Source organism: Pistacia vera, unplaced genomic scaffold (assembly GCF_008641045.1).
Source record: "Pistacia vera cultivar Batoury unplaced genomic scaffold, PisVer_v2 Contig491, whole genome shotgun sequence".
NCBI classification, from domain to species: domain Eukaryota; kingdom Viridiplantae; phylum Streptophyta; class Magnoliopsida; order Sapindales; family Anacardiaceae; genus Pistacia; species Pistacia vera.
In genome coordinates, this window is record NW_022196325.1 from 25656 (window position 1) to 155358 (window position 129703).

The following is a 129703-nucleotide window of genomic DNA, read 5'->3' on the forward strand; positions in this document are numbered from 1 at the left end:
TCTGAATATTATTTTTAAGCTTTTATGCCCTAAAAACATAACAAAAATACTCATGATCCCAAAAAGTGCATTTATGAAAGAATTAAATCAATTTATGCAAGTTTAACCTCCGCGCCCCCCCCCCCCTTTAAATGACACCTAAAAATCACTAAGCACAAGTGCATTTTCAAGCACTTATCAGTACACCTTATAGTCAATCGAACATATGACCACACATGTCTGCATCTTCTTAGTTTCCAACTTCCAATAAGATAGGTATCTAAACAACTTTCATTTTCATTATAAAATGAAACATTTCCTCATATTATATATTTATTTGCAATTGAAATAATAGAATGGAATGGATTGTCTCATGTTAAAAATTGTCGAGGTTGTGCTCAAGTTGTTTGAGAATAAGGTATTTGATAAATAATGCATATTACATTGGATGAATTATACAACCTATTGGCCCAAATACAAAGAAGTTTTTCTCTTGTGATTACATGAAATTACAGGTGGGAATTTTGGTCCAGGCCCAAAAAATCGACCCAAAAAACCAGACTCGGGACCGGTCCTCCCAAGGACCGGACCAATCCTATAAGGGCCAGGCCTAAAGCCGTACCAATCTTCAATCTCTCATTCTCTCTATTCCAATTCTCAAACTCTCTTCAATTTATATTTATATTTATTCATCTATTATTCATATTATTATTTATATTATTCAATTTCTTCTGTTTTAGTTATTTATTATTTTATCATAAATTCATAATGGATTCTCCAAATTATGCATTCGGAGGATCACCGTCCCCAAATGAGTATTATGTTCCAGTTCCTCCATCCATCGAAGAAATGGAAGGGTCCAATCCATTTTCACCCTTTCCAGACACAACAATTCCACAACCAGCAACAGTTGGGACTACATCCAGCCAAACACAAGTGAGCTGCAACACCACAGCAAGACTGTCGAAGACGGTTGTGTCTAGGGTATGGCAATTCTTCACCAAATCAAAATGGGCAAAGCCAAATGGGCAGGAGGAAGAGATGTGAGGTGTATGTATTTTTTGTCCAACCATTATCGATGTTGAGCGACGATGCGATGCAACCTCGAGAAGAAGCACCCCTAATATATATAGTCCGGTTCAACTTCAACTGGACCTAATACGCAAATACAAACTCAACTTAATTTTAATCTACAATCCTCAACTCTCTCAAACTAGCAATACAATACACTCCATGCACGAGAAGAGATAGCAAAATACATAGTTGCTACAGACTCTCCCCTTTCTTTATCTAAAAATTCTTTTCTTGTTGATATGATTAAAATTGTTTTTTGTCCACAATATAGCCCTGTTAGTAGAGGTGCAAGTAGAAAGGACATACAAAAACTTTATACTAAAATAAGAAATCAACTTAAACTAGAATTTGAAAATTTTCAGAATATATCTATTGCAGTTACTTTAGACATATGGGCTGCTAGATCAAAAACAGATTTTTTGAGTGTCACAATACATTACCTAGATCATAGATGACATTCACAACAAAAATTGATAGGTTTTAAACCATTATATGCTAAACATAGCACTAAGACTATTTATTTTATAATTATTGAAGTTTTGCAAGATTATTTATTAACTGAGAGAGTTGTGGCACTAACGCTTGATAATGCAGCTACTAACACCACGACAATTTCTTTATTTGAAAAGAGATTAGATTTGCTTGGTGAAGGTAAATTTTTTGACCATAGATGTGTTTGTCACATCATCAATTTGATTGTTAAAGCAGGTTTAGAAGCTATACATGCAAGGATTGAAATAGTGCGCACGGCTATCAGATTCATCGCCAATACAAGATAGAATGAGTACGTAAAATATTGTCACTTAGAGAAGCCACTGGTTCGACCAAAGAAGTTATGTTACGACATGTCTGTCTGTTGGAACTCCATGTACTTGATGTTGCAAAGAGCTATGCCAACCGCAACACAAATTACAAAGTTCGTCAACTGGAAGAACTATCCGGATGAAGTCATCAACGATTCAGATTGGACAGTTTGCAGTCTTTTTCATTCATTTTCTAAAGCTTTTTACGATTCCACTAATACATTAAGTGGTATTTATTATCCTACTACTAATTTAACATTAGATATTTTACTTCAAATTTCTAAAACTTTTGCTAAACATAGATATAATCCAAAATTAATGGATATTGTTTCAGACATGGAAGCAAAATACCAGAAATATTGGTTAGATATTTCAATCTTATATGGTTTAGGTCTTATTGTATATCCTAGATTTAAATTAAACATATTTAATTGTATGGTTACAGAGATAGGTCAGCATTTAGGACATGACTATAGTTCGTATTTGACAGAATTTAACAGAAAATTAGAAAGCCTTTTTTTCTTTATATCAGAATAGGTATAGTGGAAAGCCCAATAGAGACGACCAGCAGGAAGCTGATGAAGACATTTATCAATAAGGATCGAGCATGTGGTCGTATGTGGAACTCAGTTGCAGTGGTGGTGGAAGTAGCAGCTCTAGCTCATACAGACATGGACCAAATGAGCTGCAGCAGTGTCTACAAATGGACATGTCTTACATGACCAGGAAGGAGAAACGTGAGATGGATCTACTTTAATGGTGGAAGCAAAATACAAGTCGATTCCCCATTGTAGCCCAAGTGGCCCGTGGCATTTTATGTGTGCAAGTTTCCACAATTGCATTTGAGTCAACATTCTTTATTAGTGGCCGCATTATAGAAAACAAAAGATGCTCTTTAACCAATGAGATGGTTGAAGTCATAACATATTTACGGGATTGGACTCATGCAGACTAAAGACTACACTGCACCCTAAAGATCCCGAACTACTCGACCTCTTAAAAGACACAGATTTGGATGATGTAAATTTTGACGATGTAAGTTAATAATTTAATTAAAAAAAATTATTTAATTGTTTATTTGTTTTAAGTTTAAATTAAATTTGCACATTGTGAAGTGTGAATATTAAATTTATATTAAAATTAAATTATCTCTTTAAATTAAAACCATATAAATTTATTACCAATTAATCATCCATTTATATTTATTTAACTGTTTAAGTTCAAATTAAATTTTCAAAGCTAAAATTAAATTATCTCTTTAAATTAAANTGCGTTTGGTTTATTATTTTGGATAGGATTTTGGGGATAGTATTGGATAATTGAATATGAGAGTATTACGAGGTAAAATTTAAAAATTTATAAAAAAACCCCATAAGTTTGCTAATTTAATAAATACCCCAATATATAAAAATATGTAGAATGACAAAAAGACCCCCACCATTCGCAATGCCTGTTCCGGTAACCACCGTAGAAATCTGACTGAAAAATTGCATAACGACACATACCGGTCGGATCTGGCCGATATGGCGTCGCTATGGCCTTTTCCGGCCAGATCTATGACTATATGTGGTCGTTGACGGTCGGAAAAGGCCAAAGAAGGCCATCTTTGGCCATCAGCGACGACCAAAGATATGGTCGTCGTTGTCGATCAACGATGGCCAAGATTTGGGCGTCATTGACGGTTCTTTAGCCTTCACTGACGGCCAGATCCACTGTGGATCTGGCTGGAAAAGGCCAGATCGGTGAATTACCAGCCAGTTCTGGTCGATAATTCACCGTTGTGGCAGATTGGTGGTTGCCAGAATCTGGCAAGTATGGGTCACGGGGGTGTTTTTGTTATTTTTAAACCTTTTTTTCAGGGGGTATTTATGAAATTAATAACCTTTTGGGGTCTAAAGTAATTAAAAAAATAGGCTAATATTTCTGGAATAATGTGCCAAACTTTATTTGGAGAATAGGATTGAGAATATGGGCAGAAATAATAAGCCAAACGCATAGCTGCTATCGAAATCCTGTTTTTGGAAAAATACATACATTTGTATGAGATGTGGATTAATGTGTAATAATATGTAGTGTGACCAAATCAAAGCTCAAACTTCTTCTTAGCAAGAGTCTGAGCATAAGCCTCCAAGCATATAACCAATGGCGATAAAAACATAGCCTTGTTGCACCATCAATGTCCTGATATATAAGCATATGCTTCTTCATGGTAAAACTAAGAAACCTGCAATTATCACTAGGCCTTGACCGTCAGGAAAATTCTGACAATGGGTGGCCTGAAAACTATGTCTTTTTTCCGGACCATTGTCCTGATTGCTTGTGCAATCTTTCCATTCTCTACAGGATTTCCTCACAGGAGTCTCACTCATTATCCACCAGAAAATCAATATTCTCCAGGGTCTGGAACATCAGCTCCAAAATCTTCCCCAGCTTCATGGTCTCCTGCAGCGTCACCAGATCCTTCATGGCCTATACCATTGACCCCTTCAGAATCTCCATCTCCATGGTCTCAGCTTTATCCTCCAGCTCCTTCACCGGCTAAAACAAGGCCTGAACCATCCACTCCTGAAGCATCTCCATCTCCATGGTCTCAGCATTATCCTCCACCATCAGAATTCAGTCCTATATCTTTTTCACATTCATTGCCTCCACTTGCAGAATTGGCTCCTTTCTTGCCTCCATTGCCAGCATTGCCATATCCTGCGCCTTCATCTCCAGCACCAATGCCTTCTTCTGTGACTCCATATCCATATGTTGAACCTCCACCTCCAATGTCCTCTTCCATGCCTCCATCAATGCCATATCCTGAGCCTCCATCTCAATCTCCAATTCTATTATCAATGCCTCCTTATCCATCTGTTGAACCTCCACCTCCAATGCCCTCATCCATGCCTCCAACAATGCCATGTCCTGAGNTTGAAAATGTAACTATAAGAAACTACAAGATCAATGTTCCAATATGTCCAAGCAAAAGCTATATATATATATCCATTCTTTGGTAACCAAGAGATGATGAATCCTTATGAAGATACATCTAAGTCAAAATTATGCTTCCCTTAGGAAACAGTACCGATGTGATATTCAAATACGTTGCCTTACAGTAAATATCCACATATTATTAAAAAAGAAATAAATATAAGATACTTGGTAATCAGTGCAGAAACACTGCTCTCTATTTATGCAGCAAAAAAAAATCTCTGAGTGAGACATAACTCACAATGTTTTTTTAAACTTTTTGTGTAAAAAACCCACTCTCAATAGATATAGTAATGAGCGCACTAAAACTTCAGCATATATGCATCGAAGTCATACCCTATTGATAATTTAAGATCGTGAAGATGAACTTACTCTCAGACAACAGGCCATTAGAGTATTGCTAACAAAAGAAAATCTTAAAAGCTGCTCATCCACAAGAAGTTCTTAGCATTCATAACTTCTTTGAAGTAGCAGTTACCTTTCATATCACGTGATACTTTTAAACACATCACTTTTCAACAGCTGATTTCAAAACCTAGAAAAAGTGCCAACCAACAAGACTACCAGTCTCTATGTAAAATAGATTAATACACCCATGCTACCTCAGATCAAACAAAAATGTAATAGGAACTGTTTGTACATCCAAAATGCACAATAATGCAATAAATCTTTTTTTACATTCAATAACACACTCTGATAGCTCAAAATCAAATACATAAGTACGTAACTCATAATGCTTTTCTTTTTTAACACTTCCAAAGAACAAACATAAGCAAATGAAAAGACGAATAGCATAAAAGTAATATAATTATACCCCGAGCCGATAAGAACCAAAGGTAAATATCTTGGCATTTGCTTCTAGCACCAGTTGCTCATTCAACCCTTTCGCACGGCTAATTTTCTTAACCCAAGTCTTCACAATCTGTTTGATAACAAAATTAAAGGTCAAAATAAAAAAAGACATTCTCTGCCATCCTCCATCAAAATAAAAACCTTAAATCTCCTATTTGTTTTCATCACTTTAATACCTACTGTAGAAAACTCACCAACATAATCATACAACCAAATGTGCATTATGTTAAACATAAAGTAGAATTGAGAGCTGAGAGAGGAATTTAAACCTGGTCTAGTCTCCCAAGCACTTCCTCTCTACTAACAGCCTCCTCTTGACTCTCATACAAATTGACATCTTGCAAATACTGAAATACACAAAACCACAAAGTAGTACAACCTCAACTAATTAATCATATCCACAAATCACAATAATCCAATCAAATTCATAACTGAAACCTTTTCAAGCTCGCGGGTCTTGATCACATCGAACTCCGTTGGCCCTCCCAAAGATATGGGCTCCGTTATGCCCAATCGTTGTCCATTATTGCTGCCCATTAGTATTGTTTTATCACAAGTTTTCTTTTTCTTCTTTTTCTCTCTCTCTTTTTTTTTTTTTTCTCAATCAAATGGGTTGGTTAAGCATAATTTTATCCAGAACATTTATACGTGTATTTTGCTTCTCTTCTTTTTTTCCAGATAAAATTCGAATCGGAAACACACACTAAATCGAGTTGTAACAATGTAATAATCGTTAATTGTACAGTGTTGGGTGGAAAATACAAAAGCACCAGCAATAGTAACTATGATAATAATGATAATAATAATAATAACTAAACAAAAGAAAAAAGGAAATTTATCTAACCCTTAATTCTAATACGACTATAATCGAACAAAGTACAACGGCACACCAATTTGAAGGCCTCTAATCAAAATCCAAAAAGCCCTAAACCTAATTTGCTAAACGATGAAAGCCATTCAAAACAGAGAACGCAATCAGAAGTCGAAATAGCCGCGGACCTTCGTCGGCGGTGTGGTTGTTCTTCGAACTGAGCGATTAATCGAATTAGCCTCGATTCTCTCAACGAAACCCTGAAAAAAATATCTTTCAAAAGAGAGAAGGAGAATCGAAGGAATTTATTAGAGAGAGAAAGTATAAATAACGAAGAAAAGATAAGGAAGAAGAATGCTTACAGAGAGTTTCGCTTGTCTTTTTTGACGCGTTTGTTTAATTTTCTTTTGTTTTTCTAATATTTTCTTTTGTTCCAAACAGGGTGGAGGTGGTGAAAAGGTTGGTTTTTTTGAGAGTGAGTGATCTGGCGGTGGATATAAAGAGAAGAATGAAGAAGTTTGGAGGGATTAAAATTCCTACCCCTTCAGGATTGTTGAAATTTACGTGGCCCTCAAATTCTTTAGACTTCCCTGTCAACCCCAATATTTTAAGATAATGGCAATTATACCAATGCAAGGACAAAGTTGGTAATTCACTCAAAAGATGGAATGTGGCAAGGGCTTCTTCTTTTTCACTGCACTTATTATAATATTTCACACTCAATCACTAATTAACCAAACCCACAAAACAAATCATCGTAATCTTTTTTTATTAAACCCAAAAATATGAAAAAGTCTTCTATGTATCATGTTGCAATAAAACCCATCAATGAGAATGTTTCACATCAACGCAAATTAATTACATTTGTTTTCCCATTATTTGACTATATGACAAAAAAAAAAAAAAAAAAAAAACCCACTATTAACTTTGCCAACAGAATCAGAAATTATATTACGAACGATGTTACTATCAATTCAACATAAAAGAACAACACACTAAAAATAAAATAAAAGAAGTCACTCATAGTCTCATACTACAAAAGAAATTGAACAAAATATAATTTGAAAGGAGTGTGAATAAGATACTGTTAAAAGGGTATTTATGTCTTTAACCGGATTGATCAAGTTTCATGTATATTTGGGTAAAAAGGACTACTTTAGTTTTTAGAAGGCAGGTTGTAATTTTACTGAAGGGCAAATACTTAATTTTAATCCGAAGTTTGGTTAACGAACCCAATTAAAGAAAGAATTGTACGTAATTAACTCTGGACCCAATAGTTTCGAGAATTACACTTTTATCCCTCTCAAATCAACAGCATTTCTGCAGAGACACATCTATTTGTAGATAATTTTTGTATGCTTAAAAAAAAGCATGAGGCTGAAAAAGGGTATCACAATCAACTGCATTTTTCTCCATAGTCTGCAGGCTCAAACAAGCATCAATTTAAAACGAAATTCTTAGTAAAAATAAGAATATTGAGAAGACTACGAGATGTGCTTGATGCAAGAAGAAATTCATATGTGATGGCTTTCGTCAATAAGAGAACATTCATCTTTCCTCACCCCACCGGAGCTGAGAATGTGGAATATTACATATGTAATATAATACGAAATTTAATCATTTGCCTTCAACCATATTATTCAAGTGTTGTAGAAAGCTAAAACGTGAATGATTTGTGAGTGAATGTTTAAGAGATGTCTTCTAGCCTATGCCTCCAGAACCTTTTGTATTTTTTTGTGATATATCTTTGATGGAGAAAATGATATCTTTATATATGGCTAGGCTAGAGACCAAGTAGCTCTCATCAACTGCCTTTAACCTCCCATCAAGGATCAAAAGAGGTAGTTAATAACTCCTTTAAACCACCTTGCACTACATAATTGTAGCATGTGGCCACATCAAGTCTTACATTCTTCCACTTGGCCTCATGCCGCAATTTGAAAAAAATACTATATAGGTGATTAATCCGAATATGGCCATAATATGAGTTATAGCAAGCATTACTTACATAAAAGCTCAATACATGAATGATGGCAGTCATATCCTTTAAATCGAACACTCCCTTCCATCTATTACAATGTATGATATTTTATATAAGTACTTTATGAGTTTCTTAAATTTATGAATGAACTTCCTATAAGTCATTCGTGGTCCACTTTATTTTTGACATTTAACTTTATGTGCACAAAAAAATGTAATAGATAAACTGTATATGTCAAAATATTTGAATAAGGTCATATATACAAATGTAAAAGTTAACTTGTACATCAAATGAACTAACTAGCCCCATACAATCCACATGATCCTTAAATACTTTAACCGGCAATCCTTTGGTCATGGGATCGGCGACCATTAATTTTGTACTTATGTGTTGGATATCCACCTTTTGCTCTTTAACATGACCTCTAACTGAAAAATATTTTATATCTATATGTTTGCTGCGACTACTACTTTTTTTATTCTTTGAGAAGAAAACGGCAGCTGAGTTATCACAATAAATCTTTAATGGCCTTGCAATAGAGTTGATAACTCTTAAACTAGATATAAAGTTTCTCAACCATAAAGCTTATGATGTAGCCTCATAACACGCAATGAATTCTGCTTCCATTGTGGATGTTGCTATTATATTTTGTTTATTGCTTTTCCAAGATATAGCACCGTTATTAAGCATAAATATATATCCAGAAGTAGACTTCTTAGAATCTTTACATCCACCAAAATCAGAGTCTGTATACCCAATCACCTCCAAATGATCAGAGTGTTTGTATGTAATCATATAACTCTTGGTTCCTTGCAAATAACGCATAACTTTCTTGGCAGCTTTCCAGTGTTCAAGGCCTGGGTTACTTTGATATCTACCCAACATTCCTATTGCATACCCTATGTTAGGTCTGGTACAAACCTGAGCATACATGAGTTTCCCCACGGCTGAAGCATAAGGTATTTTATTCGTCTCCTTGAACTCCAATGAGTTATTTGGACATTGTTCGAAAGTGAATTTATTTTTTTTAACAACAGGAGCTAGTGACGGTGAACAATTTTGCATTCGACAACTTTCCAAAATCTTTTCGATGTAGGTCTTTTGAGATAAACCTAAAAACCTTCTAGATCTATCTTTGTGACTTTTATGCCAATGACATAAGAGGCTTCACCCATATCCTTCATCTCAAAATTTTGAGAAAGAAATTCTTTGGCGTCATGAAGTAGACCCAAATCACTGCTTGCAAGTAAATATCATCCACATATAGAATTAAGAAGATAAACTTGCTCCCACTGGTTTTAAGATAAACACATTGGTCCACAATATTCTCAATAAAACCAAATGAGATAATAACATTATGAAACTTTGTGTACCATTGACAGGATGCTTGCTTAAGTCCATATATGGATCTATTCAACTTGCATACTAGCTTATCCTCATTACAAAAATCTTCTGGCTATTTCATGTATACCTCCTCGTTAAGATCTCCATTTAAGAAGGATGTTTTCACATCCATTTAATGTAACTCCATATCAAAATGAGCTACTAATGTCATGACGATTCTTAATGAATCTTTCTTTGAAACTGGAGAGAAAGTTTCATTGTAATCAATGCATTCCTTTTGTGTGAAACCCTTGGCCACCAATCTTGCTTTATATCGTTCGACATTACCATAAACATCTCTTTTGGTCTTATAGACCCATTTACAACCAATGGTTGTTGCTCCTAGTGGTAATTCGACGAGTGCCCAAACTTGGTTTTTGGCCATTGATTCCATTTCTTCTTTCATGGCATTATACCAAATGAGGGATTTTTCTCCATCCATGGCTTGTGAAAATGAAGTGGGATCTTCATTTAACTGACCATCAAAATCAGTATCTTGAAGGTATACCATATAATTATTAGAAATCGTTGGTTTCCTTACTCTTGAAGATCTTCTTAATTCAAATGTTTCATCAATAGTATCTTGATTTTGGATAACAGTATCATTATTAATTGAATCTTCATGGTGCGACTGATTAGGAATTTGTTCATCTTAAGTCAATTGATCTTCTAAATTAATTGAATGATCATTTTGAAAAAATAATCAATTGATTATCTTGAAAAGATGAACTTAGTTCCTTAATTTCCTTAAATTGTACTTTACGAGGAATGTCACTCCCACTGAATTCAAGATCTTCAAAGAATTTTGCGTTTCTAGGTTCGACAATCGTAGGTGTGTGAGAAGGACAAAAGAATCTGAACCCTTTATAATTCATTGGATAACCAATGAAATATCCACTAACAGTTTTCGGGTCCAATTTCTTAACATTTGGATTATAAACCTTTCCTTCTGCAGGACAACCCCAAATGTGTAAATGTCTTAAACTAGGTTTCCAACCAACCCATAATTCAAAAGGAGTTTTTGGAACTGCCTTTGATGGAACCCGATTTAAGACATATATTGATGTCTTTAACGCTTCACTCCAAAACTTTAATGGAAGATTGGAGGTACTAAGCATACTTCTTACCATGTCCATAAGAGAACGATTTCTTCTTTCCGCCACACCATTTTGTTGTGGTGTTCCTGGCATGGTGTATTATGCAACAATAACCTCTTCTTGAAGAAATTTTGCAAATGGACCTGGCATTTGACCCTTTTCTGTATATCATCCATAATATTCTCCACCTCTCTCTGGCTTTACAACCTTTATTTTCTTTTCACTTTGTTTCTCTACCTCTGCTTTGAATATCTTAAAGGAATCTATAGCCTCTGATTTATCAAACAAAAAGTAAAGATACATGTATCTAGTATGGTCATCTATGAAAGAGATAAAATATCTTTGTCCATTTAGACTAGGTATAAGAGAGGGTCCCCATATATCTGTAATTTATTAATACTTCTTCTAGCTCATTTTGTAGCTCTATTAGTTGTCTTTCCCTTTATACAACCAATACAAGTATCAAAATCAGTGAAGTCAAGAGTTTGTAAAACTCCATCATCCACCAACCTCTTAACTCTCTATATAGAGATATGTCCCAATCTCTTATGCACAACTTAGAGGAGTCCTCTTTAATGATACAATGTTTGCTGCCATTCTCCTCATGCACAGTCATAAGACTATGCTCAAATGCAGGATCTAGATCAAACTTATACAAACCATCAAGTAATTTTCCATATCCAACAGCAACATGGTCTTTTAGAATTTCAAAGATTGAATTACTAAAAGTAAATGCATAACCAAGTTTCACAAGTCTGGATACAGAAACTAAATTTCTAGAAACGATGAAATATAAAAGGTATTATCAATATCCAATACATAATTAGAATTTAGAACAAGTCTAAAAGTCCTCACAGCTTCCACTTCAGAACGCATCCGATTGCCTGAATAGATGCTTTGTTCATTCCCCACTAGTTTCCTCAGGTTTAGGAAGCCCTGCATGGTAGTGGAAATGTGAATTATACAACCTGAATCAATCCACCATGTATCATTAGGAGCATCAACAAAATAAGATTCATGACATACATATGAAAGAAATATACCTTTCTTCTCAAGCCAGTTCTTGTATTTCAAGCATTCTTTCTTCATGTGTCCCTTTTTCTTGCAGAAAAAACACGAAACTTTGTAACCACTAGGATTACCATGTGCTTTACCCTTCTTATTGAATTTTGAGACACATTTACCTTTCTTTCCCTTTCCTTTGAAACGTGCTACTAAATAAGCACTTTCGAAATTCTCATTCTTCAACCTTTTTTCCTCTTGTACACACATTACTAAGAGTTCATTAATAAACCAATCTTCTTTATGTGTGTTATATGAGATTTTTAAAGGTCCATACTCATTAGGAAGAGAGTTGATAATGAAAGTGACAAGAAATGCCTTAGAAAATTCAATCTTAAGGGGCTTAGTTTGAGAAGCTATATCTCGCATTTCCATAATATGTTCACGCACACCCTTAGAACTATCAAACTTCATGCTAGAAAGTTTCTTCATTAAGGTGCTAGCTAACGCCTTATCAGATGTCACAAATTGTGCTTCAAGTGCTTTCATGAAATTTGTCACCTTAGTGCACTCAGGAATGGAACCTCTAATAAGTTTACTTATGTGGGTCTTTGTCTGCATTAAGCTTAAGCGATTTGATTGCTCCCACTTTTCATAGAGGACCTTTTCAGAGGGCGTACTTTCATCCGTAGGGACTAGGGGTTCGTCCATACAAAACGTCAAATCAATATCCATACACCCAAGTACTAACATTATCTTTTCTTTCCAATTAGAAAAGTTCTCACCATTTAACATTGGAACATGAGATGAAATATTAGCAAAAACAGTAGAAATAGCTGCAATAACCAAGAATTAAAATCATGTCATGCTATTGTAAACATACTTTATATTTGAATCAACCAATGTCAAATTCAAAATTATAAATTCAAACCTTCCTTTGGGCAGAGGTTGCTAACTTGTATTGAATTTATACTTATTAATAAGACTAATGAACATACATCACTCATAAAGTAATCCATACCTTTGGGTCTAAGATTAATCTAATCATGATGCTAATTCAATGTCTTACTCTAATTATTGTACTAAGATAATTACCTCCCTTTGGGCAGGGCAATTATCTCTAAAATTTACATCCCGTAAAACCTTACGAATTTTAAACAAAAAATAATTTTATGTGATTATTAACATGCCTTAGGATGCTTTGGCTACTCCTAAAACATTATAATATTCACTTCTTCAATATGGCAATAATAATAATATCAACTTAAACTCATGTTGATCATATCAAATATGCAAAAAAAAAAAAAAATTAATTCAGCATATATATAGTAATATCAGAAACAGTTTTAATATAACTAACTTAAAATTTCAAAACAGACTACAAAAAGCTTAAATTCCAGAACACACCACAAGAAATAATGTAGCTCAATGGTCAAGAGATGCAGCTCTTATCTAAAAGACTTGGGGTCAATTCTCATCAACGAAGTTTTAGCTTTTAACAATTAACATGGTTGAATTAAAAGCATTCTTTGCAGAATACAATAAATTAAATTTAATCAAACAAAATGATAGGCACGTCAATTAGCTTGTCTAGTTCAGTGAGCCAAGTAAAAGACTCTCAACCACTTGATTCCAAGTTCAAGTCCCAAGCGAGTGAGATGTGTAATTTTTTTTTTTTTTTAATTTACTAAATATAGTAAACGACATGTCGTTTCCAAAAATTAAATAAAAACGACTTGTCATATCTCATGGCCCAGTCGTCTTCAACCTTCAATCGGGTCTACAACCGGATACTCGACTCGAAAACAACCCATGTCAAACCCGAAACTTCAAAATACCATAACTCAGTCAATTTAACTCTGTTTTAGACGATTCAAAAGCCCTTCTTTCTCATAATTTCACAGGGAATTTAATTTTCTAACTAGTTTAACCAAACAAAAATCCCAAATATGAATATGAGAGAATCAGAATGAATAAAAACATAAATATAATTTCAGCATACTTCATCACATCTTAACACTGAACAATAAGCAAGAAGCATGGCTCTGATACAAATATGTGGAATATTACGTATGTAATATAATGCAGAATTTAATCACTTACCTCCAACCATATTGTTCAAGTATTGTAGAAAGCTAAAACGTAAATGATTTGTGAGTGAGTGTTTGAGAGATGTCTTCTAGCCTATGTCTCCAGAACCTTTTGTATTTTTTTGTGATATATCTTTGATGGAGAAGATGATATCTTTATATATGACTAGGCTAGGGACCAAGTAACTCCCATCAACTGCCTTTAACCTACCATCAAGGATCAAAAGAGGCAGTTAATAACTCCTTTAAACCACCTTGAACTGTATAATTGTGGCATGTGGCCACATCAAGTCTTACAGAGAATCCAAAGGATATAATGGAAATTACCACAAATCATACCTCACAAATTTCACGCCCCCTCTGAAATTCATCCATCATAATTCACAAAGTACTTGTTGATACATGGCAGCCGGAGTTCATACAAGGATAAGCAGGGATAATTATCGGCATCAAATTATACCTATCCTTTGGATTTATTCTAGCATCCCAAACTTGAAGACCTAGTGATCCTTCCTCTATATCACAAAGTATTACTGGATTTGGCCAACGCCACTGAGTGTACATCGTGAAGAACCAAGATACCAACGTATTGGGCAGTGCATTAGGATAGAGCTAACATATACGAGCCACAAGCACTGTCCAATTTATATCACTAAGAAACCCTGCAACCTGCTCATGACAAAAGAAGTGAGGCCAAAGGAAAACTGCATCAAACATAGTGTAATTGTTTCTAATCAAATCTTCCAAATGAGGAAAACCCACATACATTAGAAAAAACACCACGACGCTTTGCCCAATATCTTATGCATCTTAATGTTGTTCGGAAATTCTGCACCACAATCACTGACATTCATAAAAATCAGAACTGAAATTCTTAAGCACATAAAATCTAAAAAATTACTGTCATGACCTGAGTATTTGGAACCAATTGTAAAATTTTGTCAGTAACTCTGCAACCATTAAGACTGTGAACCGTTTGTTCATCTGCAGCCTGTAGTATTGAGTCTTGTGAAATATCAAGGTCCTGAATCAAAATTAACATATTAATAATATCAATTTCTAGTAAACTATCATGTAAACTTAAGGACAACATGTAGCTATAGAAGTATAATATCAACATATGAAAATGAAATGTCCAAATAAATGCACTTATTAAGGCTATTATACATAACTTTCATGTAATATTATGATTCTGTATTTCCACTTATTTTTCAATAGTTTCATTATGATCTTTGAAGCGATCACCTCTGTTGCCACTATTGATGCATAGCTTTGCTATATATTGTAGAATATAACTTATCCAAGAATGATAAATCTGAAGATACATTCCTCCAGTAATGAGAGGAAATACCTAGAAAAAAATGATAAAAGCCCAAAGCTTTGTTCTCCACCATTCCATGAACAAAAGGTGTTGATCATTTCATTGTGCTATACATTGTTTCTGCATAGATTCATATATCATCCAACAACTTATCATTATGCTATAAATACTGATTCAAAATTATTTCTAAATGAAATTGATTATTTATTTACTCATATCCCCAAAGTTAAATAAATTTCAATTGCAGAGGACCTGACTATATGAATAAGATTTTGTGAAGGTTGCAGATTCAAACACCACTAAATTTGAATTTCATCACTGGGACATGAGCATCAGGCATCGGATGCATTTCTGTTACTTCAGGCATCTCTGAAAGCATCTGATATAGCTCACAAAAGAAGTTTTCCTGCAATCCATTCCCAGAACTAATTTTAAGTTCATGAGCAATACTACATAAAGTGAGTAAATTTGTTGAACCATGAATAGGAGAGAGCTGATCACACCTCTCTTGTTACATAGCTAGGTCTAACACAAAGTGTGTCTATCTCCGCACCAGGACCATGCACCTATTAGAACATAAGAAATGTCCATATTCATACAAATTTATGTGTAAATGAATACCAAATTATTTTTACGATATTATTAAGCGTCATCCAAGTACATTTATAGAAAAAGAACTCTTAATTTAGTTATGTGCTCAACTCAAACACTTCTACACTCGAGTAAGTGCCCAACCAAGCACCAAAGGTGAGTGCCTCACTCAAGTTTCTCAGTGCCTTGCATCATTCAAGAGGCTATTTCAGTACCTAGTTCATTTTGATGACACCAAGTATCGACAAAATGGAAATGACTGCCACCTAGGAATGTAAACGAGCCGAGCCGAGCTTTTGGCTTATCGAGCTCGGCTCATTTACTACAGTGTCGAGCTTGAGTTCGAGCTTGAGCCTGGCGAGCCTCATAATTGAGACTCGAACTCGAGCTCGAGGCGAGCTCGCAAGCCGGCTCGTGAGCCCGATATCGAGCTCGAGCTCGTTAAGGAATGAGAGAAATGATATGGGGGAGAGTTTTGAGTTGTTGAGCTTCAGAAGAAGTGAGTCTAGTGGAGAAATCATGGACGACAGTGTCGTAAGTGTGGATGAAAGAGGTGGAGGAGGAAAGGGAGGACTCGTACCAGTGTTTGTGAGTTAGGAAAATTGAGGGCTTGGCATCGTAATGGACTTTGACGATGTAAGTTTTGAGGGTGTGATCATTATCAACTGTTAGAAAAAATGTGATAAGTAATCTAGGGTATTGCATACAACATACAACCTAAGTTTCACAATTCGAGAAGTTATATATTCTTAACAGATATATGACTAATGTGCTCTCGAAGTATGCATAGTCACACGGCATATTTACTAAAGCATGAACCTTAAAGAAGCACACAGAGAGATAGTCCCATCATGTGTGAGTGGGAGATATTGGATAAGGGTGCACCCATGATGGATTAACCCAAGCGGCGTGTGAAGTGGAAACTGTCAAAGGCAGTTTCTCACTAACCACCGCCCATATAAAAAGAGAAGTTTTTTTTCTTTTAGATAAACATACACACCAAAACACACATACGCTATAATCCTTATCCTAAGGTCTTTATCTAACCTGTAATTAACCCTAGGCAAGGGAACTCCCAGTTTTTTATGATGTCCTTTACAAGTGGAGACTCCTATAAATGCACCAGTTGTCTTTTTGGCACCCCAATCTATATACTCCTTGATGTAGTTGTTGACTAAACATCTATAATCACCCATTGCAATCACATTTTGTATATAAACGAATTACAATGTATTTACACAGCATAAATACCTCTTCTCCTTAACTCTGAAGCAAATGTTGAATCTGGAGAGAAAACTACCGTAGAGTTTTTCCTTCAATTGTTTTTTGAGAGAGAGAGAGAGCGTATGTGTGTTTTGATGTGTATCTTTATCTAAAAGGAAAAAAAAAAATTCTTTTTATATGGGCAGCGGTTAGTGAGAAACTGCCTTTGGTAGTTTCCACTTCACACGCCGCTTGGGTTAATCCATCATGGGTGCACCCTTATCCAATATCAACATTAGCTGAAAGTGAAAAATGTTGATTAGCTAAAAGTGAAAAAGAAAGAAGAAGAGAGAAGTAAAATGAAGAAGTGAAGAAGAAGACATGGTTGAGTTGAGACTTGAGAGAGAGAGAAGTGACTGAAAGCATTAAAAGGAGAGAAGAGAGTTGGTGACTGTGTATGTCAGTATGTGGTGCTCAACGCTCACTCCTATTTTATTTTTCAAGGTTTTTTATTGGAAAATATCAGTTTAATACCTCATGGTTTAAAAAATCACCAAAGCACCCTACGTAAGTGTACAGTGTTTACTCAAGCCGGACCAGGCTCGCGAGCCCATAAGCCGAGCTTCACTCTGTTCAAACTTGACTCGGTTAACAAACCGAGTTTGAGTCGAGTCGACTCGATAATAACCGAGTCGAGCTCAACTCGGCTCGTTTACAGTCCTACTGCCACCATCCCCACATCGAAAAGCATTAAGTGATTCAACAAGAATATTGATTCAATGGCATCAAATAAATAAGTAAATTCATAATGCTATTCTTTTGCTAACACTTCCAAAGAACAAACATAACAGCAAATGAAAAGATGAATAACATAAATTGTAACCCTTTCAGAATATAATCATACCCCAAGTCGATATGCACCAAACGTATATATCTTGGCATTTGTTGCTACCACCAGTTGCTCATTAAACCCTTTTGCACGGCTAATTTGTTGAACCCAAATCTTCACAATCTGTTTAATAACAACATTACAGCTCAAAATCATATGATAAACTGGGCTTAAACATACATATAAATTGAGAGCTGAGAAAGGAATTTAAACCTGGTCTAGTCGACCAAGAACTTCATCTGTACGTTCAGCCTCCTCTCGACTTTCACACAGATTCACATCTTCAAATACTGAAACAAACAAAACCCACTAGAAGTAGTACAACCTCAACTTATTAGTAACCATATTCACTATTCACAATTATCAAATCAAATTCATAACTGAAACCTCTTCAAGCTCGCGGGTCTTGATCACATCGAACTCCGTTGGCCATCCCAAGGATATGGGCCTCGTTATGCCCATTAGTATTATTTTTCCACAAGTTTTCCTTCTTTTCCTTTTATTTTCCCTTTCTCACTGAAGCGGGTGAATTGATGGACCGGTTGAACGTTAAAAAGTCCCTACGTAAAGCTCAAAGGCTCATATTCTATTCAAACGATCATAATTTTTTATTCAAGAGGAGTTACAGGACTGTAATCCCTTATGCCGCCTATTGGTACTAGTGTAGTAGGGTTGACCTGCAATATAGAACCCATAGGTGTAACCTTTCGCTCAATACTAGAATCGACAATTGAAGCATCTGAGAACGCATTAATCGGGGATACACGACAGAAGGAATTGTTTTATCTATAAACTTCACCTTTAACAAGTGTAGATTTTTTCCATAATCTTTTTTCGTTCTTTTCTATCCCGAATCATCTGTCTTTCTCCTAAGATCGAAAGCGGTAAATAAAAAAATAATCAAATCACACCATCTCTATAATAGGTAAATGCCTCTTTTTCTCCTTAAGTTGTCGAAATTATTCATAATAAGATATTGGTTACAATTGAAAAAAGGTCTTATCAATAAAATTCCATTTATCCGCGATCTAGGCATAGGTAGAAATCCATTCTAAAATTCTTTTCTTTACCTCTCGTGAGAAAATGATCCCACAAACAAAGGAATTCTAAAGTACGAAATAACATAAAAGCAGACTCATTAAAAAAAAAAAGATATGACCTTCTACTCCAATTTTTTCTTTTTGACAGGAGTTGATAAAAAATAAGAAATATTTGAATCCAATTAGATTTCATCCAAAGGTAGTAGTATAAGAATGAAAGGAACTATTCCGATTTGATCGAAGTTGAAGAATCAAAGAATTTCTCTTGCGGAGGATAATTCGAGAAGTTTTTCTTTTCTTAAATTATGATCCAAAGAAGAAAAAGAATCGAATACTCGTTCTATGATGAAAATAGAATAACCCTCACCCTCCATTTTGTGTTTTGTGCATAGCGGGTATACGCTTATACACTATACAATCAAATCTAAAAATCCCTGGGATGATTTATGAATTTGTAATAGATTTACCAAGGGGTTGTTGATGACCAATCTAAAACTAGAAAGGAATTTTAGAATTCTTATGGACGAATTTGAATTTAAAAAGAATTATGATATAAAAGAATACATTAACCATAGTATAAAAAAAATAGACCGATCAGTTGATTCGTTCCAATTCATTAGTTCAATCCGGTATAAATTATATAATATAATATAAATATCATAATATGACGGCATCGTCATCTTGACAAACATGAATAGAAATAGTTCTTTTGTTTTTTTTTTTAAAGAAAAGGAATTGTTTTTTTTCTTTGAGTAAGATACCGTTAAAAAGCTTATTTCAAGCTTATCGACGTAGCAACCTGCTTTAACCAGTTGAAGATCGTTTTTGAGGTCAAAATCCACCATTTTAACGTGTTTCGTGGTTATTTTAGTTGTTTGCGTATTTTTTCCTATTTTATCTTAGGTTTTCTTCTTTTAATTAATTTAGTTTTTTACTTCCTTTTATTATTAAGAGTCTTATCAAGGTTAATTGTCACCCTATACAAACTTATTTTTCATTTTGGATGTTATTCAATGAATTATTCGAAACTTATTTCAGATTTTAAAGCTTAAGTTTACGTGGTTAACACTTATTATTAGTTCTAAAAGTATAGAATGCTAACCTTATTTTATCACGGTAGCTCACTACGTCACTCTCAATCAAATGAGTTTGTTGAGCATAATTTTATCAAGAAAANGAGTAGCTCACTTTTCATAACTTTTTGTACGTCAGTACGCTTTAGCGACCTGACCAACACTAAAATCAATACAACTCAGTGGATGTAGGACTTGCTACCTTAGCATCCGAACCACTTTAAAAGTTTTCCTAGCATTTATTTCATTTCATATACCCATTATCACGTGCGTTAATTCATCATAGAACAAAACCCACGTGACAATTGGTTGGTGCCGAAAAACAGCATCAACAACATCGAACTCCGTTGGCCCTCCCAAGGATATGGGCCTCGTTATGCCCAGTTGTTGTACGTGATTGCTCCCCATTAGTATTATTTTTCCACAAGTTTTCCTTCATTTCCTTTTATTTTCCCTTTCTCATTGAAGCGGATGAATGGATGGACCGGTTGAACGGAAAAGAGTCCCTATGTAAAGCTAAAAAGCTTTAAATAAACATGATTTATTCAAACGGTAGTAACTTTTAATTCGACAGGAGTTACAAGCTGTAAAATATCATTAGAAAGCTTATTTCGAGTCTATCGACGTAATAACCTGTTTTAGCTGGTTGGAGATCGTTTTTTAGATCAAAGTTTACCGTTTTGACGTGTTTTAGAGTTATTTTAGTTGTCTGTTATTTTTTCCTATTTTATCTTAAGTTTTTTTCTTTTAATTAATTTAGTTTTTTGTTTTCCTTTATTATTAGGAGTCTTATTAAGGTTAGTTGTCATCTTATATAAACTTATTTTTCATTTTAAATGTTATTCAACGAATTATTCAAGACTTATTTCAGATTTTAAAACTTAAGTTCATGTGATTGACACTTATTATCGGTTCTAAGAGTATATAATGCTAACCTTGTTTTATCACGGTAGCTCACTGCGTCACTCTCAATCAAATGAGTTTGTTGAGCATAATTTTATCAAGAATATATTTACATTTATTTTGCTTCTCCTCTCTTTTCAGATAAAATTCGAACTCAGCGATTGATCGAATTAGCCCTCATTCTCTGAACGAAGACTTCAAAAGAGAGAGAGAATCAAAGGAATTGACCTTGGTTTGTTTATTTTAAGGGTGATTATTTTATTACATTCTGATTGTTTATTGCTATAACTAATACAAGTCGACATTTTTTTTTTTTTTTTTTTTTTGTTCAATCACTTTCTGATTGCCGGAAATATCTAATCCAGGCATGAAGTTTACCCAAAAATTAGGCCTTTTGGACGAAAAGGGAAGTTATTTGCATAGTGTACACAGTACACATACATCATCTTCGCCAAAAATGTCTTAGCAAAGTGATAAAGATCATTAATTGTATATTAATATAACCCTTCATAGTATCAGTCCTCTGCATATATAATCTGAATCCATAACTACAGTCTACAGAATATTTCAAGTGCAAAGTAGCAGAAGCATTATATAATGTGAAAGGATTGATAATATCTATCTCCTAGCATTTTGTTAAATTGATTTTCAAAGTCAAATGACGATAATATGATAATTGATTCTGCGAAATCGTTCGTTTTGGAACTCATTCATCTACCTTCGCCTGGTCTTACTTGCATTTGTGGAAACATAAGTCCTCAAAGACGGAGAGTGAGCAAGACCATCCGGAGCAATTGTTGTATTCTGAGTGCCATTCTTTTGTTGCATTCTTCTTCTTGCAATGTAGCCTCTGATCCACGGCGTCACGTCTTCGCTTATCTTGATCATGATAAAGAAGATGATGCGGTAGGCAACGATCATGCTGAAGATAACACTGAGATCGATCCATTTTGATCGGTGCACATCAATCTGGAACACATTTTCCAGGATGTATTCGCCAGATATCTTGGGAAGATATGGTGATTGGTTGCTAAACATCAACCCTGCAAGATCATTTTGATATTGCCCCTGAAAAAAAAATTACATGTATTCTTATCAATGACCACTCACAATATTTGTCCATGGCCTCTCATTTCATTGACTTGATGATTGGTTTACCTGCAGAGCCCAGAAGTGAAAGCTCAGATATGACATTGGGTAACGCCAGACCGGCTTTGGAATGTCATTTGGTAGCCTGAAGTATCCGGAGACTAGCATAAATATACCCTGAAATGAGAAGAAAAAGCATGGTTAGGCTTATTGCGACCAATATGTTTGGATTTACATCAAGATTTCACTAACCTGAATTCCAGCTCCTATGATGATACCCATCAGGAAGTTTGGGACAATACTGGCTATGGCCATCATCAAGCTCTCGACCACAGTCACACTTGCATAGAGGCACAGTACAAAGAAGAAATAATGTTCAAAACCAGGGTGAAGACCGACCATAAAGTAACAAATAGTTCCAGAGATGAAAGTGATCATAATCAAGAAGGGCATCGCAGAAAGAGTGTTGCTAATGACAAATGCTGTTACACCATAGTGCCCATTCAGCCTTTCTCTTTGAAAAACCTGCAATTAAAACTTGTCAGCTCTTAATTTGTAATAGATTTGTTGAGTTGAAGAGAGACTTGACTTGCCTTCATGTCTTCCACAAAAGAAGGAAATCCACCAATTGACATGAATGTAACAAATCCGAAGACAAATGATGCACATGAACCTCTAGCCTGTTTAACAAAACAAGTTCGTTCAGAATTTATGCTAATTCTTAGCAGACAAATGAATTTGAAAACTCTAAATTTTAGCAGTACCAGAATTGAACTGTAACCGGTTCCCACATTCAGATAGATGGTTCCAATGCAGATAGTGACTACAACATATATAACAAGCCTCAACCAGTAATATCCAAAGTCCCGTGACATGTTGATGAATGAACGCTTGGTTAAAGTATAAGCCTGCATCAAGAAACTAGCCTGACTGCCTCCTGCCTCTAGCACAGTTCCTCTCTGTAATTTTATAAATATATTTGGGGATTAATTAATTTATATGCCACAAGTACAACATCACAATAAAATGAACAAGAATATCAAAGAAAAAGTACTCACAACTTTGGATATCTCCTCAACTTTTTCATTGGCCGCATAAGAGTACTGAGAAGTTCTGTAATAATCAATTAGAGATCGTATAGCTTCAGCAGTTGTTATCTTTTCAAGGGGATCATCAGTTAACTCAAACTGGTCATCAGGAACAAAATTGAACACATAAATAAGATATTCTTTAAATCAACCTTTTAATAATTTAAGCAATTAGAGGAGGTTGAAGAAGAAACTTGATATTGTACCCGCAATTTCATGGAACCCTTTAGAGTTGCCTTGACTTTATCGAAGTCGGAATTGATGCACCTAAGGAAATGATCAGAGGGATTCCTCAAAGCAGGACAGGGAAACCCTGCTTGTGCAAAGAACTGCAAATTTCATTCATTAAACTTGTCAATCAGGGCTCCATTTCTCTGAAATAATTTATATCTATATATATGAATCCATCTTAAATAAAGACCATAAGTTATTGCCTCGTATGCTTCCGAAGCCTGACCAAAATAAACAGTTTTGCCTCCTGAAAGAAGGTACAATTGATCAAATAGCTCAAACACTTCACTACTCGGCTGGTGGATTGAAGCGATGACAGTCCTTCCATCTCGAGATAGCCCGCGCAGAGTCTGAGTGACAAAGAAAGCCGAAGCACTGCAACACAATACAGTTGAAGTTAATAGATACTAGAAGTAAAACAACATTTACATCTTCAATATTATAAATCAATGTAAAGCTTAATTAACCTGTCAAGTCCACTGGTAGGCTCATCAAGAAAGAGCAATCTAGGCCTCATTAAAATTTCGAGAGCAATGCTAACCCTTCTCTTCTCGCCTCCACTGATCCCACGCAAATGCCAATTTCCAATCACAGTATCCGCGCAATCTTGCAGCCCCATCTCAATAATGGTACTCTCAACCAAGGCTTTCTTCTCCGACAACCCCATCTTATCCGGCAGACGCAATCTTGCTGAATAAGCAATCGTTTCCCTCACCGTTAGTGTACCAATCAAGTTATCATCTTGAGTCACGTACGCCTGATGATCAGTACATCAAATCAAACTCATATCTTCGTATGACAGATCAAAAAACATAAAAAAAGAAAACATATCCTTATACTCACAGCAGTGCCGAAAGAGAGCTTAGTTTTACGACCATTAAGCAGAATGGTGCCGGAGAGGAAAGCATTAGCAGCAAGGCGACTGGAGAGAGCATCAAGAAGAGTTGATTTGCCGGAACCAGAAGGGCCCATGAGAGCTGTAAGGCTACCAGGCTCGGCATAACCAGTGAGTCCTTCTAGAACATTTTGAGTTTCTCCATCGCCGAGAGTTACCATCACCGTCAGATCTTTCCATGTAAGCCTTGCAGAAACATCTCCCACAGAGTCTATATTAGTCTTCTCTTTCCAAATCGTCTCACTCAAAGGACTCAACCCTCCCACCACCATCCCATTCCCCGATGGCTTGCTTGCCTCTATCTCTGTCATTACATGGTTCGTCGAGTTCCTCATCTTTACTATTATCACTATTACAACACCACTTTATCTTCAATCTCTGCAGATCAAATATATAACAACCAACCAAATGAAACGAGAAACCGATGTGAAGAAATAAGAGTTGTATGAGTTGACTGAAGGAGTAGCAGTTGTTTGAATGAATGAGAATCTCATGCATGAAACATGAACTGAACTTAGCACAAGTCACAGCTTTCTTCTTTGCAAAGAAAATAATGTTAAAGATTAATAATCAAAACAACACTACACCATTGTCGTAGCTTCAATCTCCATTAAGAGTGCAAAAAAAACTTTGGCCATTAATAAATGAGTTCTGGTGGGTGTTGGTAGAGGCATTTAATACAAATACCCACCATCATTAAACGTTGAGCTCCATTGATTTTTTGACAAACCAATTAAATTTAATTAAAACATATATATAGGAATCAGAAGATTGTAATCACATGAATTGACAAGCTTAAAAAGTAACAAAGGATAAGCATATATAAGCTAATTAAATTATCAACTGCCATTAAAACCAAGTAGTTGCAGAGAAGAAATGGCCTATCACACTTTATTAATCAAACTATTCAAAAATTATCTAATTAGTTAATAAGACATAATGGGATGGTGGCTTGATGTATCTACAATTTTAGGATTCGACCGTCATCCATGTTTATTATTTAAATTATTTATCGGATCTATTAGTTTATGAGATCCTACGAAATGAATTATTTTATAATTTATAATTATGTTTATATCTACTATATTATTTATACATATGCATTTAGTTTGAAAAGTTTAACTAACTTAATTAAAACACGAGGGAAAGTCTGTTTTTCTTGGGTTATTAATACTTGTGCAGCAAATTTAGATGATTGATTCTAGCGAAAATCAGATTAAATATTTAAATTAAGGTTAAAAAATAGAGAAGATTAATATTTACATACTCTTTAATACAGTAGTTTATCCTCATTTATATATGTTTTTCCAATAAAAAATACTGCATTTATAAATTTTTGTATATAATATAGAGTATATATAAGCAATGTGTTATTTACATGTAGCTAGGCAATTAAAAATTCTCTATGTTCAAACCTAAAATCTTTAAATTAGGGTTTGTTTGATTTGTGTTTTAAAAATAATATTCAAAAGCCGAAAATTGATTTAAATTTTTGAGTTATTTTTTAATATTTTAAAATGTGTTTGACATAATATTTAAAAATTGTTTTCGAATTAAAAAACTATAGAAAACTGTGAAAATAACTTTTAATCGTATTCTAATTTTATATTAGTTTTTAGGATTGGATTCAAAAAGTTTTCCACTCATTTTTTCTACCAAAATTTTTATTTAAAAAAAAACTGTAATTAAATTTTATATCAAATATACCCTTACAAACAGAAATTAAAGAATTAATTATACTTACTAAAAAAAGATAAAAAAATCTTATTTATAAGAAAAATTAACTTTAATTAACAATCGGATAAGTCTGAAATGGTGTCCACATAATTAATAAGTTTGCCTCGATGTGATTTAGACGTATAGCCGAATTGATAATGGAATGGGGCACCGATTGAGAAATCAAAGGCATCGTAGACTGTTCGTTGTTGTCAGGTAGCCATGGCCTTTAAAATGTCAAAATTCAGCACCTTCTTCACACTATTTATTTCCCTTTTTTTGCTGTTTGTAATAATAATAAATGGGAAAGGTTTTTTTTTTTTTTAAGTGGGCTGTACCAAATACCAATTGACAGCTTCCCAAATTTCTTAATTAAAGTCCCCTTCATATGGGTACAGAATACAGATTGATTAATTTAAGAATAGTCCTATTTTTTTATAAAATTTGTAATGGTATATGTATTCTTATATTAAATTGTTAAAATTAATTTTAATTTTTGTTAGGGCCAAAAATCATCTTGAGCTCGACGAGGTCCAATAACGAAATAAACATGTTATGGTCTAAGGCCTCAACCCAATCCCGATCGGGCCTACGCTTAAAATCACCTTGTGAACTACCCACTCTACTAGTTGGACTATCATATAAGTTCAACTAAACTGGGTTTCAGCCCAATAGCCTGCAACAGTTCATAAATAGGAAATCAGAATCCCATTCTATTTCCTCTTCTACTAAAATTCCAAATCTTACTTAAACTATTAAATTTAATCTGATAAAGGGAAATAAATCATATCTCTTTTATGATAGGGATTATCTCTCAAAAGAGGATTCAATGTCCTACTAGGATTTCACCCCTTGGGTTCACTATAAAAACAGATGTTTGCCCTCTCATTAAGTAGGCAATCTCCCATAGTCAATCTATACTACTCAAAACCATCTATTTGCTCATAAGTTCTTGCTCCCAAGAACCCGACGCCTCCACCGTAATCCTGGCCTCCGACAAGACTCCTAGTAATTCTTCTTCTCCTTAATTCTTATTAAATCTCTTTTAGCTTTGCTGACTTGAGCGTCAGAGTGTCTACGGCAAACACCACCTTGATGTTTTTCGGAAGCTTCACGCTTGCCTTTTCATGTGTGCAGGTCTAACGGATTGTCAGTAGCCTCAATCTCACGGAATCAAACCCTATTTTCATGACGGTAAATTTTTTGCATCTACAATTTTCTACTCTTTATTATCTCATAAACTCTATTTTTTTTTTTCATTCAGATCATTCTTAGAACAAAAAGATATCTTAATAGAGGAAAAATATTTACAATGGGATGTATAGGATTACAATCAAAACAAAATTATAAATTTTTAATTACTTCATATACTTTTAATTATGATAACTGTTTTAATCTAGCAGCCCAATTGCCCATTGAAAAGATAAAGTCAAGAGCAAGGCCGAAGGCCCAAATCAAAGTTAACAGAGCATCAAACTTCGGTACTAATCCTCATTGATGCCTTTTACGAGGTCACAACATTAATCCCTTTAAAGTATAATATAATAACAAAAATTTCTTTAAACATTTTGAAATGGCATAAACTTTTGTGTCATTAATGACGGTTAGTGAGTCGTTAAAATTTTTTACTGTTATTAGTAAGTAAATATTATCAAATTATCCTCTTATCATTTATTTTAATAACTAAAATTTAGCAGTGAAATTTTTTTTGTTATTTTTGAAACTTCAAAGAGATTTATGTTATTATATCATACCTTAAGAGGATAATATCATTAACCAACAAAATTAATATACTTATATGATATCAATCTATAACTAAATATTGTATCTTAATATTTATTGTTAAAAATAACAACTTATTACAAATTTATTGTTTTCTATTATACTTTTAATTATGAATCAATCTTTTAATATATTTAATATTATGAATATAATATTACATGATTATACTTATGTGATAATATATGGCTTAACTTTTTTAACTCATGTATAACACGTTTAACCTATTTATCATATTAAATTCATTTAACTGGTTTATCATACGCATTAATTCATTTACTGATAGTATTTAAATAGTTTAATGAACGATTATTCATGCCATACATGATTAATCGTGCTATAAACACAACATATGATTGTGTTATAAGGAGTTACATAACTCATTTAATTAATTGTCACAAAACGAATTTTGCGGGTTTGACATGCCCCAATCTAAATATGGTGTGATTAGTTGAATTAATCAACATGAATACATTTATTATTAACTCTAACCCACTTAAATCGTATTAGATTCGTGTAATGTTATCATATTATGTAAAAACATTTTTTTTTAACAACCGAGGGTGTTCAAGCTAGTTTATGCGCACTTAAACTAATCATCCAAGACTCTAAAATTATTGGCTGGAAAAGAGTTCTAATTAGGGGTGTTCGGTTCTGGGTACCCTACATTTTTTGAAGGAACCGGAGCCAGAACCTGTAACGACGGTTTCGGTTCCAGGTACCCTATAAAATTATAATTACCCGCCAAAAGTTTTTTAAATAGTAAAAAACCCTTAAAACTTACAAATTACCCCCCACCTGACACTTGTTAACAAAAATAAAATTACAAATTACAAACTCCATTACTTTGTAAAAGTATATTCTCAAAAGTTAAACTAACTTGGTTTAAATGTTATGAAATATAAATATAAATGTATTAACATTACTTTTTCTACAAAAGTTTTTATTAACCCCCCTACTCTTTAATTTTATTTTATATTAGTCTCAGTTCCGGGTTTCAGTTCCTAATTGTAGGAAATGGAACCGGAACAACATAGTGACGATTCCAAAAATTTAGAACCGAAACCTACCCGTTGATGGTCGATTCTTGGTAGGAATCAGAACTAAACCTCGGGTACCCCCGGTTCCGATTCCAATCGGTTCTTTTGAACACCCCACCCCTATTAGCAACTAATGAGATATGTAAAAACATATTTCCTCTTATAACTCCTAAATTCCTCATGGAATTTGACCAAAAGGATTTGATAAAATCAGATTAATATTATTATTATTATTATTTGTAGTGAAATTGAAGTCAGAAAGCCTTGCCACGTTCAATGTAGGTATTAATTAAACTAAATATATGGGTGGCACTAACATGCGATGCCATGCCATGTTAGTCGGTAAAAACGTGCGAATTGCATAATTAATTATTTATTTTAATATGGTTATGAGGGGATATTTTTTAGTCCAATTTTTGACTTAAAATCTTCGTGACAACTCATGTTCATATTTGAATGTGTCGACATTCTTATGTCATACAATTCAATAACAATACAAAATTTTTATAGGATATGCTATTTAATCCAATGAAAATTTTAATATGCTCCGTGAATCAAATTATTGAATTTAAAATTAAACTTTTACCATGAAAAAAAATTAATAATAAATTTACATGTTAACATGATAGATAGTAATAATAAATTTGTAAAAAAAAAAAAAAAATTAATATTACCCATCACTTTATTAATATACATATAATTCATCTCTTAATTTAATATTCCCGTAATAAAATGCAACATCCTGATTGATCGGTACACAAAGAAAAAAAATAATAATAAAAACGTCACTATACATGTGTCATTAAATTGGTGAAAACGACACCTTTAATATGTTATTATAATATCTTTATCTTACTTTCTTGACAAGAAAAGCAACAAAATTGAAGAAAAAAGTTGAGGTGTAGAATTTTCCCATTTTCAAAGTAAAATAAAATAAAATACTTTGAATTCGTTTGTGTTTCTGATAAATGTTTCTTGGAAGCAAATAAAAACAAAGAAAAAGACAGGCAAGTTTGACTGTTTGACAGAGTTAAATCATTTTGGTCCCTACCTAATTACCTAAGGTATGACCAAAAAAGATAAGGTCCTGTAGAATCTGATAATAACATTTAAATCCTTATCAGTATCAGATATCATTTTTTTTTTTTTTTTTTTTTTTGTAGATGTTAAAAAAATCCTTAATTTGTTATTTTTTTATTTTCTTATATTAATGTAATTGTTTATATTTTTACCAGAATTCATCAGTTAGCAGCCACTTAATTGACCATATTAGGTCAAATCAAAGTCCCAAATGTATTTAACTCAAGTTGAGAAGAAGAGAAGAAAATAAATAAATAAAGAGGACACTGGGACTTAACAAAAGCCCAACAAAGGAAACAAAAAGGGAGCTCTAACACTGTCTCCACTACACGCCGAAGCGACATCTCACGGCTTCGACAACCACTCACTCACTCAATTTCGTTTTATAAATTTCAAAAACTTTCTTGTCCTAATCCAAACCCCAACCCAAATCCAATCCAAAAACCCATTTCTCGAAAAATCGAAATCCGTTTTCGTCTTTCTGAATAATCCAAAAAAAAAAAAATAAAAAAATCTTTGAGTTGAATTCAATTCACAATAAATAGAGAAGCGTATGATAGTTGAATCTGTGTTGATTTTTCTTCGTAATTGTAAAAAAGGCAATCCAGCATTTAAGTGGTCTCCTTTTTTCTCTTCATTGTAATTAAATCTTTGGATTTGCTGAGTGCTTAAATTAAGAATAGTAGATACTGTGTGAGTTCACCCTTTCCATAATTCCATTTTTGTGTTCTTGTAATTAAGTTTGTTTATCTTCCATTTTCTCTCAGTTCTTGCTATATTTCTTCTTCTGAATCCTTATCTGTGGCTCCGAAATCAAGATCAAAATTTCAATGTGGTCCACCACTGCTCACTCTAATCTCGACAGTTTCCTTCACCGTATTACGCCCAATCCTCCTTCGCGATCTCTCCCTCAGGTACTGCCATTCTTTCTCTTCTTTTACTCTTTTTGACCTTTTTCTGTTGATTTCTGAAATCAAAATTTCATGTTTCTGTAATTGATTTTACCTTTTATTTTACTCATTATTATTATTATTATTATTATTATTATTATTATCAATGAATGCTTCTTGTTCTCTGATACACTTTGAATCGTTTTCCGGAAGAAGAGTCCATGGTTTAGGAATACAGACAGATTTTATGGTTACTTTTATTAAATTCACTTATTTAACTCTCTATTTTCCTCAATATAAATTAAAAAAAAAAAAAAAAGCCCTGGAACAACGCGGTTTTAGAGGAATAATGCTCTTATTCCTTATACCTGACCTCCCTTAATTATAGTGTAATTACACAAAAAAAATCTCACAGTTTGATAACTATCGCAAGATCAACGGAAATCTAAGTGGAGGTAAGTGATAGCTCTTAATCTATAGGGGTTATTTTAAAATTAGCCCTTTTTTTAATATATCGTTGGATTTTATCTAAAAAAGAATCTACCGGTGGATGTTTATCTGAAAGTTTAGAAAATCGTTAAATTATTATTTTGAATAATAAATTAAAAACGTGAGAGGATAAATATAACGTAGTATTGTACTTCAATAATTTAAGTTAGTGATGGGGTGGGCCTGATCGAGGGCTCATATGTCAATTGGATCAGGCCCACACTTGAAGAAAACAAAATATGGTTTTCAGAAGGTGCCACCGAATATTCTCTCATTTTTAAATTAAAATAATAATATAATTAATATGAAAGTTTAAGTTGTTTGAAGTTGTTAGTTCCTTGTTTCAATTGTGTTCAAATATTTGAGCCATCATAAATTCAAAGAAAGACTCGCTCCATTGGATTGTTTATCCTCATCACGTGGCACCCCATAGCGGTTTGTGTGTTTTGATTATCTTGCTTGCTGTTGTGGCTCTTCTCTAGAAAGGCTAAATTCATGAATGCTACATGATTATCTTGCTTGCTTGACACGTGTATGGTGTACATGTGAATCATGTTATACATTAATGGGTCTCTTCTCTATATTTTAATGAGTAACACTACATTTACTAACACTTCTTACTACCTTTCTCTCACTAACGCCACATATCGGTTCACAATTCGTCAATTCATATGAGTCCCGTCTGTCCAATAATGGGTTCCACCTAATTAAGCCAATCATAAACCCCCACATAGGGTTAATGAGAGAGGTTAGTAAGAGGGATTAGTGAGATTAGTATTATTGTATTTTAATTAGTGATGTCATGTCTACAATTCAATCTCACAACTCTCAACGTGACAACTTGCAGTTGGTCAACTCCTAAATAGGTTCTACCTCTTTATTTGTGAACTGACTAATTAAGAGTTGTCACGTAGGATTGTGGACCTAGGATGATCTTAACTTGTGTAAGGTTAATATTTATTATTATATATGGACACACTGTTAATAGTTTTTATTACTTTAATGGACCATTATGATGATATAATATAAGATAATTTGTATGAAGAGTTTAGATGTATAAAATTATTTATTGAAGTTTTAGTAGTAGAGTTTTACTTTTAATTAGGGGTTGATTTTTCTATTATGGCTAAATGGATGCTGAAAATGAAACTAGGTAACAATGCTAACCATTGGTTAATCTCTGAATGCATGTTATTGCAGTTAAGACTGGAAACAATGCTTGTTCTTGAAGTTTCAAAAGGATCTCTTGGGAGAAATATTATTTTCTGTTACTTTTACAGCATTAGAAATTTACAATTACTATAGTTGAGAATATTAGGTTCATATATTTGCTAACTATTGGCATTTATTTAATCTACATGTATTCCGTTGGACGATTGGTACAAATCCCAGTTTGCAATTTCAAAAATGTTGAATTTTCTTTCTTTGTTTTTCTAAAAAGAATTGGAATTTGCTTTTTGAAATACTGGCAGTGCTGTACTCATGAAATAAAAAGCCAGTGGCAACCACTTGATAAGAACATAGTTGAATATTTCACATTGGGAGATCTCTGGAATTGCTATGATGAATGGAGTGCATATGGTGCCGGCACATCAGTGGTGTTAGATAGTGGTGAGGATGTTATGCAATACTACGTTCCTTACCTGTCCGCCATTCAGATCTACACTAATAAGTCTGTTGCCACTTCCAGGTTCTCAACAAATCTTTTTAATGTTTCGTGTGCCAAATTCGAGTCTTTTTGTGGTGTTGTTAGTAGCAATTAGACTGAACATTCCTGCTATCCTAATGTAGGAATCTAAGAGAGGATACTGAAGTCGCAGAATTTGAAAGCGATTCTGGGAGTGATGATGGTGGGAGTGATAAGCTATCAAGGTCTCTCAGCAATAACTCCAGCAGGACTTGGGATGCCATTTCTGAGGATTCAAGCTTGGACCAGGATGGCTCATGGCCAATGAACAATAAGCTTGGGTACCTTTACTTCCAGTACTTTGAGATGTCTTCTCCTTACTGGAGGGTTCCACTTAGGGAAAAGGTAAACCTTGTTGGCTTTTGTGGCTTAGAATTATTGGTTTTTTCACATCTGTGATAAAATAAATTGTCATTCTTATCAATTTAAATAAATATTAGTTTAAGTTTCTCTTGTGCTGGATAAATTTGATTGTTGAAACAAATGTTTGATTCAGATAACTGAATTAGCTCGGAATCATCCGGGGCTAATGACGCTTAGAAGTGTGGATCTCTCACCAGCAAGTTGGATGGCTGTCGCTTGGTAAGCATGCTTTGCTGTTCCTTTTACATGTTTATTTTTCAGTTAATCTTAGTTTCTTTTTTTGGTGATTTTGCTAATCACTAGTATCCATTGATATAAGAATTCCGCTACTTAGGTTGATGAAGACTTTTATCTTAAGCATATGGTTTGCCTTTTCCGCTTCCTTTATCTGCTTGGCAATTTTCTCTAAGTTCTTCTGTTTGTCATGAGTTGTGCAATATATGCATCTCAAAAGAAAGCTTCATTTTTTATTATATGGATTATTATGCCACAAATTTTATATCCTTGCTAAAATATAAGCGGTACTAGTTCGAAATTACCTATTATAGTCGGGGATGATGAGATGCTATTATTGTCAATTATTTTTCAATCCAAAGAGAAGTTCTTACCCCAATCATTTCTTTTACCTTATCTGAAATTTATTGACTTGAATTATCCGTAAGCTCAAATTTATTGACTTTATATGTCTGCTTAATGAAGTATGTATGCTTGATTTTCATTTACAGGTATCCTATTTATCATATTCCATCAAAGAAAAATGAGAAGGACTTGTCAACATGCTTCCTCTCTTATCATACACTATCTTCATCTTTTCAAGGTATTTTGATTATCTACATAATTCATGGATAACTTATTATGTTTGAATGAAAAATTCAAAGTCTAAATGATTATGTATATATACATNCGTAGGATTGTGGACCTAGGATGATCTTAACTTGTGTAAGGTTAATATTTATTATTATATGTGGACACACTGTTAATAGTTTTTATTACTTTAATGGACCATTATGATGATATAATATAAGATAATTTGTATGAAGAGTTTAGATGTATAAAATTATTTATTGAAGTTTTAGTAGTAGAGTTTTACTTTTAATTAGGGGTTGATTTTTCTGTTATGGCTAAATGGATGCTGAAAATGAAACTAGGTAACAATGCTAACCATTGGTTAATCTCTGAATGCATGTTATTGCAGTTAAGACTGGAAACAATGCTTGTTCTTGAAGTTTCAAAAGGATCTCTTGGGAGAAATATTATTTTCTGTTACTTTTACAGCATTAGAAATTTACAATTACTATAGTTGAGAATATTAGGTTCATATATTTGCTAACTATTGGCATTTATTTAATCTACATGTATTCCGTTGGACGATTGGTACAAATCCCAGTTTGCAATTTCAAAAATGTTGAATTTTCTTTCTTTGTTTTTCTAAAAAGAATTGGAATTTGCTTTTTGAAATACTGGCAGTGCTGTACTCATGAAATAAAAAGCCAGTGGCAACCACTTGATAAGAACATAGTTGAATATTTCACATTGGGAGATCTCTGGAATTGCTATGATGAATGGAGTGCATATGGTGCCGGCACATCAGTGGTGTTAGATAGTGGTGAGGATGTTATGCAATACTACGTTCCTTACCTGTCCGCCATTCAGATCTACACTAATAAGTCTGTTGCCACTTCCAGGTTCTCAACAAATCTTTTTAATGTTTCGTGTGCCAAATTCGAGTCTTTTTGTGGTGTTGTTAGTAGCAATTAGACTGAACATTCCTGCTATCCTAATGTAGGAATCTAAGAGAGGATACTGAAGTCGCAGAATTTGAAAGCGATTCTGGGAGTGATGATGGTGGGAGTGATAAGCTATCAAGGTCTCTCAGCAATAACTCCAGCAGGACTTGGGATGCCATTTCTGAGGATTCAAGCTTGGACCAGGATGGCTCATGGCCAATGAACAATAAGCTTGGGTACCTTTACTTCCAGTACTTTGAGATGTCTTCTCCTTACTGGAGGGTTCCACTTAGGGAAAAGGTAAACCTTGTTGGCTTTTGTGGCTTAGAATTATTGGTTTTTTCACATCTGTGATAAAATAAATTGTCATTCTTATCAATTTAAATAAATATTAGTTTAAGTTTCTCTTGTGCTGGATAAATTTGATTGTTGAAACAAATGTTTGATTCAGATAACTGAATTAGCTCGGAATCATCCGGGGCTAATGACGCTTAGAAGTGTGGATCTCTCACCAGCAAGTTGGATGGCTGTCGCTTGGTAAGCATGCTTTGCTGTTCCTTTTACATGTTTATTTTTCAGTTAATCTTAGTTTCTTTTTTTGGTGATTTTGCTAATCACTAGTATCCATTGATATAAGAATTCCGCTACTTAGGTTGATGAAGACTTTTATCTTAAGCATATGGTTTGCCTTTTCCGCTTCCTTTATCTGCTTGGCAATTTTCTCTAAGTTCTTCTGTTTGTCATGAGTTGTGCAATATATGCATCTCAAAAGAAAGCTTCATTTTTTATTATATGGATTATTATGCCACAAATTTTATATCCTTGCTAAAATATAAGCGGTACTAGTTCGAAATTACCTATTATAGTCGGGGATGATGAGATGCTATTATTGTCAATTATTTTTCAATCCAAAGAGAAGTTCTTACCCCAATCATTTCTTTTACCTTATCTGAAATTTATTGACTTGAATTATCCGTAAGCTCAAATTTATTGACTTTATATGTCTGCTTAATGAAGTATGTATGCTTGATTTTCATTTACAGGTATCCTATTTATCATATTCCATCAAAGAAAAATGAGAAGGACTTGTCAACATGCTTCCTCTCTTATCATACACTATCTTCATCTTTTCAAGGTATTTTGATTATCTACATAATTCATGGATAACTTATTATGTTTGAATGAAAAATTCAAAGTCTAAATGATTATGTATATATACATCAGTCTATTTTTTTCACTCCATCTTAGAAGGTTTTTTTTTTTTTTTTTTTTTTTTTTTTTTTTTGCCTGACATGATTCTGCAGATAGTGCAGTTGAGCATGATGATAACACAGGTAATGCATACTCTGAATTGGGAGAAAAAACAGAGGGTAAACCAAAAGGCGAAGGAAGCGGAAGGGTTTCCCTCACTCCCTTTGGGCTAGCTTCTTATAAAATGCAAGGAGATATTTGGGTAAACCCAAATACATGTGACCAAGAAAGGCTAATCGATCTTCATTGTGCCGCAGATTCCTGGTTGAAGCAGCTGAACGTCTACCATCATGATTTCAGCTTTTTCACTCACCACTGTAACTTGTAAATCAGTATGTTTTCTTGACCTTCCTCATCCTTTAGCTTTTGTTCAGTTATCACCAGCAGCCTCCATGTGAGACGTGCTGCAGTTTTGAAAACAAACATTCAGTAACTTAGAGCATTGATACAAGCTTTTCACTATGCTCTATGGATAGCCCTGAAAGTGACGATGTTGTAATTATATCAAAACATTGGCTAGCTCCAAATGTTTTTAAGGGTTTTTTTGAGTTTGGTGTTTATTTACTTAGGAGTCAGCCTTATAACTTTTCCCTTTGCTAACTTCTGTAATTTCCCTTTCGCTCATGTTTCCTGAGGTTAGTCTGTGCAGATAGTTTGTGAGTCTGCGTTGTATGGACTAAGAACAAGTTTAATAGAAGCATATGACATGTTTTTCGTTAGCTAAGGCGTGTTTAAAATTAAAATATGAATGTTTACGTTGATGGGTTTAGATATATGTTTGAGGTCCATTGAATACTTATTTGTCCTTTTGAGATAATCTAGTGTGAATGAATGAATGTGCAGAACGCAGATATAGAAATGGTTATTTTATTGGAAAAAAGTAGATTAAAATATAAATCCAAACTTACTAATTTTTATATAGGCTTGGCTGCTTAACTAATACGATTACATCTTATATTATATTAATTTATGGAGCACAAAATCCAAATTTGATTCGAGGTTGAACAACCTTTACCAAGAAAAGGACAAAATATTTCTCTTAGCCGTGGCAAAACCAAACCTCGTATTTGTGCCTCACATATATAAAAATAATTAATTATTTTTGCTTCTTCCCATATGAACATAATTTTAACAGCTTTTGGAAGGTCCCAGTGTTATATTCTATCTTATATTTTAAGTATTGTAATCCAATCTTATATTTTATTCCATCAATTAATGTGATAGCTGTTAGAAATACAAAATAAAATAGCTGAGTTTATATTATATTATTTCATTGAAAAAAGTAAAACATGAAAATGACTAATTCTACTAGAGATGTCGGTGACATGTCACACTTAATTAGCAAACAACATGTTCCCACCCAAGGTATAGCAAAATGACAAGTTTCCACCATCAAGTTTTAAAATGACACATTTCCGCCCGTGTTAAAAGCCGTTTGTCAAGTTTAATTGAAGAAAGACATAAAGTAAACTCAAAAAACAGTCTAAAGATAATTATGTTATTTTATCCCTTATATATAAACTAAGAAAAAAACAGACCAATTGGTCAAAAATTAAAGCACCCATTGTCTGGTTCACCCTCCCAATCGTCTTCCTTACTTCCCCTTACCGTTTTCACGCTGTAGCTACCCATCATTGTCGCCGCAGAACCGATCATGTGACTGATTGGATATTGCGCGATTAGCCACTTCCCCTATCTTGTCCACCTTGCCACTTGCACACATGTCGCCTCCACCATACGTCCCATATTGCCATAGCCCACACACCACCACCCCAACCTCACACGACCCCCCGACTGTTGTTTGATTGTTGGCCATTTGGTTGATTGTGATTTGGAGTTTGTTTGATTTGGCTGATTAATTGGAGTTTGGTTGATTGTTATTTGAAGTGTTTTATTTGTTTGAATGATGACTCATCCCTAACTACCACCTTTTGGTCGGAATCGCACTAGGTCGAGTGCGATTTTGTCTGGTGTGATTATGGCCGAATCGCATCCAACCAACTCCTTTTTTTTATTTTGATGATGTTGTTTTGTGTTGACTTAGATAAGGGTGAAGATTTTGTGTGATAAGATTATGGTGAGAAGAGAAGGGAGAGAAAAAGAGAAGAGAAGAAAGAAGAAAGGTAAAAAAAACAAAAGAGAAGAAGAAGAGAAAATAATAATTTCGTCTTTACACTATTTATATTATGTCAAAGAACAGATTTTCGTAACAAAAAATAACAATAGATGAAAAAATATCATTCTAAAAGTTGACAGATGGAAAAAGTGTCGGTTTAAAACCCGCTTGACCTTGCGTGGGAAGACGTCGTTTGCTCTTATTCAAAATTAAATTTGATTAAGTACTAATGCGGTAATGCCATGTAATTTTGTTTTAGAAGGGTCCTATGATTAATTAATTAATTAATTAATATAAAAAAGGTGTAAAAAGAGAGTGAGGTGGCAAAGTAACGGAGGAGAAAGAAAGTAGAGTAGATAAATAACGGTTCCAAAATTTCCTAATTTCAACAACGAAACCAAAACGCGGTTTCCGTTTGCTTTCAATTTCTATACTTGTAATATAAGTAATTAATTTGATTCTAATCTTCATTACCAAAGCACCTGATTCCTTCCCCCACTACCTAAAGTAGAGGAATTTCATTTCCTTTCCATTCGTACTTCATCTCCCTCAGTAGTAAGATCAAGATCACCATCACCATCATCATCAATTCAAAGATCAGAGATGTTACTGTTCTTTATTGGGTTAATTCTTGGCGCGATTTCTATACTGGGTTTAGAAGCTGCGGCGGTTTTTTATCTTATTAATCGACTTACTGAAAAAGCCAGAGCCAAATCTTCGAAGCAGTCTGCTCAAGTTCTTGATTCTCAACAGTCGCTTGATTTTGCTTACAATAAACAGGTATTGCTTTTGTTTGCTTTTTAGTTTACCCCACAACTTAATTTGATTTTGCTGCTACCGGCGAGGCTATGAATTGTAAGAAAAATCTCATTTAGTAGAATTAAACAGGTTCCATTTTGGCTTGGCATTTACTGGAGAATGTGAGAAAATTAGGAAAAATTACTGAAAGTGGAGGGAAGGTAATGAATCCTGAAAGTTTTTAAGTAGTTGTAAGACTTAGTAATCCCCTTTTTCGTGTTTGGTTGGAGATTAGGAGAACCTGCCAGAAGTGGAAAGAATATATTGAATCCTGAAAGTTCTTAAATAGTTGTAAGAATTAGTGATTTACTTTTCATGTTTGGTTGGAGAGAAAATGAGGGAAGATTACTAGAATTGGAGAGAACGTAATGAATTGAGAAAGTTGTCAAGTAGTTTTTAGACTAGTAATCCACCTTTTCATGTTTGTTTGGTTGTAGAGAAAATTAGGAATAATATTACCAGAAGTGGAGAGAACATAATGAATCCAGAAAGTTGTCAAGTAGTTTTAAGACTTAATAATCCTCTTTTTCATGTTTAGTCGGTAAATTAAAAGAAGTTAATAGAAGTTGAGGGAAAACAGTTTTTTTTAAGTAGTTATAAAATTTAGTAATCCACTTTTTTGTTTTGGTAGGAGAGAAAAATAGGAATAATTACTAGAAGTAGAGAGAATGTAATGAATCCAGAAAGTCAAACAATTATAATACTTTAGTGATCCACTTTTTTCCACTTAAGAGGTATTTATATGTTATAAAGGAGGGAGCAAATGAAATTAGTTGTTTTTGTTATTAATTTGTGTTTTTTATTTGCTAGTTTAATTCTATGTGTATCAGGGGTTTGTTTGGGTTCTGGAATCAGAGAAACTTCCCAAAGATAAGTTACCAAAAGAACCAAAGAGGAAAAAGGATACCTTGGAAGTTTATCCCGTTCGCAAATATGCAAAAATCAAGGATCAAACCCTTCTTTTGAAGGAATCTGATGGTTCCCAGACAGCTATTCCACTCAAAGGTTGTGTAATAGAAGCTGTTTCAGCCTCAACTCTACCGTCAAGAAAATGGTAACATGGTGGTTGTATTAAGTGCTTTTATTTTATTGCTTATTATTTTAGATCATTAAATTTTTAATCATCTTTACTTTTCCATTATGATTAGACCAAGGTTGAGTGCCCCTTTTTTATCCTGAACTTTGTTTGGATTGTTACACTGAGGATTGATTAAGAATATGTTACTTAGAAAATGTTACAAGGTTCCTGCTTCCCAAAGTTGTAGGGCTCAGTAGGAGACCCAGTTATGAGGTCAAGTGTCATCTCTTGATGGCTTCTGGACTTCACCCTATCTCAGTGGCAAATATAGTTAGAAAATTGTTTTCAATTTCATGGCAAGGAACCACTGGAGAAAGCATTGCACTGTAACCCAATGTTCATGTTATTAATAATGTCTGTTAAAGAAGATTCTGTTTCTTTGCGTACTTGAAAATGGTTGCTGAATTTGGAAGTTTCTAAGCAATGTCAATTTGTCTTAACTTATTTCTCTCAGATACCCATTACTGTTGTTTGAACCATTTCTTATGACTCATATTTTGCTTGGGGAAGAGGCCAATATATTTATTATTTTCAGTTTTTGCTTTAACGTTACTTTTATGCTATTTTTCTCTTTCACAAATTCTTAATTGGTATTCAATAAGTGAGGAATAGTCATAGTTCTTCTCTAGATGAAAACTATGACCTTTGTTCTGACACGATTAATTATGTTTTCTGCAGGGCCAAAAGGTTTCCTATAAAAGTTGAAAGGAAGACCTCAGTAATATACAATTTGAGTAAAACAATTTACATTTACCTTGACACTTCCTGGGAGAAGGAGTCATGGTGTAAAGCCCTCCGTCTTGCTTCATGTGATGACAAGAAAAGGCTAGAGTGGTGCGCCAAGTTGAATGAAGAATTCCACAGTTACCTTACCTCCCTAAACACAGGATATCCTTCATTTATGAAACCCTCAATGGGTTTGACTGCTGAGCCATCCTCATTGGGTGCCATTGGGGAGCCAATTGATAGGTCTGGTAGGTTTGATAGTTCTTCGTCAAAGGTTCGACTCCTTTGGAAAAAATTTGCCAAAAAGGCTTCAAAGCCTTCTGTGGAAAACAAGCCACTTTCTTCATACTCAGGCCGTGAAGAGAGAAAGGTTTATGATAAATTACGTCCATCCCAAGATTCCGTTTTGGCTGCTAGCTCTGCAAAATCCGGAACAACAAAGGTGCCAAACAATTCTGGAGAAGAAAATGCTGAACCGTTGTCATCAATGTTTCGTCATTCGGGAAGCCAGAGTCAAATTTCTGGTCTCTCTGACACAGAGTCTGATGACAAAATTATTACAGATGAGGGAACTCTCTGCTGGAATTTATTGATCTTTCGGCTTTTTTTTGATGCCAAAAGCCACCTGGGAATGAAAAGTTCCCTTCAGGCACGAATTCAGGTATGTTATTTTCCAAAATAACATCTGTACTATGTGTTTGTTTGCACGATTGTTTATAGTGCCTGGAAAGATATCTTTTTTGCCATTATGTGACAATTTTGCGGATAAGTTGGTTAACTAGATTATACTCTCAAAGGGATGAAAAATTACTCATCTTCCAATGCTTGGTATAGCTTTTGTCTACATATTTTTTATGTTGTCAAATGATTAATATTTCGTTGTGTCTATCTGTATCCATTGCATATTTATTCGTGCAAGTGGCAAAATGTTGTCTCATTGATTGTAATAAATTATTTTGAAATCTATGTGGCTTTTCTTTGCATTTTAAATGTCGATGTGAGTCTGATACTTATTGTTGTAACAGAAAACATTGTCGAATATGAGAACCCCCAGTTACATTGGTGAAATCATCTGTACAGGAATTGACATTGGGAATCTTCCGCCTCATATCCATGGTATGAGGGTTCTTCCCATGGACATGCATGAAGTATGGGCCTTCGAAGTTGACTTTGAATATTCTGGTGGAGTGGTATTAGATGTTGAAACAAGACTTGAAGTCCGCGAATTAGATGCAAATTCAGAATCAAGTTCAGTCAGGGATGTTTCTTCAGACCTTCTTGAAGGTTTTGAATATTATGGTAAACAGTTGAATATTTCTGAAGTGAATATTGATGAACAAGTCCAAAAGGGTAAAGAGGATCCTAAACTTGGTTAGTATGAATACACACACACACACACACACACACACACACACATTTCGCTTTCCCGACATATCATTTAAAAGATTTGAATGTGATGCATGCTGTGCTGTTTTATATTGAAGCTTACTACTGACTCTCATATGAAATAGTGTTTGGAGTTGAGGATATAAAGTTCGATTTAGGAAGTTGTTATCTGGATAAGTTATTTTTGTGGAAAGTAAGATCAACTTATTAGGTATCTAATTAGGAAGTAATTTTGTGGAATTTGAAACTTTTGGTTGATGAAAGGTTTCATTACTTATTGTTGGATTATTGATGAGGAAATCTTTGGAGCCTTCACAGGGTACAATGGTTAGAAGAATATTTAATTTCATGTGTGGACATAAAATCATGCTCTTTTCATGGTACCGGGTATCAGTTTACTGGGTGGTTGCTTTGATCTACTGACTCATGTAATACACGATGTCTTTCCTTGAGTCGAAATTTTACATGGCCCCCTTGCTGCAAGTGTCAGTATGAAAATTTTCAGTACTATGGTTTCTCCAGCATTTCTTCATACCACAGCTGTAAAAACATGGTCTCTAGCATTATGAAACTGGTCTACTTTTTTCCACTTTCTCACCACCACCACAGTACATAAAAAAGTAAAAAAAAAAAAAAAAAAAAAAAAAAAAATGACACGAACTCACCTTGTACAAAGTTAAGCTAGTTCGTCTGCTGAACAACAAGAATTACACCTAAACCTAACATTCATAAAATGCCGAAGCTTCGAGACTATAAGCTGGATGAGTGAATTATGAGAAAGTCAGGTTCGAGAGGAGAACAAACATTTTCGTAATTTTCTATCTATATATATGTATATATTTTTTCATACTGGTGACCGTATCAATATGGCTGACTTATGATTATAGTTTGTCCACCTTTTAGATTCAGCTTTTATCCTTGCCGCATCATTAGAAAATATTCAATTTTTATTCTTAGACTCTCTTTTGTTACAGATGGCTTGAAAAACAACAAAAGCACTATGTTGGCAGCAACTCCGGTGTCAAGGTGGAATTGTATTCTGAATTCTATAGCCAAACAGGTTTCTCAGGTTTGTAAACAATTTTTTTCTCTTGCATTTGTTTTCAATTGACAGACCCAAATATACCATACATATTTTCTAATGAAGTTATTTATTTATTACATTAACTCTCTGTATATGTATAATAATTACCTTAAATCAAAGAGACTATAGCAGGCTTATAACCTTTGGCTCTAAAGGTGATGTGGAAGGTCAGTGTGTGATTTGATCTTGTCTACATGCACAACACTGAAAGAAAAAAAGAATAATGGAAAACAAAATTAGGCCTATAACCTTTTCAAGGAACCTGTTTATATATTTCTATGGATATATTTTGTAATGGTCCTTTTTATCTGTACTGCTAAAAGTTGATTTCATTTGCATTTGAACAAAATAATGTCAGTTTTGGCTGAGCATATGAGGTGACTGTAGAAATCAGTTATTATGTGTAACTAAAACTAAAAACTTCATATAGAATCAAACAAAGATCATTATGTGATTATTGGATGGACCTGTTTGTACTCCATTTCAGGACGGATGGAGGAAGAGATTGCTTCATATGAATTAATGTTTTATTAAATGGTGTTCTTTGTTATGATTTGAACATGTCTTTATTTGTGGGCTCTTTGTTGTTTAGGTTGAATCAACTAATCAATCTCTGAAGGCAAACTTTTACTGTCATACTGACTGATTTTTCACATTGAAGGTGCCTCTCTCTTTGTCCATACGGGTTGCATCCCTTCAGGGAACAGTGCGTTTACATATAAAGCCGCCACCTTCTGATCAATTATGGTTTGGTTTTACGTCCATGCCTGATATAGAGTTCGATCTGGAGTCTGGTGTTGGGGATCACAAGATTACTAGTGGACACATAGCTCTTTTCCTGATTAACCGCTTTAAGGTATATATCGCTTTTATCGTGTACACTATCTGATTTTCATTAGGTTTCTTTATACTCTGTAAGCACCCTCAAGGAAACTCATACATTTAGGCATTGTGTTTTTTACCTCGTCCCTAACATTCACCTTTACCCTCACTCTCATCTGCATCCTCACCCCTTCCTGCTCTTGTTTTGTTTGATTTTTATAAATGACCTAGTTGCATATGGTATCTAAAAAAGCAGCTGTGTAGTGAAAAGCAATCTCTAAGTTGGAATTTTTCTTCTAAAGCAATTACTCAAAGCTCTAAACTTTCATGTAATTATAAGATGTGCATTTCCAAACACTGAAACATGCTGAACCACCAATAAAAAATTCCATTTCTATGGTTATAATCATTTTCTAAATATTAGAGGAGCCATTTGCTAAATGCTAATAATAGTAATAGCAAGGAAGACACTGTGGATACATGATCCCCCAGGACTTCTTAAGTAAAGATTATGATTTCCTAGTATTAATTTGTGTGTGGAGAATACAGCCAGTTTTATTAGCGTTCTCTTCTGCTTGAACATAACAGTAGTAGAATTCAGTTGGTAATGATAATAAGCTATGGCTGATGTTGATTTCATTTGTGTAGGCAGGGATCCGGGAAACTATGGTGCTTCCAAACTGTGAAAGTGTATGCATTCCATGGATGTTAGCAGAGAAGGATGACTGGGTCCCAAGGAGTGTTGCTCCATTTATACGGCTTAGTCAAGAAGCCAGTAGTGATCATACCAGTGCATCTGAGTCTTTCATTTCCCAAAGCGGGGAAGAAAAAACCAAGACAGCTACCAAAGCAACATCAATTGATCACCCAGAAAGCAAGCATCAAAATCCGAAGAACATAGATTGCATTCAACAGTCATCGACTGTCCCTAGAATTGTGTCGATGCCCTCAACAACCTCCGCCGTTTCATCTATACTGAATAACAAGTCTTTACAAGAACTAAGAACTCCTTTGCTGGAAAGTGATGAGGTGCAGGAAACAGACCAACAGAAAAAAGAGGAAATCCCAGACTGTCAATCATCACCCAGGTCTTTGCCCCTGCTAGAAAAACTAAGTAGTGCAGTTGATGAGGATGATTCGAGGCCAAAGAAAGGAGGGAGAAAGGCAAGGATGCTTGATCTTGGGAAGAAGATGGGGGAGAAACTTGAAGAGAAAAGGCGTCACATCGAAGAAAAGAGTAGGCACATTGTTGAGAAGATGAGAGGACCATGAATCAGTTGGCAAAAACTATTGTTGGAAGCAGAAATGCAAGGCATCAGAATAGGTGCGTTGATGTTTTATGCTACTCTTCAGATGCTTGGACCCTTGAATATAGGATTTATAACTCTTGCTTGCAGACCAAGAATCCATGCATTCAGAGATCACGGGGATGGGGCTTAGGGATTACAGTTTAGAATAAAGTGTATTTGATACGTAGAAACTCTATAAAACCTTGTTTACACTGTAAAAGTAAAGAAATTTTTTTTGACTCTTGATTAATGAATGCCAATTGCCATTTTTTCATGTGAAGAACTTTTTTTCTTGTATAACACTTCATCTATTTTCATTGATAACATGTTAATTTTGTCCAAGCTGCTCATAACGTTAGTATGGCTTTTGGATTTAACTCTCTCTGCTTAGTAATCCCAATTCACATTGCAATGCCAATTTAGCTCAAATGGAGAATCCAAAGAAAACCCTCTTCACTCAACTTCAAATCCTGAAAATATTTTATCCATATGTTTGGAAAGATTGGATTTTGGATTTTGACCAAACAAATAAAAAAAAAAAGGAATGTAATTAAATTTCATAAATACAAAAAATAATTGAAAAAAACAAAAATGAGCTAGTAGGAGCAGAAATAGAGACTCAGAGTCGGCTTTGAGCAGACAACTTGAAAGTGAAACCTTGAGAGCCCGACTCAAAGCCTGAAATCACAGCCTCATTAAGAGAGAGAGAGAGAGAGAGAGAGAGAGAGAGAGAGAGAATTATCATTTTCAACCACCTGAATCTAAAGAGCGTAAGTGTACTTAAACCCCAGAAAAAATATTCAAATTTGAACAAGTATGGAGGCTCAGATTCGCCTTTTATCAGACAAAGGTTGAAACTTTTACCACAATGGCTGCAGCAACAAGCATTTTTCAAAAATACCTAGAAGCTGCCTCGCCATGATGTGCAAAGACTTCCCACCGTCTGATCATTTGACTTAGACAACATCGTCATCATCACAGCCTCATCACAGAGAAAGAGAGAGAAAGAGAAACAGGGTGTTTCTTTGTTTGGTTTGCAATGTTCCCTTCAGCAGAGACTACTTATGTTGCTGTAGAGGTCAACCTCGCCGGGAAGGTTACATATTGGCATTGGCTCTTGGTAGTGGGCATGGTTGTTACAATCCTATGATACCCGATACGTATCATACGATACGATTTGATATAGGTCGTCAACGATACGTATCAGAGAGTGTATCCTAAATTATTCGATACGTTGATATGTATCCTACGATACGATACGTATCCGTTCGTATCCTTAAAAATATTGATATAAATCAATACGACTTTATTAATTTGGGCCAAAGGTTAAAAAAAAAATTCGGGGGAAAACCGGGTCACCCAACCCGATTCACTAAAATCTGTCCAAATTTACCTATTTTGCATGAAGAAAGTGAAGAGGAGTATGTATTGCCCATTTTACATGATAATAATAATATAAGTGGAGATATAAGTATTGACATTGATCTTGGAATTTTGTGATTAATTTTGATTATGTAATATCGTAATTTAAAGTCAATAATACCCCAAAATTCTTTAATTAATCTTGGGGATTGTATTAATTTTTAGAAAATTTTGATTATTTTATTAATTTTTTAAAAAAAGGCGTATCTTACGATACGATACGATACGTGATACACGATTCAAAAAATTAGGTTTTCGATACACGATACGATACACGATTTGATAACCATGGTAGTGGGTACAACGATATTTCAAAGAAACCTTGATACTTTTGTAAACCCCTATAAGTTTACCTCATATCAAATAAACGCCTAGTCTTTTACCTTCCACTTCAAGCCATAAGTTTTTCCGTGCATCAAAGAAACCCCTAAGGTTTTACCGTCGTCTCTAGAAACCCCGTAGTTATACCTTGTAGGTCATAAAGCCCTATACTGTTAGCCTATATTACATGATCCTCTTTAATTAAATTAATTTTATCATGTATCCAGAGACCCCTATAGTTATACACAGTATAGTAGCCCCTGTTATAGTCTTTTAGATGAACCCCTATAGTTTTACTCCGCACCTATAATTCTCCATAGTTTTACGCTACTTATAAACCCTATATCTTTACTACCTTTTCTAAACCCCTATAGCTTTACGATGTATCAGATGAACCCTTATGTTTTTACTTTGCCTTTTCAGTTTCGTGTTCTATTATCATTTCGATGATTTATGAAACCCCTATACTTTTTCAGTGATGCTAGGCTTACCGACCCAGGACCGATTTGACATACTGACTGTGAGTTAATTTTTGAGATTTGGTTTGTTAGGTAGTGAGTCAGTATATAAAAATCGGTATTTGGGTCGGTAAATATAGTATTACTGATACTTTTTACGCTCTTCATACACGTAGACCTAGAGTTTGATGATCTATTTCACTATTAGTTTGACGTTCTGTTTAATATCCAGAATCTTAATATTTCAAAATATTGACAAAAAAAGAGTTGAATTTCTATGACAAACTTAGGGAGCTAAATTTTATCCAATTTCTTTCGCTACTTCTGTAAAATAACAAAGAAAAGAAATGCAGATAACAAGTTATTACCAAAGCCAGTACTTCTTCTTTAAATTCTGAAATGCGAAAGAACTTCATCAAGATAGACGGCTAGCCTACCACTTCATCAACATGCTCGCTCTATTCAATTCAGAGAAAATGGAATGTAGTAAACATATAGAAATGCACCAAATTTACTACTCTGTTCGTTGCATGCCCAAAAAGCCAATTTTCATTATATATATTAAGTGGAAGAATTTTGTTTTGTTGGGCAAATAAAAACTGAATTTTGTGGCCAATGTGCAAAGCCAAATTGGTTTTTTCTTTCTTTCATTGCTTTATGAGAGTTTGGTTGTTAGTAGCAGTTGATTCAATTTCATTTTCAGTTTTTAACTTTTAGAACTGAATCTGTAAAGTCTCTTGATAAATAAGCCTGATAATATACATCTCATAAATAAATTGACATGGTACCTTTTGACAGCTTATCAACCCGAATTTCAATTAAGAACACAATTACATAAACAGAAACCATCAAAGAGAATTAAAACCCCAGCAAACAGAAAAGCTGGAGACTACTGTGTACAAGCTGAAAATCAGTACACTATTACCAAGAAACATAAGATGGCTTCTATTTTACTGATTATAACTTTCAAAATCATTTTCAAAATAAACAAATCTATTTTACTTATTTTTTAGTACTTTTATAATTCAAATAGGAACATAGAAATGTTTATACTTCAAAGTTATGACAAGTCTGTGTCTGTTTTCGCAGCATACCCTGCCTCTAATATTATAACATTTAGATCCTCTAAGGTCTTGTAGATTTCAACCGACTGGTGATGGGATTGATCTCCAGCAACAAATACATAGACACAGCCATCCATCTCAACCTGGCTCCAACCAGCTTCTTTTACTAATTGTTTATCATTTATCAAGCCTCTTGCTGTAGCTGCCTCTTTCCACTTGCCCACGGATGTATACAAATTTGCCATTAAAACATAATTGCCGGTACTTAGAGGGCTTAAATTTTTCAACTTTCTAGCTGCAAGTTTTCCCAGCTCAATGTTGCTATGTTTCCTGCATGCACTAAGTAATGGAGCCCATACTTGAGCTTGTTCTTGGACAGGTATCTCTTGAATTGTTTTCAAAGCCAAATCAAACTGACCAGCTCTGCCAAGAAGATCTACCAAGCATGCATAATGCTCTATGCTGGGTTCTATTCCATACTCATCCTGCATACTTCGAAAATACCTCAATCCATCTTCGACCAATCCGGAATGGCTGCACACCGATAATAAGCTTGTGCAAACCGCAGCATCTGGCTTTATACCTTCTACTTGTTGCATCTTATGAAAGAGACTAAAAGCCTTATCTCCCATCCCATGAATGGCATAGCCATTTATCATAGCACCCCAAACAGCCAAGTCTTTATCTGTCACCCTCTCAAACACTTCTTCTGCCTTGTTTATGCTTCCACATTTGGAGAACATATGTATCAAAGAGGTCAGAACTTGCCTACTAGACTCTAGCCTGTTTACCAAAATGTACTCTTCAATCTCCTTTCCCATGGCAAGTGATCCTAAATCAGCACAAGCTGAAAGTACTGTAGCCATGGTTGCTTCATTGGGTCTAACGGATGTCTTCAACAACCTTTTAAACAGATTCAATGCCTCAGCAGGATAACCCAACTGAGCATACCCTCCAATCATGGACGTCCACAAGAACACATTTTTCTCCTGTACCATATCAAATACTCTTTGCGAAGACTCAAGGTCACCACATCTTGTATACATGCTGACCAGCAAATTGTCAATGGGATCTTTATCCTCGCATCCACATTTCAGTACAAGAGAATGAACCAACGAAGCTAACAACAAATTCCCTTCTTGTGAACAACCCGAAATGAGTTTCAGAAACACTATTAAGTCTGGTTTCAGACTAGTTCTTCTCATTTGGTTGAACACACCAAATGCTTCACCAACTTTCCCAATATTCACAAACCCACCAATAATTATTGCCCATGAAATATTGGAACTTTCTCCCATTCCATTAAAGACCAAACGCGCTTCATCAAGTCGACCAAATTTAACATACATTTTCATAACAGAGTTAGCTAAAGGTATCTCATTACTCAACAGTCCGAGTTTAAATACGCAACAATGTATTGATAAGCCTTGTCCAAGAACACTACAACTAGACACAACATTTACAAATGTAGAAGCACTTAGTTCCAAACCAAGAACCCAAATTTCTTTTAACATCAAAACCGCTTCATCAACTAGAGAAGCACGAGAATAAGAAGAAATCATAGAGTTCCAAGACACGAGGGTTCTAAAGGGCATTTCATCAAACACTTTTCTTGAAGCTTGAAGATTGGAGCATTTGGAGTACATATCAATGAGAGCCGTTTGAACAAAGGGGTCTAGTTGAAATCCCAGTTGAAGGACATGGGAATGAAGCAAAGTGCCGAGGCGTAAAGAGTTGATATTAGCACAAGCTTTGAGGAGCAAAGGGAAAGTGTAGATGTTGGCATGAACTCCGGTTTGTAACATGGAAGAGTAAATGTTTAAAGAGTGTGTAAAGAAGCCGTTGTTGGTAGAGTCACGGATCATCAAGTTCCATTTGTGCAAGGATCTTTTGAGGTGTAGCATTTTCACTCTGTAATCTAAGCAAAGTTCCAACTTTTCTTACGATTTGAAGAGCAAAGAGAAAGGGAGCTTTGGTCCACCTGTAGACAAAGAACACTTAAATGGTTTAAAACCGACTCACTGAAATTTTTTAAATCATTGAAATATCCATGGGCCCCGTTTGGTTCAAAATTTGGGGGTTTTGGGAAAAGTTTTCTTAAAAAAGTTAAAAAAAAGTTGAATTAGACGGGCATTACGATGTAGGATTTATAAATTAATAAAATACCCCCTATATTTGTTTATTTACAAAACACCCCCTATAATAAAATCTTAAAAGTTAACAAAAACACCCCCAACCCAATGTCAAATACGGACAGCCGGCCACCACCGCCCGCCGGAGGTGGTCGGGTTCACCGTATGGTGCATGACCGGCGGATCTTGCCGGTCGTGCGCCGATATGGCCTTTGCCGCCAGATCCACGGTGGATTTGGCCGACAAAGCCAGATCTACGGCCAGATCTGGCCGATTTGCTTATCAACGACGACCAATAAACGGTCGTCGTTGATGGTCAACGACGACCGTTTGTTGGCCGTGATTGAGCTGAAAGGCAATATAGGGTCTTCTGCCGATGTAGACCTTTAAATCAAGCTAAAATTACTAAGGGTCCAGTTCTGTTGTTGAATTTGACTCTTCTTAAGAAAATGAACTACAAATTGTTTTCTCTGATTCTTCTAAAAAGCAATTCAAGTTTGATTTTGTGTTTAAGCCCGAGGATAATCAAGGTAATCCCTGATCTCATGAATGATTTTACAATGCAAAGCAATTGCTATAATGGATATTGAACTGTTTAAATATTTAATCCTGGGTTTCTAATATATGCAGAGGCTGCTTTTGCACAAGCTAAACCTATTGTGACTTCAGTACTGGATGGCTATAATGTCTGCATATTTGCATATGGACAAACAAACTGGGAAGACATTTACAATGAAGGGTACACCTGAAAATATAGGATGAACTACAGGACTTTAGAGGAGTTGTTTCATATTTCCAAAGACAGAACTGGTGTCATGAGATATGAGCTATTTGTTAGCATGTTGGAGGTTTACAATGAGAAGATAAGGGACCTTTTAGTTGAAAACTCTAACCAACCTTCTAAGAATGTTTTTTCTTGAATATTGGATTATGTATTAGTTTATTTTAGTTGATATTTATAGTTTATTGACTTGTTTTGTTTGTTTATGTATAATTGTGTATTAATGATTATGTATTTGTTTATTTTGGTTGGTATTTGTAGTTTTGTATTATATGTTATTGTTTGTTTATTTGTTATTTGTTTATTTTGGTTCCTATTTGTTTGTATTCTAAATTGAATTGTATTTAGAGTACTTGATTTAGGGGGTGTAAATGTAAAAAATTAAAATTGTAGGAATTTTGGGGGTGTAACTGTTATAATTGAAAATTGTTAGGAGTGAAAAAAATTAAAATCTGGAGAGAGAAAAAACGGGTACCCGTGGTCCACCGTACCCGTATAGGGTAGGGTACGGGTCTAATATGTTGAACCTGTATCACGTCTGTACCCGTTCCGACCCGACCCGACCCGTACCACCCGCTCGTTTTGCCGGGTCTACTTACCTATAACTCATAATAATCCATAAATAAATAAGTAAATTGTTTCTGACCTCCCACAAATCTCTTGCTTCGGCCACAGTTGATGAATTAAGCCCAATATCAGCCCCATTAGCAGTGACATTAGCTGTAGAAGAACCTCTATTCCATAGTACTAGGCCTATTTTATTACCACTCAAAGCCCCTGCCCAAACCTACAATAATAATATTTTTTTCCATTTGTGTAAGCTGAATCTTTTACTAATAACAATGAATGATAAAGATATAATTATTAATTCTTAAAAGAAAATTAATTAAATTGAAATAAAAGATATAGACGTATATATCTTAATCTCACCATTCGCATAGTAAAAAAAAGATGGGTCTTCTTGAATTTAATAATGTTTTACTCATTATTGGATACTTGTTCGAAATACAAGATTATTAAATATTCTTTTGATTAAGTAATTTAATTATTTAAATCTTATATTATACCTTTCCTTAGGACTTGTACCCGTGTTTTCGCAATTATCATACTTCAAGAAGTCAATTCCCTGTGTAAGTTAATTAAACAAAATTAATGCTATGCAAAACGTAATTAAATCAATATTAATCCCTAAACGTAATTAAACAAAATTAATGCTATGCAAAACAACATTGATATTACTATATTCATTAGCGTTTTAAGATTGTTTCTTGACAATTTTTTTTACCTCGAATATTAATTTTTGAATAACATTATATAAATATATATATTAACTTTTTATATAAATTGACGTGTTATAATATGATTGGATGACTTTAATTTAAAGATAAATTAAAAAAAAAAAGAAATAATATGTCAAACATGTATGATTGCCAGGTCACTTTATACATAATAGTTTATATAATTAGTTTATACACGTTATTTACTAGGTTTCAATTAAGAAAAGATTCAATTTATTATAAATATTTGATAGTTCAAAGAGGAGCATTAAGGCCTATCATATAGTGCCAGGCCCATAAAAGTTCTTTTCATGACATATGTAGCCCAGAAGGAGCATCTATTGGGCCGTAACTCAGCCCAGAGTGGGAATCCTGTGTTTACATTTTTTTAGAAAGCCGGCCCGGCCCGGGCCATTTGCCATTGCTTTATTGCGTTCTCTTTTCTGTCGATCTCAAATATAAATTATAAAATATAAAAGAAAATTTGGAATTAATTAAAGGTTGATAAAGCCTAAAACCCTAGCAACGATTAAGGAGCTATGAAGCGAACTCTGTTCTACGCTCGCAATTTTCTTCTCTTTCCTCCCAAATTCAACGCAAGCCATAAAATTTCACCCATTCAACTTGCTTTTTCAGCTCGGCCGACAGTCAGGTTCTATACATCCGAGTCTGATTCATCCAATTTTGCCCAAACTCAGAACGATAATGGCGGCGCAGATGTTGAGGATGTCAGCAACGAAGGTAAAACTGGTATTTGTCTTCTTTTTGGTTGCCGAGAAAGTTGATAGAGAGAAGAAATGAAAAGCTTTTTTCTTTTATTATAAAACTCTGTGATTGGACTTGTAAGATATGTAATTTTTTTTTTTTTTTTTTTAATTCTGGGTTACTTAGATCGATTTTTGGCTTCTTAATCTTCGACATACTTGAACTAACTCGTTTATGAAGAGTAGCATGTACTTCATATTCATGGCTGCTTCTGTATTCTACTTGTTTATCAAACTCTGTTTTATTTATGTTGATTTAGTGTTAAATCGTTTTGTAAATACTAGAGCTTAAAAGGAGAATAGAGAACTACTTTGAGGGAGATGAAGAGGCATACCATCAATATTTGAAGCCATTTTGAATAGGAAGTTGGCAGGGAAGCATGAAGAGAGTGATGATGATTGATGGAAGAGATTAGACGCAAAAATTAAGAGGAAGATCATGTCAAAGAAGAAGAAGAGTTTGATTCCGAGCAAGATAAGTAGTTGGAACACCACCTTAATGATTTGTTCATTTATATTTTTGTTAGATTTTGGTTCACGCTCATCCTTTGTTTGTTTGGATGTATAAATGTAAAATCATTAGGACTAATTTTACATATTTATAAACTTGCAATTGATTATTTTGGTATTTTTGTTTATGGATTTGGGATACCTTATGATATAATTTGAGAAGCTGAAAGGGGGGCAAAGTGAACTTTTAAATAGAACAATAAAATTCCAATTTCATTAATTAAATTTGTACAATTTTGGAACAATTAACAAGATTAATTAAATTTATAGAATAATTTAAAATAAAAAATAAAAAAATTTAGTGAGTTCTGAATTGGAGGCATAACCAAGGTAAAATGTAATGGGAATCATAAATAAAAAATGGATTTTTCTCATCAAATAATTTTGAGAATACATTTGAAACATAAATATCAATAAACATAATTGTAAAATAATTTTATGATCATTTTCATTCATCATCTATAATACATTAAAACTTCATAATTCATGTTTTAGTAGTACAATATTAGAATTTAAATTCAAGTTTTAATAATATTAGGGTTTCAATTGCCTACTTTTGAAATTGATAGAAGATCGTGCTTTGAAACCAACAAAGATAACTGTCATTGATGGAATTATAAATGTAGTTGTTGTATGACAACTAATGTGAAGCTACAGATAATTGTCAATTGTTAAGCATTACAAAATTAGGACTCTCGATGTCGATGAATTGCAAGTTACAAATGAAGTGGATGAGGAGAATCAAAGAGTCATTGTAGAATTGAGTGATCAGATTCGATAACTTCATTGTATTAGTCGAATGAATATTAATGGTTTTTTTAATCATCCAAATGAGTAACAAGTCATGTATGTTTTAATAAAAGAAGAAATCATTTCTATAATTAAACAAGAAGAGAAAACAAATAATTATGAGGATGATAGTATGGAAATACAAAAAGTTTCATGTCAAGAAGTTCTAATCATGTTTGAGAAGCTACAAATGTTTTGGCCTTAACAAGAAAATGTCCATGCGAGCGAGTAATGTACCTGCAAGTTAAAAAATGTGGTAACAACTTTAAAGAATAAATTATTATCCTAAACAATTTCAGATAAATATTTTATTTCATCTTAAACCTTTAATGCAACATACTATATTTTTTTTTGCAATATAAAGATAATTATTACTATGTGGAGGCATATTTCCTTAAGATGAAAATTAGAAAAATTATAACTTATTATAATATAGAGTTTATTCTTATTTTTAACTATCACAAATTGGGAATAAATTTTTTTATGATTATTTAGAGTTTATTCTTATATAAAATATCACCATAGAGAGGTTTTATTGTATATAGACTATATATGAAAACATTTACAAGGAAAGAATAAAAGAATTAATTACGTAATATTTCAAAAAAATGTCTTATAATTATGAAAGAAATAATATTCTATAACTTTTAAGAAATAAATAATATCTTATAATTAATAACATTGACCATATCAATTTCTTATTCACAGGATATTCTAGTATCAATCTCTTGATAATAAATTTAAAATTAACAATTTAAAAATGCATTTTTGTAGATTTTATGGATTAAAAAAAAAATCATTAATTAACATAGCAAGCTTTTTTTTGCCCTTTTAGAATTAATAATTTAATATGGAGGCAAATCTCAGAATCAGTTATTGCCTTATTGGTGACCAGCCAAACAGGCCCTTAAAGCCTGTGATAAAATTCACAAACCAGGTAAAAATGAGACGAACTCTGCTAAAAAATGTTTCTTTCCTTATGCGAAACCTTCTGCAGAATCCAAACCCTAATGCATCACTCATTCCACTCGCTGCTTCGACTCGGTCTCCACTCAGACTCTACTCGTCCGACTCAAGCGACTCCTCTAATGACCAAGACCTCCCTGCCTCCGCTGCTGAATCCACATTGGCAGCTCAAACCCAGGAGAAGGACGTGTCTCTCGATGTTCAGGATGTGGGTAATACAGGTAAAAAAGTTTATATTTGTGTTTTGAATGTGTTTGGTTGGTGGGAAAATGGAGGAAAGTGAAAGCAAGTTTTGTGGGTCTGATTTATTTTTTATTGAAATTGAAATTTATTCTGGTAGAATTCTCAGCTAGGATTTATGAAAGGTTTCTGGGTTTGATTTATTTTGTATTGCTGAAATTTATTTTGGAAAAATTCAAACTTAGATTGAAAAAAATGTTGTGATTTGATTTAAATTATGTGTGATTTAACCGTTTGTTGTTTCATATCAGACCTGAGAAACAAGTTAGCCTGGATCCTAGAGGACGCGATTATTAAATATGGGTTGGCCAGAGATGGTGAATCAGATGGAGAATCAGATGATGAATCAGATGGTGAATCAGATGGTGAATCAGATTATCAAGCAAATTATCAATCAGATGGTGAACGATGGGTTTACCGGAGCCAAAAACAGATGCTTTGCGATTTGGTTCGGCGGGGCCATATTCGAAACCCAGCAGAAAAATGGCTTAGAGATGTGGTTCGGCGGGGGCATCTTGATATTCATGAAATCCCAGAACCAGGTGACTATGAATTAGTTGATGAATCAGATGAATCAGATAAGGATTATCAATCTACTGGAAAATGAGATGCTTTGCGATTTGGTTCGGTGAACCAATGGCTTAGAGATGCGGGGGTATCTTTGTTATGCAACGGAAACGTTAGCTATTGAATATAATAATAAGAAGTAGTAAAGCATAAATAAATAAATAATCAAAATTAAATGTAAAATAAAGAATACCAGGAATTAACGAGGTTCGGTATTGAAACCTACCTCCTCGGACGCTGCAAAAGAAAACTCTACTATCTCCAAACAATATTACAAACTTTTGGGCAATACAACAAATACCCAAAACAAAGGGGAGATATAACAAAACTTACAAACTAAAGGGTCTTTAAAGAAAGAACTCTAAACAAAAGAAGTATAATGGAATTACATCTTGGGATGCTTAATAACAATGATTTGGGTCTTTATATATAGGCCCCAAAAGTTTCCTACTTTCCAATCCTAATCAATGTGGGACAAATTAATCTTTTTTGGCCTATTACATATAAGTCCCTAAACCTTTCTCCATTATCATTTCTACCCTATATGATTTTGCTAAGAGCCATTTTTCAACAAATCTTCACCTTGGCAAATTAGTAAACCTTCAAAGTTTTGTATTCTTCTGTCAAATTTTGCAACACCTTCAAATGTGCCAAAAAGCACAATCAAGCTTGTTGGATGTTGATCAAGTTCAAACAATAAATGAACTTGACCCTTGTCACTACTGAAGTCAACATGTCTGCAGGATTATCTTCTGTGCCAATCTTCTGGAGAATCATTTTCCCATTTTCAATATAATCCCACACAAAAACTAAACCAATATCTATATTACATAAAATATACTGTAGAAACAATTTCACAACTTGCAAATGTCCTTTACTAGGATCATGCATATGCCTGCTCACCATACTAACTGCTTGTGAAATATCAGGCCTTGTGTACCCATGACCTATCATACATTGATCAAATCGCTTATACCACTGTCTTGGTGACTGCTTCAAACTATATAGCAATTTCTTCAATCTGCAAACCCAATTTTTCTTTCCAGCAACCCTACAATCATCTGGCTGAGTCTTGTAGATTTCCTCTTCCAAACTATCATGTGAAAACGCGATTTTCACATCCAATTGAACTAGTTCAAAATCAAATTGTGCCACCAAGGTTAGCAAAATTAGAATGGAAGAATATTTTACCACAGGAGAAAACACTTCACTATAATCAAATCCTTCCATTTGAGCGTATCCCTTTACTACCAACCTAACCTTGTGTCGAACATCTTCTCTATTAGGAAATCCCTTCTTCTTTACATACACCCATTTGCACCCAATTGTCTTCTAATGTAGGGATCACATTTCATCATTCATGGCCGGTTTCCATGATTCACAATTTGAACTCCTAACTACTTCTTTATAAGTAGTAGGAATATCATCACCTACGATTGGAAGTGCATAAGCCACCATATTAGCGAAACGAGCAGGCTCTCGTCTTGACCTATTGTATGCAATCAATTCCTGTTGCTGAGGAGATTCTTGGGGTAAAATCTCCTTTTCATCTATAGTATCCACATTAGTCACCTCAGAATCACTTTCTGTCTCGTGGACACTATCTGGTTCAACTGTTGTTTCAAACTCCACCTGCTGCCGAGTATGCTCCACACACATATGCCACAGCTTCAGCATTTCTAAATCTGCATCCTCTGTACGACTGCAGCTGTCGTTCCAATAACTGTACTACCATTATAGTAATACAAGTTGTTTCTCCTCGTGCCTTTCATTACCACAAGAGCGCCTGAAGAAACTTTTAGAATTCCATTTCACATATTCACCGTGAAGCCTTTAGATTCCAAGGCTCCCAAAGAGATGAGATTCTTTTTCAACTTTGGTACATACTGAACATCTGTCAGAGTTCTAGTCAAGCCATCATGATTCTTCAACCGAATTGAACCTATCCCAGTTGTTTTACAAGCATCATCATTGCCCATATAAACAACTCCATCACGTTCTTCAAAATTAAAGAACCAGTCCTGGTGAGGACACATATGATAGGTACTACCTGAATCTATAATCCACTCATTTGATCCAGAGGTGGATGGTAGGCTAACTAGACAGAAATCTGACTCATCCTCTTCACCCTCAACAACGCATGCATCAGAAGCAATTTTGCCTTCTTTCTTTTTCAACTTCGGACAATCTTTCTTCCAATGCCCATTCTCACGACAAAAGGCACATTGATCCCAACTGAGTTTTCCCTTTGAACGAGATCTTCCTCTTCTCTCATTCATGTATTTGTTTTCCAGCGCCTTCCATAACTTATTGGCAGAAGTCTATTTCATGAATGGATATTTATGCTATCTACAAAGACATGAGCGAATCATCCCACACGCTTTTACATTCAACCTCACCCAGTCTTTCTCATAGACATCTTCTGGTTTTTCCTCCTCCAGAACGATATCTAGATCCTGCTGATACAAGCTATCCATTACCTCACTCTGCCACAAGCCAAAATTATTTTGGCCATCAAATTTTTCAACATCAATTTTTGCATTTGAAACCGTTATCATCTTTACTGGTACGGATGGTGGTGCCGCGGACGGTGATGCCTCGGACGATGAATCCTCGGACAATAATGCCATTTATGCCTTACTCAATTAGCTTGGTAAACAAAGTTCCCAATAACCAAGCTCCACAAATTATTATATTCAATAGCTAACCAACAAATCAACAATAGCCCTAGGTAGTAGTAAGTGCTGAAATGATTAAATACGCACCAGGAAAATTCCCAGGAAACAATGGAGGGGTCACAAATGGTCCCACTTAAAATCCAGTCTCCTTAGACTTTTATCGTCTTTTTGACAGAATTTTCCTAGACATGCATATAACCATATAAATAGCTACTCACTGTCCTAAACCTAGGCTCTGATACCAATTGTTATGCAACGGAAACATAAACTCTAACGCTAGCTATTGAATATAATAATAACAAGTAGTAAAGCATAATTAAATAGCCAAAATTAAATGCAAAATAAAGAATACTAGGAATTAACGAGGTTCGGTATTGAAACCTACGTCCTCGGGCGCTGCAAAAGAAAACTCCACTATCTCCAAACAATATTACAAACTTCTGGGCAATAAAAATACCCAAAACAAAAGGGAGATACAACAAAACTTATAAACTAAAGGGTCCTTAAAGAAAGAACCCTAAACAAAAGAAGTATAATGGAATTACATCTTGGGATGCCTAATAACAATGATTTGGGTCCTTATATATAGGCCCCAAAAGTTTCCCACCTTTCAATCCTAATCAATGTGGGATAAACTAACCTTTTTTGGCCTATAACATATAAGTCCCTAAACCTTTCTCCATTATCATTTCTACCCTATATGATTTTGCTAAGAGCCATTTTTCAACTATCTTGATATTCTTGAAATCCCAAAAGAAGAAAAATAGAGATTTGACAGCGCATGTTAAATACAAATTCTACATAGGGTTATGATTAATTTACATTAAATTAAAGTAGTTCATTTGCTTTGATTAATATGTTCATTTTCATGACCATTCTTGAAGCTCGGAGACGCACATCCCATTGCTTCTTTCAAAATCCCATCTCAACTTTGATGAATAAGTGCTTTCATAATTAATTGCATAAAAATCATAAATTAGTACATTAAAATGAGAACCCAATAAATAAATAAACGGTTATTATCAACCAAATGATACTTTTATTAGAAAAGACAACGAGAGGACAATTAATGGTTTAAAGCCGTTGACTTTGGCTAATTTTTTTTTTTTTTAATATATATTTGTGTAAGTGATTTTATTGTTTAATAAAACTAACATACACATTGTTGAAATTAAAAATAAAATAAAATATATACAGTTATATAAATTAAAAAATATAACAATATGTATTGAAAAAAATTAAAATTAAAAAAAAAATCAAAACTAAAATAAAATAAATAAAAAACCTTAAAAAAATTAAAACTAAAATATAAATATTTCAGTGAGTGTATATTGTTTTATTTCTTTTTATTTTTTAAAAACAATAAAATCACTTACACATATATATTTCAATCATTTAAGTAAATTATATCTTACCTCCCATAAGTCTCTTGCTTTGCCCGCAGGTCCGCAGTTGATGAATTAAGCCCAATTCAGCCCAATTATCATTCTATTCCATAGTACTAGGCCTATTTGTCATTTTGATCTGCACGAGATGTCATGCTGCTCCACTCCACCCCAGAGGGTCAGATTAATTAATTATTTAATTAGTTTAATGTAAAAGCTTAATTACCTATAGCTTTACGATGTATCAGATGAACCCTTATGTTTTTACTTTGCCTATTCAGTTTCGTGTTCGATTAATAAAACCCATATCATTTCGATGATTTATGAAACCCCTATACTTTTTGCGCTCTTCATGAACCTAGACCTAGAGTTTGACGATCTATTTCACCATTAGTTTGACGTTCTGTTTTAGTATCCAGAATCTTAATATTTCAAAATATTGACAAAAAAAGAGTTGAATTTCTATGACAAACTTAGGGAGCTAAATTTTATCCAATTTCTTTCGCTACTTCTGTAAAATAACAAAGAAAAGAAATGCAGATAACAAGTTATTACCAAAGCCAGTACTTCTTCTTTAAATTCTGAAATGCGAAAGAACTTCATCAAGATAGACGGCTAGCCTACCACTTCATCAACATGCTCGCTCTATTCAATTCAGAGAAAATGGAACGTAGTAAACATATAGAAATGCACCAAATTTACTACTCTGTTCGTTGCATGCCCAAAAAGCCAATTTTCATTATATATATTAAGTGGAAGAATTTTGTTTTGTTGTGCAAATAAAAAACTGAATTGTGTGGCCAATGTGTAAAATACATTCATGTTCCAATATTCATATAAAAGTGATTATAAAATCAATTTCAATATAAAATCTCCATGGAATATATGCGGAAGTAAATGACAAACCTCCAGCCATAGCAATTGTTGTTTGATCTTCTTGCTCCTTAAAAAATTACAGGATCTTCCACTGACTGTAATCTTAGAGTGATGGTTTTGAAACTAAAATAAAAACTACGTCAGATGGGGACCTGTAAAGTCTCCTTCTTATATGCAGTTGTCTTTCCATCAAAGACAACTGCTCAAGAGACACAACCGTATGACCACATCAGTCCACATCAGCAATGACCAAAATGTAATTATATGAAAGTGTAGGACCATATGGCAAAAAGTCTAACATTCTCCCACTTGGTCTTGTTAGAGTAGATGCCCTAGAGCCAATCAATTATTGTAGAATTGACTCTTTGTAATAATGTTCATTAATCAATAATAAAAGGCATTTTATTCTNATTTTTATTACATGCAAGTGAGCTGTAATAATTTATTTTAATTTTTATACTCCTTAACCAATTATTTTAGTGTTTTTAGGGTATGAATATCTAACCTTCACTCTCTTGAACCATCCTACATTGTCTCTCTCGTCGAATTTGACAATTAAACCTTTAATATTCTCACACGAGATACTCATCAAAACTAATCACGATTCAACACAACTAGCTATTGCATTAATTTTCACAGGAAAAATCAAAGCCCCATTTAAACAATCTTCAGCAATATTCTCCTTAATTGAGCTGTTGATATTCATTGAAGACACACCAATTATTGACTGCACAGAAGTTTTGTGCCATTGCTTGTACCATTGATTCACTCTAAAGTTTTCAATCATTGTTGATGAGATATTCTCCTGTAGAAAATTGAATGGATCCCTTGACAACTCATAGGGGGAAGAATAAGTTGCGGTTTGGATATTACGAATATATAATATGGCCGCCAGTACCATTAAACTGCCAAGGAAGTACACTAGTGTGGCAATGTCATCATTGCAGGTGGTGGTGGTGGTGGTGGTGGTTTGGTTAGCTTATACTTGGCAAGGCTAATATTGCGACAATGGGGTAGCCGATAATTTTTCCTTGTTCTTACGTCTATTGTTAGAATGATAAGATATCTAATCTAGAGTTTAGTGTTATATAATAATATTAGTTACGGTTATAGATTGAATAGAATAATAAAAAAGAAATAATATTTTTTCAGGATTTGAATAAGTCTCGAAATTAAGATTTATAAGTAACTTCTTTTAATTCTTTTCTAATTAGAGGTCTTTTAATCGTTATCTTATTATTATTGTAATAAAAGTTCTTTGAATTAACATTAGGTATATATATATATAATTTTTTTTTTTAAATATATATTTTTGAAGGATTTCCTTTCAAATGCCATTATTAAAAAAGAAAAGACATATATATTGTTATTAAAAAAGAAAAAGAAAAAGTGGAGCATTTTGTTTCAAATGCTTTACCAAGTAAAGTATTACTTTGATAAGATCTATACTTGTTTTCAAGTAGTAAGTTTGGGATTCTTTCTTATTTTAATTTCATTCTAAAAACGAAAAAGGAATTGCAGCTAGCATTTGATTTCAAAATGCTGTTTAAAGTAAAGTATCACTATATTTATACTTGTTTTCAAGCAGCAAGTTTGGAATTATTACTTTATCTTTAGCTATAATCTATCATTTAACATTTTTGCTGGTCAAAGTAGATTCTTTATCTTCTCCAGTGTAATTAATATATTCATACTTTGGTTAAATAAACTTTTATTTATGATAAATGACAGAAACTACCCCTATATTTTCATAATTCATCACATTTTCATCAAAAACTACTCCTGTAATTTCATTATTCATCACTTACAATGTAGCTATAAATATTTATCAGTTAGGAGATTAGTTCTTTCAAGATGGTGTCTTCACAAAAGAGACGAACTATAATAGGCTATAAATATTCATCACTTAGAATATAGTTATGTGAAAGAATATAGTTATGTGAAACAAATGGTTTGTTAAATACCATGGGTTAAGTGCAGAAAGTAGAAACTAGGATTTTTTTCTACTCTATTAGATAGGTAGTGGGTACTATGTTTATGGTGTGTGTAATTTTATATATCCGTGTTAACATTACTATGATGAATTTATCTCTCATTCGTGGATGTAATTGGGTTATACTGAACCACGTTAAATATCATGTTTCTTTGTATAATAATTTATATTTATGTTTTATCTTATCGGATGTTTTCCATACACAATCTCCTAACACTTAATCTTCTTAGTTAAAAATGGTTGAACTTTTATAATTTGTTATAAAATTAGCGGGTAGAACCAGAATCGGAATCGGAACCAACACTGTGCGGGTAGGTTCCGGTTCCATTTTTTTGGAACCGACATTGTGCGATTCCCGTTCCTACATGTGGAGGAACCGGAACCGGAACTAGGACCTAGAAAAAAGAACCTGCAGCGGGTTCCCGGCTTGAAACCTGCAACGGGTACCCTATTTTTGAACCTGTTTTGGGACCTAAGCTGAAATGAAATATCTGTGAAGAATAGAGGGTCTATGTAATTTTACATATAAAAAATTTAAAATGGAAAAGTTAAATTTTTACAATAACTTAATTAAATAAATATACAATTATACTTATTACATATAAACTACTCCATATAAAAAACTTTAATATATTATAATATATTAATATTAAAGTTTTGATTAATTAAGTGTATAATTGGAATTAAGACCAATTAAAAGTGTTTTAATGTTATTAAAAGAATTATTTTTGAATAAAATAGTATATTTAATTGAATAATAATATAATATTTAATTATTTACTTCAATTATCAAGTCCTAAGTATATCTATAGTAAATTAGTAATTAATTAATTATATATGATAAATTGATAAACATTAATACATTATTAGTGATTACTTAATCAATTATAACATTACATTATAGTTAAATGATTACTTAATTAATTATAAGTTTATAACATTACATTAGTAATTTCGTATATTACTTAATTAAATAATTAAAAATTTAATTAATTATAATATCACATTATAGATTTATAGTATAATTACTTAATTAATTATAACAATATATTATAAACAAATGATTACTTAATTAATTATAACATTTTATTATAGTATGATCACATAATTAATTATAATATTACATAATTAAATGATTATTAAATTAATTATAATATTACGTTATAAACAAATGATTACTTAATTAATTATGACATTCTATTATAAACATTAGTATAATACTTAATCAAATGATTAAAAATTTAATTAATTAACATATTACATTATAATTCAATAATTACTTAATTAATTATAACATTACGTTATATTATAATCACTTAATTAATTATAATATTATATTATAAACATTAATACAATACTTAATTAAATGATTAGAAATTTAATTAATTATAATATTAAATTATATATTTATAGTATGATTGTTTAATTAATTTAATTAATTATTTGTGTTTTGGTTTTGATTGAAGACTTTTATGTGAATTGTGATGAATTGATTGAATTCAAGTATTACTTAGAGAGTAGAAGATTATGAGTCACATTGGACACTAATGAATGAGTAATCAAAATTTGTTAGGGGTGAATTTGTAAATTTTTAAGGTATTTTTGTCCTTTTTAAACTAATAGGAGGATAATTGATTTTTTATAAGGTACCCGGGAAAAGAACCGAAACTTGCATTTTTGGTTTCAATTCCTCGAATTTAAGAATCTGCACTTTACGGTTCCAGTTCCCGCTCCTTTTTTTGGGAACCTGCATTATACGGTTCCGGTTCTGGTTTTCCCGAAAAATGCAAGGTACCCGAAACCGCTCACCCCTATTAAAAATCTTTTAGTTCTATTAAAAGTGACATTAATAATAAGATAAAATAAAAATGAGATCTAAAACTAAGACTAATATTAAACCAATTAACCAAACATAATATAATACCAGTATAACAAATAATTATTCATAAAATTTTGATATTTTTTTTTAATTCCTGAAGTTTAATTTAATAACATAATCCTTCTAAAGTTTCCAAAATGACAAAAAATCACCCTATCATTTGTGATATGTTAGTGAGTTGTTAGAAACTACATTATTAGAGCCAAAACCATTAAAACATTAAAGCTAATGGGTAAGAAAAATTTGACTTGGTATTTAAAACATCTTAAATTTTAAGGTGGAGTTTTTATTTTTATTTTAAATATTAAAGTAAAGAAATATTATTTATTTACTTTATATAATTTGATGTAATTAAAATAAAATTTTCTAAATCTCTTTTCAATCTCTTCTTCGTCGGATCTCTTTCCACCCATATCCACACAATATCACACCATTTCACGGCCATCGACTTAGTAGACCCAAACCGAACAATTAGAAGAAAAAATTCCAAATCGAAAGTCACCCACCCAACACTCCCCCACCTTCACGTAGTAGGGGCTGCCCACCCTTCATACCAGCAAACATACCACGCCCTCTTTGGCCCAACAAGCCAAAAAGCCCATAGTTGTCACTGTTCCCATGCCAAAAAAAAAAAAAAAAAGGTGGGGGTTTGGGTCTTGGGGCATTTAATAATTTCATTAAAGTTTAGGGTATTTTGATAATTTTAAAGTTTAAAAATAGGTAACACTGATATTAAATTTCAATTTCAAGGAGGAATTGAAAACCTAACATAAAAATAACAGGATTAGTATTTAAGGGCCTGAGTGATGCATATTGAATATGTTTGGAGACAATAGTTGTCATCTGAATGATAATTTTCAGTAAAGCCGTTAATTACAAATCTACAGCGAGTGATCTCTACCTTTATTATTCCTTAGAAACTTAAAAAAGAAAGAGAAACTTTAAAAGTGAGAAGAAAAAGCAGATACTTTGATTGATTTTGCAGGAGAAAAAGATCCATGCTTAGTTGTTACTCAAATAATTAGATGCATGATGGTGTTATAAATCCTACCAACTTTTCAATAATTTCACAATGCATGCTTCTACACCGAAGAGTGTTAGGAAATAGGAAGTACAAATTGCGAAGGCTGATTATTAATACCTTAATAGTACTTGTATGCAAATTAGACATTCGGGAGTCAGCAATGATAACCTCAAGTATGTATTATTACTTACATCTTAATTTGCTGCAGTACAAACGTGTATAATTTTTCTTTGTCTTGAGATAATCTTTGATGCAGGTTAATTTCCAACATTTTTCAAGTATATATAGCTGTTTTTAATTGTGTTGTAGCTCAAGTATTTTATATTTATTATAAAATTAACTTGTTGCTGAATTCTTATTGTAGCTCGAGTATTTCACATTAATTATGAAAGTCTTAATGCAAATTTTCCATTGATCGATGTCTTAATTAAATTAGTTGTTTATTTTATTCTCCGATCATATCTGAGAAAAAGCAACAAAACTTCCATGGGGAATGGACTAAATTTTTTTCTGCTTTTTTGGATTTTAATTTCCGTTTAAATTATCTAACACTTATATATAATTTGAATTTAGTTGTTAGCAGTTTGATCCATTCAAAGAGGAGGGCAGTACTAGAGCTAATTTCTCCAAGATTGAAGAAACTGTGGAACGAATGGGATTTGCGAGTGATGGTTCTGCTCAGCCTCGTCCTTCAGATCGTACTTATCATTATGGGTCGTCGAAGAAAGTATTCTCACAAGCTTGGGATCAGACTTATCGTATGGTGTGCTTATATATCTGCAGACTCTGTAGCAACTCTTGCCCTTGGTGTACTCTCAAATAACGTTGCAGATCTTTATAAAGAAAACAGTGGATGCAGTGTGGATGCTAATGCTCAACTAACTGCATTTTGGGCACCATTTCTTCTCCTACACTTAGGTGGCCCCGACACCATTACTGCTTATGCCTTAGAAGATAATGAGCTGTGGTTGAGACACTTTCTAGGACTAATTGTCCAGACAGGAACCACAATTTATGTCTTCGTAATGGCTTGGACAGGCTCTCGCCTTTCAATTATGTTCATATTAATGTTTTTTGCTGGGCTTATCAAGTACGGAGAACGAGCGTGGGCACTTAGGTCGGCAACCAATGGGAAACTTAGACGGAAACTTCGGGAGCTCTCGCAACGAGATAGAGAATATTTCAGAGAGGAATTTAATATGATACGAAGAGAGAAGAGCGACGAAGGATATTTTGTTGGAGTAGACATGGCTAATATTTCGAAGGAGTTTCCGGTAAATCTCTCATTCTCTAATAATAATTCTGCTTCAGATGGAGATGGAGATAAGTTACTCGCAGCCTATGAATTACGGAAGGCAACTTTGAGTCTTTTCTTAGATTCTCCACTGACCTTTTCATTAAGAGACCGAATTCATTCTGGTTTCAGAAATATGTCTCCTCAAAATGCTTTAAGAGTAATAGAAATGGAGCTTGGATTGATGTATGATCTTCTTTATACCAAGGCAACTTTACTCTTTAAACCTTTCAGCTTGGTCCTGCGCCTCATCACTTTTCTTCTTACTTGTTTTGTGTTCCTGTTCTTTACTTTTCTTGATCACAAACACAGGTATTTAAAGATTGACATCTTCATAACATTCCTTTTACTAGCTGTAGCTATTATTCTGGACATATATTCAGCGTTAGTACTACTCTTCTCAGACCGTTTTTTTGCTTGGTTAATTTTTGATAAGAAAATTTCTACTTTACGAATCCCCACTTGGTTTCAACCATCTAAGAGTCCTCGGTGGTCAAATAAAATGCGTCAGATTAGTTTTCTGAGGTGCTTAAAGAAACTAAATCGTTTCAGTTTTATTTATGAAGTACTAGGTTTAGAAAATCTAGAATTCCTATGGTTGGCATCTCAATATGAAGAAATCTCCGAAGATTTTAAAAGCTTAATCTTCCAGTATTTCAAAAGAAAAGCTGCTGTACAAACTCCCACTACCACAAGCCGAAGCGAAAACCAAAATTTCCAAGGAAGAGAAACCAGTGATTGGATGACTGATGAAGCTCCCAAGTTTGAGGCAGACCCTGCAAAAGCCATTTTATTCTGGCATATTGTTACATAACTTTTGTTCGTTTCAGATGGAGATGAACAGAATAATAAGCAGCAGTTTGATGATAGTGATGCATGTTTGACTAATAGAATCTCTAGATATATGTTGTATTTGTTAGTAAAACATCCTTCCATGGTATCAGTTGGCATAACTCAGGTTAGCTTTCAAAAAGAAGTTGAGAGAGTTACAAGATTTGTATATTACTCATCAAGTGAAACTGAAGCATGCCAAGAAATTGTTGCGGAGGGAGACGGTTTAAACGGACTATTAGCTGACGCAGTTTCGCATACCAAAATAATCAAAAGAATGCAAGAAGAGAAAAAGGTATTATCTTTTTTTTTTTTTTCTTTTTAATATATGTTACACACTAAACTGTCTCTTAGTCTTCCGACCCGTTGATATATAACAAATATAATTGACATTATTTATTTATGTACGCTAGGATTTAAAAGAGAAATGGAAGACACTTGGAGAGATTTGGTTGGAAATGATGGGAAATGCAGCAAGGAAGTGCAAAGGGAGGGAGCACGCTGAGCAGCTTAGACGTGGGGAGAGTTGCTGACTCATGTGTGGCTTCTCATGGCACACTTTGGCTTAACTGACCACTTTCAGATACAATACCGCGATCAAGTCGAAAGGCTGATTGCAAAATAGATTATTTAATAAGCGAATCAAGCCCCTGTTTGTTATCCTATTCTCTATCACTGTTCTGTTATCTTAGATTAAGAAATAGGATATATGTTTGTTTGCTTATTGGGATCATTATTTTGAAAATTAATTCAACTCTCTTAACCTCAAAACATTTTTATATCCAACTCTATTCAACTCAAAACATTTTTCTTTCTATCCTTCTCATTTTTCTCTCCTTCTAATATGAAAATTAATCCACCCAAGACCACCACTGCCTACCTACAACTACCGTCAGCCATCGACCGATTGTCCTCTTAGATAACTAAGATGCTTTAGCTAATTTTTAAACTTTTATCATGGGATGTTTAGCTAAATTAACAAATGTAGGGGGTTAAAAAAATAATAAATATTTTAAAAAATCTATCAAACAACTATTCTGTCTTAAAAATATTTTTAAAAAAATGCACCAAACAACTATTCAAACATTTTATCAAACTCATAAAATTTTCAGATACTTTACCAAACGTATTTTTAGAATCTGATCCTATTCAGTTTAATCCAAATCAACTCAACTTAAAAACACCTTTTCAAGAATAACATTTTTCAAATAATCTATCAACAAGGCCCTAAGGTTTTAAAATCTTGTGAGTGATTTTTTATATTGACCTACCAACCATCGGTATATCTTCTTGCTTTACATCTAGCTTTCCTTCAAATACCCTAAAAGTAGATTTGGAACGCAGAGAACTTAGTTTCATAGAGCAGCTCAGAAAACTCATCTGCCACATTGTATTTGACTGCCTAAGACTTTTAAGATAGTTGAGAACAAATTGGGAAATCTAAGGCGGAAATCTTCTTATCAAAATTTAACCAAGCAAAAAATTGGTCTGAGGAGAGTAGTACTAATCTGAATATATGTCTAGAAAAATAGCTATCGCTAGTAAAAGGAATGTTATGCAAATGTCAATCTTAGAATACTTGTCTTTGCCTTGAAGAAAAGTAAAAGAAAAGGAAGACAAAACAAGTAAGAAGAAAAGTGATGAGGCGCAGGATGAAGCTGCAAGGTATAGAGTAAAGTTGCCTTGGTATAAAGACGATCATATATCAATCCAAGCTCCATTTCAATTACTTTAAAAGCATTTTGAGCAGACATATTTCTGAAAGCAGAATGAACTCGGTCTCTTAAAGCGAAGTTTAATGTAGAGTCTAAGATAAGACTCAAAGTTACTCCCTTTAATGCATAGGCTGCCAGTAATTTATCTCCCTCTGAAGAAAAATTTCATTAAAGACGACTCAGAGATGTAACGGAAAGTATAAGAGTACAATACAAGGTTCAACGCAGGAACCAACTTTCCGAAACTAGCTGCAACAAAAACTAACACAGCTGGAAAAACTAAAATACAAATGTAAACTTGATAACACAATCAACGGGAGAGAGGTTGGTGACGACTTCTCTATTATCTCATTGGTTGCAGATCTGAGTGCCAACGTCCGTTCTCCATACTTGATAAGCCCTGCGCAAAACATTAAAATGAACATAACTGAAAGGGAAGTGCTTGTCCAAGTCATTACCAAGACATAAATTGTGGTTTCTGTATGCACAACCAGGGATGTAGCCAAGATTCTCGTGAGTGGGTTTAAAACATCAAAATTGATAAATTTATAATAAAATATATATTGAAGTAATAAGCATAAAAAAATATACTTTTAAAAGTTTTACATACCAAATTATCAATTCTAAAATTGTCTTTGACGATTTTTCATATTCTGAAAACGTTGCATGATTGTTTTATTGACAATTCTTAGGGTTTCATTAATTCTAAATATCAAGTAATTAACCATTTAAGCAAGATATCAAGCAATTAACCAATATATCAAAATTAAACGAAATCCTCAAATCTCTAAAACTTAGGGTTTCATCAATCTATAAACAATTCAAAATTAACTCAATAACTAACTAAAATTTATTAAATCCAACTTAAAACAACAACTAATTAACCCATACCTCAACACAAACAACATTAAATCAAAACCCACATTAAAATCTAGGAATTTAATCTTTCAATTTCAAACTCATTTATTAAACTCAACAAAAACTCATAGCTTATGATATTTCATCAATTAAGAAAACTAAAAGAAAAAAATTTTAATTAAAAAAATAAAATAAAATGAGCATCATCTTACTTTGTAATTTAAAGGAGTAACTTTTTTTGAGTATACAATTAAAAGAAAAAGATAATATGAGAGTAAATGAGGAAGAGAGAAAAGTTAAAAAAAAAATACTAATTATTAATTCATTTTTGTAGAGTCAACATGAAGTTAAATGAGATCAAAATTGTAAAATCCATAAAACTTTAGGACTTTTTTGAATTTTTAAAAAATTTGAGTGGGTTCAGTTGAACCCACAACTCACCATGTGGCTGCGTGCCGGTGCACAACTAGTCCAAGAAAGTGCCTCAACCACAACTCATTGTTAGAGGTGGAACAAATGGGCCGGGTTAAGCGGGTCAACCCTAACCCTGCCCGCATCAAGCCGGGTTCAACTCAGTCTGCCTAAAAGGCAGGCCAAGTCAACCCGACCCGCATATACCCTGCCGGGCGGGCCGAGCTTTCATAGGTGAACCCGACAAGTTATATATATATATATTTTTTTTTTTAAAAACCTCCAACCCGCCAGGTTGGATGAAAAAAATTAAAGAAATATATATATATATTTTTTTTTGCAAATACCCTTTTTACCCTTGAAATATAGCCGTTTTATAATAGTTGGAGGGATCTTTCTCGTCATTTTCTTTTTCCTTTTTTTTTTTTTTCTATAAATAGGGCCTAAACTCTCATATTTTCTTACATCCCAAATTCTCTCATTCTCTCTAATCTCTATTGAAATCTCTCAATTATTCTCTTTGTTATCAATTTGCTCTCATTTTAATTTTTATTAGGTTTTGTAATTTTCAATTCATATTTCGAAATTCCAATTCTCTTTCTTTAATTTTTTATTTCTTCTATATTCATTTTTTTTAACTACAATGGATAGATATTTTCATCTCATCAATTTCGATGATGAAGGAAACTGTCATAGTCCCCCTGAATTTGCTAACATAAATGCAGTATATTCAAATAGTCTCGCTTGCTCATTCTCAGAATCTGATACACCTCATAATATCCCCCCCCCCCCCCCCCCCCCCCCCCCCCCCCCCCCTTTCCTCCCCATGCTGCTACAACTCTTGATGGTTCTAGAAGTCATCATCGTAATCGTCGTCCCTGTCCAACTTTATCTCAAGCAGAAGTGGGTTCATCAGCTGCTGTCAAAACTAACGACAGACACACATCAGACGTTTGAGTGCATTTCGATAAGTTTTACGAGACAGAAATGGAGTTCAAGTGAAGAAAGTAAGATGTAAGTATTGTGGAAATATTGACAAAGCTGATGCAGGTAATGGTACTAACACTTTAAAAAGACATGCTAATAAACATATTACTCAACATGGAAATAGAGAAACTAATCAAACTCAAATAACTAATATGAGTACTACTTGGTGTTATAATTATAATGTATACAGGGAACAATTAGCTTTATATATTACTGTAACTGATCAACCTATTAATATAGTTGAAGATAAATATTTTGCAAGATTTATTAAAAATTCATTTTTTTTTCAGGATTTAAAAGTTATTCTAAAACTGCAATTAGAAATGATTTAATAAAATTGTTTGGGAAAATGAAATTAGAATTAAAAAATAAAATACATAGTTGTCATGTTAGTGTGGCTCTAACTGCCGATATTTGGAGTGGTAGAGTTAAACAATATTATATTTGTGTAATTAGTCATTATTTTGATAACGAATATAAATTAAATAAATCTTTATTGAGATTTAGATTAATGGATGCGGATCATAGTGGTCAACAAATTTATAATAAAGTTGTTGAAGTTTTGTAAGATTATGATGTTGTTCATAAAGTGATAAGTTTAACTTTAGATAATACAAATGCTAATAGTAGAGCTATAGATTTTTTTTAAAATTAATTTTCTTTTTTATGACAATTTGAAGTTTTTTCACCAATGATGTGCATGTCACATTATTGATAGAATTAGGGATTCTTTAGCTGGATTACTAATAGTAATAGAAGAAATGCTAAATTTCAAGATGCTTGTATAAATCAAATATTTCTCCTAGAACTTTTGCATTAGACACGCCTGTTAAATGGAATAGTACTTATTAAATGTTTGATTCAAGTTTATCTTATACAAATTTAATTAGTTACTTTGTAGCAAATAATAAAGGTCCTAATTATTTGGTAGAAAATGATTGGCATATAGCTAAAAATTTTCATTCTTTTCTTAAATTTTTTTATGAATCTACTTTACAACTTTTTTGTGTGTAATTATCCTACTATATCATTGGTAATACATACAATTATAAAAATTTCAAATTTATTTAGAAAAAACAGAAACAATGAAATTTTAGCGGGACCAATACAGGCAATGGAATTAAAATTTAAAAAATATTGGAAACCCATTCCTTTTCTTTATTGTTTAGCTGTTATATTTGATCCTAGAATTAAATTAGCATGTTTAGAAAATGGTTTAGACACATTAACTGAAAATTTACAAGAAGAAGCATATGCCAATCAACTAGGAGAGGTAAGAGAGTGTCTTGCAGAGGTATATTTGCAATATGAAAATAGGTATGAGAACCAGTAAAGAGGCGAAATACCCAAGAAAGTAGCATCAAAAGAAAAAAATGAAGACTTCGACTCCTAGGGTGCATTTAATAGGCCGGAGAGGACCCAAACCTGAAGCACAACCTCCTTTTCAAAAGCATCAACAACGAATGTACTATCCTAATGAGCTTCACCAATATTTGGGAACCCCAGACGTATTACCAGCAGATCCACAACAAAGAGCCAACTTTAAATGAAAGGAGGACTAAACTTTCACAAAAAATGATTGAAGTCCTCACATGTCTTCGAGATTAGGAATGGTCGCGCCATCAGGATCAATACGAGGTTGTCGACGATACTTTAATAGAATCATTTCAATTTTGTAATATAGATAATACAGATGAGGGAGGTTCTAATCAACCCCCAAATTAGTTGTTTTGTAAATTGTAACTTATAAATTAATTGTCAATTATTGCACTCTTTTTTCCTTACCAAGTTTTTGTCCCAATTGAGTTTTCTTGGTAAGGTTTTTAACGAGGTAATGTTAGTGTATATTAGTGTATGCCCTAGAAATCATTCGTGTTGTCGGTTTCAGAGCATTTTGTTTTGTATCTATATATCATAAATAATAGAAGAAAGAGTTCTTCAATTCATATATATAAATTGCTTCCTTTATTCAGTCATGCATTTAAAATAAAGTATGTATATGAATTATCCAGATGATTCATTTAATCGGTAAATGAATTATCAAAAAGGGTTCCAAACGGAAGCAATATAATTTCGGCAACTATATTGCCCAGTAGGCATATCGGATGTTTCCGAAAAATATCATGAGTTGATATAAGTACGGATGACGATGATAGTCATGTCATTGGGGCATTGGTATGGATTAGCGGTTGGTGAACTATTTTTCGAATGTGACCGAATAACGACAAATCACTTGGAAAAGCATGTGGTCAATGATTTATCGTTTGGTTATATCAGTGCACGATGTAGTCCTTTGACCTGAGACATTGTAGTCGGATCCAATACGGATACGTATGGTTCATACGGTGTATAAGTACGAGACTAATCATGTTTCATATAATAAAGTCTATTTGGTCATGCGATGTTCATATACGGAAACGAATGATGGTCAAGAGGGGATCCATTGACTCGAAAATATAGGATCGGGAGTACCGCTGACTCCATCCGGATTCGAGTTCCTAGACAAACGTCGATAAATGTTGAAAATCAGAATCTCTGGCCAGAGTCTATTACTAGTCATACAAAAGCAAGTTTGTGATGACGAGTTCCAGACATATTGATCGACGCTTCGGTAGAAGATTGAGTTTAGGATTTTGACACTCTATGAATCCGTACTCGATCAGGATATCTCAATGGAGGGATTTTACCTGCATGATACGTATGATCTAAAATGGGTTCGATGAAGTATTTCTTCATCGTGGTCTAGGGACTATGGCACATTGCTAGATGTTTACCGTAGTCGTTGGGCCTCCGGACAGGTTTTTGGATTCATCCAGAACCGGCTCACGGCTAATCCACGGTGGACCCACATAGTCACACTAATAGCCTTGAGAAGTTAGAGAATGATGAGAGAGAGAAATGATTATCCGAAGAGGGATAGCACCTTCCGAGGGTAATGATGGGATTTCTATAGTAATAGTTACATAGAAAATTATTTGTCACATTTTAAGGGTTAAAATGATCAAGCAATAATTAATTATATTTAATTATTATATCTTAAAGTGTTAAGATTAATGAGATGAACAAAAATAACATTTTAATAGTTAAAGGGTAAAAGGGTAAATTTATGGGTTGTCAATGTAAACTAGTTTAGTTTATATGGGCCCTTGAATAATATTGATTATTCAAAGGGTAGCATAATAAATTCGTGGGGTCCCTTTTTAAAATAAGATTTTATTGGGTTTGGAAGTGAAAAAACAAATAATTACAAAATTGTCCAAGTATATATAAATGCAAAAGGTTGCATTTTAGTAGACAACACACATTGTTCACTCAAAGCAAACTAAAAGCTCTCTCTCCCTAGCCACGGCCACTCTCTAAACCTCTCAAGGTAGTGTTAAAGTGTGGAGGTCTTATTCTTTTGAGGCTAATCTTCATCAATCCAAAGTAAAGGAGTAGGTATAATCTCTTTTCCAAGCTTTGTTTGAAAACCGGTTTTGTGAAATCTATCCTTCCATGCTTTCATTCTCCATTTCCACCACTCTTCATGCATGCTGGTCTTTCAGATAATAATTGTTGTAATTTCTTATTTCTTTACCAAGAGGTGGGCGGGTATTTCCATAACCCGCCGCGGGCCGAGTTGGGCCGGATGGGTTATTTTTCCACCTCTAGTCATTGTCTTCTAAGGCCTAATGCCATTAATGGTGTCAAGGCCACCTAAGTGTAGGAGAAGAAATGGTACCCAGATTGCAGTTAATTCAGTTTTGGTATCAAGAATGAATCCGCCATTTTCTTGATATAAATATGCAAGGTTATTTGAAAGTACACCAAGGACAAGAATTGCTATAGCGTCTGCACCTACACACGCACACCATACAACAATTCTGATCCAAAGCTTGTGAGAATACTTTCTTTCCCATTCTTTCTAGACTTTCTTCAATCTTGGTGAAACTACTTTGAGACATTAATTTATAGTCATTGAATAAATCACAATCTAACTGTTGAAAATGTAATGATGTGGCATAGAAAATAAATCTAATTTTCCATTTATCCACTGTTAGATTGTTTTAAATCAAAGGCTGAAAATTTGAGTACCATTTTAAGTAAAAACTGTAAGTTGACATAGCCTGATTCAACAATTAATATGTATATTTGAAATATATATTCAAATCAGGTTAGGCGGTAGTAACTAGTAACTTAAAAGTTTTAACTTAATTTGAAACACTAATTAATAGCCATTCATAATTCATAATCTAACAGTTTTAAGAGGTGATGAAGTAACACATAAAATAACTAGTTACAACTACTCATTTATAGCAATCAGATTGAAACAAATCATAGGTTGCAAGTTTAAGTCACTAATTCAAATAAAAATTTTAATACTCCCATCAGATCTCCTCTCCTAACTGCTCACCCTCATCAAACATAACTACCCATCGTCTCCAAAAACACAAAAATGTTATATGCGCTGTAAGCTCCGTTAAATTTTACCGATCAAATGGAGGATGGCGACTTTTAAGAGAAAAGATGGGGACTAATTAGGGATGTAACAGAACCCAGCCCAACCGGGCACATATATGAAATTTCGTATGTTTAGCCCTTATGTAAAATTATTAAAACCCTTTAAAAATTCTAACGAACCCTTAAAAAGTTTTGCTTCAACTATCCGGTTACCTTCAATAATATAAAATCACAAATAACCCCGTAAATTTTCCAGCCTCCACCTATCAAATAAACTTTCAAACCCCCCCAAATATATCAACCAAACCCGGTTTTTTCCCATGCCTAGCTTGAATTTTAAAGAATAATACCACATTTACAAAGTTTTTATATAAAATGATGTGATAAAATATGAATAATAAAGTGGATATGCAAAGTCAGTTCATAAATTGATATGTTATTTAACAATAAATCTTACAAAGATTTTCATATAAAGTGAGATGACAATAATGAATGAAATAGTGAAACAAAAAGTCAAACTCATTATATTCATTTTTCCATTTATTTTTTACCACATCACTTTATATGGGGATTTTTAAAATATTTCTTTGTAAGTGTAATATTATTCTTATATTCACTCTTCCGTTCATTTTTTGTCACGATTTCTTTGTAAGTATAAAATTACTCATCATTTAAAGAGTAATGCCACATCACATCACTTTGCATTCATTTATTTTTTTTAAAAAAAAGAAAATGGTTCTATTCACACCGCCTTAGTGAACTAAAAAAACCCCACTTTTTAATTATTTGTATAATTACCAATTTATCCCCATATCAAATTATTAAACTTATCTTCATTTTCTTATTTTTTACAAATACATTTTAACACCCTACCTTCAATATCACAAACTTTAATTTTTATATGCTTATTCAAATATTATGTTACGATACTATTGAAATAACTTTTAAAATTAAAAGATACTTTAACAGAGATTTTTTTTTTTGTTTTTTGTTTTTTGTTTTTTTACAATTATATTATGTTAACAAGCAATATAAATACTAAACTTTTTATTATTTCTAATTTTTTTTGTTAATTCAAGTTATTTTTATTTTGTGTTTCAAATTATTAGTAATTGTTCTAATATCAATAATTGTTTTTATTGTTTAGCTAAATTATGTCAATTGATTAATTATTTGTAAGAATTTCTTTTTGCTTTTGTTTTATTTTATTTTTTTAAAACTTTCAATTTGAATATTTAAAACTTTGTTCTATGCATAATAATAGTGGGGCCACATGAGTGAGACAATTAAATTGTTTATTCTTTTATAAGAAGAAAAATAAAATGAGGGGTATTTATAGAATTTGTAGGGGTGTTTTTAGAAATAGAATTTAATTTTTAAATTTTTAAACGAGGCATTTTAGGAAGTAAAGTTTCTTTAATTTTAAAATAAGAGGCCAATTAAAGTATTAAACTACTAAAAAACCCGGGCTGAGCTCGAGCTCGGCCTCGGCCCGTTGTTTTACACCCCTAGGACTAATTCTTTCATTCTTAGGGAGCGTTTGGTTCAGGAATGTTAGATTACTAGAAATGTTGGATTATTGGAAAGATAGATTACCTTGAAAGATTACTGCGAATCTTTAGAAAAATGTGTTTGGTTAGTTGGTGGATATGTTATATTAATATGTTTGGTTATAAGGAATAAATTGGTGGGTATGTTATTTAAATTACCAAATTGTCCTCTTTTCAAATATTAATATAATATTATTTTTATTATTAATTTTTGAATAATTTCTTTTAACCCCCAATATTTCAGATTTAGTTAAAAAACTCCCGCTTATATAAAACTTTAATTTATTATGAAATCACCCCCACCACCTGCTCCGCCTGCCGCCACCGCAGACCACTGCCGGAAGTCTCTGAAAATCCCCGTCAGCAGTTGACCGTGACCAAGACGCTTCGATATGGCCGTTTCCGGCCATATTGATGGCCGAAAACGGCCATATCAGGCCAGATCTGGTCGGAAATGGCCAGATCTATTCTGGCCATTTCCGGCCAGATCCCTGGCCATTATTGGCTAGATCTGGACGAGATCTGACTGTTAACAGCCATGGACCTGGCCGTTAGCGGCCAGGTCTATTCCTGCCAGAATAGATCTAGCTGCTAACGTCCAGATCTGGCCGTTAGCGGCCAGATCCATCGATCTAGCCTAAAATGGCCAGAATAGATTTGGCTATTTCCGCATTTGGCCATTTCCGGCCAGATCTGGCCTGATATGGCTGTTTTCGGCCATCAATATGGCCGGAAACGACCATAGCGAAGCCTCCCGGAGTCTCCCACCGAATCTCGTTCTCTTTTAGGGACTCCTGTGATTTTTTGATGGCGGCCCATGGTGGTTGGCTTGCTGTCGGCGGTGGTGGCTGGGTGGCAGTAGTGGTGGTGGCTGGGTGGCAGTGGTGGTTTGTAAATTATTTTAAATATAAGGACATTATTGTCCAAAATTTTAATTAAACAAGGGTAAAATTGAAATAGGATATTAAATGAAATTTGTTTTAAAATAGGGGTATTATTGTCCAAAATTTTTATTAATAAGGGATAAAATTGTAACAAAAAAAGATAACCCGGGTAATCTCAGAATACTTAAGAAAATGGAGTTAATCAGATTACCTCCGATATTACCAATAGTAATCACTATTGGTATTTAAAGATTACCGGTATCTTATATTACTTGACAACCAAACATGGTAATTAAGTAATATAAGATGACATTACCCCAATAATCCCATATAAACCCCCAACCAAACGCCCCCTTAATTAAATGGAGAGTATCAAACAATAATGAATAAGCTGGGCAAAAACTGGCCTTGGTAATTTTTGAAGTACCTAAATTTAAAGTAGAAGGAAATTAAAGAGTTGGGAACTCACCGGCAAACGTCGAAGAGGAGGATTACGCCACTCGTTAATTTGGATGGATGTATTTTTATGGTGAAGCAGCGAGCGAGATTCCGATGGCATGTTTGTTAATACTATTTCTTTCAAGGTGGTAACACTTTGCAACCACCCTTGAATTGATGCCTCTATTGGTAAATTTCTTTTATTTCGAGTAGTGATAATTATTCTGGTACCATGAGATGATGAGGAGCAAAGAGCGAATTGGAGAGATTGAGAAACTTGGCGCGCCTCGATATCATCAATGACAATAAGATAGCCTGGTATCTTCTAAGAGTTGAGTAAGCTTAAACATTACTTCTTTAAGCTTAAACATTACTTCTTCATCTGAAATTGTTACTTCCAGGAAGAACCCATCTGGATGAATTTGATTTAGTATGTCTACGAACACATCTCTAGATTTGAGCACACCAGAAGCATGAACCCAAGCGCGCTGGGTGAAATGTTGCTTCACATCAACTCTATTGTATACACTTCTTGCCAAAGTTGTTTTGCCGGAGCCTCCCTCACCAACCACTCCTATGACTTGAGCAGACTGACCTCCATCATTGCCATGGGTTTCCGGGATTAACCGAGCTAGCAACTCCTCTGTTTGTTGTTCAACACCAACAACATCTGTTTCATCCTTCAAACAAAAATCAGAAATTCTTTGCCAGGCTCTATAATTTTCAATGTTGGTTTGAAATGAGTAGCCAAAATCGCCTTCATTTTCAATTTGACAGCATAAGCCCTTGACCTCATTTTCCAATTCTTTCATCTCACCTGTGGAAGGCTGCTTGAAAATTTTGTCTCCATCACTCTGCAAACTTCCTCTCGCTTTCTTCAATTTTTTTCTCCTTTTCTGCAATTTTTCTCTATCACTCTGCAAACTTTCTCTCGCTCTCTGCCATTGTTCTCTCCTTTTCTGAAATTCGTTCATCATTCTGTGGGTGCTCTCAATCTCGGTTATCTGTCTGAGAGTTTCGACTGTGTTTCTGTCATTTTCGACTGTCTTTCTGTCATTTTCGACTGTCTTTATGCAATTTTCGACTCTTTTTCTGCAATTCTTCACACTCCCCCTTTGCAATTGCAACTCTTTACTCTCTCTAAGCAGCTCTTCAGTCTCTCCCAGCAACTCTTCCCTCTCTTTCAGAAACTCTTCCCTCTCTGTCTCAAATCGGCGCAAGTTATCCATACCATAAAAAAACAATGAACTGCTTCGTTGGCACAATTTTCTTCTCATTTTCTTCAATTCCCTCCTCGTAAGCCAGGTGTCAATGCAATCCTTTGCGGAATAAACCGCTTGCAGAAGCCGGGCCATCTTCTGCTCACTCGTTGAATGACCCTGGAGGAAGACTTGATTGTCTTCTGCGTCTGTGATCAGAAATTCCTTCAACAAACGACGGAGGTGTTTTCCAATCATGGTTTGAACTCTCGTTGAATCAATTTTCGATTTTTCAATTAAACTAGAAATAATAATTCCAGCATCCATGGATAAAAATATTTGTTTAAAGGAAAGAAAGAAGTATTTGTTCAAGTGTTTCTGCTCTTCCTTTCTTGTATTTTCTTTAATGAGAAAGAAAGCTACATCTGAATTTTGTATTTTGAAAATTAGTTTTATTTATGAGTAATGTTATATTTATACCACTTTTTTACACCATTTTCATTACATCATGATGTAACATATGCCACAACCACACAAATTCTATTATAATATTAAAAATTCAAAATAATTAAAAATTTGGAAGAATCACCATGCAATTACTTCATCAATGAGTTTTTTTCTATTTTTCAAATTTTTATTACATGCAAGTGAGCTGTAATAATTTATTTTAATTTTTATACTCCTTAACCAATAATTTTAGTGTTTTTAGGGCATGGATATCTAACCTTCGCTCTCTTGAACCATCCTACATTGTCTCTCTCGTCGAATTTGACAATTAAACCTTTAATATTCTCACACGAGATACTCGTCAAAACTAATTACGATTCAATACAACTAGCTATTGCATTAATTTTCACAGGAAAAATCAAAGCCCCATTTAAACTATCTTCAGCAATATTCTCCTTAATTGAGCTGTTGATATTCATTGAAGACACACCAATTATTGCCTGCACAGAAGTTTTGTGCCATTGGGTGTACCATTGATTCACTATAAAGTTTTCAATCATTGTTGATGAGATATTCTGCTGTAGAAAATTGAATGGATGCCTTGAAAACCCATAGGGGGAAGGATAATTCACTGCAATGTAGTATCAAGGTGAAAATTGAACCATCGACAATGCATGATGCATATCAAGCTAATAATTCAACTCGTGGAAATGAATTTTAGTATGTAGGTTCTTTAGTAACGGCCAAAGGACTACCCACCTAGCCCTATCCTGATAAATCCAGTTCAAATAGAGATGTTGCAGCTTTTCTGTACAACTTACACGATATAATACGTCGCTTAGGTGAGTGTGCTTCAAATCTAGAGGACTTGAGAAAGAATAAATTAAGAGCCGTTGAGTTAATTTAAGAGAAAAACAATACAATTTCAGACCCGAAAATACATCATTACTCGACCCGTAACTCATGTATAACTAATTAAAAAAAACCAAAACTTTTAAGTGAAAAGGAAGAAATTCTAACTCCGTCTGTTTCCCTCACTTGTGCTTACTTTAATATATTTTCAAAAAATAAAAAAATAAAAAAATAAATCTCCTTCACTGCTTTTATTTGCTTTACATATATTTTAGTTGGTATGATTTTTAATATATATATTTTTTTGATTAACCTTTTATTATATTTTAGTTTCAAGAAGAAATAAAAAGACTATCTTACCCTCTTTTAATTAACGACTTTGTACGGCGTTTAGGCTGAGGGTGGGGAATTGATTCTTTCCCTTTTTTTTTTCCTTTTTTTAATTATAAGACCCGGATCCTGGCCCGGGAAAGCTCCTGGGTCTTACCATTTTTAATTCCATTTGGCGCAGAAGAGAGAACCCAGTTCTTTAAACTTAGACCGCCACAGTGACGACTCAAATTCAATCCTGTAGAGTTGATTGAATCCTCTGTTCTTTCTTCAATCTCATCAGGTGCTTATTCGATCTGTTTTTTGTTTTTATATTGAATTTGATTCAATTTCTATATCTTCTTGTTCAATTTAAATAAAAGATTCTTCTTCTTTATGCTTATGTTAAAATTAATTGCGGAAATTTCCCTTTAGGGTTTTCATCAGGAATTTTGGCTCAATTTTGCTGAATAAATGAAGGGTAGGCTTTGATTTTGTACTCTTTTTTGTTCATAGCAGGTTTGGTGATTCAATTTCTATATCTTCTTGTTCAATTTTAATTAAAGTTTCTTTTTCTTTATGTTTATGTTAAAATTGATTGCCATAATCTCACTTCAGGTTTTTGACCAGGAATTGTCGCTCAATATTGCTTAATAAATGAAGGGTAGGCTTTGATCTTGTACACTTTTTTTGTTTGTGGCAGGTTTGGTGATGTTAATGTAATTATAATGGCACTTGGGTTGGTTTATAATCTGCAAAACATGTGGCCATTTTCTTTATTAAAATTTGATGATTTGAGAGCTTTTGATGAGTTGGTAGGCCGACTTTCGATACTGGAACATACGAAAAAGTTTGTTTTTGCGATTAAAGATCCTGAATCGAAATCGGTGGTGTATATACTTTGTGCCCAGATTTTATCTGAGAGATCAGCATTAGATGCTGAGTGTCTTATTAGGGAAGTGCAACCTGATGCCGTTGTAGCTCAAGTGAGTGTTAGGGATGAAGAGATTGAATTAGGAGATAGTGGTGATGAATCAGTTCCTACTTCTTTGTTTGGAGTGCTTAAACGATGTTTTGTTGATAAGATCAATAGGGAAGTGTATGAGAATGTGGCTGGAAACTTGGTTTTGAGGGAGATTTTTGGGATTAGTTTTCATGGTTCTTTCTTGGCTGCCAAGAGGGCTGCAAAGGAGGTTGGTTCATCGTTTATGGTGCTGGAATCTTCGATGGTTAGAGACCCTGTTGCAGATAGCTCTTCTAGGGAAGTGGATTCAGGGAAGAATAAGGTTCAAGGTTTAGTTAATAGTTTGGTTCCACAGAAAGTGGGTTCGGTTGCGTCATCAAGTTCGAGGAGGTTTTACCTTACTAATGATGTTGAATCACAAATGGTGAGGTTGTTATCTTCAAATATTGATTTGTTAGGGTTGAAATTGAGGTCTTCTAGTTCTAATTTCGACTCAGGGTCAAAGGAAGTTCAGTTGAGACCCAATTATGCAATTCCGGCATTTGCACAATCCGTTTATCCTTTACTCTTGGATTTGCATGATAAATTTGTTAATCTCTGATAGGAATCCACTCCAATAACTCAACAATTTTGGGCTGGGCCATGGGTCTTTCATGGGCTTGGGTAGAACTTTCATTAGAAAACCGGCTTACCAAGGGAGGGTGTCCAAGCCTTTATAACCGACATGCCCACCCTTTTCCCTTTCAATGTGGGATCCTAACATTCCACCACGCTTCCGCAACCGACGTCCACGTCGGCCTCTTTACCCCTTGGGTGACTACGTGGATCCCTTTCCCTCGGGCCTCCATGCCCTTTCTCAGGGTAGCAACCTGGGCCCAAGGTCAGCCTGCCACAGCTCAGCCTGTCACGCGTACGTTGCCAAATAGGCGTAGAATCATGCTCTGATACCAATTGATAAGAACCCACTCCAATAACTCAACAATTTGGGCTAGGCCATAGGTCTTTCATGGACTTGGGTAGAACTTTCCTTGGAAAACCGACTTTCCAAGGGAGGGTGCCCAAACCTTTATAAACCACATGCCCACCCCTTTCCCTTTCAATGTGGGATCCTAACATTCTACCACGCTTCCGCAATCGAAGTCCACGTCGGCCTCTTTACCCTTGTCAGCCTCTTTACCCGTTGGGTGACACGCGGATCCCCTTTCCCAAACCCTTTCCAATAACTCAACAATTTGGGTTGGGCCATGGGTCTTTCATGGGCTTGGGTAGAACTCTCCCTGGAAAACCGGCTTGCCAAGGGAGGGTGCCTAAGCCTTTATAACCCACATGCCCACCCCTTTCCCTTTCAATGTGGGATCCTAACATTCCACTACGTTTTCGCAATCGACGTCCACGTCGGCCTCTTTACCCCTTGGGTGACTACGCAGATCCTCTTTCCCTTGGGGCTCCATGCACTTTTTCGGGGTAGCAGCCCGAGCCCAAGGTCAACCTGCCACGCAGGCGCTGCCACATAGGCGCAGGATCATGCTCTGATACCAATTGATAGGAACCCACTCCAATAATTCAACAATTTGGGTTGGGTCATGGGTCTTTCATGGGCTTGGGTAGAACTCTCCTTGGAAAATTGGCTTGCCAAGGGAGGGTGCCCAAGCCTTTATAACCCCACATGCCCACCCCTTTCCCTTTCAATGTGGGATTCTAACATTCCACCACGCTTCCGCAACCGACGTCGACGTCGGCCTTTTTACCCCCGTCGGCCTTTTTACCCCTTGGGTGACTACGCGGATCCTCTTTCTCTCGAGCCTCCATGCCTTTTTTCAGGGTAGCAGCCCGGGCCCAAGGTTAGCATGCCACTGGTCAGCCTGCCATGCAGGCGCTGCCACATAGGCGCAGGATCATGCTCTGATACCAATTGATAGGAATCCACTCCAATAACTCAACAATTTTGGGCTGGGCCATGGGTCTTTCATGGGCTTGGGTAGAACTTTCATTGGAAAACCGGTTTGCCAAGGGAGGGTGCCCAAGCCTTTATAACCCACATGCCTACCCTTTTCCCTTTCAATGTGGGATCCTAACATTCTCACATTAATTACAAGGGCTCTTGCCCTTGCACAAAAGATGCTCTTTGATGTGAATAGTGGGGAAGTTGTGGATTCTCATGTTATTTCTGAAGTTTACACCTTTCGAATTGCAGTTTAGGGGCTGAGAATTGCTCTTAACAATGCTGGTCGGCTACCCATCAATAAATTGAGGGATTCCAACTCATCTAAAATCGATTTTTCTGAGCTTCCAGTTGAAGATAAGTCACATGCACTCCTTGCGCAGTCTCTTCAGAGTCAAGCTAAGAAGTTCAAGACTATGGTGGCAGTGGTTGATGCTAGTTGCTTAGCTGGGCTTAGGAAACATTGGAACACTCCTGTTCCTGATAAGGTCAAAGATTTGATTGGAGAGCCAGTGACAAACTGCGAAGATGATGGGGAAACTTCAAATCACATGGATAGGAAGCGTTTATTATCTAATAAACCTGTTGTGGCTGTGGGTGCTGGAGCAACAGCTGCTTTAGGAGCTTCCTCTCTCTCTAAAGTTCTTCCAGCATCAACCTTCATGAAGGTTGTAACGTTTAAAACTCCTGTTTCACTTAAGCTTTTTCTGACCCAAACTCAGAAGGCAATGGCAATAGCTCTTGGCAAGACTAAAGTAGTAGCCAGGATTTGGGACTTCTGGATCAAATACAACATCTGCCTTGAAGGCAGCAGCATCTGCTGAGAAAACCGGACAGTTGCCCAGAGTGTCATAGCCTCAGTTGAGAAGACCAGTTTTTCAGCCATGAGAACAGCATCTATGAAATATGGAAAAAGGCGGGTAAAACCAATGGCTCCTACCGTGGGCAACTATGGGGGTGTGTTGCAACTTGTGCAGGGTTGCTTGTATATGGGATGGGATTGAATGTGTTGCTGAATCATTACCCGCAGCTCCTTCGATTGCCAGTTTGGGGGTGGAATTCAATATCGACATGAGGCATCTCAGGAAGTGAAGCAGACAGCACCAGGATTCAAAATCTATAGAAGCACTGATGTACAGGTTGAAGAAAGTATAGATTAATAAAGAAAACTCAATTATTCTCTTGTTAACGCATAGTAACATAGATTGTTACTAGTTAATGATTTTAAAAAGTTGCCTGAATTGAAAATAAGAGATTCATGTACATATCGAGTCTAGGCACGGTTGGTGTATCATCATGGCTGCTTACATGTTGATCATAGAGGACAGTATTCATAGTATTTTTTTTGGTGCACCAATCCGTACTCCTGTCTCTATGCTATATATAGATACCATTCTAGTTATTCTTAATCTGCCTCTCTCCAATATTTTGATCTTTCTAAATAGTCATAAATAGGCGTGTCATCATATTGATTCGATTCGACTTTTTATGATAAGAAACCAGGAAGTGTTTACCAATTGTGGGGTGAGTTCAGTTTTTTCTTGATCCATAATTTTATTTAAACTGCATTTATGTATCAAGCTGTAGTTATAGTACCTTTTCCTGATGTGATCAATCTGTTATAAATTAACAACTGAGTTTTGATATGTTCAAAGCTCTTGAAGCCCAGAAAAGTAACCAGAATTGGTACTCTTTGCCCAGTTTTATTTCATTAGTAATACATATTCAGGATCAGGATTATAAGATTCTTTACAGGATTATTGACGATGTTGTTGAATTGTCATGAATATATGTATATATTTTTTTCCGCTGAATTTAATTTAAAGAATCGTGTAACTTAATCTCAGACATATGGAAGTAAAAATGTAGAATAACCCAGATAGAAGTGTTGTTTGTTGATGTTGTCTTGCTTGAAAACTTTCACAAGTGTATTATTGTTGAATATTGGATGGCAATCAATGTTCTGAAAACTAGACCGGACAATGAGCCGTTCAAGGGTCCGGTTTCCGGTTTGATCGGTCGGTTGGACCGTAATTTGTAAAATTACATGTTAGTCCCTAAAGGTTTGAAATTCTTCAAAAACACCCCTATAATACTCCCTTAAGGTTTGAAATCTATCTAAAACACCCCTGTCGCGCCAAGATTCTGGTGAGTGGTGGCGGCAGCAACGATCGGCGGCCAATCGAAGCTGGAATCTTGGGGCTTTTGATGTGTAGGTGCCGGCGACTCTGATAGTGGTGTTAGGGAGTTCCATCGGCATCGGAATTCGCCGGAATCAACAAAAGAAATCTGACGTCACGTAAACTTTAAGTGGACGGCGATCGACGAAGGCTGGATGATGGCGACTGAAAATGGATGGGTTTGGTCGTGGAGATGCCGTCCGTCGAATGGGAGTGTTTTCTCCGTCGAAAGATGCCGGAATCCGACGGGGTTTAGCTGCGATTGGACCGCGATTTGACGCTATTTTGGCGGTCCAACCGCGGTCCAATCCGGTTTAAATCAAACTAGCGGTTTTTTATATATACCAGACCGGATTTGCTGTCGGTTGCCTGTCGAACCGGTCCGATCGGGCGGTCCGGTCCGGTTTTCAGAACATTGATGGCAATTATTAATATTAGAAAAGTATCATTATTAGTATGTTCATTGATCAAATGAAATATTTAACTAGCTAGGTATGTGGTAGTCGAATTCTATATGCTTTTGACAGCTGATAAAATTGTTGCTTAAAATATTCATAATTATGTGTTATGATACATGTCACATAGGCCAACAACTTCAAAATAGGAAAAGAATGAGCAATGGCCTATTTATAAGTTAGATATGAAGTCGGTTTTCGCATGGTGAGTCGTAAGAAGAAGTGTATGTTAATCAACCTGCCAACTATGTAAGGCAAGGCCTAGTGAACAAAATCAATAAATAAATATTGTACAGACTCAAACAAGTACTAAGATCTTGGTATAGTCATATAAATGCTTATTTTTCTAAAGAAGGCTTTCACAAATGTTGATGCAACTAGTCTTTTGGTTTGGCCAATAACGAAAAATAGTTGTTATTGTAAAACTCAGTTGAAATAACGACTATTTGTCCTTCTAAGTAGGCCTAGTTCATGCAGCAGAATGGACTTCAATTAGCCAAAGCACTTACATGTTAAAAACCATTAAAGTGAGGATTTAAATGAATAATGTTATATACAGCAATAACCATTAGATGTTAAATTAAATTATTGAGTTCAACTAGAACTCTTGGGTATATTATTTAAGAAGTCTTGAGTTCGATCCATCTGGATTGTTAATAGATGTGGTCATTGAAAAGATTTATTCGGTTGTCAATTTTAAGGCATTGAGGGATTAGTTGAGGTGTTCACAAATTGACTCAGTCTCCGGTCACAAAAAAAAAAAAAAAAACTATCGATTTGTTTTTTTTTTTTTTTAATTAAAGTTTCCTTCATGGCCCAAACATTGTACATATTTCATAATTTTATAGTAGTTTAATACAAAATAAATCAATAATTTATGAAAATTTATGAAAAGAGATTGTGTGTGTAACATTCTTCTTCCAAAACCTTATTCATTATGTCCATTTGACAGCTAAACATACCTTGACGTCAGACACATGAATATTTATCCTACTTCCGCTATTCCGCTGAGTTATCCCTTTGTTCAACACTGTACCTGAACTCATCATCCTTAAACACTTCACTCTACTATCATCCTTGTTGGAAGATAATAAAATGGGTGGGCTAGACTATAATATGAAAAACAAATGGATTAAACTGAGAATGAACTTACCAAACTGGAGATCAAAAAATTTAACAAAACTGGGTTGTGAAGATAATTTTTCATCGTGGTTAGGGACATGATTGTCAAATCGCATATCATATTATATAAAACCTAATTTTTCGAATCTTATATCGCGTATTATATCCTAAGATATGCCGTTTTCAAAAAAATTAATAAAATAATAAAAAAATTTAAAAATTAATATCATTCTAAAGATTAATTAAAGAATTTTGTGCTATTATTGTCTTTAAATTATGGTATTACGTAATCAAAATTAATCACAAAATTAAGAATCTGTATCATTTCTTCTCAATCATTCATATCATTTTCAAAATCAATGTCAATATTTATATCTCCACTTGTATTATTATTATCATGTAAAATGGGCAACACATGTTTCTCTTCACTTTCTCCATGTCAAATGAGTAAATTTTAGCAGGTTTTAGTTAAGCGGGTTGGGTAACTGGCATCTGACTCGAATTTTTTTTGAGCCTTTGGCCTAAATTAATAAAGTTGTATTGATTTGTATAGATATTTTTAAGGATACGAATCGTATCGTAGGATACATATTAACGTATCAAAATGTTTATGATACACTTTCTAATACGTATCGTTGGCGACCTGTATCGAATCGTATTGTAAGATATGTATCACACATCGTAGGATACTAATAACCATGGTTGGGGATGGCTGGTGTGGGGCTTGGGTGTTTTTTTTTTTTTTAATACTTTCTTTTGGATTTTTTTTTTTTTTTTAAAAATATGAAAAAAGGTTTGTGGATAGGTATTTATGGGCAGGAAAGTTGTGAACTAGGACAGATTAATGAGCTGATACCAACTAACATTGTAGGTTAGCGAAAGTAGGATAAAGGTCAAAGAAAGGTGAAGTGGATAATTGACACAATGAACAAGGTTTTGCTAGATTTCGTACTTAAATCCACAAGTAATTGATGTCAAAATCCCAAAGGAAAAAATGTAGCAGAAATATTACCGATAAGCCATGGATATTGTTATATGGTAAATTTATAAGGCATGGAATCTCGACATATGTCCTATGACTAAGCAAATGGCGTATAAACTCCTACCACGTGTTTTGTGGCCATGCAAGTATTTGGCCCATGTGTTACACCAAGAAAGGGTGATTTCCCCTACAAGAGTGCCATGGGTTGTTTCAACAGTCAGATTCACTGTTAGAGTCACCATCTAGGTTCGCGTGGCATCTTATGAGAAGATTACTTTATTAGTAAGTTTCCAATAAAGGCGGTTTGTCAGGCCATATGTTATGTGACGAGAGAATTACTTTATAAGTAAGACCTCTCATGCAACAGTATAAATAGTTGATTCTCACCCTAAAGGAAGGGTGTATTCATTTCTCTCAATAGTTTAGTAAACACCTCAATAAGATAATCCAAAGTCCCTTGATCATCTAAAGTCCTTGTTCCATTCACCATGGAAAAGGAATGAGAGCACTAATGATAGAGTAGTGTTTTTGTTTTATATGAGGAAACAGAAACTCCAAGAAGAACGGGTGCGTTTGGTTCAATATTTCTACCCATATTCCCAATCTTATTCTCCAAATATTGTTTGGCACATTATTCCAGAAATATTACTATATATTTTTAATTACTTTTAGACCCCTTAAGTTTATTAATTTCATTAAATACCCCCAGAAAAAAAGTTTAAAAATTAACAAAAACACCCCCATCAACCCATACTTGCCAGATTCCGGCAACCACCGTCGGTGGTAGCCGGAATCTGTACAACGGCCTACACCATGATCATAACTGGCCGGTAGTTCACCGATCTGGCCGTCAGCAACGACCAAAGATGGACTTCTTTGGCCTTTTCCGGCCGTTGACGGTAACATTTGGCCGTAGATCTGACCTCCATAGCGACACATTACGACACAGATCCAACCGGTTTGTGTCGTAACAAAATTTTTCGGCCAGATTCCGGTAGTGGTGGCCGGAATCTAGCACTGCAGGTGGTGGGGGTGTTTTTGTCATTTTATATATTAGGGTGTTTAATTAAATTAGCAAACCTAGGGGCTTTTTCATAAATTTTTAAATTTTACCTCGTAATACTCCCCTATCCAACTACTCAATATTATTCTCTAAATCCTATCTAAAATAATGAACCAAACGCACCATAGAATTGTGAGTTTAGGAGAAGAGAACTTTTATTTATTATTGCCTGTCAAACCCTAATTGTTTTGGGCTTTATATAACTTTACAAATTATTCTAATTCTANTGATGTGTAATTGAATTCTTTATGTTTTTATTTCATATTCTGGATTCAGTATCTGCAAATAAGTAATTTAATATGTTAATGTATTTTTCATACAAAGAATACAAAATAAAAGAGAAACATAATATGACATTATATATAAAATAATAAATATTTAAATTTAGGGGCTTGAATAAAACATTGAAGAATTTTATGGATTAAAAGGTAATTTGAAAACCGGTTTTCAAACCGGTTAACCGGAAACCGAACCGAAAATTCGGTTCGGTTTATATTCGGTTTTTAACCAAAACCGGTTCGGTTTTCGGTTTGGATAAACCGGTTCGGTTAACTGGTTTATCCCACCCCTATAGGCTAGATTAAGATGCAATGTGCATATAATAACTGATAGGTGAGAGAAGTCGCCTAAAGGGGGAAAGGGCTACCGTCGGGTCAATGTCGATAGAATGAAAGTCATCGTAGATGTTGACTCTTAAGAGCCGTGCAATGTTAGGATCCTACATTGGGATCTTATACTCACCAAGTGTGGTACTTAGACCTAGGGGCTCTTCTACTTATCATACTGATCTTTTGGGTTGGGTTATTCATTGGGCTTGAGTTCTAATAGGATTGCTTGTCTAGGGTAGCATTATCTAAGGCTTTGGTAGACACTTCCTTGATGCTATGTAATCAGCATACTGAGCAAGGAGATTTTGTGTTAGAAACTTTTATGACAATAAACTTTTAAACTTACAAGTATACAGCAAAAATTTCTTTAATAAAAAACAATGCTTACTAAAATAATGTTGAGAAAAATAAATTTAATATATATGTATATATAATTTAAGTTAAGAAAAATAAATTTATTAACCCGAAAATAAATTAACACTCATGAATCTACATTCATAACCCCCAAAAATTAAATTTAATATTTAGTAAATAATATTTAATTGTATTAATCGATATAAAATATTTACAAATATTAAGACTTTAAATTAAAGTACAGTATGTTTTTATTCAACGTTATAATATTGTTAAATAAAATAATTTTAAAATATTGATATTTAAAATAGAACAGGAGGCACCTGGATTTAATCATGAAAAATAATAAAAGTAAAACATATATTAGATGTTAATAAATTAAGAGCTGTTAAGTTAATTTAAGAGAAAAACAATATAATTTCAGACCCGGAAATATCATCATTACTNAGAAGAAGATGGTGCACAGAGAGTGAAACATTGCGTAATAGTAGTATAATATCTAATTGTCGGAGGGTAGACTTGGAGAGACAGACTGAAGAGTGGCGAAGAGAGAGTAAAGAGTTGCAGGGACAGAGTGAAGAGATGGTGAGCGTGAGTGAAAAGTTGCAGGGAGAGAGTGAAGAGTTGCAGAGAGAGGGAAAAAAGTTGCAGAGAGAGAGTATAATTGCAAAAGGAGAGTGAGGAATTGCTATTGGAAAGTGGAGATTTTGTCACAAAGAATGTGGGCATTCTTGGAGAGTAGATTTGCTCAGGAAATTGGAGATTATGAACGAGATAGAACCAGAAGTGTAGAAAGATTATAGAGAACGACAGAGTAGGAGAAAAATAATGCACAGATAGAAAGATTGGTTGTAGAGTGAGGAAGAGAAACTGCAGAGTGAGAAAGAAAAATTGCAGAGTGATAGAGAAAATATATTAAAGAAGGATGTCAAGCAGCGCTCCATTAAGTTCATGCCTTTGTTTAGCCGGAATAACATTCTATTCACCCGCGAGATGAAGATGTTAGAAAATTTCCCTTGTGAGTTAACATTAATTATATTTTTGGTTAATAAAATCGGGTAAATGCATAGAGATATCATGATGAACTTAATGTGATCATTCTAGGATTGTCCATTACCTTTCATTCTAAATAATTTAGGTTGATGACATAGTGTGGGTTTTATTAATGTGATCATTTTAGGATTATCCATTACACTTCATTCTAAATAATATGGATTGATGACAAAGTGTGGACTCAAGGATAACCGGTTTAATCGGTCAATGCAGGACCCGGCCACTTTGCCGGGTTTCACCCCGAGTGGGTTTTAAAAAAATTGCTAGTAAAGATATCGACAGCAAAAGAAACCGAACAACCATGGTTCATTATTGAAGAAAGCGCAATCAAACTTTTGTTTAAAGTCATCAATATAATGGTGTTTCAATTATAAGTATAAAACACAAACTATCAGAATAAAAATACAGATCTCCCACTGCATATGCTGACACCAATCGCAAATTTAGCTCTCATTCATAGTTTTCTATTCCCTAAACATGACTCAATGAAAAGTTAATGACCTTTACCAACCTTCTTCTGAGATAGGGAAGATTGTCAATTTCTCTTCTGGCCCTCCACTCCTTCGTTCTAGATATCTTCTTGCTAAGTGCTAGACTTCCCTTCTTTCCTTTTGGTTTCTTCTCGAAGGACTTAAGAACATGCATATCCAGAAGAAGTAGTTAGTATCAAATGATGAAAGTCGTCGATTATCTTCGCGAAGTTCAAAAAGTGGACAAATTAACTAATTTCCCTTGCAAGAATCATCTTCTCTTATAATTTTTTTATTTTTCATTTTAAACTATACAGACCTCCAATTATATTTTTTACCTATGAAAATAATATTACCTAGAATTTACAATTCTTAAAGGAAAAAAAAAAGGGAAATTAACTAATTTACCAAATCATATATTTGCTAAATCATCTCTTCACTTACATGCATTGCCACATAGGATTACATATACAGATAATCTAAGATAAAAAATTTTGGGATGAGTAGCATCATTCTTTTAAATAATTTTCCTTACAAGAATCATCTCTTAGAATAATTTCTTTCCTTTTTTCACTTTAATCTACAAAGACCTCCAATTATATAGACATAATCTTTTGATGACAAACATTTAAATTTTGAATAAATAAGTAAAAAACAGAGAATCACAAATCTCTTAAACTTTAATTAAATTGATACCTATAAAAACAATAATGCCTAGAATTTACAAATCTCTAAAGTAATAAATAAATAAATAAAAAGGAAATTCACGAATTGATATGTCATTTAAAGGGTAATGCCACATCACTTTGTATTTATCTCTTTGTAAGAAGACTTTGTAAGTCTAATGTTATTATTATTTTTTAAAAGAAGAGTGGTTCTATTCACACCCCATTAAGGGACTAAAGAAACCCCCCTTTTTTAATTATTTTTTATAAGTTCCCGTTTATCCTTATATCAAGTTATTAAACTTATCTTCATTTCCTTATTTTTTTACAAATACTTTTAACACACTGCCTTCTATATCACAAACTTTAATTCTTATATGCTTATTCAAATATTACATTGCGATAAAATTGAAAAAACTTTTAAAATTAAAAGATATTAATGGATAAATTTTTTTTAAAAGTATATTATGTTAACAAGCAATATAAATTGTAAGATTTTTACTACTTTTTTTTTTTTTTGGTCAATGCAAGTTATTTAATATTTTTGTTTCAAATTATTAATAATTATTCTAATATCAATAATTGTTTAGCTAAATTATGTCAATTGATTAATTATTTGTAAGAATTTCTTTTTGCTTTTGTTTTATTCTATTTTTTTTAAACTTTCATTTTCAATATTTAAAACTTTGTTCTACGCATAATAATAATGGGGCCATATAGCAAGAGTGAGACAATTAAATCGTTTATTCTTTTAAAGAAGAAAAATTAAATGAGGGGTATTTATAGAATTTGTAGGGGTGTTTTAAGAAAAAAAAAATAATTAAAAAAAAATTTAAATAGAGTATTTTAGGAAGTAAAGTTTCTTTAATTTTAAAATAAAAGGCCTACTAAACTACTTTAAAAACCCGGGCCCGGCCTCGCCCCGTTGTTTTTACACCACTAGGACTAATACTTTCACTCTTAATTAAATGGAGAGTATCAAAACAATAATGAATAAGCTGGGCAAAAACTGGCCTTCGTAATTTTTGAAGTACCTAAATTTAAAGTAGAAGGAAATTAAAGAGTTGGGAACTCACCGGCAAACGTCAAAGAGGAGGATTACGCCACTTGTTAATTTTGATGGATGTATTTTTATGGTGAAGCAGCGAGTGAGATTCCGATGGCATGCTTGTTAATACTATTTCTTTCAAAGTGGTAACATTTTCCAACCCTTGAATGGATGTCAATTTTCTGCAGCTTCTGACCTCTGTTTCTATAAGGCGAGGCAGCGCTTCTTCCTCCACTATCCAACTTTCCAACTCTTGAAGCTTCCAAAGTTTCAAGACATGAAGTTTGGGAAATCCTCTGGATAAACATTTTATTTGTTTACCCTTGTAGGAATCAGCCAAAAGCCTCAGGATGTTTAGGTCAGGCAACTCCCCTAGTATTGGCATTGGATCGTATTCTATCTCTGAAAGAGACAAAGTTAACTTCCTGAGGTTTGGAGGAAAAAAATGAAGTAATTCTTCAGATTTTTGTGGTAGCAGTGTACCTCCCAAATACAGGTCATTTAGCTTGTAATGCTCTGCCATTTTCAACAATCTTGAACCTGGAGTATATTCTAAGCATCCCAGCTTCAATGATTGAAGTTTAGTAAGTTGAGAAACCCATTCAAATATTGTTGACTTGTTGACAGATTCCTTAAATTTCAGCCCTAGCTTTCTGAGGCATGTCAGCTTGTTGAGATCATCTATGTTACGAAGACCACCACACAACCTTAGCCCCCATAAAGTACGAAGGTTCTTTAGTAACGGCAAATAGACTCCCCACCTAGCCCTATCCTGATAAATCCAGTTCAAATAGAGATGTTGCAGCTTCTCTGCACCACATACAAGATATAATATGTCTCTTATGCGAGTGTGCTTCAAATCTAAAGTCTCCAGATCTGGCAACTGGCTCACAGAACGTGGAAGGTACTCAATAAAAGTTGATCTCAAGCCTATGTACCTCAAACGCAATAGTTTCTCCAAAACATCATCATCTATCTCAGGTTTGTATACACCCTCAAGATCAAGCACCTTCAGCAAGCAAAACCCCCTGTTTGATATAGAGGACTTGAGGAAGGATGCAATCCCTTTAGTACCTGTGCGTCGTATTTGGGAGTCAAAAGCAACATAAGAACGTATATAGCGAAAGTGATGAGGATGATTTGGAGTGGGGAACTTGATGACATTCAAGTACAGTGAAAGTCGCCGAACAACAAATTGGGTGGATGTATGAGATGAATGGAGTGGATTATAAACGAATCCCAGATCCGATGCTTTTTGACAGAAGGCATCATATACAACTGTAGCGATGCGACATGATTTTGGACGTCCATCTAATCTCCATATAGTTACTTGAATCAAGTTTCTGATAACTAGTTCTTCAAAGTACATTTCTGCTACATCTTCAGGGACTATATCTTGATCATGAGAATCAAACGATTTTGTAAATCCCTCAGCACACCACTGATGAATCAACCTCCTCACAGGGATCTCAAATGCTCTAGGAAAGAGCATCAAGTAAAGAAAACATGGCTTTACTTGTGGCGGTAAATCTTGATAGCTTAAAGCCAACATATCTTCCCCAAAATTTGTAATTGCACGCTCAATCACTTTTGACCACTTATCATAGCTTCTTTCTTTCGTAGACAACAAACCTCCAGGCAGCACCACTTGTAAAGATAAACCACCAGTTAGATTTAGGATTTGCTCCTTTAATTTTATCTACTCTGAATCATCTTTTGCTTCTGATAGTACCTTCTTTGAGAACAATTTCCAGCCATTCTCAGGGTTTAATCGGCGTACATGTAGAGCTGAATGAGCAGCCTCCAATGGTAAATTTCTTTTATTTCGAGTAGTGATAATTATTCTGCTACCATGAGATGATGAGGAACAAAGAGCATCTTGGAGAGATTGAGAAACTTGGCGCGCCTCGATATCATCAATGACAATAAGATGCCTGGTATCTTGCCTGGTATCTTCTAAGAGTTGAGTGAGCTTAAACATTGCTTCTTCTTCTGAAATTGTTACTTCCAGGAAGAACCCATCTGGTTGAATTTGATTTAGTATGTCTATGAACACGTCTCTAGATTTGAGCACACTAGAAGCATGAACCCAAGCGCGTTGGGTGAAATGTTGCTTCACATCAACTCTATTGTATACACTTCTTGCCAAAGTTGTTTTGCCGGAGCCTCCCTCACCAACCACTCCTATGACTTGAGCAGACTGACCTCCATCATCGCCATCGGGTTTCAGGATCAACCGAGCTAGCAACTCCTCTGTTTGTTGTTCAACACCAACAACACCCGCTTCCTCCTTTAAACAAAAATCAAATGTTATGCAACGGAAACATAAACTCTAACGCTAGCTATTGAATATATAATAACAAGTAGTAAACATAAAAAATAACCAAATTAAATGCAAAATAAAGAATACCAGAATTAACGAGGTTCGGTATTGAAACCTACGTCCTCGGGCGCTGTAAAAGAAAACTCCACTATCTCCAAACATTACAAACTTTGGACAATACACAAATATCCAAAACAAAGGGGAGATACAACAAAACTTATAAACTAAAGGGTCCTTAAAGAAAGAACCCTAAACAAAAGAAGTATAATGAATTACACTTGGGATGCCTATAACAATGATATGGGTCCTTATATATAGGCCCCAAAGTTTCCCACTTTTCATTCCTTTTCAATTGGGGACAAACTAACTCATTTTGCCTATACATATAAGTCCCTAAACTTTCTCCATTATCACTTCTACCCCATGTGTTTTTGCTAAAAGCCATTTTTCAACAAATCTCCATCTTGGCGAATTAGCAAACCTTCAAAGTTTTGTATTCTTCTGTCAAATTTTGCAACACCTCCAAATGTGCCAAAAAGCACAATCAAGCTCGCAGGATGTTGATCAAGTTCAAACAGTGATTGAACTTGATCATTGTCACTATTTTTGTTAAGACATCTGCAGATTCTCAGCAGTCCCATCTTCTCTAATAAGATTCTTCCTTCAGAATAATTTCCCGCACAAAGTGGTAACGAACATCTATATGCTTGGTGCGAAAGTGAATACTGGTTCTTTGCTAAGTGAATAGCACTCTGACTGTCAGAATAGATAGTGATCTTCTTCTGACTAATTTTCAATTCATCCAATAGCCTTGTAACCAAATAGCTTCCTTCACATCCTCTGTAACTGCCATGTATTCTGCCTCGTAGTAGACAAAGCAACTGTAGACTGCAAGAAGATTTCCACTTACTGGAGCTCTAGCAAGTAAATACAATCCAGTAGTTGACCGACGCTTGTCCAAATCACCAGCATAATCAGAGTCAACATAGCCACAGCAAATTGACTAAGATTTTCATCCCGCTCAAAAACCAAACCAATGTTTACAGTACCTATAATATACCGTAAAATCCACTTCACACTCTTGCCAATGTCCTTTACCAGGATCATGCATATAGCTGCTCACAATTCCAACTGCATGTGAAATGTCGGGCCTAGTACACACCATTGAATACATCAAGCTACCAACCGTATTCGAATATGGAACTTTTGACAATTACTCTCGTTCTTCATGCATACTTGGAGATAATGACGCACTAAGCTTATATAGGAGCAAGTGGATTACTTACGGTTTTGTACTTTTAGTTATGCCAAAACGTTGCAAGACCTTCTTTAGATACTGCTTTTGTGTCAAACAAACCTTGCCATTTCCTCTATCTCTAATTATCTCCATACCAAGATCTTCTTGGCTTCCCCTAATTCCTTTTTCAAATTCTTGATTTAGTTGAGCCTTTACTTCTCAATTTCTTCTACATTCTTTGAAGCAATCAACATATCATCAACATTAAGTAGATAAATGAGAGTATCACCTTGTAGCCTTTGAAAATACACACAGTTGTCAAATTTGCTTCTTGTGTACTCCTGACCCATCATAAACCTATCAAATCCTTGTACCACTGCCTCGGAGATTGTTTCAAACCATAAAGCGATCTTTTCAATTTACAAACCCAATCTTCCTTCCAATACTCCTAAATCCTTCTGGCTGAGTCATATAGATTTCCTCTTCCAATCACCGTGTAGAAACGCAGTTTTCACCATCAAGTTGAACAAGTTCAAGATTCATCTGAGCAACCAAGGCCAACAAAATTCTATGGAAGAATGCTTTACAACTGGAGAAAATACCTCATTGAAATCTATTCCTTCCTTCTGGCGTAGCCTTTCGCCACCACCTTGCCTTATATCGAATGTCTTTTAAATTCGAAAATCCTTCTTTCTTTGCATATACCCATTTGCATCCAATTGCCTTCTTATTCTTTGGTATTGAACAACCTCCCAAGTTTCATTTCTTATGGAGAGACTGCATCTCTTCTTTCATGGCTTTCCTCCACTTACCATTTTCGGAACTGCTAGTCTTCATTATAAGTGGAAGGAACTTCACCATCTTTAATTGGGAATGCATAGCCACTGTATCAGTAAAAACGACAGGCTTCCGAATTTCTCGTCTTGGCCTATTATAGCAATGGATTCTTGTTGAGTTTCTTGGGAAGAATCCTCTTCTTCATCTCCAATGAACTCCTTTATCTAGGAGTCTCATTTCCAGCTGGGCTAACTGATGTTGTTTCAAACTCCACCTGCTGCTGAGTATGCTCACCTGCTGCTGAGTATGCTCCACCTGTTCGGAGTACTGAAAACCTTCATCGGGCTTCCTGTTTTCTTTTTCTAACTAGAAACTCATCAAATGTCACATCCCTACTAAACAGTATTTTCTTCGAACTTGGACACCAAAGACGGTATCCTTTCACACCTGAGGTAATCCCCATAAATACTGCTTTCTTTGCTCTAGATCTAACTTAGACTCTTTTACATGATAATAAGCAGTGGAACCAAAACATGTAAAGAGTCTAATCAGAAACAAGTTTTCCAACCATACCTCAATCGGCGTCTTGCCTTCAATTGCAGTTGATGGTAGACGATTAATGAATGACACACGCATATATAACTGCCTCAGCCCAAAACTCTTTGCCCAACCCAGAATTGGACACATACATCGAACTTTCTCCAGTATAGTTCGATTCATGCGTTCTGCCAACCCATTCTGCTGTGTGTATTCTTTACTGTAAAGTGACGCTATTCCTTCATCTTGGCAAACTTTCAAAAATGGATCACTACGATACTCCCCACCATTATCTGTACGTAGCTTGATCTTTCTGCTAGTCTGAGTCTCAATCATCTTTTTCCATTTAAGGAAAACACCAAGTACGTTATCTTTAGTTTTTATCACATACACCCAAACTCTTCTGGAAAAAATCATCTCCAAAAGTGACAAAATAGTGCATACCTCCAAAGATGTTGTTTTGGTAGGTCCCCACACATCAGAATAAACATAATCCAAAATACTTTTAGTATTATGGATGCGGTGCCGAATTTCACTCTTGTCTGTTTTCCCAGACACAATGCTCACAAAAATCCAGCTTACAGGTCTTTGCACCTTTCAATAAGCCTTGATTCACCAAACTAAGTAAGCCTTTTTCACCTGCATGCCCCAAACGCATATGCCATAGCTGAGCATTTCTGAATCTGCATCCCTGCACGACTGTAGCTGTCATTTCAATACTGTACCATTATAGTAATACAAGTTGTTTCTCCTCGTGCCTTTCATTACCACAAAAGCGCCTGAAGAAACTTTTAGAATTCCATCTCGCATATTCACTGTGAAGCCTTTAGATTCCAAGGCTCCCAAAGAGATGAGATTCTTTTTCAACTTCGGTACATCCGAACATCTGTCAGAGTTCTAGTTGAGCCATCATATTCTTCAACCGAATTGAACCTATCCCAGTTGTTTTACAAGCATCATCATTGCCCATATAAACAACATCCACCATCAAATTCTTCAAAATTAAAGACCCACTCCTTGTGGGGACACTTGATAGGTACAACCTGAATCCATAATCCACTCATTGTTCCAGAGGTGAATGGTAGGCTAACTAGACCTAAATCTGACTCATCCTCTTCACGCTCAACAACGTTGCATTAGAAGCAGCTTTGCCCTCTTTTTTGCAACTTTGGACAATATTTCTTCCAATGCCCTTTCTCACGACAAAAGGCACATTGATCCCTATTGAGTTTTCCCTTAGAACGAGATCTTCCTCTTCTCTCCTTCTTACGACTCTGATTTTGACTCCGCCCTCTTGCAACAGAGCTTTGCTGACTCATCTCTATTCTCCTTCTGATCCTTCTTCCGAATTTCATGATTGGACAAAGCAGAACAAACTTCTTCAAAGACAATTTTTCTTCCCATGAAGAAGTGTAATACTAAGATAGTCCAACTCATCTGGAAGAGATTCAATTAACAACATACCTTATGCTCATCTTTGATGTTTCATCCAAATTTAACAAATCAGCAATTAATCTGTTAAATGTATCAATATGGCTACTGATTTTCGTACCTGGTCTCAACTGAAGACGAAACATCTTTCAATCAAATAGAGCCGATTCTCATTACTTCTCTTCATGTATTGTTTTCCAGCGCCTTCCATAACTTATTGGCAGAAATCTCTTTCATGATGTGTTTTTTGCTCTCTACAAAGACATGAGCGAATCATCCACACGCTTTTACATTCAACCTCACCCAGTTTTCTCATAGACATCTTCTGGTTTTTTCCTCCTCCAGAACGATATCTAGATCCTGCTGATACAAGCTATCCATTCCTCACTCTCACTCCCACAAGCCAATTATTTTGGCCATCAAATTTTTCAACATCATTTTGCATTTGAAACCGTTATCAATTTTACTGGTGCGGATGGTGGTGCCGCGACGGTGATGCCTCGGACGATGAATCCTCGGACAATGATGCCATTTATGCCTTACTCAATTAGCTTGGTAAAACAAGTTCCCATAACCAGCTCCACAAATTATTATATTCATAGCTAACCAACAAATCAACAATAGCCCTAGGTAGTAGTAAGTGCTGAAATGATTAAATACCACCAGGAAAATTCCCAGGAAACAATGGAGGGTCACAAATGGTCCCACTTAAAATCCAGTCTCCTTAGACTTTTATCGTCTTTTTGACAGAATTTTCCTAGACATGCATATAACCATACAAATAGCTACTCACTATCCTAAACCTAGGCTCTGATACCAATTGTTATGCAACGGAACATAAACTCAACGCTAGCTATTGAATATAATATACACAGTAGTAAGCATAAATAAATAGCCAAAATTAAATGCAAAATAAAGAATACCAGGAATTAACGAGGTTCGTATTGAAATCTACGTCCTCGGGGCGCTGCAAAAGAAAACTTCTACTACTCCAAACATTACAAACTTTTGGGCAATACAACAAATACCCAAAATAAAGGGGAGATACAACAAAATTTACAAACTAAAGGGTCCTTAAAGAAAGAACCCTAAACAAAGAAGTATATGGAATTACAACTTGGGATGCCTAATACAATGATATGGTCCTTATATATAGACCTCCAAACGTTTTCCCACTTTTCATTCCTTTTCAATGTGGGACAAACTAACTCATTTTGGCCTATTACATATAAGTCCCTAAACCTTTCTCCATTATCACTTCTACCCCATGTGATTTTGCTAAAAGCCATTTTTCAACAAGAAAATCTTTCCCAAGCTCTATAATTTTCAATGTTGGTTTGAAATGAGTAGCCAACACCGCCTTCATTTTCAATTTGACAGCATAAGCCCTTGACCTCATTTTCCAGTTCCTTCATCTCACCGGTGGAAATAATATTATTGTGGCAAAACAAAGGCGTGAACCACATGGAAGGCTGCTTGAAATCCTTCTTGAAAATTTTGTCTCTATCACTCTGCAATTTTTCTCTCCTTTTCTGCAATCTTCTATAATTTTTGTCCTGTCCTTGTTCTTTCATTTTCATAAGAAACACTCTGACTTCCCAATTCTTGACTCTCTTTCTGCAATTCTCGACTCTCTTTCTGCAATTCTTCACACTTCCCCTTTGCAATTGCAACTCTTGACTCTCTCTAAGCAACTCTTCAATCTCTCCCGGCAACTCTTCCCTCTCATCCCCAAAAGAGTAACACATATACACACCATAAAAAAACAATGAACGGCTTTGTCGGCACAATTTTCTTATCATTTTCTTCGATTCCCTCCTCGTAAGCCAGTTGTCAATGCAATCCTCTGCGGAATAAACTGCTTGCAGAAGCCGGGCCATCTTCTGCTCACTCGTTGAATGACCCTGTACGAAGACTTGATTGTCTTCTGCGTCTGTGATCAGAAATTCCTTCAACAAACGACGGAGGTGTTTTCCAATCATGGCTTGAACTCTCGTTGAATCAATTTTCGATTTTTCAATTAAACTGTATAATAATAATTCCGCATCCATGGATAAAATATTTGTTTAAAGGAAAGAAAGAGTATTTGTTCAAGTGTTTCTGCTCTTCCTTTCTTGTATTTTCTTTAATGAGAAAGAAAGCTACATCTGAATTTTGTATTTTGAAAACTAGTTTTAACTATTTATATTCTTTTTTCCTTAAAGGTTGTGTCCTTACTATATAGTTATAGACAAGATATCCTTTTGACAGGACATAGTTGATGAGTGAAGATTTTGTTTATACGTTGTTCTAACTTTATAACTATGAGTAATTGATGTCTTTCTACTCAATATCCTATCTGTTTTTCTGAAAAACAAAAGAAATAATAATTAGTTTTTAATTAATTAGGTATATAATCTTTTTGGAGCTAGATTGTGTATGTTCTAGAAACAATAATATCAACCAACTTAAATATTTAAAGAAATTAATTAACCTTATACACATTAATTTTATATATTAACCCACCATCACATACATATTAATATTTTATTCAAAAACATTAATATTTTATTTCGGCATACGTCTTCTATTTCCTTTGCAAAGAATTAATAATCTATCAAAACTTCAATTGTTGGTATTATATTCTTCAATTAAAATTCTAATAAATTTAGGAGTAATTTTAATCGGCACTTTTTAATTCTTCAAGGTAATTAACTTTGTTTTTTCTTTTTCATTCCTTGGAGAATCACCTGCATTCCTTCATCAATGAGTTTTTTCTATTTTTCAATTTTTATTGCAGCAAGTGAGCTGTATAAATTTTTTAATTTTATACTCCTTAACCAATATTTAGTGTTTTTAGGGTATGAATATCTACCTTCACTCCTTGAACCATTACATTGTCTCTCTCGTCGAATTTGACAATTTAAACCTTGAATTTTCAAAACTATATTCACGATTCAAACAACTAGCTATTGCATTATTTTCACAGAAAAATCAAGCCCCATTAAACAATCTTCAGCAATTTTCTCCTTAATTGAGCTGTTGATATTCATTGAAGACACACATTATTGCTGCACAGAAGTTTGTGCCATTGCTGTACCATATTCACTCTAAAGTTTTCAATCATTGTTGATGAGATATTCTCCTGTAGAAAATTGAATGGATGCCTTGAACCCATAGGGGGAAGAATAGTTGCGGTTTGGATATTAAATATATAATATGGCCGCAGTACCATTCAACTGCCAAGGAAGTACACTAGGTGGCAATGTCAGTATTGCAGGGGTGGTGGGGTGGTGGTGGTTTGGTTAGCTTATACTTCAAGGGCTAATATTGGCACATGGGTCCGATAATTTTTTCGCTTGTTCTTACGTCCATTGTTAGAATAATAAGGTATCTAATCTAGAGTTTGGTGTGTTATATAATAATATTGGTTACAGTTATAGATTGACTAGAATAGTAAAAAAGAAGTTATATATTTTTTAAGGATTTGAATAAGTGTCGAAATTAAGATTTATAAGTAACTTCTTTTAATTCTTTTCTAATTAGAAGTCTTTTAATTGTTATCTTTTTATTATTGTAATAAAAGTTCTTCGAATTAACATTAGGTCCCTGCGATCGACTGAAACTACTCTCCAAGTTAAATACCCTCTAACTTGAAGAGTATGCGACAAACTGTATGGACAAAAAATCGTATTAGGCCTAACGAGATCTAATAATGAAATAAATATATTACGGCCCAATTCCGATTGAGTCTATGTTTAAATCTACCTTGTGAACTGACCACTGCATGAGTTGGACTATCTTACTAGTTAAGTTAGCTAAATCGGGCTCCAAACAATTAGCCCGCAACAGTCCTAAAATAGCCCACTTCAGTTAAGATTCCAAATCTTACTTGAATCGGTAACCTTAATATGATAAAAGGCAAGTAATAACACTTCCTTCCTAATTCAAACCCTTTAACCAAGTAGGATTTAGAGTTCTACTAGGACTCCAACCTCTTTAGTTCACTTTATAAACAAAGGTCAAACCTCTCATTATTCATTCAGAAATCACCCATAGTTTTAGCTCTTAAATTCTTGCTCTCCAGAATCATTGCCTTTCCTCGCCACGAAGCTTAGTTCCGACTAACTTCACCACCATCAGCCATCGCAAAGTTGTGCTCCATCCATTTTGTGTTAGTCTAGCCCTACATACTTTATGTTAGTCTAGCCCTAGCAGCACCATTACGGTAAATCCTTCCTGTTCTCAACCCTCACTAAAATACCTTTAACTATGCTGACTTGAGCATCGGAATGCCTATAGCAAACACCACACCGCTATCCCTCGAGCCTTCACGTTCGTGCTTTCTCTTTGTGCAGGTCCATTAGATTGTTAGTGGCTCGCTTTTTACAAGATTTATCCATTCTGAATCAATTGTACTGGATTTTACCGTCTACAATTTCCTTATCATAAATTTCATGTTTTCAAGTAATAAATTATGCTTTTGTTCTGAAATTTGCTTGGCCCAATGCTGAAATTTTCTTCCATACAACTAAAAGTTAGATTGGATATAATTGTATAATTTATAATAATGTACTATGTTTATTGTGACAATAAACTAAAAGACTTGCATGCAACAAAAAGTTTAAACTTTTTCACTGAAATTACTTTTAAATATTTATCTATATTATAATATTCGTATTCCCTTTTTAATTAAATTTAAATATATTACAATTATTTGCTATAATTATTTATGAAAAATTAAAGAGTTAACGAGATGTTCCCACCCAAAAAATGTCTCATTAACAAATTCATACCCATCCACATTTTAAATACCATTTTACTACCCACAAGCCACAACAAAAATTATGTTAACAGTTTCTGTTAAAAACATATTTTCATTGTGAAGACCAAAATACCCTTGATTGTTTGATTGAATTTTTTTTATCATTATTATTATATGTGAGTAAAATACGTATGTACCCCTATTTTAATAATAAAATCATTGAGATATCCCCATCTTTTAACAATAATTGAATTATTAATTTGTCCCAATTTGTTTTAGCAAATGGGCAAACGTCAGATTATAAAAAATGAACACATATGAAATTACTATTTTGTCCGTGTATGTGGTGCGTATTGAGTTGATAGTTGTACTACATTTACTTTGTCAATTAAAATTGCAAAATCACAATGCATTTTGGTCACCCTAAACCCAATAAAATTTTGAAATGTTTTCATCAGACCTCTTCAACCTGCTAACATGCAATAATAACAATAAAAGCATAGATGTTTTTAAAAGAAGAGAATAGAAAGTTCGGGTAAAAATAACTTATGTTGTAAACATAACAATCTTGATTCAGTATTATCAAAATAAATTCATTCTCCAATGTACAGCATAAAAAATGAGCAAAATGTGATCAATTGAAGATCTATCATTGGTGGCAAAGATGGTTGTACTGCTGTTTAGAATTTCCACAAAAACTTGTGACAATGACAAAGAAGAAGAAAAAAACCAATTTAGGGTGTAGCCACAATAAGAAGTAATCAACATAGACCAAAGCAGAGCAACAATTTCCAAAGAGGCTATGACCAAAACTAGAAAGAGAGGAAATACAATCTAAATAAGCCTCAACACACATAGTTGCCTTTGCAAAAATTACCTTCTCTTACGATGCATTTGCAAGTTCAAACTCACATTACTTAAAGAGGCTATGAACCTACATATTAAATTATAACTTAATTTAGACTAAGTAGAATGTTTAAAACTTATAGAGTCGTGACTGTTTAAAAATTAATTTAGACAAAGTAGAATGTTTAAATCTTGTTGTCACCTATATTGTGAGATTGTGGAGCATTGTTTTGAGTTGAAGAAGATGCAAACCTAGCCCTTGAGTATGCTGTAGTCATAGTTGCTACGAATGTTCTATATAACATCAAAAAAGGGAAACAATATTAGTTATTTTAGCAGATTTTACATAATTCTAACAGATTTACACCGTTATTTCAGTAGTTGTAATTTACACAGTTTAGAACAACTTTAACGTTGGGCTTTACACCATTGTTGGGTCCAAAATTTACACAGACACACAGTTTAAAACATCTATTAAAGCATAAGACAATATAGTGATCAAAACTTATGCTTAAAAAAAAAAAAAAAACCACAACAGTTCAAACAAGCGATTCTCAGTTAAATGTAAAATATGAACCATAGTTGAACTGGGTAGTTAGAATGTCAACAAACAACAATCCAACCTCATGCAGCAGAACATTCAAACCATGAATTCAATCCCTAAATCTATGCATTCATGCAAAAAGTTTACAAATGCTTAAAAAAGGGTACAACAACACAACGACAATCAAAGTATGAGATACCCACATAATTACGATTGAAAGCAATTCCACTCACGATGATTCTTGTCTCTTCCAACTATGTTTTCTAGCCCACCTGCAGGAAAAAATAACAAACTATAGGAGACATTTGTAACTATTACTAAAACGGACCCACAACCAAAATCAATAACAAAAACAAATAAAATAAGAAAATTTCATGTGAAATCCATTATTTTAAAAGAAACAATAATAATTTTTTGCCATTTCCTATCGTGAAAACCAACAATTCTTTGTCTTTAATCCTTCCCAAAGCATGGCGACTTTGTTGCATGCCCTACCATAAAAACGTAAAAACTAAACAAATGATATTCTCAAAACCGAAGAATAACACCGACCTCAGAAGTCTCAACGATGGCGACTTTGTTGCATGTCTCAATGAAGAAGCAACTTAGAAGTCTCGAGTCAACCGTCACTCGAAGTCGCCTATCAAACTTGTCGTTCGCCGGAAAAACTCCTCGATAACAACACTAATCGTCAACACCGTGAATGAATCCTAAACACAACAATCACCAACAACCAATCCAACCATTTAGTGTAAATCGCTGTTAAGAATCACCAGTAGCTGTAAAAATCGCAAGAAAGCAGTCAACCTTTGTTAGACGAAAACCCAACATCGACTCCTCCAAGATTCGCCAAAGTAAAATGACTTTTGCTTTTCCTTTTTCCTTAGGTCAATTCCTTGGACACGTGTTATTACTCCAGTCCTATGATTCCCCATATTGCAATTTTAAATTTTGATTTTTTGTGCAAAATGTCAATTGATCATTTTAGCCTTACTTACAAATGACTTATACCATACTATCCTTTATCACAATGAAAAATGTTAACAGATTTCTGCTGTAGGTAGTAAAATGATATTTAAAAAGTAAGTGGACATGAATTTATCAACGGACAAATTTTTGGGTGAGAACATATCGTTAACTGAAAATTAAATTTAATAACTATTCTAGGTGGAGCACTAAGTTGACTCGCACACCCATAGGCCAACTTATTGCTCTTGCCAACTTACCAATGATGGTTACGGGTGTCGTGAGAAGTCTTTTCATCAGAAAAGATCGGAAAAGGTCTTTTTCGGCTTTCTCCAATGAAATGGATTCGCCAGAAGATTTCTTATTACCACCATTGGGTAGAACGTCCGATGATCTATCTAACACTGTCAACGGTGTCTCTTGACACTTCGCTCGAGACATTGTTGGAGATTACTAGCCGATCACACCACCAATCAATTTCTAAATATTTTAATTATTAAAAAAGAAATTTAACAATTTTTTAAATTTTATTTTTGCAGATGAAACCCGTGGATTAATTTTAGAGGATTAGTGCAGAGTTTTTAATGCAGTCCTCGCTGTGACAATTTCATCCAAACAACTGATAATTTTAAAATAATGCAAAGAGTGAACTCCATGCAGCGCTGTCTAAGTAACCCAATGCACTTTTAAGGTGCTTAAGTTCTGATAATATTTTATTATAAAAAAATAGAATTACCGGTGAAATAAATAATTTTAAAAATTAATGAGTATAAATTATTATTGTGTTTGGTTTGTGTGGATTGCATAATATGTTTGGTAAACACTAATTACAAAATACTTAGATATTATTTTATTGGAATACCCTTTACAAGATTATGGATATAAATTAATACTTGTTTGATTAAACAAATATACTCTAAGCAAAGCCACTAAATATATATATAAGGTTTCCTCGCTGGTAGGAAACTGCAAGTTAAAAGTAAATAACAGGTCAAGAATTTCACTTCAAGAGATGGTGAGGGGTAAAAGGCTCCCCCTCTTCCTCAGATTCTCTCTTTGATCACCCTCTCCATTTCTTGATCATATCTTAGATTGAGACAAAGTTCCGTCAATAGAGATACAGAAGCAAATCATGCGTTATAAGGAACTCTGAACCACTTACATCTGGTATGGAACAGAAATAACATGGCATTTCTTTACTCAAAAAAGCAATTATTATAATTAAATTTCTTTTAAATCTGAAGTTTTTATAATTAATTTAGATTATTAGTGGAATTTAGTTTAAGGGCATTGAGATTCGTTTGGGCTGGTACTGTGTAGCCCAAAATGAGGCTATCATGGGCCTAATCTAAGATTGGCCCAGCCCAAAGATACAAAATGTGGGCCTAACATTAATTTAAAAAGAGCAGCAAATTCCAGTGTTCATCGCCGGTTCTCACAGAACCAATCTAAAACCCTAATCAATAAATTTTCATTCAAAGCCCCTAAATTCTCATTCTCTTTATTTCTTTACGATACCTTGACGATGGCCAAGGTTTACGATACCGGTGCCTATGGTTTCAAGTGGCATCGGGTTGTGGAGTACCTGATTGAGTTATTGAATCAGGTTGGCGACAATTCGGTGGAGTCAAAGGTCGGTGCCAATTTCTATAACTCTCTCAAAAATTCAACGCGATAGGTTGACGAAAATGGCTTCAAAGAATTGGCTTAGAACGGAGAAGGCGTTCAATGCAGAGCTAGTCAAAGAGATTTATACGACTGAGTTAACGGTCATGGAGGGGACGACTTTATACATGAGTGAGCGGCATTTTTGTCCAAATAATTAATTGATGAGGTTAAAGAAGTCATTCAGCAAGTTGGGTTAATTGTTATTTAACATCAATAGGAGGGCATTTGTGTTCAAAATTTTTATTAAGGATAAAATTGGAATAAAAATAGATAATCTTAAAATACCTATATCACCTTTCATATTACCTAAGTAATAAAAAATTACCAGAATCTTTTATTAGCTGCTAAATCAAACAAAGTGATGATCAGATTAAAAGATACATTATCGGAGTAATCTTCTAAGGGCTCTAACTAAACGCAGTCTTAATAGTTTATGATATACTTATCCTTAATAGTTGTTCATGATTGAAGAAAGCTAGCTCAGTAATATATATTTGAGGCTCACAACAAAACTTTTAATATATGGCTTTTTACATTTAATATATAATAGAAATCAATGATTAATTTTTATATAATAAAACTATATCATTCAAATTCAGTAATGGTAGATATATAAATTACTCAGACAAATAATTCCCTACAAATTGGTATAACAACTTTGCATGTTGATATNCCGTGGATTAATTTTAGAGGATTAGTGCAGAGTTTTTAATGCAGTCCTCGCTCTGACAATTTCATCCAAACAACTGATAATTTTAAAATAATGCAAAGAGTGAATTTTATGCAGCGCTGTCTAAGTAACCCAATGCACTTTTAAGGTACTTTAGTTCTGATAATATTTTATTATCAAAAAGATATGATTATCACTGAAATAAATAATCTTAAAAATTAATGAGTATAAATTATTATTGTGTTTGATTTGTGTGAATTGTATAATATGTTTGGTTAACACTAATTACAAAATACTTAGATATTATTTTATTGGAATACCCTTTACAAGATTATGGATATAAATTAATACTTGTTTGATTAAACAAATATACTCTAAGCAAAGCCACTAAATATATATATAAGGTTTCCTCGCTGGTAGGAAACTGCAAGTTAAAAGTAAATAACAGGTCAAGAATTTCACTTCAAGAGATGGTGAGGGGTAAAAGGCTCCCCCTCTTCCTCAGATTCTCTCTTTGATCACCCTCTCCATTTCTTGATCATATCTTAGATTGAGACAAAGTTCCGTCAATAGAGATACAGAAGCAAATCATGCGTTATAAGGAACTCTGAACCACTTACATCTGGTATGGAACAGAAATAACATGGCATTTCTTTACTCAAAAAAGCAATTATGATAATTAAATTTCTTTTAAATCTGAAGTTTTTATAATTAATTTAGATTATTAGTGGAATTTAGTTTAAGGACATTGAGATTCGTTTCGGCTGGTAGTGTGTAGCCCAAAATGAGGATATCATGGGCCTAATCTAAGATTGGCCCAGCCCAAAGATACAAAATGTGGGCCTAACATTAATTTAAAAAGAGCAACAAATTCCAGTGTTCATCGCCGGTTCTTACAGAACCAATCTAAAACCCTAATCAATAAATTTTCATTCAAAGCCCCTTAATTCTGATTCTCTTCATTTCTTCACTATACATTGACGATGACCAAGGTTTACGGTACCGATGCCTATGGTTTCAAGCGGCATCGGGTTGTGGAGTACTTGATGGAGTTATCGAATCAGCTTGGCGACAATTTAGTAGAGTCAAAGGTCTGTTCGACGCTGCGAAGTTCTATAGCTCTCTCGAAAATTCAACGCGATAGATTGACGAAAATAGCTTCAGAGAATTGGCTTAGAACGGAGAAGGTGTTCGATGCAGAGCTAGTAAAAGAGATTTATACGACTGAGTTAACGGTCAAGGAGGGGACGACTTTATATATGAGTGAGGAGCATTTTTGTCCAAATAATTAATTGATGAGGTTAAAAAAGTCATTCAACAAGTTGGGTTAATTGTTATTTGAAATCAATATGAGGGCATTTGTGTTCAAAATTTTTATTAAAGATAAAATTGGAACAAAATAAGATAATCTTAAAATACTATTCTTTGAGTCGATAATCACATAGCCCCCTATATCACATTTCATATTACCTAAGTAATAAAAAATTACCAGAATCTTTTATTAGCTACTAAACCAAACAAAATGATGATTAGATTAAAAGATAGATTATCGGAGTAATCTTTCAAGTGCTCTAACCAAACGGAGCCTTAATAGTTTATGATATACATATCCTTAATAGTTGTTCATGATTGAAGAAAGCTAGCTCAGTTATGTATATTTGAGGCTCATGACAAAACTTTTAATATATGGCTTTTTCATTTAATATATAATAGAAATCAATGATTAATTTTTATATAATAAAACTATATCATTCAAATTCAGTAATGGTAGATATATAAATTACTCAGACAAATTATTCCCTACAAATTGGTATAACAACTTTGCATGTTGATATCTAATTTCTTTGAATTTATTTTAAATTTTAAATTATCCAATCATCTTATCAGCATGTTTGATAGGAATTATCTACTAACTAAAAGAACTTATTTAAAGCTATTTTATGTCCAATGAGTTCGAGCTTCTCTCATATAAGTAACACTATGTAGACGTAAAAATCTACTTGTATGGAAGGGGGGTCTGATCCCGTGAGGTTGAGGCCACTAGCAATCCGCTACACTTGCACACGTAGAGAAACAAGCGTGAAGCGAACAGAAAACACCGGGGTGGTGTTTGCCGTAGGCACTCCGACGCTCAAGTCAGCAAGGCTTAAAGAGACTAGTATAGTGAGGGCTAGGGAGTAGAGACGTTACCGGAAGTCTAATCGGAGACTGTGATTACGGCGGTGATCTAAAGCTCTCAAGTAGGAGCTTCGGGTGTGAAGATGTAATGTAGTCTCCCTTGTGAGAGGGCTGACCTCTATTTATATAGTGACTGTCTGGTCTCCCAATCCTGGTAGGAGTAGGAGTCCTAATGTGACTCTAATGCAAACCCTAGAAGAATTAGGGCCGTGGTAAGCTATCTTTCCAGTGTCTGGATAGGAAAGTGATTCTGATCAGGAAAGTAACTTTCGAATAGGGAAGTGATCAGGAACAGGAAAGTGACTTCGAATAGGAGATTGAACGGGAACAGGAATGTGATCAATGGGGGCTGTGGGCTCTGAAATCGCCTATTGGCCTAGGAGGTGAGCTGGAACTGGGAGGCCCATGCCTAGATGGTTTGAGTCGACCGTATCTCGTATCAAATGAGACTAATCTGGCTTGGGCCTCTTTAGGACTGAGCTCGGTCTTTTCTTCACTAGTGGTCCTGTTTCCCTATTTGGGCCAAGGACGATTTTTGGCCCTAACACACTACTCATCCCAAATTTCATATCCCAAATGGTTTGTCACCATGTGGGCATTGTCATATCATTCAATTTATCATTATTTTATTTACATGTTGATGTCACATATAATGACACATTATTTGGGATATAAAATCTGAAATAAATTTGGAAAGAATAGTATTATTGCTCTCATAAACTCTTTCCATGCTTATTTGAAAGTGTTAAAATTTCAAAACTATCCTTGTACTATTTCATAAATTTGATTTTATATTTCTTATATATTAACATTATTTTAACCAAATAACTGACAAATTTTTGGTAAAAGTTCTACTATGACAATCTCTACTTTCGTAAACTCTATTTGAAAAGTCATAAAAAGTAGATAATAAGTTCGTATAAAATATTTATACATAAACTATTATTATTTTAGATTAACTCTTTTTTGTTCTTTAGATGCAATATTATAATTTAATTATTATATTCAAGTTCTCCAATATATTCTTTCTCAACGGGAACATACATTAAGCTAATTCATGGTATTATTCAAAAAATTTAGTATAGGGATTTTTTTTTTTTTTTTTTTTTTGTAATTAGTGTATAATAAATATAAAAAAAATTTTAAGGAAAACTATTTTATCTAAAATTAATTCTTCTTGCTTTTTAAGAGGCACACAGACACTTATAATTTTTTTCTAATATATTCATTTTTTAACAGGATAATAATTAAGCTAATCAATTTAATACTTCTGATTGTAATGTTGCTCATCTCAAATATTTAAGAAAAATGAACTATAAACTAGATAACTGTACAAATAATACAAAAATTAACACTAAACCAATTATTTTCATTTCTTTTTTTTTTTTTTCAATCAATGTTATACTTCTCATTAGAAGTTTTGCAGCAATGTGAGATGCCCTATTTAGAAGCATGGAATCATTAACATTATAATCTATATATATATATATATATATATATATAGAAAACATGAAGCCTATCATTAATTACTGACTGAAAACATACCTATGAATGATTGAACCTGAAGACTGAAGACAACCCAAATGCTAATACACAACTTCAGCCTGTAGAAAAAATGAGCAACCACGTACAAAAAGGCAATAAATTCAGAGTGAAAAACTTTTTCCTACCCAAATAATGACCTAATGACCCTTTTCCACCCAAGCTTTGAAACACTACACTTTACTACCCAAACGTTACATTCCGTTAACAATACACTTTACGACCCTCTCTGACTCCACCATTGACACCCTCATATCCTCCCCACCAAAACCCGTTTCACCTCTACCCTGGAGCACCCACCAATCGTCGGTGAACACCACCTGTATTTTTCACGCGATTACCCACTTTTTCGGCCATTTTTTGGCCAAACTTGTCACCGGACATTATCCTCGATACCACCATTGGATTTGCCGACATCTCCCCAGCAAAACCCTTAACAGCCCAGCCCCTAATTGCCTTCCGTTTGCCGTCTAGGGTTTGTGATGTTGGTGTTTATTGATTTGTTTGGAGGTTGGATTTTCGAATATTTTAAAAGGAGTTTGAGATTGTGGTTTTGTTTGTGGTCGATTGAAGTGTATTTGTGTTGATTTTCTGGTTTTGATTTGATTTCGGGAGTTGGAGATTGAAGTGTGCCTAGAAAGTGCACACCACCAGTTTGTGGTTTTGCGGATGGCGAGAAGAGGAAGGTTGGCTTGATTGTGGGTGTTTTTCCTGGTTCAACGGGAATGGGAGGGGTTTTGGTGAGGGAGTGATGGGTAGTATTTTGGTGGTGGTGGTGGGAGGGCCCAACGGCGCCACATTCTGACCGAAATGGCCTAAAAAGGGCAGCCATAATCGACCATTTTGTTTTTATTTATAACGGGCTTTTTATTATCTTATCCTTCTTCAAGATTAAATTTACTAATGTGATTGTGCTTTGATAGTAAAGTTGTATTGTTTCAAAGCTTGAGTGGGAAAGTGTCATTAGTCATTAGTCATTATTTGGGTGGAAAAAAATTGTTTACTAATAAATTCAATGATCAAAAGAGTGATCCTGACTATTGGACCCGCTTCTCACGATTATAAGCCTGTTTACTATGATGATGGCATGAGCGTTTTTCCCTATCAGCTATCCCTAGAGCTCATTTCGGGAGTTTTATCTTGTTGGCATAGCTCCTTCTATGATAGTCTTCTTTATCCACCGACCTTTTCTGAGTGCGATCTTCCTGATCCTTAGAGCTCCTTTGGTCTTCGTTCTTTGCAGTGCTAGATTTGTGATAACTTTCTTCTCTATCAACTGAGCTTATTTTGCGAGAGCGGTAATTCCTTTTAATAAAGCTTTTATTATGATGTAGATCTTCCCTCTCCCTGGAGCTACATCTATGAGCGTGTTCTTCACTGTGTTTAGAGCTTCTCTTGTGAGAGCTTTTTTCCTTGTCTACAGAGCTTCTTTTTTTTCTGGGCGGTGAAGGAACCTACAATTTAGGAATATGAAAGAATAATTATTCATAAAAAGAATTTTACAAGGTTGGATTTAGGAATTCCTAAAGCCAACATTTTTCAATATAAGTATTTCACACTAGTAAAATTTGAAATTTGATGCTAATCTCAAAGGTCATAATATTTTCTACGACTAGCGATTTCAGAGACTCAGGTGTCGGAAAGTCTCGGGTGTGATCACAGAAAAATTTAATGCTTCAATTTTGAATCCTCATTAAGCTTTTTTAAAGGAATGACAATATGTGGGTTGTGCTAAACCCTAAACCTAAACCCTAATTAAACCGCATCCCATTACTTAAAATCTAATATAGAGTTTTTAATTAACATAACCAAAATTTCGGTGCCTATATAATCAACCAAAATTTCAAACCCTATACACATATAACCACAAAAAGCCATTTTCCGGAAAATACCCTCATATGCAAGCAAAATTTCTGTCTGTTGTTCTACCACTTTAAAAAGAAAATGGTTTTTTGAGCCTGATTTTGATTTTCGAATTTTCATTCCTTTATTGCATGGAATAGATTGATTAAAGTGAGTATTTTTATTACCCATTGATTGATTTTTGGGCAATTTTTGTGGTGGAAACAAACTAAATCGCGACACTTTGAAGAGAAGATCATCTTCAATCAGAATTCAATTAAAATGGGAAAAAAACTGTATGTTTCTCGACTCTCTAATAATTATTAGTGCCGATTGACATTAGATTGTTAGGGTTTAAGTAAGATATTATGGGTTAAGTAATTTTGCATTTTAGATTTCTAGGGTTTTTGGTTAATTTGATTATTGTTGTGGAACTTCTTGTTTTTATGAATGTCCTGAGTGTTGGTGGTGTAGGTGTTGTTGTGTTTGATGTGAATAGAAGTGTTTTAGTTGTGTTTGATGTGGATTTGTAGAAATGTTGCGGTTTGGACTCTCGGAGTGATTTTTCCAATTGGTATAAAAATCACGTAGCTGGAGAATTTCATGTGAACTTCCCTAGTGGCATAGTTTTTACGTCACATGGTTTAAAAATACGCCAATCAACAGAGATTTTATGCTAGTTGCGTATAAATCACACCAACAATGAAAGGGAAAATTTTGTCTTCTCTTTTTGGCATGTTTATTTACGCTAATAGTGTAAACATTAGACTTTGGCATTTGGGACTGGTCCTAAAAACCGAACCCAAAGGACTAGTCCTAAGACCGGTCCTTGTAGGGCCTAGTCCTAGGAGGCCTTGGTCCCAAACCGGACCAGGCCTGGGCCCAAACCCTTTTGCTTAATTTCAAAAAAGTCCTATGCAACATATCCAAAAAGCCCCTAACAATTTTAAAATTGACAAAAATATTAAGGGTTAAATTGATATTTTACAAAAAAATTAATACATTCTCAAGCCCGTGGCCAAACCCTTTTGCTTAATTTCAAAAAGGGTGAACGACTCACACATACCCAAAGTTTGCTGTAAAGACAAAGTGGCACCCAAAAGGTTTGGAAATGACAAACACCCACTTTCTGTCATGTACTGTTAGGAATTTCTATCTGCTAAAAGACAAAAATGGTGAAAAGACTGGAATAACTATCGATCTCCATTCCCAACGCGCGCCAACAAGGGCCAGTGCCACTGTTTATCACCGAACTTCGCAGAAAAATGCTAAATCCAGTCAAAAAATCGATCGATGATGCAAGAGGGCTATGCAAACGGGCTTGGGGTGAGAATGAAATTACTATACTGTCTTTTAGCAGACTAACAAAATATGACAGAAAGTATTTGTTTGTCATTTCCAAACCTTTTGGGTATCAATCGTCTTTATGCCAAACTTTGGGTAGGTGGAAGTTGTTCAGCCTTTCAAAAAAGTTCTATGTAAAATATCCAAAAACCCCTTGACAATTTTGAAATTGACAAAGATATTAAGGGTTAAATTGATAGTTTACAAAAAAAAATTAATACAGCACATGACCGTTGGTTGCCAACAGTCATGTGCTTAGGGGGGAAAATTTTTTTTTTTTCATTCCAATTCCCCCGATTGGGACGGAGCCCTGCTCAGGTCTAGTAAACACTCTGCTCATTAGCATATATTTTTGCCTGTTGGAGTTAAAAATTATGCCAACCGAGAAAGGCCATGTTGCCTTACCCAATTGGTGTTATTTTATGAGTAATGCTATCCACAATCTCTTATCACAAACTTTCTCTTACAACTCTGACGTGATAACTTGTTATTGATCAGTTTCAAAATGAGTCCTACTTGCTTGTATGGGTCTCGTCTTTCAATTTACGAGCTAACCAATAACGAGCTGTCATGTCAATATTATGGGAGAAAGTACTTTGTAAGAAGAGGTTGTGGGTACAGTATTTCCATTAATTTATAGGCTAACCACTAAAAACCATGTCAGGGTAGAGAGTTTACGCCAATAGAAGTTGCTTTCTTTTCACCTAGCATACTTTTTCACGCCAAGTACAAGTAGCATGATTCACACGAATTGTGACTGCTTTAAGAATTAAGCTATTTTTTAAATTATGTATTGGATATATGATGCAATTATTTGATTTTTTTATTACTTGAATTATTTGAATAATTTGTTTGCAGAACGTAACATCTACCAAGAAGAGGAAAGTAGAGGAGTTGATAATACAAGTACGAGATGTAGTTTTTATTATGGGTGTTTGAGTACGATATATTTGAGTTATGGGTTTCCCCCCTCCAACACACTTTGAATCATTTTGTCTAACACTTTACTTGGCTGCAGAAGGTGGCGAAATTTTCAACCGCCTTTTACGGCCAAATTGCATGTCCGAATATGGTGGAATTATCAAACTCCGACAGATCATCGTCTTTCAGTCCTAAGGGACCGGCCATGGTGCAAACCCACCACTTTGTGCGGTATTGACTGGTGTTAATCATGGGTTGACCAAACGGTTGACCAGATCATAAAATTTTATTGAATTATTTATTTATAATGTAAAATTTCATTTATTTTGTTTTTGGGTTTAATTAGTGGATTGAGTGATTAGAGTTGTATATGATGGCCTTATTTGTAATCTAAAATTGTATTTAGTTTGTTTTTAGATGTATCGAGTAATATTTCATTTAATATGTTTTTATGTTTAATTATTCAAGGGGGTAGTTATTATATTATAAAATAGTATGGGACTTAAGGTACTTACGAAAAAAAAAAATTTAAAATACCATGGAGGGTGTTGGCCCACCCTAGGCGTACATTGGCTCCACTATAGCTCACCATAACCGAAAATATGTAAATTATTTCACTCACAAATCATTTTCATTAACTTTCCCTCACAAATACGACATGTCAGCTCATAATTGATTCACTCGTAATGGGTCTACCAATCCAACAATGGATCCTACCTAACCAAATGCGAGCTGACTAATTGTGAGCTGTCATGTCCGCGTTAATAAGAGAAGTTTGTGAAAAATGTTTACGAGTCTATCTTTTATTTCCGAAAATATTTCTTACGTATAACGAAGACATTCCTTGCTATACGTAGAGGAAATTTCTTGGAAGCTCACTTTTTGCTGTTACCAAACGTGTATATATAAGGCCATAAGATGAAAGAAAATGTTCAAGCTTTATAGTGCTTTTTCTTAATGTTGCATTAATTTTCGTGTCCATTTTATTTGATGAATGCCACATCATTTATTTTTATTATCAAAGTTTAATAGCTCGTAACAATTTAACAAAAAAAAAAAATGGTTCTTGCATACAATAATATATTGATCATTGCCACCTTGATCTAGCATGACCAACACCGTGCATCAGCTCAATCTAAGACAATAGAAGCAACAGTCAGCTAACCCTTGTAGATTGTTAGGAGATGTCACAGCAAAAAAATTAAAAAGCCGATATTTTTTCTTAATCGTTATAAATTTGGGTTAGGGCAGATTTCTTTTTACCTTAGCATCATCATATTTTACTTGGTTTCTTTTTATGGTTTTCCTTATCCTAATATCATTTTTTTTTTTTTAATATTTGCTTTACCATATGTTAAAGGGTTTTATTGGATTCTCTAATTTAATTTCATTAGGTCAAACAAATGTAACTGTCAGTAGGACATATTTTCTTATTACTATCTCAACAGTGATTCAAATATTTGACCCATTCATAAGGAATCTCTTTAACTATTTAACTTAAAGAAAAAAGTTTCATTATTTTTTAATTCTATTAACGCAAAAATTAAAAAAGCAATATCAATACATTCTTAATTAGTTAGATATCTACTTCCTTTTGCCATTTTTTTTTTCTTTTTCTGAATTAAAAGTCCTTTATGTAAAGACCCACATCATCATTTGTTGTTGGATTAGTGATTTAGAAAGTTTTGAGAATTGAGCTGATTTTTACAAAAAAAAGAAAAGAATAAAAAAGAAGACTTATTATGGTTTGGTAACTCTTTTTGCTCAACTTGTAAGCCAAATAAGATGCTTCATGACTTTGCTAATGTACCAAAACACTTTGGAATAAAACATGTTTCCTTTTTATTATATCAATGACTAAACAACACATAAGCACAACAAACAATATTTCCCAATATTACAATTATTCTCCTTAGTTTAGCCAGAAATGAAGAAAAACACATACACAAACAAACAAGAGCCAACTGAAATCTAATATGATAGAAAACTTAAACCCGTTGCTCACAACTATGAAATCCTTTCAGTCTGCCCCCTATTCCGAGACCAGCCTTGCTATATGAAGTTTCTCTGATGTCTGAAAGTGCTCGGTTAAGCCAAATTGTGCCATGAGAAGCCATACATGAGTAAGTAATTCTCCACCAAATCTCAGATTTTGAGCATGAAGGCTTCCTTTACACTTGCGTGCTGCATATGCCAGCAATTCCAACCAAGAGCAACCAATTTCATCCCATAGCTTGATTTTCTTAGATCATGTGACACATAACAAAATCATTAATTGAAGTATTAATTAGTTGCTAATGACTTCCAAAATTAATTAAAATAAATAAGAAATAATACCTGGTCTGGTTCGTTCATTCTCTTCATAAAGGAATATGCATCCCGTAAAACTCCCTTCTTATTGTCGCCAAGTCCATGTTCATCCAAATATGTGAGCATCTCGTTTCTTCCTTTCTTCCCTTCGGATCTCATCGTTTGGAAAGTATCCACCAATGTATCAACCTCGTCTTCAAAGCTAATTGCACTCATCCCGATCGATAACAGAGAAGGATGAATGACCAAGAGATACATCATATATCTAGAAATTTTCTTCATTAATTTACTATTAGAGTTTGGATACTTTCTAAAATGAATATTTGGATCACTTTTAATATGGCTTTTATCCATGTAGTATGAAATTTCCGTAATAAAATGCCAAAACAGAATGCGCTTCGAAAGATCTTCTCCAAAATTCGGAATTCCTTCAGACTTTCTACTGCTTGTAGGTTCTTCAACTTGGGTAGCCTGATTTTCGGTGACACGTGTCCGTTTTGCAGCTTTATCCTTTAAATTCTGAAAGATCAACTTCTTCAACTCTTCTGGGACTTCCTCATAGGTCACATACAAACTTTCTTCTAGCATTTTATCAATGTTGAAGAGACTTAAGATTTTGAGGCAGCGCAGGGTCTTTAAGATTTTGAGACACAGATGGGTTTTTTCTTTCATGGAGAAGCTAAGCAGACTGTACTGAGCCATTTTATTTGACCACCTGGGGCCTTTAGATGGTTGAAAGCAAGAAGGGATATGCCAGGTGGAAGTCTTGTTATGTTTCCAAAACCAAACAACAGCACGGTCCGATGAGAGAAGTACTAGTGCTGCATAAATCTCTAAAACAATAGCTCCAATTAGCAAACCAAATGTTACGAAAAGATCAATTTTTGAATAATTATGTTTGTGATTGAGAGCAAGAAAAACGAAGATTAACAGCACTAGAAAGGTAAGAAAGAAGGTGACGAAGTGAAGGAACAAGCCCCAAGGAGTATAAAGTAGAGGTGCCTTGGTGTAAAGCAAATCAAATGTAAATGCAGTTTCCATTTCAATGATTTTGAAAGCATTTTCAACAGACATGTTTTTGAAAAGTTAGTGAGTAGTCTCTTTGATTGTGGAGGTAAGTATTGTATCTGAAAAAAGACTCATAGTTACTTTCATCAGTGAGCCAGCTATAACTAATCGATCTTCATCAGAAACAGAATTGTCGTTAACGTTGTTGCCACAAGCCCCAGAGAGATCCACTGGAAAATCAAATGGTGTGATCATGTCTGTTCCCACTAAATACCCTTCTTCATCCTTACTACCGTGTTGCTTAAGAATTCGTTGACCCACCTCATCTTCCGTATTTTTGTGTAAACTTTTGAATTTCTTTCTAAGTTTCTCACTGCTGGCGTTCCAAAGTGACACAGTGCGTTCTCCATACTTGATAAGCCCGGCAAAAAACATTAGGATAAAGAGAAACGACAGATAAGAGCCTGTCCAAGCCATGGAGAGAACATAAATAACGACTCCTGTTTGGACAATTAGTCCAAGGAAGTGCCTGAGCCAAAGCTCATTGTCTTCAAGGGCATAAGAAGTGATGGTGTCGGGGCCACCCAAATGGAGAAGAAGAAATGGTGCCCAGAATGCTGTTAATTCAATGTTAGCATTAAGAATGTATCCAGCATTGTCTTCAAATAAATCGGCAAGGTTATTTGAGATGACACCAAGGGAGACAGTTGCTATGGAGTCTGCAGATAAGTAGGCACACCATAAAACAAATTTGATCCAAAACCTGTGATTATACTTTCTGCGGTTACCCAGAAAGATGAGTACAATTTGGAGGATGAGGCTAAGCATAACAGTAACTCGTAGGTCCCATTTTTTCCAAGTTCTCTTCAAATCTGGAGAAAGTGTCATCATTTCTGTCTTCGTTGAATACATCAAACTGCTAATAACAGTAACAGTTAGAAATAATGGGAATGAAGATTACGCAACAAAATTTAGAATAAGAAATAAAAAGTCATGTGAGTGCTAGCTGTTGATTAATTAAAGAACTACCATTTATTTTTTATTTTTAGTATCAACTGTACATATATAATTAAGAAAGCGGAAATATAAACTAAAGATCTAATTTTCCCACTAAACTAGAATGCAATGAAGTAACTAAAGTCAAGATATCCAAGTTGTAAGTACTGCATATTGTTGTATTTAACAGGCAATTTTATTCCATTTAAAAACTTTTATACACATGGCACATTATGATTGGAAGGGTGAAAGTGAAAAAAAAAAAAAAACAAACAAAAAAAATCAACAACATTACAATGCCAATGCCTATTTCTTTTAAAAGAAAAAAAAAAAAATTACGTCAAGACACCTAAAGGGAGAAGTCTACTAAAAAGAAGAAATTCTGACTAAGGTTCTCAATTATTAATAGAAAGATTATAATTTTTATTAAATAACTTTAATGACTAGAGATGCCATGATCAGCAGTTATACATATTAAGTAAACTTAGAAAATGCTGGCACATCATCCAACCTGCTGATTTCGTTTAATTCCCTCAACTGCATGAAGAAAATAGCTCTGAACCAAGAACATATTATAACAAATAAACAAATTAATTAGCTTTAAACAAAGAAGTAATTACATACCTGGCAGTTGGCACTATCAGTGTATCAGTGCTGATATTGCTTCTGCGCTACTGCTATTTCTGCCCCTTATTACACAATTTAGCAGTTCGATGCCCTATTTATGAAAAAGAGTTAATGATTTTTTCCCACCCAAATAGTAGCTTAATCATTTTTTCCACCCAGAAACTTAAAATACCACTTTATAATCCAAATTTATATTTCAATGGCAAACAGAAAGCAAACTTAGTCCAGACTATTGGAGCTTTTGAATAGGAGAGACCGATGAGCCTTTTGGTGATAGAAAGTTTGATTTTGGTGGTTGGAATTGATCGGAATTTAACTTGTGATAGACAGTTGTGCAAACCCTAATCGCTTAATTGCCGATGATTGGTAGGGTCGACGGGAGTAAGGTTTGAGGGGTTTTGGTGAGTACTGATCGGAGAAGAGAATTGTGGTGGTGTAGGGTGGTAATAATGCCAAAATCGGAAATGAAACATAAATTTGAGTAGTAAAGTGATATTTTAAAATTCTATGAATGAAAAAGTGTTATTAAGCCATTATTTGGGTGAGAAAAAGTAGTTTACTCTTCTGAAAAGCAGATAAAGTGAAATATGATTTATGACTTTATTACGTCATTTATTCTGAATCATCACAGGGATGTTGAATTAGTGTGAAAAATACTATGGTAATTTACGTAAGTGTTAATTTTTATATGCGTTTGAGATATAAAATTAATATTATAGTACAATTCAATATATGAAGAGTATATAATAAAATATATTTTTAAGAGAAGTATTTTAGTAAAATAATTATTTGAATTCTTTAAAATAATATATTATATTTTTTATTTTACCTTTTTAGTATATTTAATATGTACAGCAATATAGGAGCTTTTATAGGACTAAACCTATCCCTAAGGTTTGTGAAATTTACAAGTTCATCCACAGGTTTTGGGCATATCAAAACTTCAATACTTGCTGCCAGTTTTTGTGATTAAATCCAACTTTTAACCAATTTAGACTTATGGAATAACCATACTACCTCTACAAACAAGCATCTACAAAACCAAGAAAAAAAGAACCTAGAAATTTCAATTTCTTTTATGCCAAGGCCATATTTTATAAAGATACCCTAAACCACATGAAATTTATAAATAAAAAATCCAGAAAAATATAATTTAAGAAAATTTTCAAACTTGGCGGTTATTGGTTTTTTTTTTTTTTTTCTAAAAATCATTTCAATATTTTGCTTTCAAAAATATTCTAAGAATTTAATATTATTTTTTGGTTTTCAAATTTTTTTTTTCTGTGTTTCCTTAAAAAAAAAAAAATAATAAGAATTTTATCCTTAGAGGTAATTTTATCATTTAATGGTCATAAAGTTAGTAAAAAAAAAAAAANTGTATATAATATTACTCAAAATGCCCTTAGGTATCAATAATGACGCAAAACCTTCTGTCGTGTATAAGATGTTAACAGCACTAACAATTTACACAACACTAGAGGTTAAATACTTTTTTTACTCTTGACCAAAACTATTTGTTTATGACAAAGAAATGAATAATGACTTTAAACCCCTCGAGGTTTGCCTAAACTTGAAAAGCCCGTCAGGCATGTGTTTGACTGTTTTACCCCACCTCTGCTGATTTTAACTTGATTTTGTTAACACTTGATAAACACCAGAGACTTTTGCATCATTATTAATACCTAAGGGGTTTAAAAATCCCTTGAAAGGCCAAAAAACATAACATTTCTCACCCTATTGTTTCTAAATAACAATTTGCTACTCCTAATTTGGGAAATTACCAACATGCCGTTATTCAACATTAGTCTTTTTCAAACATTCAATTTGAGCAACTTTCACCGATTGAAATATTAACCCTTATATATAAAACTAATTAATCTTCATCAAATAAAATTCACTTGGTACTGTCATTTGTGCCTCATTATTAAACAAATTGTCAATTAGAAGTCTATTATGAAACAGAGAAAGCGAAAACTGAACTGATTTATGACTTAATGATCCCTCCTATTTCTTCATGTGTTCAAGAAATATACTTTATTACGTCATTTATAAAAAAGAGTTTTCTTATTAAGAGTTCATATTAAATTTAATTATAAAGAGTAAATAATAATAATAATTTTTAAATAACTCTTTTTTAATATATTTGATATGTATAGCATTATAGGAGCTTTTATATGATAAAGTTTCACGAGGGAGGAAGAGAAAGTACAGTAGTATAATATTTTAATATATTCGATGTTTAGTTGATTTGAAACAAAAGACGAAGTACTGTAATTAATTTGGAATAAATCAATTAAAGAGATAGCTACTTTAATTGATTTTGAGTAAAGATTAGATGCTTAAATTATTTTGAAGGAAAAGAAGTAGATGCTTAGGCTAGTTGATTTTCAGGCAAGAAAACAAGTGTTAAGATGAGGAAAATAAGTTGAAGAGAGAAAGATGAGAGAAGAAGAAGATACGTGAAACATGCATCTNTGTCGACATCCATATACTTATATTTTATTACTTGCACGATTTCTTACACTTACAAAAATCACAATACCAATAAAATAAATTAAAGTTTTTCCATTAATATTAATATTCTTTTAGCAACTTCTTTCATCCAGTGTGATTAATAAAATAAATTGAACCAAGCAAAATATTATAGAAAACATTTGGAAGTACATATATCTATATAAGACCACGACAAGAACTCATTAGTTAATTGATCCCAGCATAACTCAAGGAGTCGCAGCTAGCTAGTTATTACATCGACCACACCCAAATTTATTTAGTGACAATACGCACAGCCTTAATAATTGGGTAACTTTTCCCATTAATATTAATACTCTGTTAAATTTGGGGAAAAAGAATTGAAGAGTGAAGGATGAGAGAAGAGGAAAACTCGTGAAGGTGAATTCTGGAAAATGAATATCAAATTCAACTTAACTTTTTTGCTCTGTTACAAAGCTATATATACATTCTGTTATAAACTAATTGCTTAACTAACTTTTATAAAACAACTAACAAACTAACTAAATATAACAAACTTTGCCACCTCATATTGCCAGCTTGATTCTCAACACTCTCCCTCAAGTTGGCGCCTTATGTATGTTCTTCAGACAGAGCCCAGACGTGAATTTTTCATGTTGCAATCTGCCTAAACCTTTGGTCATGATGTCTGCCAATTGTTCTCCAGTAGGTACGAATTTTGAGGTTATCATTCCACTCTGAATCTTCTCCCTTATGAAATGGCAATCAATGTCAATATGTTTCGTTCTCTCATGAAACATAGGATTTGTTGCAATCTGTAAAGCAGCCTTGTTATCACAGTGTAGTGATGCTGGAGTTATAGCTTTCACAGTTCTTTGAGCAACCCAATTAACCAAGTCAACTCTGCCACTACTGTAGCCATACTCTTGTATTCAGCTTCTGTAGAAGACCTGGCTATCGTGTTTTGCTTCTTGATCTTCCAAGACAAAAGAGAGTCTCCCAGTTTAACACAATACCCTAAGACTGGTTTTCTGTTGACAGCACAGGAGGCCCAATCTAAGTCACAAAATGCCACCAACTTCATTGAACTTTTTGAAGACATAAACAACCCAAGAGCCGGCTCCTTTTTTACATATCTGATCACTCTTAAAGCTGCTTCCAAATGTGACTCCTTAGGAGATTGCATATGTTGGCTTAGTGTCTGAACAACAAATGCAATATCTGGCCTGGTCATAGTTAAATATAGCAACCTGCCAATCATTCTTCTGAAAATGCTAGGGTCTTCTAATAACGCATCTTTAACTTCTGGATTAAATTTCTGATCAAACTCATATGATATGAGTTTTAAATTCTGCTTAAGGGGAGTATCTGCAGGCTTTGCACCAGACAACCTAGCCTCTGAAATGAGTTCAAGAGCATACTTTCTCTGATTTAATGCAATGCCTTCAGAAGATCTGGCCACTTCTATGCCAAGAAAATATCCGAGGTGACCAAGATCTTTTATTTTGAAATTGTTTTGAAGAATTTTCTTTAACTAATCTACCATTTCCAAGCTACTACCGGTGATCAAAATGTCATCTACATAGACAAGCAAGATAACAATGTTACTGCCTTCTCGTTTGGTGAATAAGGACTAGTCATGTTTACTCTGTGAATAACCACTTTTGATCAAGGCATCAGTGAGTTTGAGGTTCCATTGTCTGCTGGCCTGCTTTAATCCCTATAAGGATTTGAGCAATCGGCAGACCATGTGATTCTCCCCCTGATTGCCAAATCTTGGAGGCATAGACATGTACACTTCCTCATATAAATCACCCTGTAAAAAGGCATTAAACACATCCATTTGAAAGAGAGGCCAATCATGAATGGAGGCCAAAGGTAAAACTGATCTTACAGTGACCATTTTAGCAACTGGGGAAAAAGCCTCTGTGTAATCAATGTCGGCCTATTGGTTATAACCTTTAGCCACAAGCCTGGCTTTGTACCTCTCTAGACTGCCATCTGAGTTATACTTGACTTTGTAAACCCATTTGTAACCTATAGGGTGTTTGCCAAGTGGAAGGGATACTAGAGTCCAAGTTTGGTTGGCCTCCAAAGCTTCTATTTCTGTTTTCATAGCAACAACCCAATTGGGGTCTTGAGAAGCTTCATGAAAGGATGTGGGCTCAGGAATTTGAGACATGGAAGACAAGAAACATTGATATGGAGGTGAAAGATGGGAATAGCAAACATACTTGGAGATGGAATAATGTGCAGAAGGAGTGATATAATCTTGAAGCCAAATAGGAGGCTTATGATGCCTTTGAGATCTTCTGACATCAATAGAAACAGGAATTGAAAGAGGAGCAGGTGAGTTTGAAGGAGATGTATGGTTATTAGATGAAGGTGGATGTAAAGTGTCTGGTGATGCGAGAGTTGATGGAAAGGATTGAGGCAAAGTATCAAGGGAAGTAGTAATGAATGGATCAGTTGGAAAGACAGGAACATGTGAAGCATTCTTGTGTTGAAAAGGAAAAAAATCCTCAATGAACTGAACATCACGATTGACAAAGAAACTAAAAGTTTCCAGATTGAGTAACTTGTATCCCTTGTGAACAGAAGAGTACCCCATGAAAACTGCAGGCACAGCTTTGAATCCAAATTTATCTCTAGAAGCCACATTAGAAGCATAGGCAAGACAGACAAATACTTTGAGATGTCCAATAGGTGGAGGGGAACCATACAAGATCTCCTAAGGTGACCTGCCATGAAAAATATCGGTAGGAAATCTGTTGATCAGAT

At 34.2% G+C, this 129703-nt stretch overlaps 10 protein-coding genes, 1 long non-coding RNA gene and 2 pseudogenes across 12 annotated transcripts; 7 read left to right on the forward strand and 6 right to left on the reverse strand.

Annotated features, from left to right (window-relative positions):
- Positions 1-4123: 4123 nt before the first annotated feature.
- On the forward strand, positions 4124-4858 carry LOC116105033 (vegetative cell wall protein gp1-like). The gene has a single exon (XM_031391459.1). It carries the CDS (start codon positions 4124-4126, stop codon positions 4856-4858), a length of 735 nt encoding a protein of 244 aa, XP_031247319.1.
- Positions 4859-5011: 153 nt separating this feature from the next.
- On the reverse strand, positions 5012-6987 carry LOC116105032 (nuclear poly(A) polymerase 1-like). 2 transcript variants are annotated; one of them, XM_031391457.1, is made up of 4 exons: positions 6858-6987; positions 6123-6755; positions 5954-6031; positions 5012-5754 (listed from the first exon to the last, which is right to left on the reverse strand). In XM_031391457.1, exons 2-4 carry the CDS (start codon positions 6219-6221, stop codon positions 5641-5643), a joined length of 291 nt encoding a protein of 96 aa, XP_031247317.1. In that variant the 5' UTR covers positions 6222-6755; positions 6858-6987; the 3' UTR covers positions 5012-5640. The 2 variants fall into 2 exon arrangements, with proteins under 2 accessions (XP_031247317.1, XP_031247318.1); XM_031391458.1 differs by having other exon boundaries at positions 6123-6768; positions 6858-6978.
- Positions 6988-7803: 816 nt separating this feature from the next.
- Positions 7804-18514, reverse strand: LOC116105034 (annotated as a pseudogene).
- Positions 18515-21554: 3040 nt separating this feature from the next.
- On the reverse strand, positions 21555-25061 carry LOC116105015 (ABC transporter G family member 11). The gene is made up of 10 exons (XM_031391436.1): positions 24320-25061; positions 23944-24233; positions 23680-23851; positions 23452-23574; positions 23216-23344; positions 22922-23116; positions 22751-22837; positions 22410-22682; positions 22227-22334; positions 21555-22136 (listed from the first exon to the last, which is right to left on the reverse strand). Exons 1-10 carry the CDS (start codon positions 24704-24706, stop codon positions 21783-21785), a joined length of 2118 nt encoding a protein of 705 aa, XP_031247296.1. The 5' UTR covers positions 24707-25061; the 3' UTR covers positions 21555-21782.
- Positions 25062-30519: 5458 nt separating this feature from the next.
- LOC116105020 lies at positions 30520-34301 on the forward strand. The gene is made up of 5 exons (XM_031391445.1): positions 30520-30900; positions 32838-33055; positions 33157-33397; positions 33549-33634; positions 34141-34301. The coding sequence occupies exons 1-5, from the start codon at positions 30817-30819 to the stop codon at positions 34262-34264; spliced, it is 753 nt and encodes a 250-aa protein (XP_031247305.1). The 5' UTR covers positions 30520-30816; the 3' UTR covers positions 34265-34301.
- A 100-nt stretch (positions 34302-34401) lies between these two features.
- LOC116105021 lies at positions 34402-37172 on the forward strand. Its single transcript, XM_031391446.1, has 5 exons — positions 34402-35100; positions 35202-35442; positions 35594-35679; positions 36186-36277; positions 36447-37172. The coding sequence occupies exons 1-5, from the start codon at positions 34769-34771 to the stop codon at positions 36719-36721; spliced, it is 1026 nt and encodes a 341-aa protein (XP_031247306.1). The 5' UTR covers positions 34402-34768; the 3' UTR covers positions 36722-37172.
- Positions 37173-38884: 1712 nt separating this feature from the next.
- LOC116105009 (testis-expressed protein 2-like) lies at positions 38885-45972 on the forward strand. Its single transcript, XM_031391427.1, has 7 exons — positions 38885-39289; positions 40138-40361; positions 41064-41772; positions 42137-42482; positions 43472-43566; positions 44243-44437; positions 45052-45972. The coding sequence occupies exons 1-7, from the start codon at positions 39113-39115 to the stop codon at positions 45673-45675; spliced, it is 2370 nt and encodes a 789-aa protein (XP_031247287.1). The 5' UTR covers positions 38885-39112; the 3' UTR covers positions 45676-45972.
- A 2752-nt stretch (positions 45973-48724) lies between these two features.
- Positions 48725-50932, reverse strand: LOC116105053 (pentatricopeptide repeat-containing protein DOT4, chloroplastic-like). The gene has a single exon (XM_031391472.1). It carries the CDS (start codon positions 50859-50861, stop codon positions 48954-48956), a length of 1908 nt encoding a protein of 635 aa, XP_031247332.1. The 5' UTR covers positions 50862-50932; the 3' UTR covers positions 48725-48953.
- A 2698-nt stretch (positions 50933-53630) lies between these two features.
- LOC116105060 lies at positions 53631-54549 on the forward strand. The gene is made up of 2 exons (XR_004124013.1): positions 53631-53888; positions 54197-54549. It is a non-coding gene; the product is annotated as an uncharacterized LOC116105060 (long non-coding RNA).
- A 1616-nt stretch (positions 54550-56165) lies between these two features.
- On the forward strand, positions 56166-57062 carry LOC116105006. The gene is made up of 2 exons (XM_031391425.1): positions 56166-56397; positions 56668-57062. The coding sequence occupies exons 1-2, from the start codon at positions 56190-56192 to the stop codon at positions 57021-57023; spliced, it is 564 nt and encodes a 187-aa protein (XP_031247285.1). The 5' UTR covers positions 56166-56189; the 3' UTR covers positions 57024-57062.
- A 26135-nt stretch (positions 57063-83197) lies between these two features.
- Positions 83198-87416, forward strand: LOC116105035 (annotated as a pseudogene).
- An 8560-nt stretch (positions 87417-95976) lies between these two features.
- LOC116105036 (putative disease resistance protein At1g59780) lies at positions 95977-97491 on the reverse strand. The gene has a single exon (XM_031391460.1). It carries the CDS (start codon positions 97489-97491, stop codon positions 95977-95979), a length of 1515 nt encoding a protein of 504 aa, XP_031247320.1.
- A 23897-nt stretch (positions 97492-121388) lies between these two features.
- LOC116105068 lies at positions 121389-124479 on the reverse strand. The gene is made up of 3 exons (XM_031391502.1): positions 124448-124479; positions 121847-123743; positions 121389-121751 (listed from the first exon to the last, which is right to left on the reverse strand). The coding sequence occupies exons 2-3, from the start codon at positions 122891-122893 to the stop codon at positions 121542-121544; spliced, it is 1257 nt and encodes a 418-aa protein (XP_031247362.1). The 5' UTR covers positions 122894-123743; positions 124448-124479; the 3' UTR covers positions 121389-121541.
- Between the last annotated feature and the right edge of the window lie 5224 nt (positions 124480-129703).

Coding starts and splice junctions, on each gene's coding strand:
- LOC116105032 (XM_031391457.1), bottom strand. CDS start 6,221: ATGGGCAGCAATAATGGACAACGATTGGGCATAACGGAGCCCATATCT. Junction 6,032..6,122: donor AGACCCGCGAGCTTGAAAAG/GTTTCAGTTATG, acceptor TGTGTATTTCAG/TATTTGCAAGATGTCAATTT. Junction 5,755..5,953: donor TGCTTGGGAGACTAGACCAG/GTTTAAATTCCT, acceptor GTTATCAAACAG/ATTGTGAAGACTTGGGTTAA.
- LOC116105015 (XM_031391436.1), bottom strand. CDS start 24,706: ATGAGGAACTCGACGAACCATGTAATGACAGAGATAGAGGCAAGCAAG. Junction 24,234..24,319: donor AGCTCTCTTTCGGCACTGCT/GTGAGTATAAGG, acceptor ACTGATCATCAG/GCGTACGTGACTCAAGATGA. Junction 23,852..23,943: donor CCTACCAGTGGACTTGACAG/GTTAATTAAGCT, acceptor ATTGTGTTGCAG/TGCTTCGGCTTTCTTTGTCA.
- LOC116105020 (XM_031391445.1), top strand. CDS start 30,817: ATGTGGTCCACCACTGCTCACTCTAATCTCGACAGTTTCCTTCACCGT. Junction 33,398..33,548: donor GGGTTCCACTTAGGGAAAAG/GTAAACCTTGTT, acceptor TGTTTGATTCAG/ATAACTGAATTAGCTCGGAA. Junction 33,635..34,140: donor AGTTGGATGGCTGTCGCTTG/GTAAGCATGCTT, acceptor TTTCATTTACAG/GTATCCTATTTATCATATTC.
- LOC116105021 (XM_031391446.1), top strand. CDS start 34,769: ATGTATTCCGTTGGACGATTGGTACAAATCCCAGTTTGCAATTTCAAA. Junction 35,101..35,201: donor AAGTCTGTTGCCACTTCCAG/GTTCTCAACAAA, acceptor ATCCTAATGTAG/GAATCTAAGAGAGGATACTG. Junction 35,443..35,593: donor GGGTTCCACTTAGGGAAAAG/GTAAACCTTGTT, acceptor TGTTTGATTCAG/ATAACTGAATTAGCTCGGAA.
- LOC116105009 (XM_031391427.1), top strand. CDS start 39,113: ATGTTACTGTTCTTTATTGGGTTAATTCTTGGCGCGATTTCTATACTG. Junction 39,290..40,137: donor ATTTTGCTTACAATAAACAG/GTATTGCTTTTG, acceptor TATGTGTATCAG/GGGTTTGTTTGGGTTCTGGA. Junction 41,773..42,136: donor CCCTTCAGGCACGAATTCAG/GTATGTTATTTT, acceptor TTGTTGTAACAG/AAAACATTGTCGAATATGAG.
- LOC116105053 (XM_031391472.1), bottom strand. CDS start 50,861: ATGCTACACCTCAAAAGATCCTTGCACAAATGGAACTTGATGATCCGT.
- LOC116105006 (XM_031391425.1), top strand. CDS start 56,190: ATGCGAAACCTTCTGCAGAATCCAAACCCTAATGCATCACTCATTCCA. Junction 56,398..56,667: donor TCAGGATGTGGGTAATACAG/GTAAAAAAGTTT, acceptor GTTTCATATCAG/ACCTGAGAAACAAGTTAGCC.
- LOC116105036 (XM_031391460.1), bottom strand. CDS start 97,491: ATGTTGGCTTTAAGCTATCAAGATTTACCGCCACAAGTAAAGCCATGT.
- LOC116105068 (XM_031391502.1), bottom strand. CDS start 122,893: ATGTCTGTTGAAAATGCTTTCAAAATCATTGAAATGGAAACTGCATTT. Junction 121,752..121,846: donor GAATGAACGAACCAGACCAG/GTATTATTTCTT, acceptor ACATGATCTAAG/AAAATCAAGCTATGGGATGA.